This window comes from Hypomesus nipponensis, chromosome 21 (genome assembly GCF_054491055.1).
Source record: "Hypomesus nipponensis isolate SF chromosome 21, ASM5449105v1, whole genome shotgun sequence".
In the NCBI taxonomy this organism is placed as follows: domain Eukaryota; kingdom Metazoa; phylum Chordata; class Actinopteri; order Osmeriformes; family Osmeridae; genus Hypomesus; species Hypomesus nipponensis.
The window spans coordinates 11,628,804-11,772,982 of NC_140381.1; the positions used below are offsets into that span (position 1 = coordinate 11,628,804).

Here is a 144,179-nt window from a genome sequence, read left to right on the forward strand (position 1 = left end):
TCGCATTCTGAGGAAATATACCCCAATATGATCATGATTATTGCTACACAAAATGTATTTTGTGTTGCAGGTTCAAAGTATTTCACATGGCATAGCTCTTCATACTGATGTATAGGTTCAAAGGCATGCGATTTTAATGCAGTTAGCCTGTGCGTAGGCTGGGTTACTCAGACAGGTCGAAAACAACAGCCTTCTGATGCAGAATCAGCTGTCCTGAAAAGGGACCAAAGGTTCACATGCCTAGCCTACAAAAGACAAGTACTAAAAACAATGTATCAACCATGTATCAACATCAAAAGAACCATCGAATCCTTTTTTAAGATAGGAAATATTATTCTTATTGTTTAAGTCAATGAAATAAATGAAAAAATAAAACATAATAATCCCTCATCTTCCATGGACTATTCTGTTTTCAGACCTGTCCACCCTATACATACACATGTATTGGTATTCAATTTATGCTATTAAATGTACATAATGCTGGCGTAGAAGGATAGAAACGTATGTGGGGGGAGAGCATTTCATGGCAGGTTTTCCATGGGATGTAAGTGCAATGCACCCCCTGTTAACCCTGACTAGGACAGTGTGACATGCTTGAAACTTACTGTGCTTACTCATACTAGTGCCCTCAGTGTACAGTAAGAATCATTTGATGCTGGGATATACAGAACAGACAATAGAGGGGGGGTGCATCTCACGACAGGCTTGTTTCATTCCTTCTTGTCACAAAATGCACCCCCCGCTAACCCTGACTAGGAAAGTGTCACATGCCTGAAACTTACTGTGCTTACTCATACTAGTGCCCTCAGTGTACAGTAAGAGTCATTTGATGCTGTTAAACACCTGTTAACATCAATCCTCGGCTTTGCCATATCAACCTCGCTATCGCTCAGTCGATACGTTCCAGCCTCAGTTTGATATTTCCCGGCATGACCTCACTCTCGGTTAGTAAGTAGTTAGTATTACACGGCTGTTCGTAATACTGCAGAATGTTCCATTCACTTAAATGGGGCTTCCCAACGTTCTGCGGTGAACAATTTTTCAATATTTGAACTTGGCTATGCATATTTGACCGCCGTCAAGGGAAGTGGCCTTTTTGCCTCGGATTTGCATCTTTCGTAGCACTCCGCAAGCAGTCCGGTAACTTTTCAAAGCCAGCGTACTCCATTGCTTGGCAACGTCAGCTGATTTGAAGCCTAAAGAATGTTCAACGTCTATGAAGTTCAACGTCTTTGGCAAACTATTTTTCTGCCGATCAACACAACGAATGGTAACAAATAAATTGTAAAAAGACACACTGTGTTAAGTTATTTTTTTGGCAAGTAGCTGTGTAATAAGCAGCATAATGTATAGAACGCCGGTCATAGTCGGGAAAATAAGCCCCTTCAGCCCTTAAGCCTATGGAGGACCAAACCTGCCATATTAAAAAATGAAAGGATGAATAAATAAATGTCCACATCCATGCATTTAGACATAAATAAATGAATACATGTACTAATGAATGCACAATTGTCAATCAATATTACCTTATAATTTACATGTATTTATGTATTTATTTGTGTATTCATTCATCTATTCATTTATTTATTCATTCATGTATTCATTCTGTTATTAATTCATTCATTTATTCATTCATTTATTCATTCATTCATTCCTGTATTTCTTCTTCTCAATATGTTAATGAGATATGTCAATCAAAATAGGTAGGCGGCATTTGACACACCATTGGCTAATCGTTTTCCACGCTTTGTATTCGATTATGTAGCCTTACATCCATCCTTGCTGTCATGGACAACATAGCCTACATGGACAGGCTGGCCGACCTTGTTGAAAACAAAGATTTAATTCACCATATATGATATTTGGATAAACAAACATGTTATAAAGATTTTAATACGTTAGTTGTGGGCTATCACTTAACACCCAACTTCACTACGCTGACCGGCCAACCATGTGTTTACCCCGATAAAAACGTAAACATTTTAAAATAAAAAATCCTGATTGTTGATTGTCAAACCAACATATTTGTCCTGTGTGTAAGAGCGAGATAGACAATCTGGCATATAGCCCCCATCAAGCAGAAGAGAAATTTGTGAAGATTTGACGACACAAAGTTAATCATCGAAGATGAAAAGTAGCTTAGTCCTAAATGGAGTTGTATGCCCCATAGCACATATTTTACAAAGACTACGGCAACAAAAGCCAAACGTTGCCACGTTATATTGGGAATGGGATGCCGTTGCGACGGTTATTGTTGGAGCAACAAGTTGCCTAAATAGCCTGTAGCCTATGCCATGTTTATGTACATGTCAGCTTTACATGTAGAAAAGAAAATCTCAGAGAAGGTGAAAGGCTTGGTGACCGGCGTGGAGAAATGCGCGTCTAGTGTGAACAGCATCGCGCCGTTCGTAGTATATTGTGGCGCTCCAGAGCGCTTCGCAGCCAGTGTGTCCCAGGCGTTAGCTAGATTGAATCTATGGCTCTGGATTGATTGCAATGTCTGAACATCCGTTTCCACGCCTACTGGCCTCCTCTCATTATCATATTGGGAACAATGAATGAATGAATAAATAAATGAATAAATAAATGAATAAATAAATGAATATATAAATGAATGAATGAATGAATAAATCAATCAATCAATCAATAAATCAATACATAAATGAATACAAAATAAATAAATACATAAATGTAAAATATATGTAACTATTGATTGACAATTGTGCATTAATTAATATATATATTCGTTTATTTCTGTCTAAATGCATGGATGTGGACATTTATTTATTCATTCATTCATTTGTAAATATGGCAGGTTTGGTCCTCCATATAAGCCCCTTACCTCCGCAGTTAGGACTTAATTTTTTGTCACAGCATCGGTTAACGACCCCTACTGCTAGGCGTAGCAGTGGACCTCGCTGTGGTGAGAAAGCCGGTTATGGGTGCTGCTGTAGCTTTGATAGCAGCATCCATCACCGGCTGCTGTAGCTTTGCTAGCAGTAGCGCTCTGATGTTTGCTACCTTAGGAATGGCTAGTTAATGCCGCCTCTCCCATGATTGAAATGTTGAATGATTTTCCACCACACAACCGACATTTTGCTCGTCCCGGGTCTTGTCTGTTGTAATGTATCTTTCCATTTGTAGCCAAGCATCGTTAAATCTACACTTTCCTGGCATTTTGAATTATCCCTTGCGCTTCTCTGAGTTACTGTTGCTATGGCCATTGAACTTTTCAGTTAGTATGAGAGCGTATGCCTGCTTATATTTCTAAAAGCATGTGGATTATTTAAAACTCAGCGTAAATGAACAACATGAAAATATGATAACAACTTTCAATGACTTTTCCAAAACTTTGGGGATTTCATTTTTTTCAATCACTTTTCCAGGCCAGGAAATAACTATTTTAAAATTCCATGACTTTCCCAGGTTTTCCATGACCGTACGAACCCTGTAAATTACGCCCAAGCCTATTACTGAAATGAAAATACTATTTTAATTTTATTAAAATGGTAAAGCTAAGAGTATTAAACAAGCATTTAAATGGAATACAGTAGGCTGCAGATTTCATTTAACTAGCTGACAGATCAAATCCACTTGCTTTTATCATTTTTCATCAAGTTTTGTGAATGTGCTGACTTTATCATATAAGACACCTAGTTACAGTCGTTGGGCTTGCCAAAATCGCATTTTGGTTTCAATATTACAAAACAAATAGTCTAAAAGTTTGTATTGCATAAGTGAACAGATAGCTAATTGCACCAGAATGTTTTTGACGTTTAGCTAACTTAAATATGTTGAACAATACTTAACGCTAATTCACATACTTCGCGCTACTGTTTCATTGAACAAATAAACAAAGAGTAACAATTTACAGTTCATTTTGAGGCAAGCTATTAAAAGCTAACAAATGATTGCGTGTAGCTACAGTAGCTAGCTAGTGCCCAAACTACTGAATGTTAGCTAGTGCTAGCTAGCTCTAATCAAGTAGTTTGTTTGACCTTGAAAACCTCTCAGGTGTTGTGAAATGATTTTGACAGCAAAGTTGAAGCTAGCTAGCTAACGTTAACTTTTATGTCAATTCAAGACACAAGAATTGTTTTATACATAACCATACGCAATTCACATTTGCTACTTACACTCTGATTATCGTCCATCTTGTTTTTTGACAATATTCACCCCTGCAGGAATATATTGATTGTCCATGTTCATCCAATTTGCTACGTGGCGCTGTCAGATAAAACGAGGGTCCTAAACTGCGACCCCGAAAATGCGGTCCTGAAACTGAAGCTCTCCGGCACTCCGGGGTCTCCGGGGTCTCCGGCTCTGCAGGTACACCCTACTCCTTCTGCTGGCAACAAGAGCACAGTGAGTAGCGAAGCTCCCCCTACCGTTTAATAAAAATCGTGCCGGGAGAGGAATTTGCATAGCAGTTAGCTAGGCGGAGCCATATCTCCGTAAGGGAAATTGCTCTCTAAGCCTTGTTTTATCAACTTACAAACGTTTAAATTAAACAAAAACATATTAAAGTATGTTTTGACGTATCATTTCATACATTTTTTTTGTTTTAAAACGACTTGTTACAGTCTTGATTACGCGATGGTTTAATGCTACAGTAGAATCACCGCAGGAAAATTGACTGTCATGATGCGTCTCTTTGAGTTAAACCAATATAAATGTATTTTTTATGTATTGAATTACGTCAAACTGATCGTATTTTATTTAACGCAAAAGTATTCCTTTACAATCATTATCAAAACTACCCAATACAACATTTTTTTTTTTTTTCTCTCTGTACACCACCTCACTTGGACCAATCATCACCTCCCATGGCTTCTCCTACCACTGCTACGCTGACGACACACAGCTGTACCTGTCGTTCCCCCCGACCGATCCGGGGATCTCAGCTACGATTGATGCCTGCCTCACAGACATCTCCGCCTGGATGACCGAACACCACCTCCAGCTGAACCTCGCCAAAACAGAACTTCTCATCATCCCGGCCAAACCCTCCATCTCCCACGACCTCTCAATCACCCTGGGATCTGCGACGGTGACCCCCTCATCCTTTGCCAGGAACCTTGTGGTTACCATGGATGACAAGCTCTCCCTCGCGGCCCACATTGCTGCGGTCTCCCGGTTGTGTAGATTCACCCTCTACAACATCCGGAAGATCAGGAGATACCTGTCTGAGCACTCCACCCAGCTGCTTGTCCAAGCACTTGTCTTCTCCAAGTTGGACTACTGCAACTCGCTGCTCGACGGTCTCCCAGCATGCGCAACCCGCCCTCTTCAGAGGATTCAGAACGCGGCGGCCCGCCTGGTCTACAATCTACCCAGACGCTCCCACGTTACCCCGCTCCTCATCTCCCTCCACTGGCTACCCATAACGGCCCGCATCAGATTCAAGACCATGGTACTGACCTTCCGAGCAGTGAACGGGACTGCACCCGACTATATCAAGTCTCTCCTGCAGCCTTACACCCCCACCCGCCACCTACGGTCTTCTTCAGACAACCGCCTGGTGGTCCCACCGCTCAAGACCGCCCGATCCCAACACAAGCTCTACTCCTGCCTGGCCCCCCAGTGGTGGAATCAACTCCCCACCTCCATCAGAGACACAGACTGTCTATCCACCTTCAAGAGAAGGCTTAAGACGCACTTGTTCCGGGAGTACAACGGTACTTAGGAATGGTTTGCTGAACCCAACGCTGGTTTCCTCAAGGATCACAATGACTCTTGCTTAGACTGTTGCTCTTGTTTGTTAGTGGTAGCTGATTTAAACTGTTTTCTATTTTAGTTAATCCTATTTTTATTGCTTTCCTACAGGTACACTTGCACTTAGAGTTTCATGTTGTTTAATTTTAACTTGTTTAACTACATGCTCTTATGGTTTCCTCCCTTTAGCACTTATTTTTTGGTTGTTCACAATGTGTACTTCTTGTTTTGGCTACCCGCAATGCTTTGGGGTTATCTTGTTGTTATTATCAGTGACCTATGCACTTTGTAAAGCTCTCTCTTGGAAGTCGCTTTGGATAAAAGCGTCTGCTAAATGAATAAATGTAAATGTAAATTACCTCAGGAAACCTTAACTGTCATGTTGTGTCTCATGCAGCCGCAACCTAAAATCATAAGACTGAACAATACTGTTTAGACATGATACTTCTCTTACTTCAAACAAAATTACTGAACAGTTATTACTGATGCTATAGTCAACATTGTTTAATATATTATGAAATACAAAACAGGTACAGTAGGGTGTAATACTGTGGTGCTCCCTTTAACTCCAGTGGTGGCACTCCTGCTTTGTCAGGACGGGGTTCAAATCCCTGTGGTGTCTTTTGCCTTTATTAGTAGACTTAGCATGATCAATATATGATCATCAATATACCGTATTGTAGCCTAACCGTGGCACACTAGCCAAAACAATATCTAGAAGAACTCAAGCTTCATCTATTATGCCACAAATGATAACGCAAATCATCTGCCTATTTCTACAGCCATGACATCAAAACAATCAAAGAGGAGGAGAACCTACACCCCTCAGGAGATGGAGGTAAGGATGGCAGAGGTGAGTGGGGGGGGGGGGGGGTGTGAGGGAAGTGGCCAAGGAATGTGGCATGCCTGCCACAACCCTCCAGGATTGGGTGGCTGGTAAGTACACCCATGGGCCCCACACCAACCTGGCCATCACTCCGGATGAGGAGGAGGAGCTGATCAGGTACTCCTTATGGATGGCAGACCATGGGTGGCCATTGAGCCGGGCCACCATAAAGGTCTACGCGCTGGAGATGGTAAGAGCCTCAGGGAGGGTATCTCTGGTCATTCTGAAGCGGGGCCTGAGTGACAACTGGTGGTCACGGTTCCGGGCTCGCCACTCGGAGCTGTCTACCAGGATCCCCAGTCACATCGACAGGGCCAGGGTGTTTGCGGCTACCGAGGAAGCCATAGATGGGTTTTTTTAGCTGTATGAGCCGATCTTCCACCTGCACGGCTTCCACACGACACCTCATCTGGTTTTTAATGCCGATGAGACGGGGTTTGGGGACAAACCCAAGTCGAGAGAGCGGGTGCTGGCGCCTAAGGGCAAGAAGCACATCTACCGGCAACAGGTGACCAGTGGCCTGTGGCTTGGCCACTTCATAAAACATGCCCCCCCAGAGAGGCCTCTACTCCTTGTGGTCGACCAGGCGGAGCCACATAAGCACAGGGAAGCCATCCGGTTCTGCAGAGAGAACATGGTGGTGGTTGTGTGCCTCCCTGCGCACACCACTCGTGTCATGCAGCCACTGGATGTGGGGGTGTTTGGTCCTTTGAAGAGGATTTTTGACAAGGATGATGCCCGTCTTGGCCTGGTGAGGGGGGGTGTTTTTTTGGGGAAAAAAACTTTCCCCCCCTCCTTAAGGAGGCTTGGCCTAAGGCTGCCAAGCCTGAAAACATCAGGGCAGCCTTCAGGAGGACAGGCCTCTTCTCCTGCAACAGGGGGGGCTACGACAAGACACAGCTGACCAAAGTCAAACCTGCACCCTCCACGGCGACTACCACCGGCCCAGCCCCCACCACGGCAACCTCCACCGGCCCAGCCCCCACCACGGCAACCACCACTGGCCCAGCCCCCGGCCCAGCCCCCACTACGGCAACCACCACGGCGACCACCACCGGCCCAGCCCCCACCTTGGCGACCACTACCGGCGGCCCAACCCCTGGCCCAGCCCCCACTAACGGCCCAACCCCTGGCCCGGCCCCCTCCACGGCGACCATCACCTGCCCAGCCCCCTCCACCAGCCCTGCCCCCCCCTGCAGCAACCCCTTTCTGCCGAACCTGCACCTGCCATGGACCTGCTCTATCCAATCCTTTGGTGTGAGCAGGTCTGGTCTCAGCCAAGTGGGGAGACATTTTAATGCCCCCTGTGATGGCCAACCGTCAAGACCAGCGGCTACCAGTGGTGAGGAGGAGGCCACCACTTGGTGCTCGGGTCGTCACCAGCGACGAGTACAACGAGCTGCTGGTCCGACAGGAGGAAGAGGAGAAGGAGAAGGAGGAAGCTCGGCTTTGGAGACAGGCAGAAGTGCTGAGGAAGAGGGAGATGGCACAGGAAGAGGGAGGAGGCCCAGAGGAAGAGGGAGGAAAAGGAGAGGAAGAGGGCAGAGAAGGAGAGGCAGATGGCAGTAGTGGAGGAGCTTGGCGGACACTGCGCTGTCTGCCGTAGCCTATCCCCTCCCTCAGGTGAGGAGGCAGGTGTGGAGGATGCCATCTACGAGTGGGTACAGTGTGAACTTTGTGAGCTCTGGTTCCACCTCACTTGTTTGGGGATTGTAAGTGTGCCAGCAGGGCTGGTGACTGGTACTGCCCCAAGTGCTTTCTTAGTGAGATGTAGCACTTTGTATATATGTTTGCTATCTTTGTATATATGTTTGCTATCTTTGGCTATTTTAACCAGTTCTGTTTAATGTTTTTGTTAAATACGTTCTTTATTTCCTATCCCCACTGTCATCACCGCCATTCCTGCCGGCGCCTACCACTTCACTGAGGGGGGGCTGGACTACTGGAGACTCGGTCCTCGCACACAACCTGTGATCCCCTGTCATCTCTGAGCTTCCCCAGCACCCTCCTTTGGTGATGTACTTGGAAAGCACATCATCTGGCCCTTACACGGCAACGGTGCAGTCTTTGACCCTTCCGGCCATAGGCCCAGGCTACGGTCCAGCCCACCCTACCACTTTTTTAAAGCAGCCCTGATATGGCTACGGTTGATCTTCATACCGGCCTGAGGCTCGGGCCACGGTTCTGCCGGCTCTACTGCTTTACTAGTCACTCCTCCCGACAGGACTCGGGGGGAGGGGACAGAAGTGACAGAAGGAAACAAGACACCTTTGGCGTCGCGCACTCGGTTTGTCTGCCTATCTTTGGCATTTCAACTGTTTAATCTTTAATCAGTTCAATCTTTTAAAATCAACTTTAATGTTAATAGTTGACAAACGATGGGTTGAAATTCCTGGAGGTTAGTTTATAAAAAAAATTACCCCCCCCCCACAAAAAAAAACAAAAACATACATACATAGATATTGCAACATACTATACTAACAAATTATTCTTGAAGAAAAAGGATACATTAATAACTAAATTCTCATAGTCACTGTCAAATTCATTTCAGATTGACATGCCTTTGATTCGGAAGTGGTGGTGTCTTTTACTAATGGAGCATTTTGAAATGGGTATGACAACCCGAAACATTGTGTTTATTAATTCCAATAACACTTCGAAGGTCACTTTTATATTATCTAAAACCTCAGTCAAATATCAGCAGCATGTAAAAACATTGGATGACAACCTAATGTCAACCATCTACAGATAAACAATCAGTAGACTATCACTAAAAAGTACTCTACATGGCAGATTCACTCATGTCAATTGTGCAACAATGCCTTAGCCTTTTCCATTGCAATAATTTCTATTAATAATATTAATTTTTGAAGGGTATGGCCAGGGTATGGTTTATGGAGCTAGAAAGCTGAAAAAAGTATCTGAATTTGAATATGAAACATCTGAAATATTTGTGTATCGAATTTCATAAAACTTAAAAAGATTATTTGTATGCCAAATTTAATAAAACTGAATTATTGTGATCCAAAAATACAAATTTCTAAAATTCAGATTGCAGTAATTCAAATTCTTGAAATTCAGATTGCTGAAATTCAGATTCTTGAAATTCAGATTGATAAAATTCAAATTGCGGAAATTCAGATTGCGGAAATTCAGATTCAGATTTTGTCTGAACTAGGCCAAAGGTGAAACAGCTTGCTTTCACAGGAAAAAGTAGACGATTTCAGAATGACCGAACTTTACCTCAGAACAAACTGAGTTGCTAGTTGGAGGAATACCCAGATCACACATAAGTATCTGGGATAGCACACATACGTCCCGATGTGTAGAAGATACGTCGGGAAGATCTAGTATGGAGATCGTTGGCATTTGATCGAAACTGACTTCCAGACGACGTGTGGACAATGAATCCAATCACACCCGGCCGCACTACAGATCCTGTTAACCATAGATAACTCCTTATATCTATGCTGTTAAATACTATGTCCGATCTCTCAGACAGCAAATATTTCACTATCCATAACCGATCTGAAATGTCACTTAAGAAATTAACATAGCCCATATGCTGAACATTGACTTTGATAGGAATAAGGAGACAATTAAAAATATGCTTGACCATCCAAAATTGGCTATTAGTAATACACTAGCTAGCTAGCGTGACTTGATTCAACCTGGATTTTCTGTGTGGGTATTATAATTAAGAGACACAATTGAAGTTCATGATTTTATATCAGGCTGGATGTTGATGCCATCAAGCTCTTAAAAGAACTCCAACACAGAAAAGAGAACAACGGAACATAAATATATAGGCTATAGCTTTGTTCCGCGTCTTCCATCGGTCTCCGCCGCCCTCTGACTCTATCTCGACTCACTTGGTAACAGTAAATGCCGATTTTGGCAGAGGAGAAGACACAAGTTTTTACAAGTTTCATAAGCACTTGCTCCATACTCTTCCTCCAACGAGCAACTCTTAGCTTTTGTTCTGGGGTAAAATTCGGTCAGAGAATGTCTATATTCGGTCGTTCTGAAATCGTCCACTTTTCCCTGTGAAGGCAAGCTGTTTCACCTTTGGCCTAGTTCAGACCAGAGCCATAGAAAAAGAGAGTTGCGACACGCTTTGATCTCGCCGACACGTGATCACGTGGTTCATGGCAGAAACAAACAATACCAACAGCTTGGCGAAGGGCCGGAGGCGTCCTAATCCCTAAGGAGAAGGACGCTGCTGACATCAACCAGTTTCGACACATCAGCCTCCTAAACGTTGAAGGCAAGATCTTCTTCAGCATTGTAGCTCACAGGCTAGCTGTGTACCTAGACAGAAACAAATACATTGACACAACAGTGCAGAAAGCAGGGATACCAGGCTTTTCTGGTTGCTTGGAGCATACGAACATGATATGGCATCAAATCCAAGCTGCCAAAAAGGAGGGAAAAGATCTCCATGTCGTGTTCTTGGACCTCGCCAACGCCTTTGGTTCAGTTCCTCATAATCTCTTGTGGACTGCATTTGACCTGTTCAGCATCCCACAGGCTATCACCACTCTGGTCAAATCCTATTTCCAGGACGTCCAGCTATGCCTCACAACTGAGGAGTACACCACAGCATGGCAGCGTTTGGATATAGGGATCATGGCAGGATGCACCATATCCCCTCTGGCCTTCACCATGGCAATGGAGGTCATCATCCGAGCCTCCCGATGGGTGGTAGGAGGTCAGCAGCTCAAAGCTGGTCTTCGTCTCCCTCCCATCAGAGCGTACATGGATGATATGACCACACTCACAACAACCATGCCATGCACTAGACGACTGCTGAAAAAGCTCCAGGAGAACATCGAGTGGGCCCGGATGAAGATAAAGCCAAGCAAATCCAGGAGCATATCAGTTGTCAAGGGTAAGCTGTCAGAGCAGCGCTTTTACATCGGCGAGGAACCCATACCAACAGTGTCAGAGAACCCAGTGAAGAGCTTAGGGCGCTGGTACGATGCCAACCTCAAGGACAAAGTTCAAGTGGACCAGCTTAGGCACGACACAATCTGCGGCCTTGAGAGAATCGACAAGTCCTTGCTTCCTGGCAGGTTAAAGCTCTGGTGCCTCCAATTCGGTCTTCTACCCCGGCTGATGTGGCCTCTTACCATCTATGAGGTCCCTATCTCAAAGGTTGAAAAACTGGAGAGGTTGATCAGCTCGTTTGCCAAAAAGTGGCTGGGTCTTCCCAGGTGCTTCAGCAACATAGGGTTGTATGGAAGAGGTATTCTGAAGCTGCCTGTGTCCAGTCTTACAGAGGAATTCAAGTGCTCCAAAGTAAGGCTGGAAATGACACTAACGGAATCCCGTGACCCGTGTGTAGCCCAAACAGCTCCTACTCTGGCGACCGGAAGGAAATGGACTCCAAGCGCAGCTACACAGCAGGCAAAGGCAGACCTAAGGCATCGTGACATCATTGGCCTTGTACAACAGGGGAGAGGAGGCTTTGGCCTCGGAGAGAGCGGACCATCTTGGCACAAGGCAGCTCCATCTCAGCGCAGAGGTCTGGTCGTTGAGGAGGTGCGCCGGCAAGAGCAGGCAACAAGGTGCGCAAAGGCTGTCTCCCAATCGAAACAGGGACAGTGGATGAGGTGGGAGGGAGTTGAGAGAAGGAAGTTCTCTTGGAAGGAACTGTGGAATATGGAAGCATGTCACACCAGCTTCATCTTATGAGCAACGTATGATGTCTTGCCATCTCCCAGTAACCTTCAACAATGGTACGGAGAAGACCCAACGTGCCCACTCTGCTCGTCTTCAGCAAACCTTAAACACATCCTGGTTGGCTGCAAGACAGGCCTGACTCAAGGCCGTTACACCTGGCGGCACAACCAAGTGCTGAAGTGCCTTGCAGCTATGCTGGAGACCAGAAGAACGACCATCAATGCCCTACCCCCATCATCCCATCCTACATCTGCAAGAGGTTTTGTCTGTGAAGGTGCAAAGCCAACTAAGACCAAGGCCAGTACAACATCAGACCTCGGTCAGCTGGGAGTAGCGCGAGACTGGAGGCTCGTGGTGGATCTGAGTCAAAGGCTCTACTTTCCACCAGAGATCGCCACTACGAACCTCAGACCAGACCTTGTGCTCTGGTCCTCCTCAACTAAGAAGGTGTACATCATAGAGCTGACTGTGCCCTGGGAGGACGCTGTAGAGGAGGCCTACGAACGAAAGAGCCTTAAGTATGCTGAGTTGGCAGCTGATGCTGAGCAACGTGGCTGGAAAGCCAAAGTTTGCCCAGTGGAAGTCGGCTGCAGAGGCTTTGTGGCTAAGACAACTACCAGGCTGCTTAGGGATTTGGGAATTCGAGGCCAAGCCCAACGCCAAGCCATCAAAGCCCTCTCAAGCGCTGCTGAATGGGCAAGCCGGTGGCTGTGGGTGAAGAGGAAAGATGCCACCTGGACCCCAAAATAGCATCTGTGGAGCAGAAGGGTTAAAGCAGAGGGGGGCACATCTGGGACGCCAGGTGTTGCCGATGAGCCCTCTGGAGGTGTTGTGGGCCTATCATCGAAACACCGGGGAAGGAGGGTGCCCACCTGATGACTCCAATGAGGCTTTTCAACCCTTTTGTCCCACAGACAGCACCATGACTCTTAACCAGAAACACCTCGAATGTCTGCTTCAACCCACTTCACATCTCAGGAGTGCAAATCAACCAGGGATTGTAAGACCTAGTCCTAAAACAGAACTGTTGTATCATGTATGTCTGCTACTTTATTAACATGTATGTATAACATTAATTTATAATACATAACGCAATATTGTGAAGCAGAGCTAGAAATGGCTATGCTAGCTACCATTCTTTACAAACTGTACATACCAAACAGTAGCCTAATGAGGACTAAATTGTTCCACTTAACGTTTAACATTGACTGTTGAAGTAACTGGTATTTTTTAAATTCATCATTCCACTTATATCTGTAGTACTTGATGCAAGTTGAATCAAACCATGATCACCAGCAACTGTTCAATAGATAAAAATAGAACAGAATATACAAGGCAACCAACTGCAATTCAATAAAACATTTTATTGTTTACTGTACAAAATGTCCAGTGTTCTTCCACTCCGTTTGTTTGTAGTGATCCAGTGATCTAAATGTCTGCTGTTCACAAACCTCAGCCTAGGCACACACACAATTATTATAGTGGTTGAAATGCAGTATAAAATGTCCAATGATTGAGCTCCTGCACTTCATTTGATCCTAGAAAAAGTGTTGCTTAGCTCTACATTAGATACTAGCCCTAGTCTAGCTCTAACTGCAATTAGAATCTAACAAGTCATAATCTTACGATAAATTGTATCCAAAGCTGGCTATATGAAATACTACTAAAAACAATTGATATGTGTTGGTTGAAATATATAAAAAATGCAGGATTTTCATCAATTTACCAGCTAACTTGCTTCGGATCCTTTAATCTGCCATTCATTGTTGCTAGCTCTACTAACTAGGCTAATATGAGAAGACTAACTTTGTATGCCAATGAACACCAATAACTAGAACTAATTTCACAGACTATAACCAAACCAACGGACTTCTGGTTATGATACACGTGCTCTCTAGCTATAGCTTCAGTAAAAGTGTTGCTTAGCTCTACCAGAGCCTGTTTAAGGAGAGCCTTGCCACTCCCTATTAAGCCCCATTGTACCGAATGTGGCTGCAGTTCCACCAGAGTTCCACTGGGAGTGATCGCGAGCGAGTGCATGTTGAATGGGAGTCTATGGAGCTAAACGGCTAAAATTGTCTCTTTCGCCTGATTGTCGTTGAGAAATCTCCGATTTGATTGTAGTTTTTGCATGTTCAACATGGATTATAGGTCGAAAGTTGAATGAACGAGAACTTATGTCCTTTTGATTTCTTACAGGGTGAGTCGTTGTTGCCCATAACACGCTAGCATTCTGCTAATGAATGCTGATTGGTTAGTGAAGGACTGATACGACCAGAGCTCTTGCTTGATGGCATCAGAAGCTGAATCAGAATGGCAGAGCATTAGCAACATTAGCAACAACATTAGCAAGCCAAAACTCTTTCTAGCATGTGTATTGACAGGGAGAGCCTAACCTGTCAGCTGTGTTGTCGATGCCCTGAGAGAGAAAAGTAAGTGACCAGAGCTTGCCGTCAAGCAGTAGCACTGGTTGTATGATGTGTATGACGTCAATGACATTTTCAAAACCTTTTTAGAACAGAAAGGCAACTTTAAAACAATCCAACAGCCAGCAGTGTGTATTTTTTTGCCTCCCCTTTCGAATTCAGAATTCAAATTACTAGACAAAAAATTATATCCTGGAATTTTGGATTTTGAGGGGTACTGCTCCATAGACCTCCATTCATTCTGCACTCGCTCGTTAGCGCCCTCACATGGAACTTCAACCAGTTCAGAACCCGGAAGTTTCCCGAGAGTGGCAGTTCTCTCTATATTAGACATTCTCTGGCTCTACGTTAGATAGCTAGCTAGCTACTAGAATTACAGTTTAGCTCTAACTGCATTTAGAATCTAACACGCTATAATCTTACGATAAATTTGATCTAAAGCTGGTTATATGAAATACTACTAATAACAATGGATATGTGGTGGTTGAAATATAAAAAAATTCAGGATTTTTATCAATTTACCAGCAAACTTGCTTCGGAGACACTGAAAATGAATGGGGTTCAACGGTGGAAAATACAATGTTTGGAACTATAGGTCGCGTGAGACACGCTTTACTTCCGCATTCCTCAATAACAATGGGAGTCTATGGAAGTGTCGCAACTCTCTTTTTCTATGGCTCTGGTTCAGACAAAATCTGAATCTGAATTTCCGCAATCTGAATTTCCGCAATCTGAATTTCAGCAATCTGAATATCAAGAATCTGAATTTCAAGAATCTGAATTTCAAGAATCTGAATTACTGTAATCTGAATTTCAACAATCTGAATTCCTGCAATCTGAATTTTAGACATTTGTATTTTTGTATCACAATAATTCAGTTTTATTAAATTTGGCATACAAATAATTCAGATATTATATATTAAACAGCAAAATATTTCAGTTTTATGAAATTTGACACGCACATATTTCAGATGTTTCATATTCAAATTCAGATACTTTTGTCAGCTTTCTAGCTCCAAAGAGGTTTGCCTTCTGGACTGATGAGGCCAGACGTTTGCTCCAGGGACAACTTGACCCAGTGTACAGGGCGGCGAGACCGAGTGGCATCACTGAGGATCGTCCACTATACATGCAAGCTGTCACTGACCGCACTGCAGAGGAAAAGAGACTAATGCACTTCCATCATACAGTCCAAGGGAGCTAAGCAGCATTTGGTGGTACTTTTACGGTGGTATTTGAATATTGAAGGGTCAGGACAAGTCAAATATCCATTCTTTTTTTATATTTGTTGGAGGGGGGATTGTAAAATAAACAATGTATATCTTGAATCTGCCCTGATAGTCGTCCTTGTGTCTTGCCTCTAACATTAAACATTTGTGGTTGAGATTGAGTGACTGCATAAGCCATAGCAAATAAAATAGACTATAACGTAACTTTTCCAGGACTTTGTGGTGTCAGACACACACAAAATGTAGTAGGCACACAGGCATGTGCAGTGTTTACAAGTATATGAAAGATGACATGGTCAGTGGATCAGATGTCAATGTTGGTCAATGTTTTGGTCTGGGTGGTGAAAAACTTCTGATATCTCTTCTTTGGGTGACATTTTCCTATCTATAAAGCACACAAGGGTCAAAAATATCAATGCTGAGACCAAACAAAATACTAATATGAGGCTTTATTATTTCCTGGCGTAGGCCTACTGCCAGCTCTCTTTCTGCAAGTCACAATTCACTGTGTTTCTGACTCTGCCTGCCACTTCAGCCAATTAAATGACATCATCTTGTCTGCAGGCTCGAGGGCGCATTGTTTAACTTGGATTTTTTTTCTTCACTTTTCTGGGTGACGAATATAGTAAAGATAATAATACGAATGAGTTTTGCAAATATATTGTGCAAAATATTTATTTCGAAAATTAAAAAAATATTTGTGGGAACGATTGTATCTTTCCCTAACTTGGTTGTGACTAGTCCCTATGGACCCTATGCAAACCTACGTCTTTGGCCTGTAAAGGTAACGTTTCAGATTTTCGTTGCCAGTCAAAGCTTGAGCAGAGTGCCAGGGTCGTTGTTTTGTTAAAAACTTGTAGTGTAGTCTAGAGTGACATTGAAATGTATGAAGTGGGCTTTGCCGCATTTCGCCGATCAACTGAACATTTATTGGTTTTATACAATTTTATAAAAAGTTGTAGTTTTATAAAAAAAAAATACAGATTATATTTTGTGCGCGGCCTGGAAAATCTAGTGCGTGGGTCCTTCAAATGGTCTGCGCGGTCGCGCAGGCATGCAGCTGCGAGGGAACATCGTCTGGACTGTCTCTTGTAGCTGCAAAAGTATCAGACATTCAAAACTCTTCATTACCACTGATGTAAGAGCTACAGGTCGGGAGTCATTGGGAAGTCTGGGTCTGCTCTTCTTTGGAACAAGGCAGATGGTAGAGGTCTTCCACAGAGCTGGAACTGTTTGTTCCTCCAAGGACCAGTTGACGATTCACAAAAGACAGGGCCAGTTGTTTGTAGCAGGTCTCCAGGAGCTTGTTATTACTGATGTTATCAAGACATAATGCTTTGTTATGTCATGTATGTTATGATTTTGGCACTTTGGTGAAGTTAAGCCCATCAAAGCAACTCTAGAACAAGTATCTGCAAATGTGCCTCAATCCTTAAAGCTCATGTTGCAGGGTGTACATTGGTTCTCCGTAGTCCCAGAAAACGTTTTAAAGCCACTCCAGCCATCACACCTGTCCACATTGATATATTTTCCACCTTTTCTTTAGGCTATTTCATCTTCCTTAATTAGCTTTCTCCATTTTATCAAATTATTCTGGATCTTGACACCTATGAAATATGTACATTTGTTTCTAATTTCATGTGATTTTAATTTTTTTAAATTATCCAATGTTTATTATTTGAACATATTTTAAAATATTATAGCTTTCTATATAATTGTCATATCAAACATCATCACATATGCCAGAGATTTCCTTTTTTCTTGCCTCTCGCAAACCATTGTCTTGTTGTGATCTAGTGACACTGCCTTTCGTCACCCAATTAGCTAGGTGGCGCTGTCAGATAAAATGAGGGTCCTAGAACTGCGGTCCTGAAACTGCAGCTCCCCACGTCTCCGGCTCTGCAGGTTCATATTACCCACCCGTATTATAATATGAGATAACAGTAGTGTGCCTTACTGAGAGCAAGCACACCAATAATACCCCTATTTATGCCATTCAGTCTTGGAATGGCCGCATCCAAGACTAAATTAAAAACTGATTTGCAGTGCATGAAAATGTTATAGGGAAAGTAACAATCGAAAGGGCAACAAAGATTCTTTATTTACAAAACTGACAGTACAGTAAGTATATCCCTAAAAAACAAGTCATAACAATGAGACTTCAAAGTTCCAAAATTACTATTAAAAAAAAAAACGCAGGAGACAGGAATTCAAACAGTAAATAAATGGGGTCCAAGCGAAATCAAAGCTGTTGATGGGTTTGTTGTCGCCTTAGATCAAATCAGCCACTGAAAGACAAGTACAAATTTTTCCATTAGGATTGTGTTTTGTATACAATGAGAATTTCCCCAAAATCCATGTATGGATAATTTTACATTACTTTATCAGACAGAGTTATTGTTTAAAGAAAAACAGAAGAAAACTGCTGATTTACCATTCATTGGCATTTCATCAATCTGTGTTGAGTAGTACTGCTCAATATCACGGAGGATACGGATGTCATCATTCTTCACAAAGTTGATGGCCACACCTTTACGGCCGTAGCGACCTGATCGGCCAATCCTGTAACGGGAAAACATTTTTTATAAATTAAACAATAACCAAGCAATTTATTAAATAATGAAGAAAAAAAATTGCTCTGACTGTCAGTCTTGGAGACTCACTCAATGACTGTTCCAAGAATGTTGAGTGAGGGAGTGCCGAACCTACCTGTGGATGTACAACTCTCTGTTGTTCGGCAGGTCGTAGTTGATGATCAGAGACACCTGGGGCACGTCCAGACCTCGGGCCCACACGTCTGTGGAGATCAGCACTCGGCTACACACAAGGAGAGCAACACGTTAAACTTCTAACGCCTTGACCTGGGTTGTCTTCTTGGCTGTAGACAAACCTGTGTATAAGACATTTTTTATCCTCGCAAAGAGTTTGGTTCAGAGGGGGTCTCTAGCAGTAAAAGCAGTGTATTTTCAATGCTGTGCATTACCTTGCCCCAGATCTGAACTCCTTCATGATGGACTCTCTCTCCTTCTGGGGCATGTCTCCATGCATGGAGGACACGGTGAAGTTGGCCTCCCTCATCTTCTCTGTGAGCCAATCAACCTACCGTATGATGAGTGGACAACAAATTCATTCAGATCAAGCTCATCCAATTTGACAACACCAGAAAATGTACGTTATTGTATATACCGGCGTTATACACCGGAAAACCAACTACTGTGCTCACAGAAGATTGGTCTTACATGAGTGATAGTCATTAGTGATCTATGACATATAAGTTTTGCAGACCTTCCTCTTGGTGTTGCAGAAGATGACAGCCTGAGTGATGGTGAGGGTGTCGTAGAGGTCACACAGGGTGTCAAACTTCCACTCCTCTCTCTCCACGGCCACAAAGAACTGCTTGATGCCCTCCAGAGTCAACTCATCACTGTGGGTCACACACCAGGAAAGGGTTCAGTCCCAAGTAATTTACACCGCTTTTATAAACCACCCATAACAGGGCTCAAACTAACAACCATTTTGGTTGCATATTCTCCAGAAATGTATCTGTTTAACCTTCTAAGATATCTGGAGCATTTGTGCAAGTGCAAATACCGTAATTTTCAGACTATAAGCCGCGCCTTTTGTCCCATTTTTCTACCCTGCGGCTTATATAACGGTGCGGCTAATCTATGGATTTTACAGCTAACGGCTAATAAATGGGAGCTTCCTCAAGCAGCCATCTCTTTCCCGACAATCCCCTCTGTGCACAAACCCTTACATATGGTAATGAAACATCAAAACACCTGCGGCTTATAGTCCAGTGCAGCTTATATATGTACACACCATTCAATTTATCTGCTGTGGATTATATAACGGTGCCCCTTGGTCCGAAAATTAAGGTAATTGTTATGGTGCGACCTGTTAATTTTTTTAACCAACTATCGCTAATTAGCCTACTGCACAGTATGTGCCTGTTGTGAACTGATACAGTGACCAGTCTACCGTTTTATCCAACTTTACATAACCAATTAAACTTGATCTTTATGTTCTTAACTTCAATGCAGATTTTAGATTTTTCAGTGGGTGCCATTTTTTTTTGAAGATGCTCCTAACTTGTGGGGAGTGGGGAGCACCAGTGCTACCAAGTAAAAAAGTTAATTTCGATCCCTACACAAGCAAGACAAATTATTTGGTGTGGGTGTACCTCTAAACAAAACAAAATGCTTGTTAATTAAGAATTCCATGTATTGAAAGTCCTGTAGTGTCTTGGTGGAATTGGTTGTTCAAAGCTAATGCCCTGACAGGAAGGAGAGCTGGTGGCTGAACGACAGCGGTCGGCATTACCCACCGTTTGACCAGGATGCGGATAGGGTCGGTCATGAACTTGTTGGTCATCTCCAGAATCTCATGGGGAAGTGTGGCACTGATGAGGCACACCTGGGTGGCGGGGGGCAGGTAACGATACACGTCGTAGATCTGTTCTTTGAAACCTGGGGCAGGTTGTTGAAAGGTCAAATGTCTCGCAATGCTAGTTTTGAAATGCTGATACATTGTCATTCAAGTTTCCGGATATGAGGATTGTCAATGATGTTGCCTGGAGAGAATGGAAAGCTTCTGCCTTGTACCTTTGTTGAGCATTTCGTCGGCCTCATCCAGAACCAGCATCTTTATGGCACGCGTCCTCAGGCTTCTCCTGCGGATCATGTCTGAAGGGCACAAGAAACACTGAGTCTCACTGACACTGACTGGTTTGCTGGCGACTTACATCTTTGTATTATCTTCCCTAAAGAAAATGCATATAATTTCTTCTGAATAAACAGTGATGATAAATAAACGCAAGCATTGGTCTTGTCTCCGATGATACTACAAAATACAATGAATATACTTGTCTGGAGTAACCGTTCATCTTTCAGCTTTTCCATGTTGATATAGAGAGGTAGCATAAGACCTGGGCTCTCATTTATAAAACTGTGCATAAGATTCATACTAAAAGTGTACATACGCCCAAAAGCCTAAAATGGCCTAAAAAGCCTAAATAAAAAGCCTAAAAAATCTGATTTAAAAAACCGTGCGTACTCACACCTTTAAGCAATGTTCCCTTTAGAAATCTACCCACAAGTGTGCGTACGTGAATCAGCATTTTACTCAGCCCTGAACACGCCCGTTTTTTTAACCATAAATGGTCAATGCAAAGCACCTCATGAATGCTAATCCAGTATATTAATGGCCCTGGCATGCAATTGTTCTTACAACACGTTAACGCTACTCTACTCTCCTTCAATTTTCAATAAAGTTTTAAACAAAACTCAAATAAATTGCTCATCTCTGAAAATAAAAATTGTGTGCCCATTTGTGCACATTCTGAAGATTTAAGGTCTTCTTAAGGTTTTCTCCTTATCTTGGTCTTATAGGCTACTTAAGGATTCCCTTAAAGTTTGTTAAAGCATTGCACAGAAGCCCTTATAGGCCGTAAGGTGAACCCTGTTATCGTTTCATCCCGCTCCACAGTCTGGCATCTACACAATCTTTAGCTCATAAAAAAGAAAGAGTCGTGCAAAGCTACCAAAAAAAAGTTTGTCGATGCATCTATGTTTTAGGCAGAACTAGTTTCTTCAGAGTGTTATAGGATTTTGGAGGCACGGTTCGACACGTGATCGTTCTATACCAATAAGGTAGCTGATTGAGTGCCACGATGGATGGATATGGTTGGCACGTTAACTGGATGATCAGAAATCCGGCCCGACAGTGTTTTGCATGTGATACACTGCAGCTGCAAAAGTGCCTGTGAGACAAGCAGATGTTTTTTTTTTTTTTTTTTGCACAGACTTATGATGTTGTTGTAATTGTGCCAACACAAAAGAAACTGAGTAACTGGAAGATAACTGTCCTGACACTGACAGTGAGGACTGAGTGTCCTTAATCTGTTATTCCTTATTCTGTTTCGTACAGTTTTATACATCATATTTCATGAAGATTTTTTTATGGTTGATCAGTGTTGTTTTCATTTGTGGAACAATTAATGAATGAACGAATGAACAAATGGTAATTGGTATAAGTACAATTATTAACAACATAAGTCTGTGCAACACAGTCCTACAAAAATAAAACATCTGCCTGTCTCACAGGCACTTTTGCAGCCGCAGTGTATCACATGCAAAACACTGTCAGCGGACGGATTTCTGATCATCCAGGTAACGTGCCAACCATATCCATCCATCGTGCCACTCTGTTGACAAATCAGCTACCTTATTGGTATAGAACGAACCTGTGTCGAACCGTGCCACCAAAATACTTTACGCTCTGAAGAAACTAGTTCTGCATAAAACATAGACGCATCGACAACCAACCGGAATTTCAGCGACAAACTTTTTTTTGGTAGCTTAGCATGACTTGTTCTGTTTTATGAGCTAAAGATTGTGTAGATGGCAGACTGTGGAGCAGGAATCATTTTCTAAAATACTTTTTGTGGTTCACCTTGCAGCCTATTAGCAAACAAAGTAAAGAATAAAACTTGGGTACTTCTGACCCTCTTTACCGCAACATGTCCGAGTTTATGAAGATAAATTAACCCATCCCACACCTATAGCACTCTGTTAGGCTATTGTGCTGCAGTCTAAACATGAAGGCTATTTATGTGTCGGCTACACAGTTAGAAGTATCTGTCACTTAAACGTTACTGTGTAGCAGCAAGACCTACAAGTAAAGTTGATATCACCAGTTTTATTTGACTCCCTCCTGTAATTGGTTATCTTTTTTGGACATAAGTCAAATTATCGTATTTTTATTTTATGTCTTGAATTGACCGCTTCACCAAACTTCTTGAGTTTATTTTTGTTGCAATTTCGTTCGATATTCGTTGTTTTTTGTTTCCAGTTATTTGTGGATCATTTTGACTTTTTAGTATGTGTTGTATTCCTGTAGAAGCACAATATTTTCCTCTGACCAATTTGGTTTTCTTGCCTCCTTTTCTTCAAATTGTTTTCATAGGTCTAGCTAGAGCTAAACTAGAGCTAGCTCTAGCTTTTGTAAGGTGATGCACTAGCGATACAACTGAACAAGCGCCGTCTCTGTGGAAACTGTCGAATTTTACTGCTGTGAAATTACGTTCAATCAATTAAAGTGGAACTGAACCGATTTATGCAGTACGACTCATATAATTATTAAAATAACATCGCAAAACTTTCTGACAACCAAAACAGCTGAATGTTCCATTTGTTAATAAAAACTTTACTACTTAACTACCGGGTGCGGCCATCTTTGAATCGTCATGTCTGTGACGTCACAAGAATGGTTAGGTACTGTGACTGCCGGCTAGCTAGCGTAGCTGTGTCAAAAACGCCAGTGTGTGTATGCAACATTAGTGTATTTAACAGGTTTATAAATATAGTCCACTTCTGTAAAGTGATCCCTGCAAACTCGGAATCCGGGGGCAACTGGCTGACTTTGGCGCTGTATAGCTACAAGCCATTTTCGTATAACCAGTTGCCGCTTGGGTAGGACATGATAATTAATGCCTTCTGTCTTGTAAAATGTGTTTGTACAACCAGCCAATATGTGTTTGTACAACCATCATATTTTGCACCTTGTTTTAGCTGGTTCGTTTAAATACATTTCTACCTCTGTTCTCCCTGACAATCTATCAATGTCAATCTTGATGACTGTTAGCAGCTAGCTCTAGCTCCTAATTTCACATCTGATTGTAGCCAAAGCTAGCTCCGTTACGTAACGTTTCGTACACTGTAGTTTGTTTAACCTAGCAGCGAACAAGTTATCAACTCAACCAGTGAGCAAGTTTCACACAACTTGAAGGGGCTACTTAGCCTGGCTGCCAGCCCAACTTCTCCCCGCCCACAAAAACATTTGGTCGGGAAGTTGGAGTCTGGAGGGTCTCGTATTGGGAAACAACTACAGAAAACCAGAATCTGGGCGTCCCAATGAAATTGCCAGGACGGGCTTTATACGATGATGGACAGATGATCAACAGTAACGTAATCACCCACGTCACAAAAGAGCGTTTAAGTTGAATTCGTTTTGAACAAACAACATATTACGTTGCTCTGATTGGTTGTAGGTCTATCCAATTGAGCGAAGAGGCATTTGTTTTCCAGGCTCGTTTGAAACACGCCCCGTAGTCAAAGCCCAACAGAGAGTTCTCAGACTCATATTCTGACTAGAATTATGAGTATGACAACGTCAGGCTAGGGGCTACTAGTAACTGAAACTTACCAGCTATGTATAGGGCACTCCAAACTTTCAAGTTAAAGTCTTTTATTGTCAGATGCACCGAACAACACAGGGTCAGACCGAGCACTGATATTCTTAGGACGGACAAGACAACACAAGGCAACCTGGCATAGCATGACATAAGTAGCCTACTCAGATCATACAATGATTCATAGGTTACACCTAGGATAAGCAACGGTGAAATATAAAAGGTTTTTCTCCTCACACAGCAAGGTAAAGAGCCTGTGCTCAATGATGAACGATCATTTTGGTGGACCACCAACACCGAGGTCATGCAGGTCTGCCTCTTTGATCAGATCGATTCTGTCTGTTGGCATTGTCGTGCAGTTACGACAAGTAGCTAGCTACATACACCACTCGGTGTTGTTCAACCTGTCAGTGTTAACTATATTTATATCTTCTTACAAAACCACATATTCTGCATCATATGGAACAACTGCGGTCCTGCGGGTACATAATTACGTATCGGATGAAAGCATACGCCATAGGATGAACAGAGATAGGTATGTGGGTCAATTTTCTTCCATTTTTAATGCAGTTTGGCGGGTTGAAATGGAGCTCAACCATTCTCGTGACGTCATATGTACACGTCATTTAAACATGGTGGCGCCCAAGTACATCATAATTTACACACGAGAGATTTCGATTATTTATAGAATATGGCATACAGTTGTATGTTTTATATTTTTTTATGTAATTAAATGTTTATACTATTATAATATCACTGTGTCTAATCGCAGTTCAGTTCCACTTTAAATCCCTTAACGTTTCACCTTATGAATTTACCCTGTAGTGTCATATAAGGCTGCACGTTTATGGCCAAAATGATAATCACGATTATTTTGATCAATATTGAGATCACGATTAATTATCACGATTATCTGTTGATTTTAACCTAATTAAATTTGATTGTCACAATGTATTGTACCTGCAGAATGGATGTAAATAAAACTCAAAATATGCAATCAAGAATTTTTTTTTTTTTAAACGATCTCCGTCCACACTAGCGTTTTCATATAATTTCTAAATGTTTGCCGTCCACACTAACACGGTACATGACAATCGTTGTCATGGTTACGCCACTCCTGACCTTCCCTCCCTCCCGCCACAGTGCCCTGTTTACATACTCCTCTGGCAATACTATTTGGTGTTTTAAAATTGTCCCACCAGCTAGCTGTTCAGCCAGGTCTCACCCAGAATCGCCGCTCTATGTTTGGTTTAAACCGTCTCCTCTGCCTTGTCCCCCTATCGTTCAGGCACACCGAGCAGGCTACAAAAATCACCTTCTGCGTAGGAGTAACGCATAGGCTATCTATTAAATGATAGTCTAATAGGCCTACTTGTACCTGAAGTAGCCTACACTAACTAAACTGGTAAATAAATTATAGAGATGGAGCAGCATATTTCTTTCACCTTCCATGTTCATCTTGACATTAGCTAAAGCTACCCCCAATGCCATAGCAACTGAACGTCATAGTATCTGAAAAGCTCCGTGGACCCCGTCCACACTAGCCTACTACGCAAACCCGGCGTTTTCAAATGTCTCCGGCTAGGAGGGCGTATTCGAAAAGCTCAGTTTTCAGTGTCCGATTACGCCGTATTAGTGCGAACGGGAGGTACAAACTCGACTCCATGCAGCGCCGTAGCCGGCTGCAGCCTACAGATTGGAGAAAGAGTTTATCATAGCCCAATACATAAAATGACAAATGTTCAGACTTTACAGAGCCGTTTATAACTCCTCCGCGACTGCAAGCGGCAACTCTCGCTGGTCGTTGCATGCAGCCGATGTAAACGTACCTATTGGTTTACGGAGCGCTAGATTGGCTTTGCAAAAAATAACTTTGATACGGAGCGTTCTATTAACAGAATGACGCATTTAAAATATCGCTCGATCACGTGAATTTGATTGTGGGAAGCCGTGATCGTGATTAAAATTCGATTAATCGTGCAGCCCTAGTGTCATAATTAAGGAAACAACTTAGTGTTGTGTGCAACCCGCTCCTGGTTACTGGTTCTGTATAGTTACTGAAACCGCCAGTCTGGACTCACCAAACACTCTCCCGGGCGTCCCAGATACAACGTGCTGGCCATAGTCCAGCTTGCGGATGTCTTCACCCACGTTAGTTCCTCCGATGCAGGCATGACACTGAACGTTCATGTAGTCACCCAGCGCAAGGAGGACCTGGTGAAGGAGTCATTAAGTTGCAGAGTTGAAATGAAGACTTATTGAAGATGTAATCCATTGCACAGGATGACATTAGCAGGACATCCACATACCTTTTGTATCTGTCCAGCCAATTCTCTGGTAGGAGCCAGGATCAGAGCTTGAGTTTCACGCACCTGTAGAACATTATAAATATATATTTTAGCATATAGGAATTGGTTTTGTATTTATGAGGAAAGGTGGGCGTTTTATATTTATTACAATAATTACAACAAATATACCTGAATATCGAGACACTGCAGCACGGAAACACAAAAGGTAGCCGTCTTTCCAGTACCGGACTGAGACCTAAGTAAGACCGGGTGTGAAACAAATGTAGATCAGTATGGTTTCCAGTCAAAGTACTGTATAAATGATAGTGGCTGTGTTGTGTAGTTGGGCCAGTCCTTACTGTGCAATGACATCTCTGCCTTTGATGATCTGTTTGATTGCTCTCTGTTGAATGGCTGATGGTTTCTCAAAACCTAAAAAATCAAATAATAATAATGGAATAGTTATTCACTCATTTCATGGAAGCGTGTTTTCTAAAATAAGTGCTGCCTTGTTCATTTCAGCAGGATATAGATACGTCGTCACTAGTTAGCGTTAAATGTTTCCCTCCTCCACAGCCTAGGTGTCTAATAAGCTAACTGGCTAGTTGTACTTTCAATTAACAAATAAACAAAAATACCTCGGAGTTATTTAAGTAAATTATTTAAAGTGAAAAGCTAGCGTGCTAGTTAGTTTCCTGTATGGTCAATAGCTAGCCTATAGCCAAGGATATAAGTAACGTTAGCTATCAGCGACGAGCTGTCAGTTACTTAGCTTAGTGCTATACTTAGCTTGAAAACGATGTAGCGAGAGAACTTGTTAGCTACATTGGTAGGCTAGCTGAATTTAGCTGTAAACGCAGAACGAGGTCATTAGCTACCGTTCATAATGCACATTTTTCGATACGATCACTGTGATTTGAAAGTTTAACTAAATAGTCAGGGTTCTCAACAAGCTCCGGGCCTGCTCTAGTCAAGACAAATCCCCGAACTAACCGTAAGCGTATATTCCCCGGAGAAGGTCCTCTCGTAGGCCCATTGTGTCGAATGTAGGAGTAACATCGACCTCCTCGCTGGTCTCAAACTCGATCTTGGTCATGTCTTCCTCCTTTAGAAGTCGTTTTCTACCGGGTACTTGAGCTACAGCCATGACTTTAGTGACTTTAGTGACTTTATTTCCAAAATACCACCACAAACCACAACTTAACCAGTTCACGGTCTGAGATGCGATGTCGAAAAAAGACCGCCGCATGTGTCGCTCTCGTGACGTCGAAAGCAAGGGACCAACGTATGACGTGTTGAAAAGGGGTGGTGGAAGCTCCCTCGGCTCCACCTCAAACAGCCTGTTCATGGATATATTAGACATGATCTGCCTCAACACTACTATTTCCTGCATTTTATTACAAATTTCGATACAAATTATATTCTCTAAACACATCAAAAGTTATAACTCCCAATATTCATTAAAAACGCAACGAAAAATTGTTTCTCTAAAAGTACATTTATTACACATTTAAATTATGCACAGTTATCAGTGATAAGATATATAAAATATGATTTCCAAACTCTTAAAACAACCCATGACTCAAATGCTGCTCCTGTAATATCATTTTCCTACAAACTGTAAATATGTACTAATTCGAGGCATAAAAACATGAGTTTACTTATATTCGAAATTAAAACATACAAGGATGACACATGCAGCATAGGCAAACCGTCAACTCAACTCAGAAAGGTATTAAAAGTGGTTGAAAACATGGAGATGTGCATGTGTGTGTGTATAAATATACCTGTGTTCCAAGCAATCCAGCAAAGTAAGATATGGATATTGATGGTGTCTGTCATTAAAACTTCCCCAACACACTTTTCTGTAAATGATCCTTAACTGAATGTTGTCAGTATTCCATTTCTTCTACATAGAATCCTTGTGAATTCCACTAAAATAACATTGTATAAATTATGCTAATGAATCTCCTGATACATCCCCTCTTGAAATATTTTTTTTGAACTGTGGTAAGAGAATACACATATCAATATATTTTTTTACTTAAATGCAGAATCCAAAGTAATACTTCATCAGGGGGAAAAAACATCAAAAGGCTATTGCTTGAAAGTGATGTATTGTACAGTAATACATATTACTGTACAAGTGCATTTTAGTGAAGTATTTCTATCCTACTAGAAGGCAGTACCCAAGTAAGACTGGGTACCCTGTCGTGCATGTCATGGGCGCATAACATCGCAAATAAGCCTTACTATACGTTACCATCCTAACCCCTCCCTAGTTTTGATGGTTGGGACAGTGTTAGTTCACTCTTGTGAAGCCAGCTCCAATCAATTTCACAGATACAAATACATACAGTAGACAGTAGGTCTTGGTCATCTATATTATAGATATATTTATGAACTTTCATTAATCAGGCTTTCAAAACATGTTACAGTATGCATTTATTTGTCTATCTATCAAGTAGATCAGTTAATCAGATATATAGATGACTGGATCTGTGGTGGTTGTGAGTCCAGGACAGAACACGCAGATACAGGTGATGGGTTTCCCTAAACAGAAGTCTCAAAGCCATTTGGCACCAAAGCATCAAAATCAAATAAAAAGTAAAACGGGAAATATTTACCCATAGGATTCAGTAATTGGCATAATTATATTACCATTCATTTACAGTAATGCCAAAAAAACAAACAGACAATGGCCGGGTTTCCCAGATTCGTTAAGAAGCTCTGAGCGTTAAGAGCTTCTTAACTAATCTGGGAAACCCGGCCAATTGGCTTAAAAAAAGAAATACATTCATGTGCAAACCAGAATGAATTAAGCAATCAGTTTACCTATACAAAAAAGCTATTGTGCAGTCACACACACACACACACACACACATCCTTGAATGAAATGTGACAGCAGCACCAGCAGTGTATGCATGTCTCACATAATTAATCAACTGCAAAGAAAAGATCACCACAAAACATATGTTACATCTATACAAAGGAAAATGACTGTACCTTAATGTCAATCCTAATTCAACATCATGGTAAATGTGAGCGTGTGTGCATCTTTGTGTTTGTTATAAAACCAATATAGTGGTTGTGAAAAGGCAGTAATAAATAGGGGGTAGCAGTTGGCAAAGCGTCAGTGATCCCCTGGTGTGTGTGTGTGTTTGTGTGTGTGTGTGTGTGAAAAGCAGTCTATTGATATGTGGACAGGTCAATCGTCCTTTGTGTGGGCGTCCAGATTGACCACTTGAAGCTCTGTTAGGTTGCTAGTGCTGCTGCTCGACTGCTGGCCAATCACCATCTAACATGGAAAAAAAGACGCGGGGTTAGTCCTGCTCACCACCTATCACAAACAACCCTCCAACCAATCTGACACACACTTTAAAAAAAGTAAGCAAGTTCACAAACGTAGGAACTGAGGGATTTAGAAGATAGGAATAAAACAAATGGACTTATCTGGTGTGTCATGTAAGGTAACATTCCTGCTTTAAACAATAATTCCAAGTAAAAAGTCCAAGTGATTCATGTTAATTCAAGGGTTACGTGTTGTTGTGGTAGAGGCCAAGCTGAGCAGGCAGTCTCACCGGGTGTAGCTGCACTGCTCCTGGTGGCATTGTGAGGAACACCTGTGGAACAGCACCTGCAAATCAACAAAAGGTGTAATTTTTATTGAAAAACAGTTAACATCCCAAACCTCAATCCCCTGACACAGGAAGTCAATGTCTTCAGTCTAATGCAATGTGTTTTTGTTGGAAAAATTGAAGATGTAACTGTTATCCTGTATAAGAATGATTCTGTGTTCAGTATTCATCGGGTGTAAAGAGAGGCCTACCCCCAAATCTGAACTCTGGGTAAACATACAAGACCCTTATCTTGGGGTTAAGGACTAAGAAGAGGGGAGTTTGTTTCAAAGAGATACTGTTTGACAAGGGCTAGATGGGGACACGAGGTCTGGGGACCATTTGCTTGACACTTATGTGAAGTAGCTTTTATGACCCCAGGACCGGAGATTCTGTTGTTGTGTTGCAATCAGGGTTGATGTTGTAAACACGCACACACTCAAACAAGCACGCACACATGCGCGCCAGGTCTATGCAAGGGAACCAATGAAAGAAGAGCCATGGGACATTTGCATGCCTTTGTTTTAACCAATAACAGTCAAGAGCAGTTCTGTTTAAATAGCTTGCTAGCACAACATGCTAGCAGACAAACTTTGTAGCACAATGGCGTGTGATGTCTTGTCTCCTTGTGGGCTGGCCGTAAGCAATAAAGCTTTCTTAAACTTGTTCACCGACTGTGCAATGCTTGATAGATTAATATTTCTCACATTTCTGTCAAACTTCATGAAGATAACTTCCCTCAGCAAACAAACTTTTCTATTAATTATCCTTAACTGAATGTTGTCAGTATTCCATTTCTTCTTTAGAATCCTTGTGCATTTCACCAAAGTACATTTTCTAATTTATTGCTAATTGTAACCTCTCCTGAAAGTACTATAAAAATAATCCTTCATTGGGACCCATAAATCCAGGATTTTATCAAATACAGGAAAAATCCCGCAATGTTTGGGGCTATCTATAGTTGTTATGATCAGTGATCTATGCACTTTCGTAAAGCTCTCTCTCGGAAGTCGCTTTGGATAAAAGCGTCTGCTAGATGAATAAATATAAATGAATTAATATATAAGACAACAAACAATTACAAGTATGAGATTGAATAAAATTCACAGAATACAACCCAAATGGCCTAAACCACCCGTTGTACACCCTTCATCGATCAGCTGTTGCTGTAGCTCTGTGGCTGGCTCACCGGCGTCATGGGATTGTGCGTGGGAGGCCTGAGAGAAGGTGTTGAGCACGGTCAGGCCTCCATCGGAGAGGGAGGGGGTGGGCGTGGCGTACATGACCGTGTGGGCACCGGGGTACATCATGTGACCCGCCACGGAGGAGGGCACAGATGATGTGACGATGGTGGTGGGCAGGCTCACTGGAGGAGGGAAATATGTTTGAAACGTGGACAACCAAGACAGCAATTCAACTTTTTAATTTGACAGAGACCACAGCTTTAAAGCAGATCTCTCATCGCTGTTTTATATTTGTCCTACAGATGGTGCTGCTGCTCTGATGACAGTTGCCCTATGACCGTTGACACTAAAGCCTGTTGACAAAATTTTAAAAAGTCGCAAACCACAGTGGGGGCAGAGTAGGATCGTCAGGGAGTGAGGAAACAAACATAGCACAGCATGCCAATAAATAGGAATGTTTTTTGGGAAGCAGAGATTGCAACTTGGAGAATGTTACATTAGTTCCATAGTGCTGGCTAAAAGAAATTTAAACTATTGCCAAAAAGTAGTTTTGACTCGCTCTCACTACCAAAGAACATGCACATTAAAATCTGTGTGGCTAGTAGATTCTGTAGACGAGAGCAGTTCAGAGAGATATAAACAGTCAGGTCTGTACACAAGGTGTCTGTACCAGTAGCTGGTGCAGGGCCTGTTAAGTAGATTGACAGCCAGGCAATCTAGAGCCATAGGCAGTGCTATCCTCATCCTACAGGGGGTTACCTGTGGAGCTGCCAGTGGTGTGACAGAGCTCAGAGCTGCTGTGGCTGAGGGGGCTCTGCTGGTTGCTGGGGTGTACCTGGATGGCCTGGAGCTGCTGGGGCATCCCTCCTCCTGATGCACACACACAAGCATGTGAGCACACACACACAGCTAACTCCAGCAGCTAGGTCAGCATTACAAACAAACACAGACAGATCACATGTTTAAGTTAAGCCTTTGATTGTTGCATCTTTCAAAATATATTTTAACTTATTTTAGTCTGAGAGTAGGTTTAAAAGATGTTTCTGAGAAACGTCTTTTAAATTATAAACTCTACTGGTGACATGCATACATTGTATACAAATAATATACAAGGCATTTACTGAGAAGGTCAATCTTGCTTATTAACATTTAACACAATTAATGCTGCCCATGGGCATGAACACGACCACCTGTTAAGACTACCATTGGGTCTGAATGAAAAATATACAATTGATAAATTAGTACTATGTAACATGCAATGCTGTTAATCTATATTCCCTACAAAGCACAGGAAAATGAGTTCATGAAGGTGGGCAATGACAAATATAGCGAAACCGAGAGATTCTTTTTACATATGTTCTAAATTAACTTGGGGTGCTGGACTGCATGTGAACAAGGTGCTCCTTTCCTCTGTGATAGCAGCTGCTAGCTGGGGTAATACCAGATACGAGCAACATACATACACACAGACATGCTATACACACTCCCCCAACCCTCTTTCCTGAAATAGTCCTAGTGCACAAGGCCTCCCATGTCAATTTCACTCCTCTCTCATGGGTTTCTTCATTCCTTTCTTCCTTGAAAACAAAGGCTCAGTGGTTTCATGGCATTGTCTTTGTCACCCTTAAAACCCTGATTAATAAAATATTGACCAGTGAACAACTAATACCCCCCCCCCCAAAAAAAATTGGGCTATAGCCTCCTGTGATGAACCAGCCTCTTGTTTGGGACTAGACTCCTGTTTGGGACTATCCTGTTTTTTTCTTTTGTTTTTCCTTTGCGCCTGCTAAATATGACCCAGTCTAATAAATAACTACCAGGCGGATGTTTGAGGTGCAGGGGAAGGGAGGGACAGGGGCGTGGGAACGTGCATGCAACAGGGACCAGGATGCAGACAGAGGCAGGTATCAAACCCCCCCCCCCCCCCGACAGTAGAACCCCTGACCTGTGAGCGAGACGGTTGCGGGAAGGCGGAGGAGTGTGGCCTGCTGGCCCTGCTGAGCGTGCGTGGTAGCGATGCCGGCTGGCCCCAGGGGCCCCTGGAGGGCCTGCAGCTGACTGAGGGGGATGGTGTGCGTGCCGGGGGGAAGCTGAGCGCCTGGAGGGGGGTGGGGGTGGGGAAAGGGGGGCGCGCAGTGAAGTTAGCCACACACAGCTTTACACACAGGTGTTTAGGAAAGAAAGGAAAAGAGAAAAAAGTACTATCCAGCATAAGGCAGAGACAGAGATAAAAGGGAGAAGAATTCTGAGATGAAAGGCAAGCGTGGCTTGGAATCAAAAGTCAACGGCAAACACTGAAGCCTGCAGTCAGAGTAAAGGCCAATTTATAGTCAAGACAGTTTTACGGACACGCACACAGGGAACGCCCTCTCCGTCAAGGAACTCCCTCTCCTGCCCTATCCGAGCCCCTCGGAGAGCTCTACGTGCACCTCCTGATTTTCCTGACTGTCCGTCTGTCATTTTACGGATACCCCTTGGCTGTTATTAGTCCGTATTAAGAACCGCTTGAGTCAGGGACGGGGTGTCTGTGACCAACAAGACAAACAGAATCCTTTGACCGCCATTGCTGTAAGTTTACGATTCATATTTCAGCTAAACAGTACATGTAAATCAGCATCTGAATTCAAATGTGACGAGAAATGGGCAGTGTAGTTGCTGAAAATTTGCTTATTTTATTGATGAAACGGCTATTTGTAAATTTGATCCGACTTTTTGATAATGTCGCTAGCATCGCAGTGCAGCGCCACCTACTCTTCTGACAGTGAATTGTTTTCAGCACGCAGAGCCGTAGGACTAGTATAAATTCAATCAATCCGTCTGACTCCGTGCGTGCGTCTGTCCGTAACGGAGTCGGAGAAGTATAAATCGGCATTTAAGGCGAAATAACTGGAAACCGAGCAGAAAACGAAAGGCCAAAAGAACATATGGCCACAGACACCACCAACAAACGAAGAAACACAGTAGAATGTGCAACAGCATGGACACAACTAGGCACAAACACACTATTAAACAGCCACAACAACAAGCACAGCCACACATACAACACAACAGACACAGCAACAGCCACACAAGACACAACAAGACAGCCACCACAGCAGCAACACAAACACAGCCACATAGACAAAACATCTGATCATCACTGACACAAAAAGCTGCAAAACACAGTCTGGGCCAAGAAAACAACATCTAGTTAACACAGAAATCAATCCACTTCTCACTGCAGCAAAGGAAATCTCACCCAAACCAACTTGAGAAATCCTTTTGACAAATCGACGAACAAAACAACGCAAGTTAGTTTTACAAACCCCCTGGTGAACGTATAAGAGGCACAGCAAGGCTCTTGACTCTTTTCCACTAGTAGCACTGATGCTACCAACTTTCTTGGTTCCTTGCATTTGGTTGCACCAGTACATACAGCATGGTTTTAAACAGGGATGGAAATTGCATTTTTTGTCCACCGGCCACTGTGGCTGGTGGATTTCAAAATCTACCTGCCACTCAATGTTTTTACCAGCCACTTTCTTGTTTTTAACCAACAATGTGTAACTGCATGTGAAAATTAATACTATTAATACTACTAAGATCTACAATACTTAAGCAGTTTATTTAATCTCAAGTCTCAATGAAACACTGACACTTTCTCTTTCTCTCTTACATACATACACAAACCACAAACTGATATGCATTTAATTAAATGAGTAGGGCAGATTGAACAACAAACTAACATTCCTCCACCCATCCTCCGCCCTCCCAGTACAATTTACTCCTGCTCATCAAAATTAGATTCTGAAGTTTCAGAGGTGCTTTCTTGAGCATTCTTCTTCCAAGACAGGGCAAACAGCACCTGACGGATATACTTTATCCCGAATCCCAAATTATTTTCGAATATCCGGATAATCTATTTTTGTTAATGTGGTTCCGTTAATTAGCCTGCCGTGACGCAAAGCATACAGTAAACACATGAACCACCACACATTCTGGCAATAATTGGGACTGTTCAGCTGTTAGATTAAATAAGGGTTGAATAAAGAAAACAAATGAAAGATCAATTTATTAACATGACGAAAAGACAATATACTTGAAAAAACTGCGTCTTCAGACGTAGGCTCTTAATTTGGCGGAAAAGCGATTAGCCTATTAATATGTGAAATAAAAAGTAGGCTACATTGGACTAAATTAAACACATTGGGAAGGCTATCCTCGATAAAAACGAAAGACACACATGGAGAAATATTGCATATTAACTTGGATATTAACTTGGAACCGAAATCCTATGGGATACGGTGCGCCACCACAAAATGCAAACATAAACAGTGGATTACGCTAGCTCTACATGGCTACTGGTAAGAAAATAAATAAGCCACAATTGCATTAGCCATACGCATTTTTATTCAGGAAAATGAGCATGTAAACATGCTCAGGGGAGAGGCCAGTACAGAGTCGATTTACGAGCAGGCCGGCATAGAAAAAACTGCATGAACTGAGGTTGCTGCGAGGTAGCCTACTGCTTAGCCAGGACACAATGCTTCTTGTAGCGCCAAATGAAATGAAAGGAGACTCGCAGCAGAACGCAGGCGTAGCCTACCTTTTTTGATGGTTTTCATCATTTCTAACGTCACAACTATTAGAATTCACAATACGACGCGACGGTTTTTCATTAAAACATTTTTTTAAATTAAACTACGCTCATAAGTATTCGAAAAAAGTATTCAAATACTAACTTACTTTAGGATATCCGGATTTTCGATTAACCATGCCCATCCCTACAATGTATATGTTACCATTCGTAGTGTTGATCAGCAGAAAAATAGTTTGCCAAAGACGTTGAACTTCATAGACGTTGACATTTTTTTAGGCTTCAAATCAGCTGACATCGCTAAGCAACGGAGTACGCTGGGGTTGAGAAGTTACCGGACTACTCGCGGAGTGCTACGAAAGACGTGAATCCGAGGCAAAACGACCACTTCTCTTGACAGCAGTCAGATATACATAGCAACGCTCTGTTATCGAAAATTATTGACCGCAGAACATTGGGAAGCCCCATGCAAGTGAATGGGGCATTGTACAGCATTAAGAACAGCCGTGTAATAATTGTATTCACCCGCCACGGTGGCCAGTAGGTGAAGCGAGTTTACCTGCCACAACACAAAAGCACCTGCATTTGGCTGGTGGCGGGTGCTAATTTCCATCCCTGGTATTAAATCAATGACCTCACACCCACAGCTGCATAACATACCCTAGTTTTACATGGTTGTTTAGACAGACCATGGCATATTGGATGCATATTACGCCATTTCGGACACAGTCTGGAGCCCTGCGCAGGAACGAGATATGAGACCCCCCCCCAGAGAGAAATGGTTCACTCACCGGACATGAGGGTAAAACCTCCGGGCAACATGACGCCTGCGGGCGCAGGCGAGCCTTTGAGCACCGTGCCGTTGGTGCTGGTGCTGTGGGTGTTGATGCCGGCTGAGACCTGCCAGCAGGTGGCGGGATTGCTGTTCTGCAGGTGCATGGCCACAGCACTGGAGGAGGAGGAGGGGGCGGAGGAGGAGACGGGCAGGGGCTGCGCGTTGATGCCACTAGGCAGGTTGGCCACAGTGAAGGTTGGCTTCATGTCCTGGGAGTGGGAGAATGGGGGAGGAGGACGACAATTTGACAGGATTTGGCCATTAGTCATGATGCATTTCCATTATGAAAGTTGTGAAAAGATTTGTTGCTTAAACCGGCGCAGGAATTTGTATTCTTTTTTTTCCTTCGATGATTATTCATAACGCTGGACCATAATTCCTTTGGAAGAGACCAACTAAAATGATATAGATCACCTCTTTTTAGTTGGCATAAAACAATCACATGGCTTGATGAGTTTGCCAAAAACAAAATCACTGTGCTGGCATGCTTGAATTCAACACAAGCACGGCTTACCTGAGGCAAACAAATTCTCTCAAACTTAGCAAAGGATACTGACTAAACCCTAACACGACCAAGACTCATCTCCAAGTACAATTGATTATCACAATGCTAAATGACAGCAACGACCAAAATATCTAAGTTGCTAGTCCCAGAGGAGAGTTGGGAAAGACTGGGTGGGAGGGTGCAAAAAAAACGGCACCACAAAGCTCCTGGAATCTCAGCTGTTCTTGCAGTAAAACAGGTGCTCCACAAGGTTAAAGGTCATGCTTATTTCCAGCGCTACAATGCCTGTGGAGGAATCTACAATGGTTGGGTTTGTGTGGTATCACTGTTCATGAATGTGTGTGTGAGAGCACATTGTCATCTAACTGTGTAGACTCAATATCTTGTAGTCCAACATGACCAAGAAATCCTAACCTCAATGGCTTGTATTCTTTCATGTAAGGGGTAGGGGTTTGGTATCGACAACTGGTTCAAGTTTAGAACCAGTTCCAAATTTCCAAGAACCTTAGATTCAATAAGACTCACGCATTTTAATTAGGGGTGCTCCGATCATGAATTCTGGGCCCGATCACCGATCGCTAGAAGCAGTATCGGCCGATGTCGATCCCCAATTAAGGGGTCTATTTGAAGCCTTATATTTATCATGTAGCATTATCTATATAACTATTCTGAACAACAATGTATAATAGGTATAATGAAGAGATGATAAAATATCATGAATTAACAACAACTGTCTATTTAGAGATGGTGCAAGATCTAGCTAGGCCAGGGGTCGGCAACCCAAAATGTTGAAAGAGCCATATTGGACCAAAAAAAACAAAAAACAAATCTGTCTGGAGCCGCAAAAAAATTTAAGCCTTATATAAGCCTTATAATGAAGGCAACACGTGCTGTAAGTGTCTATATTAGCTATATTAGCCTACTATCAAAATGATAAGTAGGCTAGGGCTGCCAACTTATGCAAAAACCTTGGAGTGAGCTTTTTTTGGCCTTTTTTTTGGCCTTTATTTGACATAGACGTTTATCAAAAAAACTTGTCTAGTGAAGCCATCACTCCGGCCTTGCTCCCATCCATCCTCGCTGACGCGTATCGTTAGGGTAGGGCCCCCCGGCCCAACTATCCGTAGCCTATCGTGTGTAGCCTACTTTAAGAGAAGACAATACTAACGCGACAAATGTCAACAACAAAAAATCCTTGACGGCCCAGAAGTGAAGCGGCCCACCGGGGACTCTCCCGATTACCCACCCTGATTACAACGTTAACAAGGCTACTTGGTTGGCGTTGCCTTTTCAGCGTGAGATATACAAGGTGTGGCGTGAGGGCGTGTGAAATGGTTGAAATGAGTGTCTCACGGCCAATGCGTGAGAGTTGGCAGCCCTGTAAGTAGAATACGTAAGGGATAATGTATAGAACGCGAAGCGGAGGGGTGTAGCTTGTTTACAGTTGTTTTTAAATAAGTGATGATAGGACTTGGTAACTTTTACACCTAGGTATGTAAATGAGTTAGCTGAGAGCTTAAAGGGTAATTTGGGATATATTTCAGCAGTTTTATTAATAGGAAAATATTCACTTTTGTTATAATTAAGCTTGTACCCTGATATTTTTCCAAAATGTTCAAGAACATCAAGGACTTCCGGTACACTGGTAACTGGATTGGTGACATATAATAATAAATCATCAGCATATAGTGAGACAGTATGTGTTAAGCCCCCACGCACAATACCCTCTATTTTATCATTATTTCTTAATGCAATTGAAAGTGGCTCTATAGCTAGAACAAAAAGTAGTGGACTTAAGGGGTCACCTTGTTTGGTCCCTCTGTGTAGACCAAAGTAATCAGAGGAGATAGAATTGGTAAAAACTGAAGCAGTAGGGTCAGTGTATATTAATTTGATTAGCTTAATGAAATTTTGGTCAAACCCAAATCTATGTAGTGTATAAAAGAGATAGTCCCACTCGACCCTATCAAATGCCTTTTCTGCGTCAAGAGATACGACTGCTTCAGGGACTATTTTATCAGACTTGGTATAAATGATGTTAAACAGGCGTCTCAAATTAAAATAAGACTGCCTGTCTTGAACAAATCCAGTCTGATCATATGAGACCAAATCCGGTAGGACTGACTCAAGACGGAGGGTGATTACTTTGGAAAACACTTTACCATCACAGTTTGTCAAACTGATGGGTCTATAAGATGAACAGTCAAGTGGATTTTTGTTTTCCTTAAGTAGTAGCGTAATGGATGCTTGTCAGAGTGTGGGTGGGAGGACTTTGGTTTCTAATGCTTCCTCATACACTGAAAGAAAGAGAGGTGATAGTTGATCCTGGAATTTTTTATGGAACTCCGTACAAAACCCATCTGGGCCAGAAACCTTCCCACTTTGTAAAGACATTATTGCAGTGATGATTTCTTTCTTTGTGAGGGGCTGATCTAAGTGTGCCTTATAGTCGGGATCAACTGTGGGTATGTTTAAATTGGAGAAAAAGGCATCAAATTGGTGTTGATCTGGTTTTAAATCTGATGAATATAGTTTTGAGTAAAACTCTTTAAATTGGTTGTTTATAGCTTGGTGGTCTTCGCTTAGTAAACCATCAGACAGTCTAATTTGTGGTATGATATGAGATGCTGCTTTCTGACGAAGCTGGCTGGCCAGTAGTTTAGAAGGTTTATCCCCCTCTTCATAAAATCGAATACGGGACTTGAATATCAGCCTTTCTGCCTCATTGGTAGATAGAAGATCCGCTTCAGTTTAAGCTGATTCTTGTTTTGACCAAGTCAGGGGTGGGGGACGATGATATCTGGTTATCCAAAGTCTTAATTCTTGAGGATACATCTATAATAGTATTATGGTGTTTTTTTCTAGTGCGTGCATTGTGAGAAATGATCTGTCCTCTACAGGGTAGGAAATTTACATATTTTTTAGAGGGCAATTTTTGCCCCCACTGACTGAAATCCAGGGGCATTTTTTTATTTAATTGGGGGCACTTTTTGAAACAACATTTAGTCATTTAGCAGACGCTTTTATCCAGAGGGAGTCAGGTGGCTGAGCGGTTTAGGGAATTGGGTTGGTAATCAGAATGTTGCCAATTCAATTCCCAGCCGTGAAAAATGATGTGTCCTTGGGCAAGGCGTTTCACCCTACTTGCCTCAGGGGAATGTCCCTGTACTTACTGTAAGTCGCTCTGGATAAGAGCGTCTACTAAATGTAATAATAAGACATTTAACCTTTGTTCAAGATTATAAATGTGCTTATTTAGGCTTACAGTATGAGCAATTTTCATCAAATGGCAATAATATTACTATTACTGTAAGCAGTAGTCTACAGATTCAAATTGTTTTCTTCGATTTCTTTTTAACAGAAAACATAAATCAGACCATCATATTCAATTTTATCTTATTTCTCTGTGGTTATTAATTGTTATTATTACATTCATTTTTAAACTTTTTTTCAACTGCACACTCAACTTTCCCCAAATAGAGGATTGGTTGTCAACTACAAGATGACAGTTACTTATGAGGATGGGGAGAAAATCATTGACTGACTGCACTCTGTCTAACGTTAGCCAAGTTAGCTAGGCTAACTTGCAAGCAAGCCTTTGTGACTAAAGGTGCCAGTATGGTACTCCGACTCCGTTACGGATGGGCGGGCCGCCGGATAGGACGGATTAATTAGCATTTCTGTTGCCTTTATGGTTCTCCGAAGGCTGGGGGTGCTGAAAACAATTCACCGCCAGAACAGTAGGTGGAGAAGCGTTTTTTTGTCGAAAACACGTTGCTTTGTTGCGTCTTTGTAAGTTAGAAATCGTCGTTGTTTATCTCCCACCTCTCATCACACGTGTGACACTCTTACCAGCTGTCACTAGTCAGACGTTGAGTGCAGCAGGTGTTGTCACATAATATTATATTAAAGACAAACTCAAGGCCCGCCGCGTCATTTTATGTGGCCCGCGGAAGATTAATGGGCTATTGAAATAAGTCTACGGTGCTTTACAGCGTGCATTGACCATAAACGACATCTCCATGCATTTCAATTGTGTTACGGCAAAGTGACGACATCCCGCCTCTAGAAAGCAGTGTATGCACATCAGTGTTAAACGCAAAGTTTAACTGGGTGAAGGCGAGCATGGTTTGAATGACAGCACTCCAATGCAGCCGGTTCTGCGAACGTACCCCATGTGCATTTTCAGCCAAGGTCCTCGGGCATTCAACCCAAGTTGGTATCGCTCTCGAACTTGGTTAGAGTACTCAGCCAAGCTAGCATGTTTCTGCTTCCCTTATCGACAATTTGGAGCCAGCAATGATGAAGACATCACCTTCATTAGACAAGGTTTTACCTAGGCTATTGGAAAACGGCAATGTTTATTTTACATAAAGCTCAAAAAGCTATTCTGCGTTCAGATGAAGGGCAAAACAAGTTTTGCTCTTGCGCTATGCGCGCTTGCATTTTGTCACCAAACACTGAGAACAATTTGCAAATGTATCCTCCAAGAAAAACAGCAGATTGTCCAAGAATTAAAAGGCAGACTTAAATTGCAGCATAATATGCCCTATGTTCACAAGCTACAACAAAAACACCATGTTTTTACATCGTTACTGACGTTACATCGTAGTTACAACTGGCCCTTTGACGGCAACCATGCTGATGTGGCCCTCGGTGAAAATGGGGTTGACACCCCTGCGATATAGACAAGACTCTGGTTTTGTGAATTCATTTCTCCACCAAGTGTATAATCCAATGTGAAAAATGATAAACAAAAAGACTGATATAATTGGAAACAAAAAGATCCATACAAACTGTATATAGGCTACAGTCAAAACTACAATGTACTACTCTAGGTCACTAAACTGTGGCAGTCAGTGCACAGACAACAAACTCACGTTTCTGAATTCGCTAGAGTAGAGCATAAACTAGCTCACAATAAAATTTCTCTCCAAGAAGTTCTCATCACAGACGTCTTTCAAAAAGACGACCTTAGAGAAAACGCCTTTCTGTCAAAGTCGGAAATGATATCGTTTGGAAATGATGTCGTAGCAGACCAATCACGGCCAAGGGGTATCCGTCGCGTACAGCACGGCACGACGGATCGACAGGAATTTAAACGGTGCACGGGAAAGGTCTCCGTCGGCCCCGCAGACGACGGAGACGGCGTTTCAGGGCGTTCCAACTATGCGTAGGCCCTTCCCATGTGTCCGTAATCGTATAGTACGGAGTAGCATATAAAGGCCTTAACGCACTATCAGCGCTGGCTAACGTTAGCTTACTAACGTTAAATTAGCTAAAGCGAACTAAATAATTAACAAATAATGACTACTAATTATCACCGTAGCCGATGGCGTGTTGCTTGGTTGCTGGTGACGAAAGGCCACTTAATGTTTTAGCTCAACTAGATTCAGCAGAAAAACTCGTCTGTGCCGGATTGACAACAACTTTGGCAACTCGTTGTCCACAAGTTCGACATGCTTCGCAATAAATCGGGTCCACTCCAAGACAATCTAGCTTCCATTTTTCGATGGTCGCTGCGAGTGAATTTCATCTTTGGAACCTGAGATGGTGATGGAGACTGTGTTTACTGCTTCATCAGTTCTCCTCACACTCGCAGTCACTCACAGGTCTGATTAAGAAGCGCTCCGTTTTTTTGAACGTTGGGTTCTTTACGCACACGCACATTAGTCATGGTGAAACTCAAAAGCATTATATAGCAACTGGACCAGGTCACAATGTTTTTGACAAGTTAATTAAAGTATCATTATTATTAGAGGAAATTTTGGGGGCATTTTTTGCCCCTCTCCTAGTGATATCAGGGGCAAAATTATATTTATTGGGGGCAGTTTTGCCCTCGTGTATTTCCGACGCTGGTCCTCTAAGATATGCCTTAAGTGCTTCCCACAGAGTTGAGGCTGATATGTCATCTGTTCTGTTGGTTTCCAGGTAGAAATCTATTTGTTCTGAGACAAACTCAACAAAGTCAGAGTCAGCCAGCAAGAGTGGATCAAGTCGCCATGACCGCCTGGACCTCTGAGATAGAAGTTTTATTGTCATACCTACAGGGGCATGATCAGAGATCATAATTGAGTGATATTTGCATTTGGTGATAACATTTAGAAGAAAAGGATCAACTAGAAAAAAGTATATTCTTGAAAATGATTTGTGTACATTGGAAAAGAAAGAATATTCCCGCTTCGAGGGATTTTTAAATCTCCATGGGCCGATTAGTTTATGTGAATCTATGAATGCTTGCACTGTTTGAGATGATTTAGTTGGTTTTGACATAGAGTGAGACGAACGATCCCATGTTGGATCCATTACTAGATTGTAATCACCAGACAAAATAAGATGATGACTGTCAAGATTAGGGATAGAGCTAAACATCCTCTCAAAAAAACAATGGCCATCAAAATTAGGAGCATATATACAAACTAATTTGACAGGGATATGAAATAGCTTCCCCACAACCATTACATATCTACCATTTGGATCAGAGATGGTGCTTGTTGCATCAAATTAAATATTCTTATGAATAAGTATGGCTGCTCCTCTACTTCTGCCATCAAATTTTGAATGAAACATTTGTCCCACCCAGTCTCTATGAATCCTAATATGATCCCTGTTGCGTAGATGAGTTTCCTGTAGCATTGCTATGCCTACCTCCAGATGTTGCAAGTGTGAGAGAATCTTCTTCCTTTTAACATTGTGATTAAGACCCTTTACATTCCAACTTATAATGTTTACATCCCTGTTGCCTAGAATTGCATTGGAGGTATTATGTGTCATTGCAAGTAAACTTATCAAATATACCTGTGTCTATCCTACTCGAATGGTATAAGATAATGGATGCACAAAAAAGACATATAAACACACACACACAATTACGCTTAACACATAGTAAACAGAGCCCTAAAGCCTGACAATGGCATCACCCCCTGAAACACATTAACTTTTCGCAAACTCTCATTTGCAACTCTCCTGCTATTAAACAAGCAGTCTAAACTTTGTGAACCTCTGTTTGTAAAAAATTAGGTCAAGCCCTCAGACATACTATGAACATGAAACTATACGGTGTAGAGGGAAAAGGACTGTCCATCATATATTGTATAGCTACATTAATGGCAGATAGGTCATTGAACGTATAGTTAGAAAAAACAAGGATTCTAGTGGTTCTTTCCCCCTTATGCAATTGGTCAGATATAGTTCATAATCATTCTGGATTTGACTCGTCACCTTGATTATCCTCGTCCGGAGTGGAGCGTGAAGGAGATTGGCCAGCGATGTGATCGTTGATGTATGCAAGTGCCTCTACGGGGTCGGTGAACTTCATACGCTTCTTGTCGTGGATGAACTTCTGTGTGGCTGGAGAGTACATACCAAATTTGATGTGTGCTGCATGGAGCATCTGCTTGCAATCGGAGAAGGCCACACAACGTTTGTTGATGTCCAGGCTGAAGTTGGGGAAAATATGAATTCTTGATCCATTGTAGGTAAGCGCACCTTTCTCTCGCGCAAGGCGCAGGATCCACTCTTTGGTCTAGAAGTGATGTAGCTTTACAATGAATGGTCGGGGTTTGTCGTCATCTCGCGGTTTAGGAGCTAGGCTTCGATGAGCTGTCACAGGTAGTGACATTTGAAAGTTATCCTCTCCAAACAACTCCACAAGTAGATTGGCGATGAACTCCGTTGGCTTTGTTCCCTCTATGTTTTCCTTTACCCCGGCGATTCTAATGTTCTGCCTTCTTGTGTAATTCTCCAGGTATGATACTTTCTCCCTTAGCTCCCTTACCAATTCTCCTTCGCTAAGGAAGTTTGTGATAGCTCCACTCCGTCCAATCTTTTATCCAGTTCATTAAGTCCTTCCTCCACACTCGTAATTCTCTGGCCAAGTGCATTAAGCGTTGTGTGTAAAGAAGCAATAGACGCACGGTTTTCTTCTCGGAATGAGTTGATGGAAGCTTGGATTACACCAACAGCTTTTGCTAGCGCATCCATAGTTTTGGAATTAGTCCGAGTTCGTCGTGTTTCTTGAGGTTGACCGACTTTCTCTGGAGTCTTTAGGAGTCTTGTACGACATTATATAGATATCAAACATTTGTTGTACGAAATATTTGAGTCTAAGTATTTGTTAGGTTCACAAAATATTAAAATTACATTTAGGATTTTGCAGGAGCTGCGGAAGACACGTCTACTCTCTAGGCATGCTCAACAGCGCCCCCCAACAGTGTGTCTTTTTACAATTTATTTGTTACCATTCGTAGTGTTGATCAGCAGAGAAATAGTTCGCCAAAGAGGTTGAACTTCATAGACGTTGAACATTCTTTAGGCTTCAAATCACCTGACGTCGCTAAGCAACGGAGTGTGATGGGATTGAAAACTCACCGGACTCCTTGTGGAGTGCTACGAAAGATGTGAATCAGAAGCAAAAAGGCTACTTTCCTTGACAGCGGTCTGTTATTCATAGAAACGGTCTGTTATCAGAAAATAACAGATCAGAAAATGTTATCAGAAAATAACACCGCAGAACGTTGGGAAGCCTCATTCAAGTGAATGGAGCTTTCTACAGCGTTAAGAACAGCTGTGTAATAAAAATACATAATGAGCATTCATTAAAAAAGCTAGCTAGCTTCCGTTACCTAGCAACCTAGCATAACACTCGTAGCAATGCTACTTCCTGCTAGTGTTACTTGTTAGCCTCCTCATTGTAAAATTCGAAGCCATAAAGTTTCCATTGTCAACAAGATAGATAGGTACTTTATTAACCCCCGAAGGGAAATTATTTTGTCCAGACAGATAGCTAGAAAGCTCACACAGTCCAGAAAATCTTTAATCAATAAGTTGGATATTGTAGTGACAGCAGTACAGTACTGTAGCTAGCGATCTCAGACACAGAGTTTAATACATGTTACAATATTACCGTTATTCGCTAACAATATCAATAGCAACGACATCTGGAACGTCCCGTTTTTCAGTTCACAAGCATAATCATGAAACGTGTTATAATTAGGGCTGTGATATTATTAAAAATGTAAATCAAATTAATCACAGGTTTCTGTGAATTAATCATGATTAATTACATATTAACGATTTTCCGAATTTTTGTCATTAAGTGTGCGTCTTTGATTCTGCTGTACCTTGATGCTCAAGTCACCCGTTGCCACTCGCAAAACTTTGGTGAACCCCTTTTGCAATACATTTGGCAACTGTGCTAGTCACCTTGTCACAGGCAGACTTAGTGAGGGCCCTACGCTGTTCAGTGAGGGTGGTTTGGCGCGTTCTACTTGAACTCCCCTCGCCGACCAACGCATGCTTCGCGTTGAGGTGGTATAGGTTACTTTAGGCTGGTATTGACGCTACTCCTTAAGAGGTTAAAACAAAAAAATATGTTAACACCATCTTTTTCAATTTTCATATTTTTTAAAAAGCTCCAGGGAGCCACTAGGGCGGCGCTAAAAAGCCGCAGGTTGCCGACCTCTGAGCTAGGCTAACAAACGTGAAGTTCACAATGCTGTTTGTCCATTGCATAGCAACAGCCACGCGTACGGGACTATTTTCTCTCGGCTACTGAAATGCGATACACAACGTTTGTTGGCTATGACTACTTTGTGCTGAAAGGCAGCTTACTATTTATCTACTATTTATAATTTTGCTGGTAACGGTATTATAAAAGCAATAAGGTAATCGAGGCAGTACTTTATTGTGGATAATGTACGGGTTCCAGGGTTTGCCGGCCATCCGCTGTGCATCGGGCCTAACAACACCCTGGATCCTGTACATTATTGACGATAAAGTACTGCCTCTCGTACCTTATTGCTTAAATGTTAGGAAGCAAGCTGCAGAGCTGTATCAGCAAAGTTCACATAAATTTGGTAGTTGATAGCTGCACAGTCGGACATTTTTCCCAGAAATTAGGAGTATAGGTTACTATACCCCACGTATTTATTTCCATCTCATAATTTGATATCAACTTTGGATGCTTTTTGTATTTGTATAGTAGTAACCTAAAGGATAAGACAACAGGCCTACAAATGTTGAATAAATACAGAAAGGGTGACATTTAGTTTTTCCCAGAAATATCAATGGATATTCTCCTGTGTTTATTTGAACATCAGAATCAAAGCTAGCTAACATTATATTCTTATTTATTTTTCTCTCTCCAAAAACATTTTGGGAATCTGAACCAAGATTCAATAAGAACCAGATTTGCAAACCAGAATCGGAATCAGAATCGATACAATGTAAATGAAACCCAACCCTAGTCAGAGGCAGTGGGCTATGAGTTGCCAGTGCATTTGAAACCAACTCTTACAAATGTTGTGTTGGTGCAAGAACAGGACCCAGACAGTTGTGCCCAGACTCTCCCACAGAGATGGGAACAAGACCAACATCCACCAGCAAAGTTTGGTTCAGCACAAACAGCACAGTAGGACAAGGCACACGTTTGACGTTATATTGACTGTCATTGTCAATTATAGCCAATTACTGCACTGTACATGTCTGTAAATGACCACTATGGTCTGTATTTGTGGCCACACACAAGCTAAATTGTAATGGGGCAGATGTATGCAACATGCCCTTGATATATTATTAGGCCATGCAAATGCCTGTAAGGTTTAAAACTCACAGTTTTATCATTTAAAAACTCACTTGCTCTTCAAAGATGACACACCTAGGATTTGCTTGAGTCAGCGACAAGGGAAAGTGGTCAATGCTTGAAGCAATGCATAGTAGTAATTCTGTGAAAATCTGATGTTTCCTTTTGTTTTACGCTTCAATCATGCCACGTTATCACTATAAAAATACTGACTAACTGTAAGCGTTCGAAGTGGAGTTTAAGCTGAGCTATTCAATGAGTGGAGAGTGATGAGAAAAGCTATGTGGTCCAGGTGGCGCAGAATGAGTCTTACTGAGACAGCTGAAGGAAAGGGAGAGGAGGGAGAGGAGCTTTAACCCCTCACGTGCCAAATACAGTCTGCATTTTTACACAGTGTCTATGAGTAGGTGGCAATAAGACACTAGCTAATGTAATATTGCACATATTTTTGTCCTATTTCCCCTAAAGAAATAAGGTTAGGCTACTTAATAAAACCCCTTCCACTCATAAGATATGTTCTAAATGGCATAAATGCAGCCAATTAATAACTGACGTAACAACTTATTGTAAATGGTCAGTAGCCTAACCTATCGATTAAGGTAGGCCACTCTAAAGCATGTGTACACTGGCTGCTGAATTTGATCTTGACATATAGGCTATGCATTCTGTAGCAAATAATAACAATAAACCCACTATTAATTACATTATGTTAATGTAGTGTTACTACTTCAGCATTATAATGTACCTAAATACAAACGTGAGCATGGGCGTTCGCTATCGAATCAACAGCCACGTGCAATTAAGCTAGCATTTGAAGAATACAAACAAGGAAAATCACCAGTTAACTTAATTTAAATTTGCAAGAACTATAGACTAATACAATAAAAGGCTTAAATGAACTGACAACATAAGTTATACAACTTACAGTTCTCAAGGACGTTCAGTGGCGCACAGTGGCACAGTTCACCCGCTCGCAGTGTGAACCGCATGGCCGTCACAGCAAAATCAACATAGAGGAAACACTGCCTTTAGTTGAATTTGTGGTTGCACAAGGTGACTTGGACCTAATTGGGTTTATGCCAAATGATTGAATGAATTTGGCCTGGTACAACGTATGAATATGACTGTTGAACAACTTATTCTTTAAACTACAGTTGGTGAGAATGGCTAAAAGTCAAAAAAAAACTTTCCAATGCCTGAAAAACATTTGCTGTGGATGAGTTGCGTTCAGAGGCAGGGGAGGAGCAGAAACACATAAACACATGCCTAAGAGCCCTACAGCTCACATCCTGTCAGGGAATCCCATAATGGACCCACCAAACTAAACGCTTATCTCAAAGAGCAAACAATGGGAAACAGGGTTACGAGGATTGTGTTCTGGTACTGTGGGTCCTACGTCCCAACACTGTTTAATGTCTGACTTTCTAAATGAGGGGTAGTGTACCTCTTCCAGACTTCTCTTGTTTTGACAGTGACTGGGGAGGGGGGATGGTTGTCTGGCTGCAATGCTCTGATTTACAATGTCTCGGCCTGCCCTTGTTCTTGGGTGACCATCAGCGGTGTTTCTGCCCGCAACCAAAGACGTGACTTGACGAGAACCATCCTGCTTTTCGCAGTGGGGGCCCAAGCCATAGCTCCTCATTGGAAATATCTCCCTAGCACAACAATAGGGAAGAGATAAGAAATGGAGTTGCAGACATCTCATCATTCCTTTGCACCATCAAGACGAATCTCCCAGAAACAGAAAGATTTAGGCTGACATCACTGTACACCCTGCTCATAAATGTGAGGCATGTTTCAGTGAAAATAAGGGTCTCTAGAACACAGCTGCCGCTTATATGGAATGCAACCAGTCCTCTGCCAAGAGAGCCACTGGAGGAAACCATACCATATATGGGCAGAGACTCAAATCTTATTTTTATCAATGTACGTCAAACCTTTCTCGATGCGTTTGTGTAAAAATGTGCATGTGTCTGAGGCCATACTATGGACCTTACCATACACAAAAACAACAAAGCAAATTAAGAAACTTTGGTGGTCTGTGGTAGAGTCTTGGACCGGTATTTGGCAGTAGTGTTGCCTTTTGAGACATCACACACTGCTGTAATTGCTAAAGCCTTTTCCCAATACAACACGAGGGGACAGAGCTACTGAGCACACAGTATCCACAATGCATTGCTACATGAAACTTTGACCAACAAGACACACAAATTCTTTGGTCGGTATTAACTAAGCATCGCTTGGAAAATGGGCCTACTAGGCCCTCTCAAGCTTCCTCCGATACCAGCCAACTCACCTTGGCGACTTCTGTGCAGCCGTCGGCCTCCGACACCTGGTAGGTGAGGTCGGTCTCCTCGAACCCCGTGGCGCTCATGCGCTGGTCGGTGGATGGGTCAGAGCGCGGTGGCGAGTCAGGCGAGTTGAGGCAGGTCTGAATAAGGGCCTTGCCCGTCTCGCTGGTGATCATAGGCTGCAGCTTGCGAGTGGCAAAGGTGTACACGTGGCCCGTCTCACTGGCCACCAGGAGGAGCACCTGGGTGCCTGTCAATGTGGAGAGCTCATACGCCTACAACAGGGGAGGAGACATGGTGGGGTTTTGCTTCTTTCTTTTTTTTATACACAAGGTGTTTTCACTCTGGGGCTTTGGGTTGAGTGCAATTTGTAAACCGTGTTAACACGCTTCGAAATCATTTACGCATGCTTCCTCAAGCTACCCATGTTTTCTGTCGATGTAAGTAAATTGAGTGTGGGGAGGCGGAGAAGAGAGGGAGCTGGATCCTGATTCGAACTTCTCTTCTACAAAGGCTTATGGGTTGATTACAGCGAAAGTGGGCAGAGCTCCCATCCATAGGCAGCAATTCTTTGAAAGCTTTTAACAGGATCTTGACGAGCACAAGCTGTTGTTTCCCAGAGTAACTCACCACCAAGCATAGCACTGTGTTCGCCAACATTGCTGGAATGAGCATTATGGTTAAAGTCAGAGGGAGGGGACCGGTCTAGCTAGAAGCCATTGGCCAATTATTTTCTCAATGTAATCATTTCATTCAACAACAGTGATTGTAAATCTGGACTGTCCTAAATAAATGAAAGTAATGATATGAACAAGAAGATTAAAGAGAGAAAATAATATTCCCTCTTTGAGGTGGATGTGTGGTCACTCAAACACATACACCTATTTTGTGTTGCAGGAGGAGCACAGAATATTACCTATCTATACAGCCCTATGGATGCATTTTCGTTTATAGTTGTTGCTGTAGCTCTCAAGCCCTAAAGAGCAACTACTGTGTTACTATGGTAACAGACAGTTACCAAAGTAAAGTATCCTGGAGACACAATGTTTGTACTCACATTCTGTATATATGTGGTATTCTGTATATCTGTGGTATTGTTTTATCTAGAATTATTATAGTAATATGCATGTTAAGGACCTGTCCTCTCATTCATTTCAATGAGACTGGTTTGGAAAGTCTTGAATTAGGCTGAGTAAGTGTCAGAACGGCAGACATTTGATCCAAATATTTACTATGACAGTAGCCAACCTAAGGTTTATTACAGCGGCATACTTAAAAAAAACAAGGAAGGAAACTTGTGGTTGCCTAGGCACCCAACACACCATGTCTGTTCTGCTGGAAGGAGTGTACGTTGGCGGTGTAGAAGGTACAGTAATACCATCACGTCAAGCTAGCACAAGGCTTCTTGGGGGCCCACTCCCTCTTTTTATGGGGGTTTCCTACCCAAAAATGAGTCCTTCTCTCCCTTACTGATATTGATACAGACCCAGTATGAACTATTCTGGAAATGTATCTACTTCTGTAAGTCACACAATAAAAGCAATCCTTGACTCGAACAGAAGGTACGTGGTGTTCCATGAGACCAGTGGTATTGCTTTAGTAATGTCTTATAAGATGTCAGTTTCGACTCAAGGTTATAAAGCATCCATCCACACTTTTGAACCTGGATAGTTTCTTTATCTCAGACTGAACTCCCTCTAAACCGCAGGCCTGTATCCAATTTTCTGACAGGGTTATCATGAAGGAGGTTATATACATAATGACTCAACCAAATGCAAATAGCATTTTACCAGACTTTGTAGGGCTGCCTTTTTTGACAAGTGGTTTTGGCTGCAAACATTTGCATTATCAAACATTTCACTGTTCTTTTTTGGGGCCCTGCATTATAGCCACAAGTGCAGCTTAGAAATGTACTTCAGTTTTACATTTAAGTGGTTTGGCTGAGAAACCAGCAAACCTGAGTTGTTTTGTTTCTTATCAGTATTTTAATTGCACGTATTGTAGATGGTGTGTCAGGAAGCTAATTCTTAGAGTGATGTAGGCAGTTTGACTACTTAATACTCCTATGTTAATAAAACGGGTAGCCTTTAATCTGGGGACAGTGCATGAGGTATTGGTAAGGTGTAACCGAATGGGGTTGTGCCTACGGTTGTCAAGCAATGGCAGGTGTGTTGGTATCCTTAATTGAATGGTGTCATTGAATGTTGAATAGTTGGACGTGGCGCATAGATAAACCAAGAGATGTGTGATGTAAACCACTCTTTAACTCACCTTCTTCATAATACCAGTCTTCCTTTTGCTAAAAGTTGTGTATCTCCGAAGTTTGTTGTCGATGAATTCCATCTTTATCTTGACACGACCGCGGGTCTTCTTGCCTGGCTTAGCCCCTGTTGCACCTCCAGCGACTCCACTATAACCTCCAGGCAAGCCCATCGACGTTGCTGGTGATGAACCGACCTCCATCTCAGCCCTCTCCCGCTTCACCCCTCTTCTGTCCCCAGCTGAACCCATAGTGTCCTCGTCATCCCCCGAATCGGACTCTTGGTCAGAACCACTGAAAACCACTTCGCTTGGGTATTCTCTGTCTTCGAATCTACCACCTTCGGGTAAATTGATTCCCGTATTTGTTCCGGAGGAATTCAATCCTGTTCCATTGCCTGGTCGCGCGCCTCCTGCTCTTGTGCCCATTCCTGTCCCGTTTCCCCCCAACATTCCAAACCTGTCTCCAGGCCTTCAAACCTCCGCGCACGCAGTAATCAATCGTCCCAATGGTCAATACGTAAATAAACGGCGACAATTACATGCGCAGGAACCTTGCAATCTGAAGAAAGGTAGCTAGCTGGCTAACGTTACCAAGCTAGCTAAATAGCTGAGAAACAGAGTGACATACAGCGATTACTTTAGCAACAAGTAAAGCCTATCTTGCTCTGTCGCGGGCTATCAGTGTGACATCAGAATGGAAACACGAAGCTATACGGAGAGATCAAATGAAAGTCCATGGGCAATCAGTATGACCGAACGGCTGTTTATAAAATATCAATTACGGTTACTGTACAAAGTTGTAAGGTTGTGTTTTTGCCTGCTAATCAATCAAGTCCAACCCCCTATTTTACAAACTACACTTCTTTCCACATAAGGAAATGACGAATGATACCTTTCGGTGTCACTCCGCTACAACATATAGCTCCCCACAACATTTTTTGTTGTTCCAACATACCATAGAATAGGGCTTCTTCTATGCATGCGTTATGGTTTAAAGTGGATTGTTTATTGTATGGTACAATGACTGATTATCATAAATATAAACGCGCCCTAATTCCAAAAAGGTCTATGTTCGTTAGCGCATGCATTGGAACTACTTTCCTCCATATAAAGACACACATTTCCTTTTATGGAAATGGCGCTCCTTATTTGGTGAGTCATTGCTTCAAGCCCTACGCCGCGCCGTCAAACTTGCCCTCCAAACTCGGCTGAAAACTTCTTAAAACATTTGACTATATTATAGAATATTCCTACACACTCCGTTAAATCCCTATTGAAAATGAAGAATAATAGGCCTAGGCCTACATGTTTCTCAAATTAATATTTTGTTGATCACTGAGACCGACACTCCACAAAGCAGTCTAAGTACAAGCAACGTGCCAGTGAAGACGCTATTTTCAATCAAATGGTTACTTTCATGCACTAAGAATTAAACCGCAAAATAAAATAAAAATGCCTTGCCGTATTTGTAAACATTGAGTTTGGACCCTATCGATTTTAATTCCATATTTGGGACTTATGCTTTTTAAAGGTCAATTAAATGGAGGGCAAACATGCAAGTAGAGTATCAGTAGAGTATACATTAGAATACAAATCTGCATTGTGGAGTTTGAAGATCATTTGTTTTAATTTGTATATAAATTATTTTTGAATTTATACGCTTGTGTTCAGTCACGGGCAGTAAAACAAATTGCCACAAGATGTCACCATAAGTCAACATAATTTCCACAGTAGTTTCCTCCTTGTATTTGCCAACGACTGTGCTATTCTCTGTTCCTCCTCTAAAAGTTAACTTTAAACGCATAGTCCTAGGCCTACAGTTTCCAATGTTTGGCTATGTGTGTTAATTCCAGCACATCTAAGACAAAAACTACTTTCTCTTACAGTTCCTGAAAAAATCCCAATTCAATCTGTGTTATTTGCACTAAAGCTTATTCCAGGTGTGTCGAACAGGAAGTTATTGTACGCTAAGTGGCGCCTCAATGAACGGGATTACCTGGGTTTAAAATCCATATGGCAGGTTAACCACCACTGTTGATTAATGGGTACATAAAGCACTCAAGATATGTATATTATTCAAGAAATCTCAAAATGGTGTCTCAAAATGGTGTTTAATGTTGGGGAGTCGTGGAGGAGAGTAGCCTCAGTCTAGTACTAGAACTATGGCGATCTACTGGGATGCAAAAGAGGTGGCAAGAACGACTCATGTATATGATGGCCCGCAGCCGTATAATTTTGAACCAAGTCGACCTTATGGCCGTCAAAGCCAATTAAATGGATTGTTCATTGTACCGAGGAGAATGAGTGGAGAGTTGATAAAGTGTCGTGGTGAGTTGCTATCATTTAGCAACGCAGCAACGACACCTGGAGCTCGTCTATGAACAGCAGTGCACATATACTATTTATTTTGACTGTCAGTGAATAGCACCGAGTGGAAGTCAACGTTTTCTTTATATCTAGTGATCATTCAGGGCCTGACATTAACTTTTTGAGGCACTACACTAAGTAGCATACATAAGTTCCACTTTTTCATGCACAGGTCACGTTCGGGTAAAGATTGTGCCTTTCACCAACGAAGATGAGCTGTAATAATATACAAATGATAACAATTGAGGTGTTCGAAAATCGTATTTGTTACATTAAACATTTACACAATTTCTGCAGAATAAAACACTTTCTGTTACGTAGGCTACTGTATTGCATCTTCGTCCCAATATCTCTAGCTACAGACCGTGCAGCTAATTTGATGCCTAACACTTGAACGGGGGCTTATTACTTGAAAGAGGAATTATTTACTGCGTCTTCTCAGTTACATTATATGTGCTTTGAAATACTGTGACTTGCTAAAGTAGGCAAATGGCTAGAACATAACATTGTATAATAATTTCAGTCAATCAATCAGCTGCAAAACCCAGTGAAATGTTAGCATCAATGTCTATAGCATCGGTAAAGAGGAGAGAGGGTATAATTTCTGGGGAAATTGTAGTGTGTGCTTGCTTGCGTCGGTTGCAAATGCGTCAGTTTATTATGAAACAAGCCGCTCCCCCTTTGATACATACAAGCTATTCTAACAATGTTGTCACCGGCAGTATTTTTCAGATGGAATCGCGATTCATACAGTGTACCAACTACTAACTGAAAATATGCCCGCAAACACGTAAATAAGCTGGACATTTATTTAGGGGGAAATGGCAAATTCAAAAGAAGTTTGCTGGAAGCGATCATTATCAGTAAATAAAGCCAAAGCGACCATTTCTGTCGGTCTCAGTCGAGCAAGCTAGCCTAGCTGCTGTTGCTAGCCAAACTTCACTGAATGTGCTGGAAATGAAAACGTTTCTTTTGACAGAAAAGCCTGTGGCATTGAAGACAGTGACACACCACACGAGCTTGAGTTTAAATACATTATTTAATGTGACATTACTTACTGTACATGCAAGTCTTGAATTTCTTAAATGTATGATGCTGCCACTACAAGGCAAGATATATACTACCATTGTAGAACTACTTACTGTGCAACAGTCTATCCAGCCTAGCACATCCAAGAAAGTCGTATCTACTGCGTCGTCTCAGTTACACTATCAGGGCTTGTAAACACTGTGACTTGCTAAACAAACAGCTGCAAGAACCAGTGAAATGTACTGCCACTGCTAGCAAACTAACGTTAGGTAGCATCGCTAACGACATTGGCTAACTCAACTTCGGTTGCCTATCATCGGTCTTTGAAAGTTGGCCAGTGCAAGTAACCTAGCTTTTTTTTTTTTTTTTACTTGTCCAGTGGGGCAAGTACATTTCTCTTCCACTTGCCCTACAAAAAAATCCACTTAGTTACCTCTAGTAGTACTAGTACAGCAGAAGTCATCATGCTACCTATGGGCTAGCTATTTTTTTTACTTGCCAGTCCCACCTGTAAAATCCCCCCAAGATCATCGCTAATTAAATATTTTCCCCAACGTTGTAAACACATTTCTGAGATGTCCCACGTTTTGATGGTACTAGCAGAGCCCATATTAGACATTCTCTGCTACTAGCCTAGTAGTGTTTAATTCCAATGGATTTCAATGGTCTCAAAGCAGACATTTGTCTGTTGTCTCCCCAACGTGACGTCATGCAATGCATTGTGGGGGAAAGAAGAATCATTGCAAAAAGTTACAACTTTTTTGTATTATATTACGTTTTGTGACACCCAACAACATGAAATACAATGGATAACAGTTTAAATGTTTATTACCAACAACCAAGTAGCGCAAATTCGTTGGAAAAATCAACCTGCCATATGGCCTTTAAGCCCGGGGCCTCAACGACTCAGGAGCCACTTAATAATAATACAAAATTATAATGATGATAAATGTCAGTATTTGCAGTGTCATTACTCCGCTCTACGGCGGCATCCGGTGTGTGGATGTGGAGGGAGGCCCCCCTCCCCTCCCCCTTATCTAAACAAAATGTATATGTAAATGTATATCAAAACAAATCTCTGCGCGGTTTTCGCTTATCCATCATGTCAGTTTGTGGGGAATTGGCATATTGGCGCCCCCCTCAGGCAGCTGCAGGCACCTCTGCTTGCTGAGACGGTGCCGTGCAGCATTTTCCTTCGTTGGCCGCCGCGAACGTAGTAGCGGTATATGTTTATTGTATGCACCTTCCTGCCAAAGTAAATTCCTTGTCTGTGCAAACTTTCATGGCGAATAAATCCCTTTCTGATTCTGATATTTAATTACTCAAAAAAGGTTAGATGGTGCCCCCCTATGGAGCTAAATCAGGGCCAAATGTTTTGTTAATTTGAAAAAAAAATCTTTGGTCGAAAAACTAAAGCTTGACATTGAAAATGTAAGTTTTGGTCAAAAACTTGAAAAATAAAACCATGTATTCAAAGAAAAAATGAGTGTACCAATTTTTTTTCAGGTTGAATACAATTTACATAAAATTCTGGAATTATTTTGAATAAGTTATTAATTTTTATTTTTTACTTTCATATTTTCACAGTTTCACATTTTATGTTTTCAGATTCAAAGGGTTTTCAGTTTCAGGTTTATTTTTTCAATTTCCGTTTTTATTTTTTCCAGTTTCAGACTTTTGGCTCCGATTTTGCGTAGGGTGCGTGGCTTCAACTCAGAAGCGGGAATTATGAGTGACAGCCTAACAAAGAGGCAGAAGACTTCGCAGTCGGCATGGCGTCCGCTCCCCAACCCAGTCTCACACTTCTGCGTATCTATGACACAGGTTTACACATCTATTTTGCGTGCCATATAAACGCTCGTATTAAGTCGGGAACTCCGTAACTAGCATCACATCAAACACAGAATGTGGATGCATTGGCAGGGCAGCTGTGGTGGCGTATACGGGGGCCGGTTCTGGTGGGCCGGTCTGTCAAGCACGTCCACGTCTGTATATATGTTAATAGACAAAGAGTTGCTGTCTTTGTATATAGGTGGTGGGCCGAAGCCCCGTATCTATTCAACTTTATAATTTAAATTGGGACTCGCTGGAATTTTCAAGTTGAGTTAAATATATTGATTCTAATGAGAAACCAGTTGTTGCCAGCAAAATTAGTTGCACATTTTGTCAAAACCATCGTATAAAGTTTGTTAAACTCACCGGCAAACACAGTTGCCTACTAAATCAGTCCAACCAGTAACACGATGTAATACTGGCGTAAGAACATTATTAACCAATCAGATGCACACATCACATTGACACCCGTTTCACCCATTTCTCAGCTCATAGATAGTGGCTCCAGAGAATGTCTAATATAGAGAGAACTGCCACTCTCTGGAAACTTCCGGGTTCTGAACTGGTTGAACTCCATGTGAGGGCGCTAACGAGCGAGTGCAGAATGAATGGAGGTCTATGGAGCGGTACCCCTCAAAATCCACTTTTCTCAGGATATAATTTTTTGTCCAGTAATTTGAATTCTGAATTTGAAAGGGGAGGCCAAAAAAATACACACTGCCGGGTTTTAGATTTTTTGAAAGTTGCCTTTCTGTTCTAAAAAGCTTTTGAAAATGTCATTGACGTCATACACATCGTACGACCAGAGCTACTGCTTGACGGCAAGCTCTGGTCACTTACTTTTTTCTTTCAGGGCATCGACAACGCAGCTGACAGGTTAGGCTCTCCCTGTCAATACACATGCTAGAAAGAGTTTTGGCTTGCTAATGTTGTTGCTAATGTTGCTTATGCTCTGACATTCTGATTCCGCTTCGGATGCCATCAAGCGGGAGCTCTGGTCGTATCAGTCCTTCACTAACCAATCAGCATTTATTAGCAGAATGCTAGCGTGTTATGTGCAACAACGACTCACCATGTAAGAAATCAAAAGGACATGAGTACTCGTTCATTCAACTTTCGACCTATAATCCATGTTGAACATGCACAAACTACAATCAAATCGGAGATTTTTCAACGACAATCAGGCGAAAGAGACAAATGTAGCCGTTTAGCTCCATAGACTCCCATTCAACATGCACTTGCTCGCGATCACCCCCAGTGGAACTCTGGTGGAACTGCAGCCAAATTCGGTACAATGGGGCTTAATAGGGAGTGGCAAGGCTCTCCTTAAACAGGCTCTGGTGGCTCTGTTCAAAAACTTAGACAGCTGTCTTAATCCTTGATGTCTTACTGGACAGGTGTCTAACGAGACAGCTCTCTTCGGGGTAAGGTATCTTAAAAACCGTTGTTTTCGAACAGCCTATGAAGACAGGATGTACGTCATCGCGCTGCGTGTAGTTATGTGCTTGCACCAGCGCGCTTTGTCAGACGGCAGTCAATTGCATTGAGTTTATTGTCACACTAAGTGTGACATTAAGCTGTGTTTAAAATTGTGTTAGATATAGGCCAAATAGCTCATAACATTTGTGTTTGTATTTCACTCATTTGATAGGATTATGATAAAACGCAGCAACTAGCTGGTGTCTGCACTGCACTGCGATGCTAGCTACTGTATGTTATCGAAAAGTCGGAGCAAATTTACAAATTAGGAGTGTCATCAATAAAAAAAAGTACATTTTCAGCAACTACACTGCCCACTTCTCGATACATTTTTATTCAGATGCTGATTTACAAGTACCGTTTAGCTGAAATAGGAATTGCAAAAACTTAAATGGCGGTCAAAGGATTCTGTTTAACTTGTTGCTCACGGTAACCCCGGGCACAGAGTTATGGGTAATACGTGCCTCCATTAAGACAGCAAGGCAGCTCATATGCTCTCTTAAAAAATGACCGTTATGTGACATATTTCAAGGTATCTTATTAGACAGGAAGAGAAGATTTAAGACATTTCGAACAGGGGCCAGTTGCATAAACTTAGTTTAAGACTAGTCTTAGCCTTAGACTGTCTTCAATTGTCAAGTAAGACTAGTCTAATGAAGCCTGTATGTTTCATAAATAGTAAGACTGACTTAATTTGAGGTAGAAAAGTTAGCCACCTCTCCCCCTGGCTAAACCAAGCCCCCACCCCTCGCCTTGAAGCAACGGCCCCGGTGGATGTAGGTGGTATTGCATTTACGGTTAGGTTCTCGTGTCTTCCGGTCGTTTTTATTGTATTATCTCCATTCAACATTTACAAAACTATCTCCCCCAATAATTTTAGTTGGATTCTCAAACCTGGCTCATACTACTAGCTTTTTCATAGAATAATTTTTCCTGATTTTTGCTAAGATTAAAACCAATCCGAAATGGGTAAACTAGCTGCCCATTTATTTGCTTACACTGTAAAAAAAAATCTGTCGATTTTACGGTAAAATACTGGCAGCTGTGGTTGCCAGAATTTTACCGTAAAAAATATGGTGACCATGTATAAGGCATTACGGTATGATTTTTGAGAACTGTAAAATGTAATGTTTAAAATGGTGTTAATTACAGTAAATTACTATTGTAAAAAGTATATATCATAAACCTGTTAACAGTAATTTGCTGTCAATATAACAGGTAGAATGTAAACTATCTTACAGTAAACTACCGTAATAAATATAGTGACCATGTATAAGACATTACGGTATGATTTTTTTGGAACTATAAATTTCATGGTTGAAAACTGTTTTTCCAACGGTAAATTACTATGTCAAAACCAGATCTATTGTAAACCAGTTTACAGTAATTTTCTGTTAAAATAACAGCAATACTATCAACCTTTTTACGGTAAATAAAAAATATGGTATAATTTACAGTTAATTACTGGCAGCTGTGGTTGCCAGAATTTTACCGTAAAAATACAGTGATAACATATAGACTATAACGGTATATCAGTAAATTTCACAGTTGAAAATGTTTTTTTTGTTTGTGGTAAATCTCTATGGAAAAACATATATTGTTAACCTAATATAATGTAAACTTTCAAATCAATTCAAATTCATCAATAACCAAGTAAACTTACTGCTAGTACCATACATACTTAAACTTACTGAATATTCCGAAAGGTTGCTTCTGGGAACAAAAACCAAGTCAAAACTAGAAAGCACAACTCAAACTTTAATCAAGTCGCTGATGTTCAGAGCAGCTTCCAACAAAAATGGCAACAAAATAGCTGTTGCCTTGATCTTACTGAAAGTACAGCCTTTAACAAAAAATACACAAAATTGCTGCTTATTGCTTGTGTAATCTAAAGGTATTGTTAATTCAACAGAAAATGCACAATGAGCCAGTTTACATACATTTAACAAAAACGCTTATTTTAACTCTGAAGTTGACCGAAAAGAAAGAATACAGAAAATTATTATTATTGTGTATACCATTTCATACCAGTTTATACAGCTGGCGCTGTGCGGTCAGACAACAGTTTAGTTGGATATGTCCATCTTTAACATGTCCCTCTCCAATCCTGGTCAGCGAGATCTGCGATGAGGGTGAGGACTCTTGGGTTCACCGACAGCTGTTTCTTGTTCTTCTTTGTTTCAACTTTTGTGCCCCTCTCCGGATTGATCATGAAGAAACACCTTTGAACATAATTTCATAATCAAGGAATCTTTTTATTTTATTATCTAATAAAAATGTAAATAAAAACACTTATTTACCTCTGAATGAACTCAAGTGTGGAGCCCAGATCCACGGGATAATGGATATTGAGGCAGTAGTAGGTTCCAAACATCAAACAGATGGCAGAGATGAAGTTGGGGATGTGGTCATTCACGACCTTGCCATCTACACTTAGCATAAACTGTCTTGAGGCATAGCAAGACGTTCCTGCAAAGAACAGAAAGGTAGAATAACAGACCAGCCATTACCATCCAGATAAGAAGTCTTACCAAAATTGCTAGGCTTTGAAGCAGAACTTTAAAACATGACAGTTTTCATGTAATACTTCCCAACATTAGCTTAATGAAACTGATCATCAACACTTACCACATACAATGATGCATGGTGTCACAGGCAAGCTTTCTGCTTGTACTTCGTTTGCCAGACATGTTTGTTCCACATAGTGGAAGAGGTTCTCCTCTTTTTCATTGAAGTACGAGAGAAGAAGGAGTATCATATCCTTGACATCTTCTGAGCAGCCCTGTAACGGTCCTCTCAGAATTTCCAGCTTTGTGACAGCCTGAAGAACTCTTTTACTCTTGTCTGCACAAAAGGTTCTCATTAAGTCCAGAAGACGTTTTCCCTTTTTTTCGACGTTGGTGAGGAAAGTCTCTTTCAGTGATATGCCAGTGAGCTCTTGGAAGTGGACTGTCATACCAATCTCCTGGAACAAAAAAGGCCACTCCTCCATGAGGGATTGCAGATCTGTTCCCTGGTTGATCTCTTTACGTTGGGAGTAGTAGGTACACTTCATTAGAGTTTCTACCTCGCCTGGGGTGAAGTCGGTCTGTTCACTGAGCGCTTTCATTTGGTCTTTCTTCTGTTGTTGGGTTCCTGGTGTCTCACTCACTGGCATATATTTCATGTCCCACTTTACGCAACCATAGGTGTCCTGCTTAGCTGCCCTTTGTTCAGCTGGTATTTCATCTGTTTCGTACTCTTCTGACCCCTCTTTGCGCTTCTTAATCCTTGGAGCTGAAGACCGCTTCACATTTTCAATCCGGGCTTGTAATTGCTTGACTAGTGAGTGATATCCTTTGCCAATCACATCACCTGCTATGACATCTTGCAGTGACTGTGGATACTTTGCAACAATTTTTTTGGCAACTTCTGTGGAGGCTTTTGTATTGGGAGAGGCACAGGCTTCCATCATTAAAGTAACAACAATCCGGACCATTTCTCTACGTAGCCGTGGACTTGGCCTTTTCCCCTCTCTAAACACTGCATCAAGCCTTCAGGAAACTTTGTCCATGGGATCTGGAAGTCGTCAACCCAGTCTGCAGAAGTAATCGACGGGGAGAGACTGACTGAAGAGCATGTTGAGGAAGATGGAGGAGACAATGCTGACTGGCTTTGGCCTTCATTGGTTTGTGCTGGAAAGAATGGAATCAACAAAATGTATTTAAAGTATGTTTTTTCCTTAGTTCAGACTTACTTCAAAAAAGGTTGTCAAAATTACTTACTGGTTTGTTTCCAGGCAGCTACCAATCGTCTTGCTTGAATTGGTCTCAGCGTTGAAAGCAGATCAGCTTCCTGGATGAAGTGAAAATCCTCGCTGGTCTCTACCCCCAATGATTGGAGTGTCTCCACTAAATTGTCCAATATTGAAGCTGGGAGGTCTGGTAACACATTTGTGATGGCACTGCGAATGTTGATTAGCTCTGGATTATCCATTTCTGAGTATGTAAGTGAATAAAGCACAATTAACCACAGAAAGACAGTCCAAGACAGTTAACAATGTGATAACACACTGTGTTTCAAAGGAACTATTTGGTATCCATCTTTCATATAAGATGGCAATGGATAGAAATCAATCAAGTCACTGATGTTCAGACACTGCATCTTTTCATTGTCTTTCCTAACTGAGTAAAGGTGGTAGTCAGAAAGGAATTCTGCAGTGTACACACACATCAGAAAATGAACAGTGTCATTTTTTATAAAAATGAGCACTAGTTCACCAAACTGCACTGAGTCAATGTTCCCTGTGATAAGGAATTGCCCTTTTTTATATGACGTTCCCTTATACAGAATTTCTACGGTGACCTTTGTGTTGGTCTCAGTGAAGCCAAATTGTCTGACTGCATCTTGAATGGCTTTACTGTATAGTCCTGAGTAAAATGGACAACCATCTTTAACTTGGAAGACAGCCTTGCCTGATCCTGCTGAAAGATATGCATGTAACAGCTGATGTCTTTCAGACAGAGTAAGACAGAGGTTTTTGAAATTTTTCAAATTCCTTGCACATCTCTTGAAATAACTGTGCTTACTTTCAAAGCGCATTGTCCATAATCTGATCAGGGGCCCACATTTCAGAATCATTTCTGGGTAGTGACGTAAATAATGATGCTTTGGTTTCAGACAACATTCTGTGAATAGAGCTTTTCTTGACTCTAAATATTCTTGAATAAGAACATCAAGGTATGCAACCTGAGGCACAGATATTTTCTGAGCACATATCATGTCCACAATGTCTTTCAGCTGCAGAGTCAACTGCCACACATGATCTGCTTTATCTTCCACTCTGTCACCAATTATGAGAGGCAACAGCCTCAGAAAATTCCAATTCTGTACAGCTTGACCTGAGAGTTTAGTTCCATGGGGGCTGACCTCACATGGTTTTGTAGAAGCATCAGAAGCGCAGTATTTGAACTGTTTAATCCGTCGATTTAGGATGGAATAAGTGAACCAAGCCTTTTTCTTTATGAAATACTTAAGATACAGTGCAACATCGTAAGACAAAACACCCTCAAAGATGTCGTGTCCCAGACAAGGTGGCAAACCTGGCAGACAGACATTAAAGTATTTCAAAGAATTAAAGACCGACTTAAACTTTACTCCTTCCACATCTGTGGATGTACCTTCGGTCTGGAGGCGATCAACAGCAGAATTGTAGTTCTCAATAGTCCTCTCTGGTCCACACAGATTTGGATCACCATGAAAGTCAGATCTGTTTATTAAGCAGTACCTACAGAAATATTTTGAGGTGCTGAAATTTTCAGTGAATCCACCGATGCAATGGGAGCCCAAATTATCTCCAGCAATGCAATACAAGGTTCCCTTGACTGTTTCATTTGATACAACAATCCCATTATCCTCCAATTCCTTCAAGTCTGTTATTAGTTCAGAGAACACCTTAGCATGCCCAAACGCTTTGAAATCTTTCTCTCTACACAATAACACAAGTGACATGTGGTCTGTATCAGACCGTACATGAAGTGGTAAGTTGGCAACAGATGCATAGACAGCTAAAACTTTATGTCTTGTCTTGGCAGAGCCTAAAGGATTAACTACTTCGAAGGCATCCTGGTATAGAACTAACTTGACACATGATGGATTTTGAGAAAACAAATTATTGTTTTTGAATATCTGACCATCCCTAATGTCACTTAGAACATCTGAAGGAGATTCCGGTGAGTGCTCTCCTGACACACAGTTCTGCCACTGATCAGATTCTAACAGACATTTCAAAGTCTCTCTCACAGGCACATAATAGGCAAACCTATCTATCCTGTTCTCATCTCTTCCTAAAAATATTTTCTTGGGCTCCACATATTTGAATTTTTCTTTGAAAGACTTGGCTCTTGAGTAATCTGTTCGCATTGGCCCTGTATGACATGCAGTGAACAGATCAAATCCCTTGACAGCCTCACAAACCTTGGTTATGTCCTCATCTGATAATAAGGTGTCATTTTTTAGCAGTGAACTAAGTTTACTCAAAGTATATGTTTGACCCAACTCATTTATGTTTTGCATTTCCTCAACAATGTTCTGTATAGTTGAAGCAGGCAGAAGGAACTGCCCCTGCAATCTCAAGTAGAACAAACTCACGTTTCTATGATAAAGATCACTGAAATTTTCAGATATGTCCAAATCGACTTCATCTGTGCCTGTCGCTGGACCTGCATCACAGTGAAGGACAATGTCACCTGACTCAGGTGGAGTAGATGTTGACGGATGAGAAGCAGATTCTTTATACACATCACTTACACAGCTGTCTGTAAAACCTCTGTGCTTCCGTGACATATGCGCAGTAAATGAAGACTTTACTCGGAAATCTGTATTACATCCTCTAACTGGACAACTTACAGCACGTCCTTCTACAATATGCTCCTTCAAGTGAGCAATCAGTTCATGGGTAGCTTGACACTGGCGTTCACACAAGGCCACTACACATTTAAAAGTGGTAACAGCCGTCAAGACTGTTTCATTAGCAGATACAACATTATGCCTCCGGTAAAAATGGGCCTTAAAAGCTCCATACCTGCAAAATGTCTGCTTGCATCCATCTCCAAAGCACTTAAATAAACAGCGAGGTTCGTTTCTGTGGAGTTTGCAGTGAAGCACATAACCTCTCAAAGTCTTAAGAGACTTACCACAGAAATCACAATTTACCATTGTGTATGTTTGACACAACATACACAATGTGGCAAAAGACAATTTAACCCAACTAACATTTAACAAAATTAACACATTTTGTTAAGTTAAGGAAAACTAACATTCATCTTTCAAGCAAGGGCAACACAAAATGGCAGAAAAGCCCGCGTTGTAGAGCTAGCATATGTTAACTAGCCTAACATTATTACAAAGCTTTGTTTGCTATCACACTGGAACAAATTCTTTAAACATGCAGACATATCTAATGAAGATAATTTTACCACCGTGCTCTTAAATCGAGTTATGCCATCACAAAATAGAGCTAGCTAGCTAGCTAGTTAGTTAGCTAATCCTCAAGGAAGAACAAAAACGGAATCCACATGCAGAAAAGTTAAGGGTTTGAATTGTGTGACCTTAACGTGACAAAAGATAATTTAACTCAACTAACATTTAGCTAAATTAACACATTTTATAAAGTGAAGGAAAACTAACATCCACCTTTTAAGCAAGGGCAACTCAAAACTGCTGAAAAGACCGCGTTAAATTTAACCTGACGCATGTAGCTAGAGCTAGCTGACCGTGCCTATGTAACGTTCAACTAAACTAACATTAGCTACAAAGCTTTGTTTGCTATCACAGTGGAACCAACTCTTTAGACATGGAGACATATCTAAAAGATAATTTTACCACAGTGCTCTTTAGTCTCGTCGTGCCATCACAAATTAATCCTCACAGAAGAAAACACCAAAATGCCTCACCTTAGCTCAGTTTGAATTGAGTGACCGTTATGTTGAGCGTGTCTCTTTCTCCTGTGTGTGTTTGCGCGCGCGTCTCTGCCTCCGTCACTGGTTGGCGGGCCTCAGCAGAGTTTACACAATATTCTTCAAATACTCTGCAGACACAGCAGGCCCGTTTTGAGGATTATAATTCTGAATTTAAAAAGTACTCAAAAGTTCACATCTGCAAAATCTGACATTCTGGTGTTTTACTGTCCATACTGACCATATTTTTTTATTCAATTATTTTTTAACCATATTTCTTACATCTTATTTCCGTATAAACTAAGGTGTGTTTTTGCTGAATTGTAAACAGTTTTATACCATCAATTACAAGTATACATGAGCAAAACCTGTAATTTAAACAGCATCATACCGTTAATTTTAGTGTGAATATTTTTATGACATTTCCCCGTTAATTTTATAAAGTATTATATTTTCCACAGTAAAATGATGTGGTTTGTACACGTTGTTACAGTAAAAATCAAAGTCCAGCACTGTTTGTTACTTTAGGGTAATTCCATGTATATACTACAATGACATACTGTTTACAATTTTACAGTCATTTACCGTTGGTATTTAACAGTTTTTTACTGTAAATTTTATGAACATTTCTTACAGTGTACATTAAGAAAAGTTGCCTGCAAATGTGCCTGCGGATACTAACAGGGCACGAGCACAAAAGCTCACATCGGCCGATAGCCGATTTACATTGAGCTGAATGAGCCATAGACTTATATTGAATGAGCACAGGGAGAAATTGCTTGAGTTGCCTGCCTTGTCGCAAGTTTAGCAAATCGTTGTCTCACATAGGCCTACATGAAATGTTGTTAATATAGTTTATTCCCGTTATTTTCAAACAGATTTGATTTTTCGTAAAAACGTTCCTGACATGATGGCAAATATATTATGTTAAGTGCGAGCATAGATTGTTGACATGTCTATCTGGATCAAAGTCGAAGATTAATACTTTAACTGTTAACCACAATAGGAAATGATATATATTTAAATAATATTAGTCTTGCGTTCAGAAGCTTTTGTTAAACAGACCCATTATTCTTTATTTGATCGTGTCATCAAGCCAGACTGCTTTTGTGGGACAATGTTTCACCCCCACTTACATCTGATGGAAACGTCTTGTAGCCTATGGTTCAATGAACATGCCCCTTTCAAAGGCAAACGTTCAATAAAGTATATTTAAGACACACTTCTCGAGCTTTTATTTATTACATTATTAACACGTCTTGTTAGATCACGTTATATCCATTAATAGACGTTTGGTTTTCTAGGTTGAGCATGTAAAACACAGGTCGCATTTCGACACTGATGTGAAATTGAAGGCAGTGTGAATTTTGTGAGTTGACAGTAAGCTATGGTAAGTCTGCATTGTGGAAGATTTCGGTTACCAAAATAACTATTAAGCTTTCTTTGCCTGGCGAGAACAACGACGGAGCTGTTCATGTTAACAGTTTATTTCATCCGATACAATGCATTGTAAATCATACTCATATCACGAAGAAAAAAAGCAACATGTGTGATGAGTTGCATCTAGAATAGCCCTATATTTAGCCATTAAGCCTAAAAAACAAGTGAAAGGAATACTGTACAGTGACAGAATACATTTCCGTTTAGTTTGCATCATGTGTCTGATTCTTATCGGACTTATACCCCATTCTGCCCATAGATTCTGCAACTGCAATGCCCACACGCTCATAACTATATAAATCTATGCTTGCGACTGGTTGTCGCAAAAGTATGACGTGTACAGCTAGTTGCAAGCGTGCACGAGGTCTCAGAGCTAGGGAAAAAAAGAGCCACTGTTTAAAGCTAGACCGGAAGACACAGAAGTGGAAAGATGGCTGCGTCCAGTCTCGCACTCTCGCTTGTCTCACTGCGCCACTGAGCACTTTTCATAGAAATGAATGGGGACGCCATCTTGGAAGACAAAAGTAGCTTACTCTAGTTATATTAACTCTATGGGCTAAACCTTGCGGTAAGGTCTGAGTTGCTATGCCAACGATCTGTTAGTTGGCTACGCCATTATTTTAGCATAATTCATTACGAAATTAAATTCGCAATTGTATCACGGACATGGTATTATCTATAATTCCGGTTATTAATATTTGTGGCAACTTAATCACCAAATGCATCGGGGGCACTGTGCACTTGTTGATATAGCAATGGGAACAATGCTCGTACGACTTTATAAAGGATGTATGTATTAAAGTTATTTATTATGCTTATTAAATTTATGTCTCATGAACTTAGAAGTGTGCTCAGGTTTAAACATTGTGTCTCACACAGGGTGTGGGAGACAGGCTGTATTTTGTGTTGTTATCTCTCCATTTCAGAAGCAACCTTGAAACCGGGCTGAGACAGCACCCGAGCAGGTGGGATGCGTGGGGAAGAACAAACTCCCTGATACACGAGAGAACAAGCTCAACCCTTTTTTGTTTTAAAACATGTTCGTTTTCTAAACCGTCTTTTTCATACGTGAGTAATGATGTAAATAGTTTTAGTTCGCTAACGAGCCGTAGTTTGTACTATATAGTCTTGCCTACTGTTAGCTATGCTATTTGTTAATACCTAACTTCTGTCAAGTTTAATCAACATTATTCACCTTGTATGGAGTCGATGGTAGACTCATAAACCACACAGCACAAAACGTTATAGTCTAAGAGATATTTAATCATCAAGGGGGAAAAGGAAAGGAGAAGGGAAAATGTGGATAGGGATATATCTCCTGAACACTTGGACCAGAGCTACAAGGCAAAGGTGGTTAGTACACAAAGAGAATAAATGAGTCCTCTTCTATGGTCCTATTGTCACAGTTTGTGCACTTGCAAAGGTCATGGCAGCTCATACACTTGGCATGTACATTTTCCCCTGACACAATTCGTTTTCTTGCAGGAGCAGTGAACAAGCTCGAGGATTACCTCTGGAGCTGGTGGAAGTGACATCCAGTCCACCTCATAGAGCTCCCCAGCCATCTTCCAGCCATGGTTGATTGGAGGAGGAATGTCTGGGTAACAATCCAGGCTCCTACTGTGCACTGCAGCCTGGTAACTTGCCCGCTGTATATCTTTCTGCAGAGAGTCCTGGTTTGGAGGCAAGTCCTGCTCAGAACATCTGCCCGACTTCAAAATTGTAGCCCATACAGAGCACTGACTGTATCACACCCGGAGAACTACAGGGCATCACACTTCTCCTGTGGCTGTGTAGTTTTGTGAGACCTGTTATTTGGGACTCTAACCAGGAAGAGGCAGACACCAGGATGCTGTTTCATGCCGCTCATGCCTCAAAAACCTGGTCCAACATTGTTATAAACAGCCCAGACACGTGTTTTTGTTCTGGCACTGTCTTTGATAGTAGTGATAGATAGGAAAGATGTTAACAAACAATGAAGTGTAATGTACAGTGCCTTGCAAAAGTATTGGCCCCCCTTGAACTTTTTGACCTTTTGCCACATTTTAGGCTACAAACAAAGATATAAAACAGTTTTTTTTTGTTGAAAAAATCAACAACAAGTGACACAATCATGAAGTGGAACAAAATTTATTGGATATTTCAAACTTTTTTAACAAATCAAAAACTGAAAAATTGGGCGTGCAAAAGTATTTGGCCCCTTTACTTTCAGTGCAGCAAACACTCTCCAGAAGTTCAGTGAGGATCTCTGAATTATCCAATGTTGACCTAAATGACTAATGATGATAAATAGAATCCATCTCTTTGTAATCAAGTCTCCGTATAAATGCACCTGCTGTGTGATAGTCTCAGAGGTCCGTTTAAAGCGCAGAGAGCATCATGAAGAACAAGGAACACACCAGGTAGGTCCGAGATACTGTTGTGAGTTTAAAGCCAGCTTTGGATACAAAAAGATTTCCCAAGCTTCAAACATCCCAAGGAGCACTGTGCAAGTGATAATATTGAAATGGAAGTTGTATCAGACCACTGCAAATCTACGAAGACCTGGCCGTCCCTCTAAACCTTTAGCTCATACAAGGAGAAGACTGATCAGAGATGCAGCCAAGAGGCCCATGATCACTCTGGATGAACTGCAGAGATCTACAGCTGAGGTGGGAGACTCTATCCATAGGACAACAATCAGGCGTATACTGCACAAATCTGGCCTTTATGGAAGAGTGGCAAGAAGAAAGACATTTCTTAAAGATATCCATAAAGTGTCATTTTAAGTTTGCCAAAAGCCACCTGGGAGAAACACCAAACATGTGGAAGAAGGTGCTCTGGTCAGATGAATCAAAAATCGAACTTTTTGGCAACAATGCAAAACGTTATGTTTGGCATAAAAGCAACACAGCTCATCACCCTGAACACACCATCCCCATTGTCAAACATGGTGGTGGCAGCATCATGGTTTGGGCCTGCTTTTCTTCAGCAGGGACAGAGAAGATGGTTAAAATTGATGGGAAGATGGATGGAGCCAAATACAGGACCATACAGGAGATTTGTCTTCCAACAAGACAATGATCCAAAACATAAAGCTAAATCTACCATGGAATGGTTCACAAATAAACATATCCAGGTGTTAGAATGGCCAAGTCAAAGTCCAGACCTGAATCCAATCAAGAATCTGTGGAAAGAACTGTAAACTGCTGTTCACAAACGCTCTCCATCCAACCTCACTGAGCTTGAGCTGTTTTGCAAGGAGGAATGGGCAAAAATGTCAGTCTCTCGAATGTGCACAACAGATAGAGACACCCCAAGCGACTTACAGCTGTAATCGCAGCAAAAGGTGGCGCTACAAAGTATTAAGTTAAGGGGGCCAAATACTTTTGCACGCCCAATTTTTCAGTTTTTGATTTGTTAAAGTTTGAAATATCCAATAAATTTCGTTCCACTTCATGATTTTTTTTAAATATCTTTGTTTGAAGCCTGAAATGTGGCAAAAGGTCAAAAAGTTCAAGGGGGGCCAATACTTTCGCAAGGCACTGTATCTTTTATCTGTAAATGTCAACTTTATGTACACATATATTCTTACATACTGTGTGTTGCATTTACTATACAGGGCCTACATATTTTTTTTATATGCATGTACTTTATTTGGTTAGGCTGAAAGAAACATCAGGCACATAAATGAATTGGCTGTTTTTGCACAGATAGACATAACATTTGTTTGATTCGTTTTTTCAGGACAGAAGAAAGACATTCAACTTAACATTAATGCCTGGCCAGATACATGTTATTATATTGTCATTTTAATGTGTGTACCTTGAATACCTTCAGTGTATGTAACATGCTTGCAGTTACTTCTAGACTTGCTTACTCCTGGACATCCTGATAAAATAGCAGATAATTATTACTTTATTGTGACATTGACCATTTCAATTTGGTATTGCAAGTCCTTCAGTAACGTACTTCAGTTGCACTGTATAGTCTGATGATGCATCAATTGTTCCCTAATTTGGTGTAATTTACTTTCAATTAACAAGCATAATGTACATCAGATTGATAGCCACAGAAAGTTAGTTGCACTGACTGGAAAGTCAGGGAAGTAATTTACTGGCACACACAAATATGTTAAGCAACAGCTCCCCTGCATACATAGCACACAGCACTGCCAAGGATTTTCTGAAAATAAAACAATTTTGACTCGAGGCATGATTGCTTTATTCCCATTGGACAGAAGTTGCTGAGCAACACTCAAATGGATTCAAAAACATTCAATTTTGTTATTACTTTGAAACTTCACATCTCAAGCATTTCACAATTCTCAAACGGAATCAAAAACAAGAAAACAAATCCAAATGGACTATTTAAAGAAAATTGAGTGTTGTCTTATTCTGTAATTATGTATGTGTGTAGCAACAAAGAAAGCATAGTGTATTTTAGTAATGTTATCGTTAGTCAGTGATGTGCTAAATCAAATCCCTAGTATTTTCTGTACACGTGTGTTGGTTTTCACTTCAAGCAATCTAATCGTTCATTCTCAAAAACACACATTTTCAAGTACAAATATCACCCGATTTCAACTCAGATAATCCATCAAAGCAAATTTACACATAGGACAGTTGAAATGAAAACATGCTCACATAGGTTACCTCAAGGGTCAAGAAGTTAAGAAGTATGAACAGACATGTATGATATCTCTATTAGATACAAGCCAGAGCTTTGGGCCTGCAGAGACTCAACTATGGCTCCAGCACTTACACATCTAACACGTCTCAGCCCAGCATTTACCAATCCAAAATCTAATTACAGACCTTGGTCCAAAAGGAGATTAGAATTGGATTGGCTAAACCTCTAGTTTACACATATCATCACTCTTGGCTTAGAGGTAACCATTTATGTGTGTGGGTGTGTGTTTGTGGGGGGGGGGAGGGGTTGTGGAACCAAGCACAATATTGCCAACACTTGAGACACTTCATTATTTTTAGAGATGCCTAAATCTACAATGCTGAACGCACATGTACAATTACCCTTTCTAATAAATGTTGAAAAATTCATATTTTGGGGTGGGATGCATATAATAATTGGTAAATCTACAAAAAGCATTTAGCAGACTAACTATTATTCTCAAACTCCCACATTATTGCTGCACAATCACCTGTATTTTGCATTAGCTTAGAAGTGTTACCTGCTTGAACATCTTATGGTAGCCATACGCCTCCCTGTGATACGTACCTCCAAAAAGTAGTCATACATCACACAATTCTTCAAACGTTTTTAAACACAAGGGGCAAAAGAGCCAGAATCTTCCCAAAAAATAACACTTTAACAAAGGTAAATCAGAATCAAGGCCAGTAATGATGAGTGTATCCGTGTGTGAGTATTAACCATAGGGGTTGCTATAAAAAATATGTTTCTGTGTTTGGTTACACTGTAAGTGTTCTGTTAGAAAATACAAACACCAATTAATAGTAAATCAAAAGGTTTATCAACATTGATATCTTTAGAAAGCTAAGAAAAAGCAATACAAAACATTGTTTTACAATTATTTAGCTGTGCTCTAATAATTTAGTAATGATAAGGTGATTTTATTGAGATTCAGCCCTTTCTATTTTGATCTTGATCAGTAGAGTAAGCTGATATGATATCAGTAGGCTACTTAATGAATACTAAAAATGTCTTAGAAAGCATAGGGTCCCACGATGATGGTAAGCCGCAGTAGAGAACTGGAGCGGTAGTTAAGGACGTTGTTCTGGGTGACCATCTCCAGATCTACAACGTGCTCCCTTGGAGCAGTCAGAGGCTTTGTCATCACTAGCATGGCACTGACGTTGTTGGAGCGCTGGAGTGTTGAGGGTAAGAGAAGTAGTATGTTAGTTTAAAGCAACTGTACAGACAAATACAGGGACATACTAGTAGTCTCGGGATGCATCTTTCCTAGTGTACAATGACTAAATGCTCCACTAAATACATCTTTTCAATGAACGTTTAAAAAATGTAATAGTTCCTTCATCTATTTTCCATTTTGAAATGTTTGTCTGAAACTTACCCAGTAGGTAACACTTTATTTAAGACAGACAGACAAACACAGAGATTCCTAGCATTATTATATTTTGGGTGTGCTTGCCTTCAGCAAGAGTACAACCTTTGTTCTCTCTCATATATATTTATTTTTTATTCTTATTTATTTTCCCACCCCTAAGGATCCCTCAATATTTGGTCTACATAGACAACATCGGTGTCAAAAGGTTTGTCTTGTTAGCGATTGTGTTGGTTGTATTTGTATTTATGTTCCGTTGCACGGCCTTGTATGCACCAATGGACCTCAGTGCTAGCCTAACGTCACAACGTCAGCACACGTTAGCAACTAAGCAGTTCTAGTCTGTCTAACTGAGTTTCCAACGGTTATCTCAAGAACCGGGCACTCTGCAAAGTTCAAAACTTCCCAACAGAGTGCTGTACCGCGATAGTCAACAGCATTTTGACCTTTTTGAAAACAGTCCCATCTTTCATGTGCCTCCAAGGGCATCATGGAAACTCATCCCAGCCCCTTCACTGTAATTGGTTTTCTGGTCATCCCTCGCACCATACGCTTCACTAGCGTGTGCATGAGGAGGGTGTATCGGAGGCTGTATGACAAATTATGTGAATTTTGTTTTGTTAATTAACTAATGTGATTAACAAACGTATTCGCAATTAAATGAAACTAAGCGCTTAACGCACCAGAGATCACTGTAAGGAAAATAGGAAAACTGGTTCTTTATTTAGAAGCAAATTCACTTTTACAACCGATAATCAGCTGCTTTCAAAGGGGTTGGCTGTCTAGCTAACAGAACGACATTATAAAGTGGATATACTTTCAGAATAGATCAGTGAATTTTGTTACATAAATTAAAACCTCTTAGCGATCCTGTCAAATAAAATAAAAAAACGCCTAAAAGAGGCATATCCAAAGTCAATTGAAAGCTGTTCTTGAATCATTTGTAGTACATGCATGATTGTGGTGACACTCTGAAGTTATTTCCCCTGTCGTCAGGAGTCCTTTAAGTCCTACCTTTTGCGTAATAGAAGCTTGAACACAATTAAATTGATAGTTTTTTTCCGCCTAGATTTTGTTTTAATAACAGAAGCCTGAAGAGGCCTAGAGGTGGTAGGTATTAGCTGGAAGACAGAATTGTACCACAGCATGAAGCCTTAGTTAATTCAAGTCAAAAGTTAAATATAATATAATACTGCAATATTATAATGCATATTTACACTATGCATTACACTTTGCAGTTCCACTCAATTTGAAGTAATAGCACTTCTTTTAATTATGGTATATTGTGTGTAGATTGATTGAAAAAAATATTCAATATTCATTTGTATAAATATGTGGCAAAGTATTTATGCTATTCAATTTGTGGAATAAAGCATTTATGAAAGAATGTGTGATATAACATTTGCAGAACGTTTCACTTTAATGAATGCGGACAGTGCTACATGACCACTTGAATAATTTGACTTAAGTGGTATTATTGTCTCACCCTGAGGAAGAATTCTCCTCCCTCGTTGCCAGACTTGATCCTGAAGGTATTGTGCATGTTGGGGTAGACGCTGGTGGCCTGAATCTGGAAGATGTCTGCTGGCACGGAGCGCTCTGAGGTGATGCTCATGTATTTGTACACAATGGATGGTGGAAGTCCTCGGCAGATTGAGGGTGACTGGCAGCTGCAACGACTGCATACATAGAGCCATTATAGTTTTTCACCACATAGTGGATGTGGTAGTGGTAGGTTGGATTGTCTTTTTGCAGGTGAAGATGGGAAACATACCAGAGCAAGCTAATGGTAATAATCTATGATGGTGGGTACATTTGTTTAGCCTTGCTCTGCCCTTCTACGTACTTCCGCTCACTTTGTATCTGTACTAGGTCTGGGAGTTTGATTTTGAAGTCGATTTTCAGAAACACATTTTTTGTAGGTCCAATCAGCGAACAGAGGGAGTGGCTGAGAACGATGACGTTAATGTCGTGCACTAGTTTGAGTAGTTCAGTAATGGCGGCGGAGAAAGATGCGAGCGAAGCTATTCTGCGGTTGTGGCAACACTGCCGAATATCCATAAGTTAAAGCCGGAGCAAGAACATTCCTTGCTGAGTTTTTTTGGTGGCCATGATGTTGTGGCCCTCCTCCCCACGGGGTTCGGGAAAAGTTTGATTTTCCAGCTACGGCAGCTAGCTCCATTATAGTAGTGGTGACAGATCAGAGTGGCTCTGAGCAGATCCAATAGTTTTAAACTTCAACAGAGGACCCACCTTCAAGGAAGTTAACGCTTATCAATGGAGCGATCCCAGACCCTCTGTACAAATAAAATGTACGAGGGTCTGGTTTGGACCAGGCTAACATTTGTTTCCCTGGATGCACAAAAAGGTGATAGAGCCAATTGATCAATGGGCCTTAAAGTTGTACTACTAACCTTAACCATACTTGTTACCCTAACCATACAATGTCCATAAACATTTCCATTAGTTCTATAGAATTACACAGAATTTGTACTTTGAAATTGTTCATCTACAACTCACACTTCAACTGGAGGATCTTGCATAAAAATCTGTTGTTCTTTGTAAACAAATGGGAGTGGCTGCAAAGGGTAATTGGGGTAGGTGCAACTCTTCACTACTCACGTAATCCTAATATGTTGAAAGACCATAATTGACAATTACATCCAACTTGAAAACAATCTCAAAAAAGTGTTTCAGCACAGCACAGTCTTCCAAAACGTTTTTCTTTTATTCTTACCCTTCTCCTGTCTGCACGTAAGGTTCATGGCAGGGGTTTCTAGGATAGCACCGGAAGCCTCCAAAGTAGTTCCAGCACATCTCATCTTCTCTGCAGTTATGTCCTGTATCACACTCGTTTATGTCTGCCCATGAAGAGAACATGTTAACAATTTCACATCCTTAATCCCAAAACGTTGGTGTTAATATATATTAAAATCATTGCATCACTGAGATTCACTGCTGGTGTTGAAAGATTGGTTGGTTGGGCTTGGTTGAGATTTAGGTAGTGTGCTTGTTGCAACAGGCCCAGTACCTTGGCATACTCGGGTGCCTTGGAGCTGGTATCCATCAGGACAGGCACAGATATACCCTCCAGGCTGGTTTACACATTGCCACTGGCACATGTAGCTGGAGAAAGCACACTCATCGATATCTATTCACAGACAAACATTTAGGGAATCAACTTAAAGGCCTGTATGACATACACATCATACATATTTAAGTCCAATTTGTTTAACAAAGTACCAAGTGACAAATTTCTACTGCATCTATACTTTAAGATACACCCCATGCTCTAACCAGATAATACAAACTGTACATGTAAATTTACACCACAGTCATTACCTTGGCATGATACTTGGTCTGACACTAACTCATAGCCTTGTTCACACTGGCAGATAAAGGAGCCCATGATATTGTAGCACTGGTGCTGGCATGGATTGCTATCCTCACACTCGTTGACATCTGCAAAGCATTGGAAGCAACCAAATTAGCTGGATGCAAAGACTCGCAAAGTCTTTGGGATTACAATGCTTTGAAACTGAATAGTATTTTGCACTATAGTTTGATTACAATCTTGAAACGTAAAGACAAATATTCTACATTAACATCTAGAATATATAAACAGTTTTATGTTTACCATTTTTGTGATAGGTTGCACCAAAATAGACACTCCAGACCACCAACATCAGGGAGTCAGGTGGCTGAGAGGCAGTGGTGGCTGCTGGTCTTTTAAATGGGGGAAGCTCATTTTCGGCCTACATCATATACATTTTCCATTTATTTTGCTAGTTCACTGACCCCTTTAACACTAGACTAGCCTAGGCTACTGTATGAATTAATGAACGAACGATCTAATGAAACAATATTAACCATATTAAACTTGAAGGGAATGTGGGAATTAAGTTAAACTGAAACAAGTAATGTGGTGTATAATTGTATGAAATGTATGATAATGTTGCCAAGCAAATACAAAGAAATAGGTGGTCGCAGTTTGTCTTTCAACGAGTTGCAAAATCCGCGATGGGACTAAGCTTGAATAGCTTTGGTGATATTTATAGTACAAAATCGCTAGTCCAAGCACTGGTCCTCTCCAAGTTGGACTACTGCAACTCGCTGCTCGCTGGTCTCCCAGCATGTGCAATCAATGCCCGTATCAGATTCAAGACCCTGGTACTGACCTTCCGAGCAGTGAACAGGACTGCACCCGATATCGGACTGGCCACCCCAGGTGCCACCCCAAAATGTAATGCGCTATCCCTGGCAATTGAATGCTGATTGCCATTTAATTTATCTTCTTTTGACATCTGGCAGTGCTTTTTTCAATCAAGGATATTTCCACAGTTCACCAGTCAGTCACAAATCACTACGCCAGCGTCTGATACAGCGCCAGCGACGGAAAACAAGGGCATCATTTTACATCGTTTTTAAGGTTTAGCAGTGGTGTTGAGGCTTCCTGAACGAAATGTTATGAAAGCTGAGTTGCTGGGCCGCAGATTCTGCTAAGATTCCTTGATGAGATGCCTTATCAAGCTATTAACGTTACAAAAGATTAACACTGCAGTCAGATGGACCCTGTTTGCTATCGTATAATGCCTGTTTGAAATAACGTATTTCAGAGTAGGGCTAGCCATGATCTAGTAGTTGATTGAAGATAATAATGGGAATATGTTTAAGATTGGACTCAATTGTGGGTAATTGGATGTGTAGGCCTACATGTTATTTTTGCTTAGGGTTCACTTCAAAGTTTAAAAGAAAGGGAGAGATAGCAGACTTCTTCAAAAAGCTGAGCAAACAGGATCAGGTGAAAATAGACCCCAGTCCTTGCACCACCCCAAGACCTCAGAGCAGCTCCCTCCCCAAAGCTACAGGCACCAGGTCAGAGCATACTAGGCAGTCTCATGCAAAGTTTAGCTTGTGTTTGTAGGCCACACATGTAAGCCTACACAAGTTTGTTTTTTTCAGATTAAGCCTCACTTTAAAATGTTGGTTGTTGATTCATGAATGTTCTTGTTTTGATGGCTGTGGCATTTTTTGTGTGAGTGTACACTAATAGTTATGTTTTCATGTAAAAGAAGGATCTAACCTCTAACCTGGTTAGACCCAGATTATACAGTATATTCATGAAAACAGAGTGACCAAAGTCTCTCCAGTTTGTGAGTAGCCTACAGCACAGTGTGTGTAAGAAAGACATTTGTTGCAATTCAGATGTAGAGAAACGTGTCTATTCATAGTAAATGTAGAATTTGATTAAAGTAACCATGGTGGATCATACTAGGCCACACTTAAAGGGGCAATTGACTAAAAAACCGATTTTACCTTGTTATAGTTGAAAAACGACAGTTCGGTGGGTAAAATGAACATACCGTGAATATCAAAGTCCATTGACACCTCTTTCCTATTCAAATCTCAAAAAGAAAGAAATTGGCTGTAAAACGCTAGCTTTTCAACAAAGCTACCGGTCCTACGTAGGACCGGGGACCGCCTTTTTGGCTCTGGTCTGTATCTTTGTCACGCCCCCGAATTTACATCCAGACCAGCCCGAGGTAGCGTCTATCTCCGATACTAGTTTAGCTGCGCGCTGCTCTGTGTAGGCTAGTTAGAAGGAATTACAAAGAAGAACGTTTTTAATTATAACATGGATATTGAAAATGGACCACGGTTGTAAATGCTGTGTTCCAGGCTGTACAGGGAAGGCTAACACTCAGTCTTCCCAAGGAGCCAAACATTCAACAGGCATGGCTGCTGTTGTCTATGAGAAGATCCCGGCGAAGTTCGACACTCAATCATTCATTTGCTCTGAACATTTCACCCAAGACAGTTTTGACAACCTTGGACAATTTCAAGCAGGATTTGCTGGGAAGCTGAGCCTGGAAAGAGGTGCTGTTCCGACAGTATGCTCATTGCAACTGCAAGCTATAAGGACAGTATGATGTTGTGCTAACAGTTCTTAGCAATGCTAACGTTTCCTGTATATAGCATACCAGGTAGAATGCTAAATAAGTTTCTACACACATCAAATGACTCTAGCTAGACTAGCTGTAGTCAGCATTAGAAGGGAAGCTTCTGAAAAATAGCCAGAAAACAAACAGCAGTCTGGCTTATTGCTAACGCCTGTCTAGATAATCTATTTGAAAGAACTGGAGAAAGGCAGGTGCTTGGTACAGGACAGGGTTTCCCCTATGTTGAGTTTGTCGTGGCGGCCCGCCACGGCTAAATTTCTGCCGCCATGGTATCAGAAATAGGGCTGTACAAGATTTTAGGCCGTCTATCAGCAGTGATTGTTAGAGTGCATGTCGGAGAATATTAAGGACACGCGCTTCACAGCGCAGTTGAGATTGCGTGTGTGCGTCCTTGAGAACTGTAAGTTGTATAACTTATGTTTTCAGTTCATTAAAGCCTGTTATTGTATTAGTCTACAGTTATTGCAAATTTAAGTTAACTGGTGATTTTCGTTGTTTGTATTCTTCCCCTGCTAGCATAATTGCATGCCTGTTGATTCGATAGCGATTGCTGCCCTTCCTCACTTTTGTATTTGAGGTGCATTACTATGCTGAAGTAGTTTTAATTAATAGTGGGTATATTGTTATTATTTGCTACAGAATGCTTAGCCTATCAAGATCAAATGAAGCCGACAGTGTACATGCTTTCGAGTACCTCGATAGGCTAGGCTACTGTTACGTCAATTATTAGTTGGCAGCATGTTTCTGCCATTTAGAACATACTTTAAGTAGCCTAACTGTATTGCTTTACGGAAAATAGGACAAAAATATATGCAATATTACATTTGTTATTAGACTATTACATTAACCTACTCCAAAATATAGGGTTAGAACTTTATTTTGGCCGAGGGGGAGGGGGGGTCGGACAGACCTGCCCCCACTGCTACAAAAAATCCTAGGGGAAACGCTGCAGGATACGTTAGCATTGCTAGTAACTGTTACTAGTAACACCTAGACTGTAGGCATTTTAAAAAGTTTGCTAACGCAAGAGCATAGGTAGAATGTGTGATAATTTAGCCTAGTTTATTGGCAATGGGGCTAACGTTGATTCATGTTCCTGACTGTGTTTCATTCAAATAAATAACCGGTGTAATGTAAATGTATAATTCACGATGCATGTTTGTCCAGATCTTTGTCATGTTATTTTTCAGCAAGTTATTTAGAGCTAGCTAGCTAACTGAAGCCGAGTAGAATCATGATATGGTTTGGTTGCTAAGCTGTAGCCTAACGTTCTACCCACCCAAGTCAATCCAGTTTGCTTCAACAACAGAAGTGGAAACAAGTAATGTTATCATTTCAAATGATATATAGTCAATCTGTTGAAATCAGTGTTGTGTAGACACAATATTTATTTGCGCGTTTTTATTTCAAGTCTCCAACTTTGGTGTTTCAGCGAGTGCTGCTGTTGGCCGTGTTGCATTTTTGCTCCCCAGCTTCACTTGTTGAAAACCAACCAATCAGCTCGCAGCTTATCTAAATATTATTGAGCATACCATAAAAGGAGAAAAGCTAGTTTTTTTCCCTGGAACATTTCAGAGGATCTGTCAGTGGGCATAGAATAGCACCTGGGCCATTTTCAACCCAACCAATGTTACATACCCTATTCGGAGACCTTAAGGAATAGTGTGAAATACCCAAAAAACCCAGTCAATTGCCCCTTTAAGAACTCAGGCTTAAGTGAATTTTATTTCTATTTCTCATAAGCATTAGTATATGAATAATTTACACTGCTCGGATGCCAGGTTAAGGTTACACACACATTTTCAGTCTTGGTCTGTGGACCCCCTGAAGTAGCCCTGGCCACCCCTTGGCCACCCCATTTATAAAAGTCTGGTTCCGCCACTGATTTTAGGACATCCTCAGTCAGATTTCAGACTCAAGTGTCAGACTCAAACGAAAAGGCTTCAAGTCTCAGACCAAAAGTTGTCAGACTCAGGCGAAACGGCTTCAGTCTGTCATTCTCAGACATAACGCTCTCAAACTAAACGGCGTCATTCTCAGACACGCTCACATACCAAACCATATATCTATGTACCAAACGCCATCATTCTCAGACAAAACGCTCTCGAACCAAACGCCGTCATTCTCAGACTAAACGCTCTCAAACCAAACGCTACAGTGGCCGACATGTGCAAACGCGCTGCAAACTAAGAAAACACATGCATTTGGACAAAACATAAGCAAATTAAGAAAACATCTTAATTTATTTGACAACACATGCGTAGCATTCAGCAAATGCGCTGCAAATACACACAACACAACCAAATACATAAACACGCTGCAAATACGCGTTGCAAAAACGAAAGCACGCAAACCAAAAATGCTGCAGTACATAAACGCGTTGCTAAAACGAAAGCACGCAAACCAAAAATGCTGCATCCAGTTTTTTCAACGGAAGTTTTCCAGGCCTCTAGGGCATGATCCAAGTGGAACATCTTGATTTTCTGCCCCATGGGGCGAGAGAGAAAGAGAGAGCATATAGAAGTTTGGACCAACATCAAAGTAAGCCTTTTGAAAAACTGTAAAAGAGGAGGGCACATCTTTACTTCAATTTAGGTCCCCTTATTCAAAACAAACTTCTCATCTGCCCTCTCTGGTTCGAAAATCACACTCTTCCACTTAGCGCTCCCACTACATGCCTGGAGCACTTCCGTTGTGTTATCTGGATGCTTTCCCATGTTTTCTGTTTGCATTTGTTTTCGGGGTTTGCGTGCTTTCCTTTTTGCAGCGCGTTTCTATATTTGCAGCGTGTTTATGTATTTGGTTGTGTTGTGTGTATTTGCAGCGCGTTTGCTGAATGCTGCGCATGTGTTGTCAAATACATCAAGATGTTTTCTTAATTTGCTTGTGTTTTGTCAATTTGCTTGTGCTTTGTCTATTTGCAGTGCGTTTGCACATGTCGGCCACAGTAAAACGCCATCATTCTCAGACAAAACACTCTCAAACCAAACGCCACCATTATCAGACAAAACGCCCTCAAACTAAACTTTGTCAGAATTTTTTTTGTCAAAGCTAGCAAGATGAGGGAGCTGTTGACTAGCTTTCTGAATTAGCTTAATTGGCATCAGGACATAAAAGTCCCATGAATTAAATAAATGTTGTCTTTACAAAAATGTCATTTTGAAATAAATACATTTATTTATTTATTGATGTCGGTAAATTGATTCAGCTATATAACTATATAATGCTATATTTATATATAGCATTTTTAAATTTCATGAAATTTCATTTCATTTTTTTTTTGACAAACTCAGTGTTCCATAAATTGTAGAATTTATCCAATGATCGTATCGTTTTTAAGCACTGAAAAAAACTGTTCAAAGCAGCCCCATTGAAGTCCATGGAAGCTGAGCTTCAACAGGGAAATGCACTGTGGCGCTACGGGAATGTATGAGTAGGAAATCAGTCAGTCGACCTGCTAATATATGTAGCTTATTCTGAACAAACTCGTCTTCGATATGAACGTGTTCTAACGTATTTAAAATGTTTACATTTACATTTATTCATTTAGCAGACACTTTTATCCAAAGCAGAGAGCTTTACAAAGTGCATAGGTCACTGATGATAACAACAAGATAGCCCAAAAACATTGTGGGAAGCCAAAACATGAAGCACATATTGTGAACAACCAAATGTAAGTGCCAAAGGCAAGAACCATAGGAGCATGTAGTTAAGCAAGTTACAATTAAACAACATGAATCGCTATAAGTACAAGTGTATCTGTAGAAAATAAAGCATCAGTAAGAAATGAGATCAAATAAAATATTTCACAGCGAGTACAACAGTTTAAATCAATTACCACTAACCAACAAGAGCAACCAGTCTCTAAGCAAGAGTCATTGTGATCCTTGAGGAAACTAGCATTGGGTCCAGCAAACCATTCCTAAGTACCGTTGTACTCCCGGAACAAGTGTGTCTTGAGCCTTTTCTTGAAGGTGGAGAGACAGTCAGTGTCTCTGATGGAGGTGGGGAGTTGATTCCATCACTGGGGGGCCAGGCAATGTTAACACAATAGTAAATAGTTGACCATTAATTTTTTTAAATGTTAGGGAAAGCTGAGCTTCCCTTGCAGTCTTAAAGAAATCGCCACTGCTGGGCGGTTAGGGAATTGGGCTAGTAATCAGAAGGTTGCCGATTCGGTTTCCGGCCATGCCAGACTGACATTGTGTCCTTGGGCAAGGCACTTCACACTACTTGCCTCGGGGATAATGTCCCTGTACTTACTGTAAGTCGCTCTGGATAAGAGCGTCTGCTAAATGTAAATGGCAGTGAGTTTTATGATTATGTTTTTCTCTGAAAGTGCTTGATTACTTAAATCATGTTCATCCTTGACTGCTGCACTCCCTTTTTGCACTATTATGTCACATTGGAAAAAATAGACTAGGTATTGGGTACCTTCAAATTCACTGTTTCATAAAAATCTGGCCAACAGGCTGGGTCTCGGAGTGTATCGGGCCTCGTGAAGTAATCCATTGCTTAGTGCAGCCCAACATGGCAACCAATGTTTGTATGTGTATTTCTCTGGAACGACTCATCCAAACAACTTCACACTCAACTCTGCACGTCCTTGGGTTCTGAGCAATACACCTGCCGAATTTCACTCACGTCTGCTAAATGAATAAATGTAATGTAAATATAATATTCTTATCTACACTTTTTAATATTTCTGGTCCAACAGAGACAAATCTACTGAACAGAACACTGACAGTGTTCCTTAGCATCCCCTTCTCCTGGGTGGTCTGCAGTCATAGCCAGGTTGGTTAACATACTATATACAAAGTGCTAAAAATAGGGGCACTCGCTCAGTTTTGTATACAGTGCCTCGGATGTGTTACACGTGTGAGAGAGAGAACAATCAATCCATCCAAAGCTTGGCTCAGAAAAAAGCAGCAAGAAGTTGAGCTCAGCAGCGGTCTGCCTGATGTAACCCATTTGTGACACAGGGGCTATAACCACGATGTGAAAATGATGTCATACTAGAGGCTTGACGTCTGTGTAAACATATTTAACCCCCCCCCCCCCACACACACACACACACTCACACACTTACATACACAGAGACACACAATACACACACACACACAGTGATACACATCATTTCCAGTTAACAAAGCCCGGGTGACCCTGCTTTTGGCTGGTGGCAGCGAGGAATAGTACAGCACTAGCTAATGGTCAAAGCTGGCATCCACTTATCCATACAAGAGGGAAAATATGACGATGGCTTCCCATTCCACTTTTTCCAGGAGATCACTTTAGATTGCTGTTATACATGTCGACAGAGGTGAACCAATAGGCACAAAATGCACACTTCTATGATCCCAGCTACAAAGCAGACACAACACCTTCATATATATTGTACTGTGTACTATTTTCCTCATATACAATTCATATGTTTAAGACTGATGTAGTACATCTCTGTTAACTCCTGGGAAATAAAATCACACAAGAGGTATTTTTTTTTAAGTGAATTACTGTGGGTGCATTGGATTTGAGTGATGTCATGGAAACCATTGAAAATCCAAAAAGAGTACTTGCATAATGTGTGTCAGGCAAGCAGTCAGGCAAGCAGTCAGGCAAGCAACATCACGTTTCCTTTAAATCATTTTAAGAAAATTGTTGCTATTATAAACTGTCAGAATCTGTCAGTGAAACCTATACTATTCTGTACAAGGCAGAATGAGTGAAAATCATAACTGTGCTCTGTACTGTCTAACACTATGAACATACTCCCAAAAGCCCCCAAATGTTTCCAACAAAAGATGAAAAACTCCCCTATGAAGTGGTGCCTTCATGAGACAGTGGTCTGACCAAGAACATTTTATGCCACCTTGGTGTCAGAATGATTAACCACATGACAACAACTGTGAGAGCCCCATTCAAATTTGTAAACATAGAGATGTGAGTAATGACCGGTGTCACAAGTTTTGTGAAAAACCAGCTTGCCTTTGTCCTGAGTAAGCACCAAGAAGAATAAAGACAGTAAATATAGATCTTAGCCTTTGAAGTCTGAGATCAAATCAGAGACCTAACTACTAAAGACTATGGCCCAGTATCCTAGACATGGCTTAAGCCTAGACTTTTCTCTTATTTGTTTCCCTTACTTTAGGACTAGGCTTAATCCATGTCTTGGAAACTGAACCTATACATTTAGAGTGTATTCTGAATCTTAACTATATTGGTTACACATTCTTATACATTTTCTTGTTCTATAAACTTAACTGACTCGACAACCTAGCAAGTCATATAACACCTTTTTTTTGTCACTTTCAACTTAAAAGTACCATTTATTAACAATTGAGATATTGTTAACTTTGTTAAGTCTAATTTTATCAGTAATGCTCAACATAAGTTTTCTTTGGCATTACTATGCTGTTGAAGGCAAACGCACAATCACAAATCAAATAAAGCACGTTTATTGAAGGTATCTTGCTGGAAGGAGTACATTGTCAGATGACTCATTTCCAATAATTTCAAGATGTGCTTGCCAACTGATGTGACATAAGATAAAATAATGACTGTTTTGAATTAAGTATTTTTTGCAAGACTTCAAGAAAGTGCCTACTATGCGAAACGTCTGTTACCTCTCAATAACATGCACTGAACACCAATAAAATTAATAATTGTTGTTTATGTCTTGAGACATCCCTGTTTACTTTGTTCTGCTTATTATGTCACCAGAAATTATTGTAGCAGACTATTACATGCACACTGTACATCGGTAGCACTTTACTGGGTGTACTCACACTAACTTTGCATACAATCCAGTTTGAGCAGTTCATACATATAAAAGACACATTTAAAGGAATTAAGTGTTGTATCGCAAGTCTAGGCCTATCTGTTGTTGCCAAATACACCACCCAAGTATAGGATAGCCCTTCTTATAAGTGATACAATAATGAAGGGAAGGGAAAAAGCATGGTTTTGGAATGTGTTGTTGGCTACTATGTTTTTCTGTCCCTCAGCTCAGCTTGGCTGTCACCCCATGTCAACTGAATGGTTTATGTAACTGCAATTGTTTGCCTCCCTTGCCAAGATTCGGCGTGTTGCAACTTGACCAAGAGAGAAGAGCAGACGCACACTTTTACAAACACGCTCACACGCAAGAAACACAATCCCACTCACCGACACTCACACATTCAATGTATAGGCCTACATTGTATAGTTCACAGCACAGTCTTACCTCTGCAGTAATTGGTCTCATCAGCTGTGAAGCCCATAGCACATTGCACTGGTGGAGAGAGAGCAGCGCCGGCTCCAACACTGTATCCAGTGCCCCCTCGGCTTCCGCTACCAATCGGTATGACCCTCTGAATTGTTAGGGCTGGAGCCTCCACAGGAGGCGAAGGCAGGTTGCGCACGTCATCCATCGCAGCCGCAGGTTCATCCTCTCCATTGCTGACGATGATCTGGGCATTCTGGGGCAGGCAGAAGTACCCACCAAAGTGGTTGATGCATCTCATGCCACCTTTGCAGGCATCAGGCACTGTCACACACTCGTTGATGTCTGAAAGTTAAGAGTCTGTCATCAGCGTCTTCCGCAAAGGCAATGGTAAAATGCTACTATGTGAGCCGAAAGCCGCACGTTCACTGGAGGTATAAAAAACGGATGGCCTTACCTTTGCATTCTTGTCGTTCAACATCAAACTCATAGCCATCGGTGCACTAATGCCAGAAAAAGATTGTTAGGTATCTGGCATTTATTATACTTATTTGTTTTGGTGACAGAATGGCAGAACACTAGATTGATTCACTGATTGACAAATTAAACAGCTATGACCCTTATTTACAAAACTGATTAAGCATAGCAGTCACTATAGGACCATAAAGACAACAAACTTCAACTTCAGGTCATTATAATCATGAAGTAAAACAAAAGGAAAAACAGTCCCCAAACATAACTTAGGCCTACTGAATTGTAAAAATGTTAAGTTACTGAGTGGGTGCATGACACCATATTTGTTATTCTGCTCTGTGGCTCTGTTTCCCGACTGGTGGATAACAGGAAATCAGACAGACAAGCCATTAACAACTTGGAGAACACCTGTGTTTTCACTTATCCCCCCAAAACAATGTGTTTAGTCTGTCGCCATCCAGGGAGGAATGTCTGCGCGCCTGTTCGCCGACCATCTGACTCATGAGGCTAGACCAGCGAGGCAAGCTCCGGCCCGGCCTCAGCATGGGCTCGAGGCTCCAGTCTCATATGATTAACCTCCATAACTCATCAGCTCCGACAACAACATCAAGTCACAACTGCCGACTACTGATAAGTGCCTCCTGGATTGGTGGAAACTCTTCGTATAAGTATTGCCACTCGCTTGTCACCATTCAAATACTTTATACTGTAATTAGTGTAAATTGTTATCATTTGGAACTTAGAATAGCAGTTGTAAAGTATGTTAGCTTTTTTTATTGTTTGTCATGTCACAGAAAGAATGGTGTATTTTATTGGAATGTTTTTGTCTAATTCTGATGGCAAAACTACAGAGCCCCAGACATGACATCCGAAAAAAAAAGAAATAGTTCCCACGAAACACTAAATCGTTCCCACAAAATACTAATTCGTTCCCACAAAATGCTTATTAGTTCCCACTAAATACTAATTTTGTGGCCACAAAATGCTATTTTGGAAACAAATTATATTTAAACATTAAATACAATTTTGCTTTAGATTAAAATCATACAAATTGCTCTCCCTCTTCCAGATCCTCAGCTCTCTCAATACCTTGATATGTTTCTCTAACTTTTTGATTTACTGGGGCAAAAAAGGCTGCAATGTCCCTTCCTCTGTTCATGATGACTACTATAAGAAAAAAATGTGTAAAAAAAACAAAACAAAAAAACACTTTTGCCAGAGTGGGGGCAAGGGACATTTTTACAGGGGCACTGGCCCCTGTAGGCCCCCGTGTAGAAATGCCCCTGGACAGAGCTGATTTGATTGTATTGTATTTTAGACTGGTGAATGACCGTGGTAAAGTTGGTTTGAAGTTCGATATTCAAGATATTCTGACGCCCAGTATTGTGTTATTTTAACCAGTGTTAGCACCGCTATGACCGGCCGCTTAGCCAATGCTTTTGCCTGCCTAAACAACGCGTATGTTTAGGGACCATCAACAAATAACACGTTTCAAAAGTCAATAGCTTCTCAACCACATGAACTTGGAGTGTCAAAATAATGTTAAACTGTTAAAGATGTATGCATTCATGCTGCACAGTCTTCATTTTGTTCATTTTCATCTCAAGTTATTAAACATGTATTCTTTATTCAAAATAAACCTTCAAACGTCAATAGCTTTTTGGTCATGTGACCTATAATCCTCAAATTCATTTCAGTATTCACTGACTATGCATACATGTTGCACAGCCTTTAGGTTTTTCATTTCTATCTTACATTATTTGAAGCCCTTTTTTGAAAATGTAAAACCACCACCTCAGAGGCTTTTTCCCCACAGGGCTTTTGCCTGCATATAATACAATAAAAACAAGGATTGTTCATTTTACCATGGAACTGATCTTCGGGGTCTTCTTTCACACGCTCTATACTTTTATGTGTTTAGCATGCGATATGCTCAGAATGTTTTTTCATGTTCGGGACCACCATCCTCCATTGAAGTGAAAATTATACATATGTTGGAACACAGGAAGAGCTTCATCCATGCTTGTACTGTTCAACAAAATTGCAAAGCAATATGTGACATACTCCTTCAGTCATTTGTCTTGCATCCTTTTCCCAAATCCCTGTGAGACAGCTTTTACAATGTGGGCAGAGCAAAGGTGTAAAACTGTGAACTTATGAAGGTCACTGTTGATTTTCAGAATTTCTATGACAATATGGGCTCTTTCAAGATAGGCATATATAATCTCCTGTTAAAGGACAGCAGCACTCTATCCGTTAGAGCCCAACTGTAGTGTACCTCTACCTGTCGTACTCTGCACGATGTGCACTTGGAGACTTTTCTAACTGTGTCCATCAACCAATATGCTAATGTTGGTATAGGATGTTCATCTGTGATAAGCTCAGAGATGAGGACAGGTGGCTTATCTTTGCCCATACCTAGCAGTACAAGGGCATAGTACAAAACCCTTTTGTTTTGATTTGGGATTTTTGACACAACACCACCAGTAGCGTCAAGATGGAGAGTAACTGGTGTGGGTTGTTTAAGATGCTCTACCATTATATTTATTCCTACATCCATGTACATATGACATGTATAAATGTACTTTCTTAGCAGTTAAACAGGGCTTTGAAATGTACAGGTAACATGACCAAAAAGCTATTGAAGTTTGAAATATTAAAAAATTCATCTAAAATAGTGTGAGGTGAAAATGAACGAAATAAAGGTTGTGCAACATGTATGCATAGTCAGTGAATACTGAAATGAATTTGAGGATTATAGGTCACATGACCAAAAAGCTATTGACGTTTGAAGGTTTATTTTGAATAAAGAATACATGTTTAATAACTTGAGATGAAAATGAACTAAATGAAGACTGTGCAGCATGAATGCATACATCTTCAACAGTTTAACATTATTTGACACTCCTAGTTCATGTGGTTGAGAAGCTATTGACTTTTGAAACGTGTAATTTGTTGATGGTCCATAAACATACGCGTTGTTTAGGCAGCCAAATCATTGGCTAAGCGGCCGGTCATAGCGGTGCTAACACCGGTTAAAATAACACAATACTGGGCGTCAGAATGTCTTGAATATCGAACTTCAAACCAACTTTACCACGGTCATTCACCAGCCTAAAATACAATACAATCAAATCAGCTCTGTCCATGACTGCACCTTTAGAGTGCTCTGGGTATATGTGCCCCACACTACCCGCAATAGTTAGGCTACATCGTTATCCCCCATTTCGTGGGAACGAATTAGCATTTCGTGTGAACGAATTAGTGTTTCGTGGGAACAATTTTTTTTTTTCGGATGTCATGTCTGGGGCTCCGTACAAAACAGTTATCCTTCATAGAAAAAATAATACACCCTTTTTGTTCATCTAGTCTCTCCATTGATCTGTCCATTTATCCATACATCCACCCATCAATCACACTTAGTTCTCCATTTACTTATTCATCAATCAATTTCTTCAGTAATTATTTACTGAATAACTCACTCCATCCTCAATCATTCATTTTAGAGGCATTGTAAGCCAGTGCATGGTAGATGTTGTGACAGCCACTTGCCGTGTATGTGACAGGTTCTTCAACCTCCTGGGACACAGCAATGTCGATGACAACACTCAAACACAAATACATCCACAGCATTTTGTTATCCCTTCAGATAAAGACAAACGGACAAATATGAGGTGAATAGAATGGAGTCCAAGGAAGGATGAACATACCTTAACCAGTTGTTGGACCATGGAAGTCCATTGAGGTTTACAACACTTAATACATAATTTACTTAACACAAAAGTGGCATAACATTTAGGTACATTTTGGACTGACTCGTGAACAATAAAACAACTTCAATTACTCCATCCAGTGTGCAACTCATATTTAGACGGATATAATTAGGTTATCAGGAGAGAAAAGGTTTGCATGTACAAACGTCTATGACATAAGGCCATATTTTCATTGGCACAATTTGACCCCCCTTAGCAACACAGAATTATCCCAGAGAAATACATTTTCTCTGACAGCGCATCCCTATTCCATGTTGGTTGCTCGTTAAAGTATTACTTTACAAACGGTAAAGTGATAACACATCCTTATCACTTGTAGGTTGTCACTGTCTGCAAATGATGCCGCACAATATCAAGTAGCCTAATAGCTGAGAGGTTACCAATGTATTGACCAATTTATGCTGCGCTATAAATCTAGGAAATAGCATATCCATCAAATCAATATTGCTTTTCACAATAGTTTGAAGCCCACTGTGCGCAATGAATATCGTAATTAAGTCTTACCTCGGAAATGCTGCCAGTCTCTTGCAAACTGTTTATCCTCAGGAGTAACCTGACAACATCTACTGTAACGTAAAGCTATCAACTATCTTTGATAAGTGTGACTTCTGCATAAATGTCTATCGTTGAAAAAAATGGATAGAGGTGGTGCTCTAAGCACGTCAACATCCGAGGGAATTTTGCAATGTCAAGTACAAATGAAACGTGTTTGACCCCCTCTACTGGTTATCCGACATGTGGCACCACAACATAAAGCGTGCCAGACAGACAAGGCCGGTCAGGGTATATTGTATGGAGCTAAATCTATGGAGGTTTATTAGACTCTTTATTCAAATGGAAATGCATTTGTCAAATGGCAATTCAATGCGCAAATGACAAAGCCATGCGAAATTCAGTTTGTATTATTCTGAATACAAATTTGAATGAACGCTTATTGCATTGCATTTCATATTGACAAGGTTTTTTCGACTTTTTATTGAAATGGAAATGCATTTGTCAAATGGCAATTCAATGCGCAAAGTGACAATGCAATCCGCAATTCAAATAGAAAAGCAGTTGTCAAATGGCAGTTCAATGTGCAAATGACAATGCAATCCGCAATTCAGTTTGTATTATTCTGAATACAAATTTGAATGAATGCTTATTGCATTGCATTTCATATTGACACAGTTTTTTCGACTCTTTATTCAAATGGAAATTCAATGTGCAAAGTGGCAATGCAATCCGTAACATATCAATATCCACGTGGTGTCAGTCACGTGATATGTTAGTAAGTGCGTTTGACTTCATGCAGCGCTAGCGGCGCCGACAGTCGGCTGCAGTCGGCTGCCTTGAAGCTGAGAATGCCATTGGCTGCTTCAAGTCAGCCGGGCTGCAGGAGGCTGCAGGCGACGCAGGCGCTGCATGAAGTCAAACTCACCAAGTGTGAACCTTAACTCACCCCCCCCCAAAATAGAGTACTCCGCCTCTGATTGGCTGGTATTCGTTACCTTTGTTGGCTAGGTTAGGTTTCGGTTTACTGGGTTTTCAGCATGGGCGTAGATTTAGGGGGGGACGCTAGGTACTTGTCCCCACCAAGCCCCCACCCCTCGCCCCTCGGCTTGAAGCAACGCCCCGGGCACAACGCCCCGGTGGATGTAGGATGTATTGCATTTACGGTTAAGTTCACGTGTCTTCCGGTCGTTTTTATTCTATTAACTCCAGTTAACATTTACAAAACTATCTCCCCCAATAATTTTTGTTCGATTCTCGAACCTGGCTCATACTACTAGCTTTTTCATAGAATAATCTTTCCTGATTTTCGCTAAGTTTGAAACCAATCCGAAATGGGTAAACTAGCACCCCATTTATTTGCCTACGTCAATAAAAGTTGCCTGCAAATGCGCTCGCGGATATTAGCAGGGCACAAGCACAAAAGTTCACATTGGCCGATAGCCGATTTACATTGAGCTGAATGAGCCATAGACTTATATTGAATGAGCACAGGGAGAAATGGCTTGAGTTGCCTGCTTTGTTGTAGCAAGTTTAGCAAATCGTTGTCACACATACATGAAATGTTGTTAATATAGTTTATTCCCGTTAATTTAAAACAGATTTGATTTTTCGTAAAAACGTTCATGACATGATGGCAAATATATTATGTTAAGCGCGAGCATACATTGTTGACATGTCTATCTGGAGCAAAGACGAAGATTAATACTTTAACTGTTAACCACAATAGGAAATGATATATATTTAAATACTATGAGTCTTGCCTTCAGAAGCTTTTCTTAAACACACCCATTATTCTTTTTTTGATCGTGTCATTAAGCCAGACTGCTTTTGTGGGACAATGAAGGTCCTAAGTGACTATGTTTCACCCCCACTTACATCTGATGGAAACGTCTTGTAGCCTATATGGTTCTATGAATATGCCCCTTTCAAAGGCAAATTTTCAATAAAGTATATTTTAAACACACTTCTCAAGCTTTTATTCATTACATTATTAACACGTCTTGTTAGATCACGTTATTATCCATTAATAGACGTTTGGTTTTCTAGGTTGAACATATAAAACACAGGTCACATTTTGACACTGATGTGAAATTGAAGGCAGTGTGAAATTCGAGGCATTTCGTTTGATTATAAAGTTGACAGTAAGCTATGGTAAGTCTGCAGTATGGAAGATTTCGGTTACCAAAATAACTATTAAGCTTTCTTTGCCTGGTGAGAACAACGACAGAGCTGTTCATGTTAGTTTATTTCACCCGATACAATGCGTTGGAAATCATACTCATATCACGAAGAAAAACAGCATTATATGTGATGAGTTCCATCTAGAATAGCCCTATATTTAGCCCTATAGCCTATTTCTAAAAAACAAGTGAACGGAATACTATACAGTGACAGAATAAATTTCCGATAAGTTTGCATCATAGGTTACCTCAGATTCAAGGTTAAGAAAAAGATAAGAAGTTGATCAAGTCTCTCAACTCCCTTAGATAAATATGATGCCTGTTACATCACACAATTCTTGGTTCTAAATACCCATCAATAACCACTCATTAAAACTATTCCCCCATTTTCTAATGGTCAGTATGTTTCAGATCCAGACTCAAAACAAAAAAAATAATTGTTAATCCCACCATTGACCTTTCAAAAATGGCCTTTGAACCATAGACTCTACTAGTCTGTTCACTGATTTCACTAATCTACCTGCACGGGTCCTAACATGGCCATTGGTCTCAGTACATGCACCTGGTCGATCAGAAGTATGCGCATTAGTCGGTGTTGAGTGTAATGTATCTGCATTTGAGGCAACTGGTGTGCGTGTGTGTACAGCACTAACTCTAACTGGACTGACTGGGGAACTAGATTCACACACTTCAGAGTCAACTGATTGAGGCACATTCAAATCACCACATGGTGAATCAAGAGACACTTCTATCAGAGCACTTGTGTCTTCCTCTTGAGCTATTACAGATGTGTCTTCGTCTTCGTCATTTTCACAGTCCTCATCAGAGACATCACTGGTCAATGACTGATCATGACCATGGGCATCCTCATCCATACTGATCTCAGGAATAGGTAGGAAATTGACCTCTAGTAGCAGATTCTGATGAGCTGTTGTTGTACGTCCTGTGACATCCTTTATCTTATAGACATGAAGACTAGAATTTACCCCAATGACTGTGTAGACCCCATCCTCCCACTTGTCTGCCAACTTTCTTTTTCCTCGCTCTCCCTTATTTTCCACTAGAACTCGATCTCCCACAAATAAGTAAGTGCCCTTGACACGTTTGTTGTATTGCTGAGCCTGATGTTTTTGCTCAGTAGAAGCATGTTTCTGTGCAATCTCCATAGCACCTTTCAAGCTAGAAAGCAGAGACTTTGCATAAGTGCCATAATCAGCTACTCCAGGGTCATTCAAGACTGGTTTGAACATGATATCCACCGGCAATCTAGGGACACGCCCAGACATCAGAAAGAAAGGAGCGTAACCTGTAGTTTCATGGACAGTAGCATTGTATGCAAACGTAAGTGTCTAAGTTTGCTGGGGCCACTGATGTTTTGCTTTGAGGGGCAAAGTACGCTGCATACTACCCAAGGTGGGTTGAATCGCTCGATGGCACCATTTCCCAACACTTTAGATGAGCTCACCAAATTCATAATTTATGAACCAATTTGTTACCTATTAGTTAACGGTTTGTTCACCATTAGTTATTTATTGTTTATACAAAATGTATCATTATTGAAGCATTTGTTCACACAGTTAGGGTTAGGGTTCGGGTTTAGGGCTAGGGTTTAGGTTTAGGGTTTAAGTTTTGGTTAGGGTTTAGCTTTACTAATGCTTTACTAATGATACATTTTGTATGAACAACAAATAACTAATGGTGAACAAACCGTTAACTTATAAGTAACAAATTGGTTAATAAATTATGAATTTGGTGAGCTCATCTAAAGTGTTACCGTAAGCTGTTGTGCGAGATTTTGCAACACCGGCCATGCTGAGAAGCTCTGCTATCAGATTGCTCTGGAAATGTGTGCCCTGATCAGAATGTATTCTTTCTGGGAAGCCATAAACACAAAATACATTGTCCCACAGTTTCTTGGCAACTTGTTTGGCTGTCTGATTAGCACAGGGGAAAGCGTGAGCTAGTTTCGTAAAATGGTCTGTTATTACTAGAACGTCCACTGAACGCTGCTTACTATCCTCTGCTTACCATAAGTCCATACATATCAGTTCCATCGGAAATGAGCTTATGATACTTTCTAAAGGGGTACGAGCAGCAGGGTCTGGTGACTTTGCGACAACACATCTCTGGCAACATCGAACATATATGTCCTTCTCCATATTAGGCCAATAGAAGCGCTGTCTTGCGAGTCACATAGTTTGATCCTGTCCCTGATGACCTGCAAGATCATGAAGGCCTGCTAACGCTCTGTCCTTTAGACTTTCAGGTAGCACATATTGAAATGTCTTCTGTTTGGACACAGGATCTTTTGATACCCTGTATAAGACATTGTCCCGAACTTCCAGTTTGTTCAACTGCTTGAACAGACTAAGGACTTTCGAATGAGCACCATGTCTTTCTCGTCTACTTGTGCGCCTCCTAGCAGTGACAAAGGGCAGTACCTTAGAAATGTACATGTCTTGCTCCTGGTTTAGTTGGAGCTCCAGCGCAGAGAACATGGATGATGTGTGTTGACTGCTTGTGAGCTGTTGCAGGTGTTGAGTTATGCACATTGCTCGGGTCTCTGCTGCATCAGTCCAGTCACAGTGGGCCTGACAAAGAGCTTTCATTTCAGCTGCGCCACATACGAGTTTAGACGAGTGATGACTGATTGACTTGAGGATCTGAGTCTGAGAACTGATCCTAAAAGCATCCTGTATGGACTCCTCACCCACTTCATCAGCCTCCTGACTGAGAATCACATCTGGCTCCTTTAACAATCTCTGACTAATGGGCGTGGCAATAACATCTCTGCTCAAAGCATCAGCCACCACATTTCTTTTGCCAAGAACATGTTTGAGTTCAAAGGAGTAAGAAGCAAGCATGGACACCCATCGGAGTTCACATGCATCCAGTTTGGGCTTTGTGAGAAGGTAAGTAAGCGGATTATTGTCCGTCCAGATAGTGAAGCTATGGCCCTTTAACCAGTGGCTCAACTTCTCGCACACACTCCATTTCAGGGCCAAGAACTCAAGTCTATAAGCAGGATATTTCCTTTGGGACACACTGAGGGTCTTGCTCGCGAAAGCAATTGGTCTGGCTTTTGTTTCACCCTTAGGCACTTGTGAAAGGACTGCTCCCAGTGCATCCAATGACACGTCAGTTGATAGGATGAATGGCTGTTCAAAATCTGGGTGAGCAAGGACAGCACACTCAAGCAGCATGGCTTTCAGCTTATCCAAAGCATTGTTACATTCCTCTGTCCAATATGCAGGAGTAAGCTTACGAAACACACCCTGAAACTTCTTTTCTTTAGCAAAGTGGCCTTTCCTTTTCTACCCTGCATTGAGTGCAAATAAGGGCTTTGCTATGGCAAAGCAATTAGGGACGAAATGTTGGTTGTAAAATACCATGCAGAGGAAGGACTTTATTTTGCGCACAGAGGGTGTTCGCTCATCTTGCTCCATAAGGTTTTGTATCTTCATGTTGGAAATGACCTCTACCTTTGCTGGGTCCACAGATACACATTCCCCATTAATGATATGCCCTAAGAACTTCACTTCCTTTTGCAACAAGTGGCATTTTTTTGGAGCCAGTTCCAAGTTATTCCTTCTCAGCCTCTCAAACACTGTGCGCAGTCTGGAAAAGGCCTCACTCATATGTGAGTGGATATACTAAAAGATCGTCAAGATAGCACAGCGACTTACTGAAATTCATATCCCCAAAGATCCCCATCATCATCCTCATAAAGGACGCTGGACTATTACACAACCCTTGAGGCATTCGGTTAAATTCATGCAATCCAAGTGGTGTTGTAAATGCTGTGTATTTTTTGTCATCTTCATGCATTGGGATGTTATTTCCCGGCATGACTGAACGGTTGAGGTTAGTAAGTAGTTCATTATATGGCATTTTTAGCTTCTTTTCATTTTGTAAACGAAAATAAATGGTACCTCTAGGCTAATTGTAGCTAGCTCTCAAGTCTTCTCACGGTGTGTTTCATGTGTTGCTTAGTAACTAATTACTTTTGATAGAAAGCAGACAACATGGTTCTGCTAAAATGGCTTTAATTTCAACACAAAATAACAACACAAGTGATTCAAAGAGTCTAGTCTTCATCCTCACTTTCGATGACAAATCTTTTCAGCATCATCTGGATAGTAAAACTCAGCAGCTGACTCGTCGATATCGCTCATTTTGAAGCTGACGTCAGAGGGCAATACGGATCCGTATTGAACGGCGAGGAGGGCAATACGCGGCTGGCATGACTACCCATCAGAAAGCTTGTACCGTCGTTGCCATATAATAACAGTTTTTAATGTCGGGCTACGAAATTATAGAACTAAGGATTGTGACATTCATGGCTTGTTCCAGGTCTTCGCTGGAGCAGGGTTTTTTGCAGATGTGCCATCCTTTGCAGCTGCTGCCTACCTTGAAGGACTGAGCAACATGCACAAGCCTTGCTGTTGCGTGTGTCAGTGCTGGCCAGCTTGAGAACCTCTCAAAGCGCTTGGGGCCTAACTTATTGTTGGAGACATTGGTGGTGTGACACGAAACTTGGGGACGGATCTCGAAGTCAGATCCAAGATCAACCAAGTCGAAAAGGGTGCAAAGTGTTCCTGGCTCTGCTGACCTGAACAAGAAAGCTGGTCCTGTCAACCATGTGCTATGAGTCAGGCTGCCCGCTGGGACCGATCTTGAGCCATGATCAGCAGGGTTCTGGTCAGTAGGGACGTGCTTCCACTGCTCTGGGCTGGTAGATCTCCTGATACGTTGCACCCTGTTATTCACATACACGTAGAATCATCTGGTGTTGTTGTGAATGTAACCCAGGACCACTTTACTATCAGAGTAGAATGTGACATCGTCGAGTTGGATGTCAATCTCTTCGACGATTGCTTCTGCTATTTCCACAGCTAGAACAGCAGCACACAGTTCGAGACTTGGAACGGTGATCTCAGGACGTGGAGCGAGCTTTGCCTTACTGAAAATGAAGCCAACATCCACGTTCCCACTGGCATCAGTTGTCTTCAGGTAAGCTACTGCTGCGATGGCGTTCGTGAATGCACAGAAGACGCACATCTCTTTCTTGTGTGCTTGGCTGAGGGAGGTGGAGGTGTATGGGCGAGATATCTAGACCTGCTCAAGCTCCTTCAGTGAGTCTCTACACATCTTTCATTCCATGAGGTTCTCTTCTGGGAGAGGGGCATCCCAGTCACAAGCTCCCATGGTGAATGCTTACTGGGGCGGCAAATCCAAGCGGGTCGAACAGGCTGTTGATTGTTGACAGGACTCCACGTGTATGGTTTCTCTGCTGAAGACACCTGAAAGTTGAAAACGTCCTTTGCGATGTCCCAGCTCACCCCGAGACTTCTCTGCATGGGAGGGAAGTCGACACTCAGATCCAGGTCCTTCAGTCCCTTAGCTAGGTTGTCTGGAGGAAAGGCTCTCATTACCTCTGCCTTGTTATAAGCAATCTTGTGCAGGGGCAAGTTGGACAGGGCCAACATCTCTTGAGTGTTCTAAAGAAGAGCGATGGCTTTCTTTCTCCGTGGGGAGGGATACGAGACCGTCGTCGACGTAAAAGTTCCTCTCGACGAAGTGTCTTGCCTCTGCTCCATAATCCCTCTAGCCTTCTAAGGCGGCTCTCTTGAGACCATACATGGCCCCTGCTGGAGACGGGCTATTTCCAAAAACGTGGACCCGCATCCTGTACTCCACAACTTCATCTTCCAAGTCGTTGTTGCGGTACAAAAGGAATCGCAGGTAGTTCCGATGGTCTTCACGGAACCCTTTTTCCATTATCTTCAGGAAGGCGAGATCTTCCATTGAGGGAGCTGGTTTGTCATCATCCTTTGTGTAGCAGAAGACAGACTCGCCCATGAGGCTTGCCGCATCGGTTGGCGTGCATCTCTGCTTCAGGGACATGGTGCTGGAACTTTGAGGCCGGTGGGTGTGGCTAAAGTTCTCCTTAACATGGAAGCTGCTGTGACAAGGACTCATGAAGCTGGGGCATCCATTCTCCAGAATGTTTGTCTTGAAGGCATTAACTGGTGAAAGCTTGTGTGCTCCTCCGAGGCAGACATCTCCCACTATGACCCAGCCAAGGGCTAGGCGCTGTGCGAAGGGAAAGTGCAGCCCGTTGCGCTGCTCTAGCACTTGTGCACCTGGATGATGTCTCTCCCTAGAAGTAGCAGGATCTCTGCCTGGGGGTTCAGAGGAGGTATCTTGGTGACTAAGAACTTGAGGTGGGGGTGGTACCTAGCAACATCTGGTGTAGGAATTTTGGTCCTATTGTTTGGGAGCTCGTTGCACTCGATAAGGATGGGAAGAGAAACAGGTCTTTTCATCAGCTGATTCCACAATGAAGCCTCTTGCTCGCCGGCCTATAGTCTCTGAGATACCTGCTTATGTCTTGAGGGTATAGGGTGAGGCGTCGTTGGCTAGGTTGAATCTCTTGAAGAAGGCTGACCTAGCTAAAGACTTGTTGCTTTGGTCATCCAGAATGGCGTATGTACTCATCTTCTTCTCAGGATGACCTTCTGGGTAAATGTTAACAAGACAGATTTTGGAACAAGACTTCCTCTGAGAACTGTCTCCACAGACCTCAGTACAGGTGGACGTAGTAACTGGAGAGGAAGGAGACTCGTCTTCCTCCCCGCTATGCTGTGAATAGGAGCTGACGCCATCTTTGTAAGACCAAGGGGTGGGACCAGCGTGGAGAGCTGCAATATGCTTGTCGCTTTCACACTCATAGCACTGGATGACCATTTTAAAGTTCTTCGCCTGGTGTGTTGTTGAAGAGACACACCTAAAGCATATATAGTTCTCTCTAAGGAAAGTTTTTCTCTCCTCTAGAGGTTTCTCCCTAAAGCCTGTACACTTTCGCAGGGGGTGTGGCTTTTTGTGGATAGGGCATTGTTTGTTTGGGTCTTCCTTCTTCTTGGATCCATCTTTCTGGATGGCATTGTCCACATCCGTCTTGTGCATTGTGATAGGAGCTCTTGACATTCTTGTTGAGAATGTCTCTCCTTTAGGAGGTGCTGAGCTGGAAGTAGAAGTGATGAAGCTTGGGTCGTTTCTCATTTTAGCTTCTGCACGGATTAAACGGGAGAAGAACGAGAATGGTGGGAAGCTGACACCATGCTCCTCTTTGTATCTGTTTCCCTGTGACATCCACTTTTCCTGCAAGCTGAAAGGGAGCTTCTCCAGAATAGGCTTTATTCCCCTTGTAGTGTCCAGGTAAGACAGACCGGGTAAGTAGCCTTCATCTTTGGCTGCTTCTTACTCGAGGAGAAGGTCGCCCAGCGCTCTCTTCAGCGCTGGGGGTCTTTATTGGAGATCTTCGGGAAGCGTTCAAGCTTGTTGAAGAGGGCTGTCTCCATAGCTTCAGCAGTACCATAGCACTCCTCTAGCCGTTGCCAGACCACACTGAGGGCTGCGGCAGGATGATTGAAATGGACGGACCTCATTCTTCTCACATGCTCAGCTGACTCTGGCCCAAGCCACTTGATTAATAGGTCGAGTTCTTCGCTGGGCTTTAGGTCGATGTCTTCAACGGCGTTGGAGAATGTTGACTTCCATGCCCAATAGTTCTCTGGCTTGTCGTTGAACTTGGTGAGTCCAGCTGTGAGGAGGTTGCGGCGTGCTAGGAACTTTGCCAGATCTGCGACATTGGCAAGTATTTAAATTCATGCGGCTACTACCAGTTATGCCGGATAAGGTGAGACTACTAAAGGCCCCAGCAAGCTTCGATATGCCACCCAACAAAGCGACTACCCCCAAGGCCCCGGTGAACTCGGGCAGGTCACACAACACTGCAAACCACCGCAACAAATAAGGTTCCACACAACCATCCCGTAGGGCACCGCACACACTCACGGCACTGCACTGCACTAGGCACACCAGACGCCCGCCGGGCTACACCCGAAGCCACCGTCCCTCGTTCACCCTCCCACCCCGGATCATAAACTGGTACTGCCGTTCGGTTAAAAACACACACACGCACACCGAGGTAAAGGTTAAAAACTTAACTCGCCCGAATGACAAGACCCTCCCCCGGGGTCTGAGCTTGGGCACTGGCCGGTAAGGGGAAAGACAACAGCCACCGATCCAGCGCCTGTAGGTCCCTGCAGATGACGTCAGTGGGAAACCTCTTGCCGAGAAGCAGCCGATGCACTCCTATTTCTCCGCCTTAGTTATCAGTCACCCCACTAGCCTATCTTCACCGCCGGCAGCTCTAAACAGCGTGCGAACGGCACCCACCCTGTCTCCTTGAGTGCAGCTCGACGTGAGCCATCTAGCGCCGCTTCCCAGACCGCTCACCTGTCGCTGTCATCGTCCTTTTATCCATGTTCACTCGCTCATTATCCCATACCAGGTATAGCTCATTAATTAACACTCCCAGCTCTTCTTAGATCCCTCCCCCCCTACAAGAGTCATGTCACAGTATTGCCCACACAACATCATTTCATCACACTCCCCCCGTCCATAAAGCAGACTCAGTCTCTCGAGTCTCAATCAAAACATCTCATAGTCCCGAGACCATCCTGGCGGCCTCCTTGGTCGCCCTTGGCACGTCGCTTCGAGTAGAGGTACGCCTTGGCGTTTCTCCTCCATCGCAGTCTGGTTAGTCATGGTTGTCTGTATGGTCCCCTTGTGTGACGGTCCTTGATCACCCTGGTTCTGTGTAGTTTGAGCGTGCCGGACCTCTTGCCGTTGTAATTCAACAGAGACAGCGCAGCTTTCCGCACCACTGCTTGATCCCTCTTTAGGTCCGGCACGGGGGCACCCCGGCTCTGGCTCCTGGCACTTCCACCTCGCCCTCTCGATCAGTCATGGAGGATGAAGACCGTGGACGGGTCTCATTAGGTGTTATGTCAGCTGTCAGTGGTCTCGCTGCACACTCTTGGTTGGTAGCCTCTGTCACATAAGACATGGTTTGAGTCTGTTGAAGTGCACCACCGTTTCGGCCCCCCCCCTCCACTGGCGTTAGTCTATACAGAATCTTAGATATTCTTTCCATGATCTTATAAGGTCCTTAAACCTTTGTTGTAATTTCGGACAAAGCCCCATTTTCCTAGCTGTACCACGGACCCATACCAATTCCCCTTCGGAATAATACTGGAAATGTGCTCTAAAATCATAATCTTCCTTCTGCTTTCTGGAGGCTCTTAACTGATGGGTTTTTACCGCATATACCACTGTAGATAGTGTCTCCCATAATCTAACCACATATTCTGAAGCCGAAGAGAACTTTTCCCTATTGCCAAGGTCAAGCATAATGTCCACTGGCAGGACTATCTCTTTCCCAAACACGACTTTGTATGGTGTAAACCCTGTACTCGAGTGAACGCTGCTCCTATAAGCCATCATCACATAAGGCAGCAGGATATCCCAGTTAGAGCCGTACCGTGTGAAGCGGTGCACACCACTGTTTTCCCGCAGCTTTTCGTGACCCTCAGTCCATACACTCCCGACACCACTGTTTCTCATCCCCAAACCAACCCGGCCAATAGAAACGGTCCTTTACTTTTGCTTGCAATTTCTGTATTCCCAGGTGACCACAAGTAGCATCGTTATGCAACTGTTTTAAAGGGGCAATTGATTGTTTTTTGGGGGTATTTTACACTGTTCCTTAAGGTCTCCAAATAGGGTAAGTAACATTGGTTGGGTTGAAAATGGCCCGGGTGCTGTTGTATGCCCACTGACAGATCCTCTGAAATGTTCCCGGGAAAAAACACTAGCTTTTCTCCTTTTATGGTATGCTCATTAATATTTAGATGAGCTGCGCGCTGATTGTTTGTTTTTCAACAAGTAAAGCTGGGGAGCAAAAACGCAACACGGCCAACAGCACCACTCGCTGAAACACCGAAGTTGGAGACTTGAAATAAAAACGCGCAAATAAATCTATTGTGTCTACACAACACTGTTTTCAACAGATTGACTATATATCATTTGAAATGATAACATTACTTGTTTCCACTTCTGTTGTTGAAGCAAACTGGATTGACTTGGGTGGGTAGAACGTTAGGCTACAGCTTAGCAACCAAACCATATCCTGATTCTACTCGGCTTCAGTTAGCTAGCTAGCTCTAAATAACTTGCTGAAAAATAACATGACCAAGATCTGGACAAACATGCATCGTGAATTGTAGATTTACATTACACAGGTTATTTATTTGAATGAAACACAGTCAGGAACATGAATCAACGTTAGCCCCATTGCTAATAAACTAGGCTAAATTATCACACATTCTACCTATGCTCTTGCGTTAGCAAGCTAAACTTGTTTACATGCCTACAGTCTAGGTGAAACCTTGGGAGGAGCAATTCAGAGAGGGATCCCCTCCTCCAGAGACGGTTGGTAAGAGAGAGGAGCAGAACACAAGCTAAACATAGTCATACAATGTCAATGGGTTTTGAAACACCAAAATCCATTGTTCGGCTTTACAGACGTTGGATGGGACCTGGAAACTCGCTGTTGGCCGTCATGGAGACTGTTTTCCGGTTGACAACCTGGTCCAGCGTTGGTAGACCGACGACCAGGCAGGTCCTGACAGCTCAAACCCCCCACACCACAAGTAAGTAAGTAAGACTTTATTTATATAGCACATTTCATACAGGAATTGCAGCTCAAGGTGCTTTACATAAAAGCAACAAAAACAATAATACAAGTGATAAAAGTAATAGATCTAAAACATATAACAAACCAGACTAGCCGCACTCTATCTGCGGTCTCTCGAATCCGTCTTGGATCCGAGCTGCCTCGGGCAGTTTCCAAACATATAACTCCCCAGACAAGCCGCACTCTATCTGCGGTCTCTCGAATCCGTCTTAGATCCGAGCTGGACTTGCGGTTTCCAAACATATGACAAAACACATGCACTCTTGCAGTCTTTGTCGTTTCTCAAAAAAAAAAAAAAAAAAAAATAGAGTACAATTATAATAATACTAGAAACTACAGAATAACAAAATACAAAAACTCAACAAAAATTGATAAAATGTAACACATAAGCAATAGTGCAAGTCAAACACAAGCCGCAATCTTTGCGGGAATGCAAAGCAAATCTGTTAAAACAATAATATAACTACTACCAGTTGTAAGGCCCTTCTGAGATAAAAATGTGTTAAATGCTTTGGTAAAAAGGTAGGTTTTAACCTGTCTTTTAAAAATGTCTAGCGTGATTGCTTCTCTGATATTTATGGGTAATTTATTCCATAGTTTTGGGGCGTAATTGGCAAAGGCAGCATCACCAATCTTCTTATGGCTGCTTCCGGCGACCTCTAATAGGCCTGCATTTGATGATCGCAGTGTTCTAGCTGGTGTGTAGTTTATAAGAGAGTTAGCAATGCAGCTTGGTCCTTGTCCGTGTAGAGCTTTGTATGTGAGGAATAGGACCTTAAAGTCAATTCTGAAGGTAACAGGGAGCCAGTGTAAAGTAGCTAGGACAGGACTAATGTGTTCTCTCCTTTTAGTTTTGGTTGGTAATAATCTAGCTGCAGAATTTTGAATGAGCTGTAGTCTTTCAGTGTTTTTTGGGGGAATACCAGCGAAAAGTGCGTTACAGTAGTCCAGCCGGCTGGATATAAAAGCATGAATGAACTTCTCTGCATCATTTTGGTCTATGAATGGTCGTACCTTTGCTATATTCCTCAGGTGAAAGAAAGCAGTTTTGGTCACTTTATTAATGTGGGAGTTGAAATTCAAATCTGAGTCCAGGATTACACCGAGACTTGTCACCTCTGGTTTAAGCCAGGGGGTTAAATTTACTAGATTCTTAGTAAGCATCTCTCTTTTGGTTCTACTTGTGGACTTCTTTTTGGTTTTCAGTGGTGCAGAGTCTAACACAGATAATAGTGCATCATTGAGGTTCTCTAAAATTTGATTCAGAGAGCAATCATGATTAGTTGGTTCATATAGAGCAAATTGTTCAGAAAATTGCCTTATTTGTAGCTGTGGAGCCAGTTCTTATCTTATTTGTGTTAGCAATGATAGGTCCTTGTGCCAGACCAACGTTAGCGACTGTGTCAGTGCTAGCAATAGATTCTATAGTGCTAGCAGCGTTAGCTCCTCTAAGAGCTGATGGGCTGTGGATAGTGTTAGCATACCTTGGATCTTTATAATCCTGTGATATTGTTGTCTGATTAGACTTGATAGGGGGTATACAGCGCCCCGAGAGGGGCTTGGAGTAAAATGGGGGACTCCCGGTCGTAGCAGACAATGATATGTTGGATTTGCATGTGTGTAGTAGCTACCATCATGGTGTGTCTGCAATCCGGGCTCTTCATGTTGGTTAGCTGCGTGGCTAGCACTCCTGTGCCTCTTCGCCTTGGATTCCACACACAAGGGAGAGAAAGTTCCCAGTGGTTCAAATCTGTTTCTGAGTGGAACAAGAGGAGAGGTGATGCGGGAAGAGTTTCTGCCTTGCTTTTTTGGCTTTTTATCCTTGGCGCCAGTCCCATCTCCGATGAAGGTAGAGGCAGCGCTAGGCCTCTTTGGTTTAGCGCCGAGAGCAGGCCATGACTCATCTGGTCCATCGGCCGGTGGAGAGAAAGCTGGTTCCAAGGGTGGCTCATTAGCCGGCAGCTTAGCCTCCGGGCTAGGTAGCATGGAATCTATAAAGTCTTCGTTCTCTCTGATATTTAAGAGGGTTCTGACTCTTAACTCCAGTTCGACTATCCTCTGAGTAAGTTGTTTGCAGTCGTTGCAAGCCATAGTTCTACAGGGAACACGCTTTACCTTGCTTGCCTGTGGTCAGTCTGGGAGAGCAGCCCAAAATACTTCTACTGTCCCCCCACACACAAGGGATGTGTGGGGGGACAGAGAGAGGAGAACAGGGATTAGAGAATGCCAGGAGCAGCTTACAGTTACAGTCGTAATAGAATGAGATCCCCAGCGGTCAAGTGTGGAGTAGTGCAGCAATTTAACAAAGCTAAGAGGGTATTTGATGCAGCCCCACACACAAAGACAGCGACAGCCCCCCTCGATTGGAACATGAAATCTGTTCCGGGGGAAACAACTCTAAAATAGGTTTTATTTATACGAATAAGGATTAAAACAACCAGTCCCCCATTGTCTCCAACTAGTAAACTAAACTAACACCCCAGGTTTACATAGAAAGTACACACATACTTACCTTTAACAATCATAGAATTGACTAAACAAGAACGTTTTTAATCTAGTTTTAAATGTCGAAACAGTATCAGCCTCCTTAATTGAGACAGGTAACTGTTCCAAAGAAGAGGTGCTCTATATGAGAACGCCCTACCTCCAGCAGTTTTTTTCTTAATTTGGGGTATTACCAGATAACCGGCATCTTGAGATCTTAGAGTCCTTGCGGGGCAATAGGGTGCAAGGAGACCGGAGAGGTACAGTGGTGCCAATCCATGTAGAGATTTGTAAGTTAGTAGTAAAACTTTGAAATCAGCTCCGGCTTGGATAGGGAGCCAGTGTAAAGAGATAAGAGTAGAGGTTATATGATCAAACTTTCTTGTTTTTGTCAATAGTCTGGCAGCAGCATTTTGTACCCTCTGTAAATTTTTGGGAGGCCAGAGAACAACACAATGCAGTAGTCCAATCGGGACGTAACAAAAGCATGTATTAGTTTTTCAGCATCATCCTTTGAGAGGAATTTTCGAAAATTTTAGCAATATTACGTAGATGGAAAAATGCAGTTCTGGTGATTTGTTTAATATGGTACTCAAACTAAAGGTCTGGGTCCAATGTGACTCCTAATTTTTTTACCAGCTGGCTTTGAGATACTTTGACGTCATCTAAATTTAAGGTCAGATTAGATAAATTATTTCTGTATTTTTTAGGGCCGAAAATTTGAACCTCGGTTTTATCCGAATTAAGAAGAAGGAAATTTGCTGTCATCCAAGTTCTCAAACCGGAAACACATTTTTCCATAGCATGTGGAAATTCTCCAGGCTTTATGGACATGTATAGCTGAGTATCATCTGCATAACAGTGAACATTTACCCCAGAGCTTCTAATTATGTTTCCTAAAGGCAACATATAGAGTGAAAATAACAGAGGGCCTAGAACCGAACCCTGTGGTACTCCGTATTTTACAGTGGAGCTCCTGGATGAGCAACCATCATAGTGGACATATTGTGATCTATCAGATAGATACAATCTAAACCACTGAAGTGAAGTACCAGAAATCCCAACATAGTTCTCCATACGTTCCAGGAGAATTTCATGATCCACAGTGTCAAATGCTGCACTTAGGTCTAGAAGAAACAGAACAGAGATAGAGCCCGCGTCAAAGGCTAATAATAGATCATTGATTACCTTAGCTAATGCAGTTTCAGTGCTGTGGTGAAGACGAAATCCAGACTCTATTTCAGCTGTCAGGTAAACTACATTAGGTCTTCTGTGATCTCTTTTAGCCACACTCGCCCGATTTTCTCGCTGTGCAAATACTGGTAAGCTAGAGGTTTTTAGGTTCATCATTGACTGACCATCGGAAGACACAGACTCAACAAAGTACGCAAAAATGCGGCTGTATGTTATCCTAGGCCATTTTTTAATTGTTGTCTTCCCATACAGTTACTGCGGAGGGCAAAGGTACATTTATATTGCCGTTTTTTTAACTCTGTGAGGTTGTGTTCCCACATTGTAGAACGAATTAATGAATGGCAGACGGCGATTGTTTACGTCGGTCTCGTAGCAACAGGAAGTTAAGGCCACAATTCGCGCAAAGCATTATGGGGTGCTGGAAACTTGTGGCAGAGCCTGTTTAAAGGGGCAATTGACTGCAAAACCGATTTTACCTTGTCATAGTTGAATAACGACAGTTCGGTCGGTAAACTGAACATACCGTGAATATCAAAGTCCATTGACACCTCTTTCCTATTCAAATCTCAAAAAGATTTGGCTGTAAAACACTAGTTTTTCAACAAAGCTACCGTAGGACCGGTGATCGCCCTCTTATTGGCTCTGGTTTGTATCTTTGTCACGCTCCAGAATTTACATCCAGACCAGCCCGACCCTTACAAAAAAGAAGTATACTTCAAGTTTATTTTGTAAGTATACTTAGTATAAAAAGTATACTATTATCATGTTACTTAAAGTATACTAGCAGTGTACTTATTTATATACTTGCTTTGTACTAAGTAAACTGAATTGGCCCACTTTTTAGGTCATTTAGTACACTTTAAAGTACACTTATAGTGTATTTCAAGGTTTACTTTTGAATACTGCAAAGTAGCCCGTGTGGTGCACTTTCAGTTCATCAAGTATACTTCCTCAAGTACTTCAATGTATACTTTGGAATACTCTAAAGCAGCGGTCCCCAACCTTTTTTGCGCCACGGACCGGTTTAATGTTGCAATATTTTCACGGACCGGCCTTTAAGGCGTGGCGCATAAATACATAAAATAAAATGATACGACCGGCATACAAACGGTGGGATTTTCTAAATACAATAATAAACGTGAATCCACTGTGTACTCTTATGCAACTTTATTAGCAGCGGCCTCGTAACATCGTGCCAACAACATAACATGAATCCTCTCTGCCCTTATTATGTCCATGTCTCTGCGGCTCTGCCCCGCTCTGCCCCAAACACTCTCTGGTCGCTATGGTAATATTTAAACATGCCTTCAAAATAAGACGCAACACAAAAACAAATATTTAAGGTGCATGAAAAATACATTTATTTTTATTTTTTATAAAACTGAAATAATGTAATTATTTATTCTTTCTCTGCGGACCGGTACCAAATGACCCACGGACCGGTACCGGTCCGCAGCCCGGGGGTTGGGGACCGCTGCTCTAAAGTAGCCTGTGTAGTGCACTTTCAGTTCATCAAGTATACTTCCTAAAGTACTTCAAAGTATACTTTGGAATACTCTAAAGTAGCCTGTGTAGTGCACTTTGAGTTCATGAAGTATACTTCCTAGAGAACCTCAAAGTATACTTTGCAATACTTTCAAGTGCACTTTCATTTAATGTAGGTATGTCAACAAGTAAACTTCTAAATGTAATTTTACTATTATTTACTAATGTATTAAAATGTTTATGGGCCCCTCAAACGCCTCAGATCTTGAGTCACTTGGTGAGAACAGGGCCCTCATAATAGTTTACTGCAGATTCGTAGCTCTTCACTGCGTACTCAATAACGTACTTTTAGGAAGTATGCTTAGAAACAGAAAATGGTATACATTTCTGGAGTAGGATGTATGTTTTCTATTATTATACAGCAAAAACAGTCAAAATGATTTTAAAGTACATTACAGGTTACATTTTTTAGATCCATCTCATTCTAATTATTCATGTCTATGAAAATCTAATGCATTGCACATTGAATCTTTTTTTGTTACTGAAGCTGTAACCTAATTACTGCTAAAACATTCTGAAACCCTATACTCTTACACTAATAATTATCAATTGGAGTATTAATGGAAAAAAACGAAAAAGCTACTTGAGAATTTGAAGGTTATACTGTCAAACTGACTGAAGAACGAAATAACGACGTGAAATAATGAAGATAGTGTCTAGTTGGCTAGTCAATTCCCATGATGCAAAGCGGTAAATAGTGTTAAAATTTGCTGATAAGTTTGCCGTTTTTTCGAAATACAAATGTAACTTCATAAATTTCGTTTTTTAAATGTGTCTGCTTAGAATGTAGAGTTTTGTTGCGTGGTAATTGTCATTGTTGTACTGGTTTACCATTGTAACCATGAGTTAAATGACTGTTACATTTTATAAGATCAGCTGGATTCTTGACATGTTAATGTCAACGCAGTGAAAAGCTACGATACGGTCTCGGCCAAGTGTCTGGGCCAGACCTGACGAGGCAAATGAAGTGAGATCTGGGGGCCATCATGGAGATGTTACCAAACTGCTAGTGTTTTCGGATATCCTGGAACGCTGCGTTCCTTGCCGACGGTGGGAAGGGGAGCCTTCAACACCCCTAAATACGACGCGGTTTCATGTGGATGTACAGACCCAACGGTGTCCACCTTGATCACGTTGGATACAATGTGTTCTTGGGAAACATCTATAGACGGTCTCCAACGACTCCTCTGCTAGCCACAGCACACACAACAACTGCTCTTTTAAGAGCCACCCAAAATGTAAAAATAAAAGAACCATTAGACGGTTCAAAGTGCTGTTGTAATTGTACAACCATGGGGTCTTGCAGGGTTAAATGGTGCCATCTTTACAGCTTTAAAAGTGTGTAATAAAAGCGGCGTCATGTAGGCTACATTGCCAGCTCAGCTCCCTGTGTCCTACTCTATATAGCGAGCAACTTTACATTCATACATCTCTGAGCTTGCTTTAAAATAACAGAAAACATTAATATATTTAAGTTGATACATTAAGATGCTTTTATGAATCAATATGTCCTACCACTTGAGAAACACTGTCCAACACATAATTAGACAAATGCAATATTAGACGTCCCATAGCCTACAACCTCATAACCAGGTGCAACAATTGCCTCAACAGGATTAAGGAGTGGAAGAAGCAGATGCTGTGTCTTCCTCTTGTTGGGCAACCAACAAGTTGTTTATATCTGAATACAATTTACTAAGTTACCTACTGAGCGATACCAACTGATTGATACATGTAATTTTTACAAAATTATTATCAAGGGAACACAATGGTCAGAACTGCAGTCATACACTTAAATGCTTTTTAAAATATGTAAACACCAGGAGACTATGGGTAGCTGGGGCAGCCACAAGCACACCCTCACAATTTCCCCAGAAATTGTATGCTCTCTAGTTATAATTATAATGCCGATATTATTTCAGTAGGCCTATATAAATATTACGCACCTTTTGGGCATGTATATCACAAAACAGGCAAAACAAGATATATATTTAATTGCTCAAAAAACTTTACGACGGTGCCCCCCCCCCCCCCACAAAAAAAGAAATACTCAACTTTCCAAGCTCGCTGTGGGTGCCCTTTCCTATCTCAGTGGCCTGACAAACTTTGACAGTAGGCTAGGTAAACTTTTCGAAAGTGGCCTCAAAAAGACAACAGGAGTCAGGGGCAGAAAAATAAATAAACTGCAAGATGATGCCCGTGCATCACTTTCAGGTAAGTCCATGTTTAATTATTGTTAAATACGGGAAATGTGCTGCTAACTTATAGTTAGCCAATGCATACACTTCGAACTAGCTGACGTTATTGCTAATTTTAGCACACTCAAATATGTTAGGTGCAAACTAAATTTAGATTTTACAGTTTAACATTATCTATGCATTTGAAATAACTGACGCCAGCTAGATGTTACTTTTACTGTACATTCTATGATCAAATAGTTTTTAAATAAGTAATAAAGGTGGAGAGCTCCTTGGCTGCATGCTTTCAGTTTTAAATGTTTATAATTAATTTGGAAAACCATGCTAAGAAACGTAAGGGTGGGGCTGAAAAATTAAGAGACAAAATACATCACCTTCACAAGAAAAGGTTTTACCAATTGAAAAACGGCTGTTTATTTTGCATTGCGCGCGAGCATTTACTGCGTAACTAGCATCATATCAAACACAATGTGGATGCATTGACAGGGCAGCTGTGGTGGTGGTGGTGGTGGTGGGGGGGGGGCGCATCATAAAGGAATTATGCGTAGGGCACCAAAATGGCTAGCGGCGGCACTGGTGGTTTTCATTCGAAATGTATTATTTACTGCCAGTGTAACATAGTTATCTGGGTTCAGATTAAATTCCACTAAATTGGCAGAACTACGTCACCTGCTGTTCAAATGTGTACCTGCTCAGTAGCTGTACCGCAGCATTTAATTCCTTAAAGCAACGGAGGATTTTCAGAAAGGTAACATGTAGTGAATGCTTGTGGATTACAATATAATGTAAAACGACGTGAAAAGTATTTAAAGGTTGACCCAGTTGTTAGGTCAAAAATTGTAAATTGTTCATTGGGCACACAATTCTGCCTGCTGAATTTGTGAATAAAACCTTGTACAATAACCAAACGTTCAATGAAATGGTACAGTTGTCTAGACAATATGTAATGCAAATTGAACAAGCCTGGTGTATTCCTGGCCTTAGGGTTAGAGACCAACACCTGTGTCACAGGTTGATATGCAGGACTCCAGTGACAAGCTGAACATGGCATAACTGTCATAGTTTCCAAAAGCATCTTCAGGGACTGACACAACATGGTCTGGTTGTCTAATTAATTATCTGTATACATATTTACATAAAAAAAACTATTCAACTTACTACGACCCTTATCCATTAGTTTATACTATTAAGAGTGTGTTAACTGAATAATCTTTAAATGTTGCATTAAAGATACATGCCCATGGATATTTTGAACTATTAAACATTACCAAATGACTCACCATTGAAATCATCAGCATTCAAGTTTTGTTCTTATTCGCTGACGTTCTTTGTGTGATAGACAGACGAAAATGTCCAATGATACTAAACACAGAAATGGCTATATTTGATTGGCTTAGATGGTTTTGGGAGCAGTGTTCCCGCCTTCTTCTACGGAGACACAAAACCTTTTTTTACTAGTACACAAATCGTTTTCTTCTATGGAGACACAACACTTTTTTACAAGTACACAAATCTTTTTAGCAAGTTACAGATCTTTCCTTCTTCTACTGAGACACAAAACTTTTTTTTTGCAAGTACACAAATGATTTTCTACAGAGACACAAATCTTTTTTGCAAGTTACAAATCGTTTTTACAGAGCTCGCTCTCCTGGCACTAATTTCACGCCATAGTAGTCACTCAGAAGCAGAGTAGAGTTGGGTCTTACCCTCAATAGGGGCGGGGACCCGCCTTGATGGGGGAACTGACAGATTGCATTTTCATTTGAATTTTGCAACAAAAAGAGTGTGATGATGACAAGTAAATGCTAATGCAGTAGACTGGGGACGCTGTTTAGCTACCACATTGAATATCCATTTGAAAAAAGAGTCGAAAAGACCGTGTCAATATGAAATGCAATGCAATAAGCGTTCATTCACATTTGTATTCAAAATAATACAAACTGAATTGAGGATTGAATTGTCATTTGCACATTGAATTGCCATTTGACAACTGCTTTGCCATTTGAATTGCGGATTGCATTGTCACTTTGCACATTGAATTGCCATTTGACAAATGCATTTCCATTTGAATAAAGAGTCTAATAAACGTCCATAGGAAACTGCCAAAAGAGTTGTATTTCTGATCGCACAGACACATAAAGGATATCAATGGTTTCCGAGTCTTGGGTCTCGGAAAATATCATAATTTTTTGGATTGGACGTACAGTTTTGCGTCTAGGTTAACTTGTTTGAGGTGTGGATTCGGCTACATCTCTCATAATCGAGCTAGCGCAATGGCTCTCTCCATAACTAAAAACGGTTAGACTTTTTTTTCCCCCACAATCGACCAAATTGGCCAAACAAGGTATGTACATTTAGCTTAAAGTGTACATAATCTAGCTAGATCGTTTTTATTTTAGCAAGTTTTAGAGAAATATGCTAAAATCGAGGCGCGACTGTCATAGCTGACCGTCACGAACAGCCAAACCAGGGCAATTTATAAACATGACGAAAAGACAATTAACTTGAAAAAACGCTGCGTCTTCAGACGTAAGCTCTTAATTTGGCGGAAAAGCGATTAGCCTATTATTATGTGAAATAAAAAGTAGGCGACATTGGACAAAATTAAACACATTGGGTAGGCTATCCTCGATAAAAACAAAAGACACACACATGGAGAAATATTGCACATTAACTTGGATATTAACTTGCAACCGGAATCCTATAGGATACGGTGCGCCACCACAGAATGCAAACAGAAAACAGCCGATTACGCTAGCTCTACATGGCTACTGGTAAGAAAATAAATAAGCCACAATTGTATTAGCCATACGCATTTTTATTCAGGAAAATTAGCATATAAATATGCGTAGGGGAAAGGCAAGTACGGAGTCGATTTACGAGCAGGCCGGCGTAGAAAAGACTGCAGGAACTGAGGTTGCTGCGAGGTACTGCTTAAGGCCGATTTATACTTCTGCATCTCCATTAACGGACAGACGCACGCACGGAGTCGGACAGAGTCGGACGGACTGGTTGAATTTATACTACTCCGACGGCTCTGCGTGCTGAAAGCAATTCACAGCCAGAACAGTAGATGACGCTGCACTGCGATGCTAGCTAGGTTATCGAAAAGTCGGAGCAAATTTACAAATGAACCATTTCATCAATAAAATAAGCACATTTTCAGCAATTATACTGTCCATTTCTCGTCACATTTTAATTCAGATGCTGATTTACATGTACTGTTTAGCTGAAATAAGAGTTGTAAAAACGTACAACAATGGCGGTCAAAGGATTCTGTTCTCTTGTTGGTTACGGCAACCCCGCCCCCCACCCCTGACGCAATACGGACCAATCATAGCCAAGGGGTATCCGTAAAAAGACGCACGGACAGACGGATAGTCAGGAAAATCAGGAGGCGCACGCAGAGCTCTGCGAGGGCTCTGCGAAGACACGCAGAGGGCGTTTCTTGAAGGAGAGGGTGTTCGCCGTGTGCGTGTGCGTAAAAACGCAGAAGTATAAATCGGCTTTTAGCCAGGACACGTAATATGCTTCTTGTAGCGCCAAATGAAATGAAAGGAGACTTGCAGCAGAACGCATGCGTAGCCTACCTTTTTTTATGGTTTTCATCATTTCTAACGTCATAACTATTAGAATTCACAACACGGCGCAATGGTTTTTCATAACAATTTTTTTATTATTAAACTACGCTCATAAAAATTCGAAAAAAGTATTTGAATACTAACTTACTTTAGGATATCCGGATATTCGATTAACCATGCCCATCCCTACCAGGGATAACAACAACATCACCAACCCTGCACTATGAATTATTATTTTGATGTCATCTTAAATTAAGTTTCTGAACAGGACTGGGGTGTGCAGGCACGCATGATTAGTTTCTCCTCCGTTTTGAGATTCTAGGTTAGAAATGTTGCCAGTCTGTTGTCAATGACCAGCGGTAGCTACGTTTTTCCAGCAAGTTCCAGTCATTCCAGTGTTGTCCTCTTACCTTGAAATTCATTCAACCCAGACTTGAGCAACTGGTTTTCTGCTCAATTTTCACATTTTCCTGCAGCTCATCTTTCTGAAATGTTCCCCTTTTTGTTTATCATTTTTCTTCTTATTTTCTTCCATTTTCTGCCTTCATCTTGTTCCAGGTCCTTTGAAAAATACATTTCACAGCAGTATCTTCCAACTGCCAGTACTTTAGTATACTAGCCTTTTTTCCCTCTTTTCTGTACTTTTCTGCCTTCATCTTGCTGCAGGTCCTTTCTAACATACATTTCAGGCCTTTTGAAACTCCAGCAAATATTTTTTTGCTAAATGTTCAAATTTTTATGCATGGTTTCTTTCAGATTTTTTTCACTTTGTTTAGCATTTTTCTTCTATTTTCTGTAGTTTTATGCCTTCGGCCAGCTCCAGCCCCCTATTTAGAATAACTTTCTGTCGCTCTGAAGCTTCAGCTTATGACTTTCTGAAAATTTTCACAATTTTCAACTTTTTTAGCATGGTCAGCTATCCCCATTCAGGTTTTCAGCATTCTCACTGCTGTTTCGCAGGAACAGCCTTTTCTAGTTTATTATTGTTTATTTTCATGCCCCTAAGGCTCAGTCAATATTTGGACTACATAGAAAAAGTCGATGTCAAAAGGTTCGTCTTGGTCACGATTGCGTTGGTTCTATTGGGAATTATGTTCCGTTGCACGGTTTAGGTTTTAATTACGTTTTTGTGGCAAAAGTGAAGCTAACGGTGGCTAACTTGCTAGCCACAGTCACTGACGCTACTGACGTCACTAACGTCACGAAATATCGCGTGACCACCTCTAGCAGAACATTAGTTCAGCAGCTCGTTAACTTCTGGTAAATAGCTAGGCTAACTGCTTTACTGCAAGGGAGCTGCAGAAACACCAAGCAAAGAGGCCAGGGTGATAGCGTAAGGGGTCCCATTATCGTCCACCTAGCTCTCGACGCTCGTTAGCAATGTTACCAAAATGTCGTTATAATACAAATTAAAAACGTTATGTCACAACATTGTACTTTAATATATAGATACACACCTATATTATAACATTCCGGTTTTGAAATCCAATCATGATATGCCTAGAAATGTTACTTTCCTGATTTTAGCAGTTAGTCAGGGGGTCCCATTATCGTCCACCCAACCACTTTCAATGGAGAAATGTCAGTTTGACGCTGCGGAAGGCAGATGCTACACATACGGTTTGAGAAGGTATTTACATACTCAAATCTCAAAGTAAAAAGCTGTAATTTGGTGTGCAGCAATATAAGATGTATACATATCGAGTTTTCTTTCGTTGCTGCTGCATATCTTCTTTAAAGGTGACATGACATGCTGTTTTTGGATGCTTTTACATAGGCCTTAGTTGTCCCCTAATACTGTATCTGAAGTCTCTTTCCCGAAATTCAGCCATGGTGCAGAATTATAGCCACTACAAGTAGTCCCACAATCAGCTTTCCTCAGAACGCGCTGTTTCTGTGTCTGTAGCTTTAAATGCTAATGAGGAGGACAGGTGGCGGCAACATGCGCTAATGTTTACAGGATGTATTGCAATGGCTCGTTGCCCCCGTTGCTGTAAAATGCCCCGAATTTAGCCATTCTCATCTGATCACCCTGGTTTGCAGAGGTGCACACTCAGTCATTTCAATGTGGAGAAAGGCGGATATCGCGAGCCATAACACCAATAGCAGAACAGTTATCCAAAAATCAAAGAAGTGTACAACACTGGCGTTACAGCGTTTGTATTCACACACACACTTGATGCCATTTATCTTTACGTTAGCAACAGTAACTCAGCTGTTAGCTGCAGAGCTAATGTTACAGCCACATTCTAAGGGTAGCAAGATAGGTAACCATATACAGTAAAGCAACAAAATGATATAGCGTTAGTTAACTTACTTGTCCAAGGTTTGTAGCGTGACCAAGGAGATTTAGTAATGATCCAGAATTTAATTTCAGCAAGGCCAGCTTTGAGTTGGCTCAAGTTGAGGAAATGTTTGGCGCAGACATACAACACTTTGGGAAGTTGTGTCGGCGCATTTCCAGCAAAAATACAATTAAGATACGGGTTGTGCAAAGGCTCGGATGAAGGAACAAAAAAAAAAGATGTGTGCTTGCATTTGTATATCCAAGCACTGAGCAACTGTTATGCTTCGTTTGTTTGCTCGCCATGATATCTCTCCAGGAAAAACCGATATCGCACTCGCCCTTGCACTGTGGTAGCTCAGTTTCTCATGGGCGGGCTAGATGATCTGGTCGGGCAAAGCAGAGAGAGGGGAGGTAACCTTCCCCCTATCTACGTCACTAGGGGGAGATTTTCAAACAGCGCAATTGAGCCTTCATTTTGTCAAAGGCGGAGAAGAACACGCAGGGCTTGGTTTACACTTGTCGAACATTCTAGCCACTGGGGGACCGAAGGCAGGCTAGGGGAACTCATATTAATGTTAAATAACCTCATAAAATGAAGTTTTCATGTCATGTCACCTTTAAGAAATTAACGGAAGAAACGGTTGTGGACGATAATGGGGCCCCGAACGTTGGAGATTTAGAGTGGACGATAATAGGGCCCTTTACACTAACTATTTACTCATTTTACTTTGTGATATGACACACAATTGTGAAGTGTAATTTACAATATAAGCTGATAAAAGGAAGTAGTTACATCTACTTTCGGAAACAGTAGTCTATTATTTCACTGAAGCATTAGCATCATGACATTAGCCTCTGTTGCCCGGGTAACACATACAACAGCGGTCTATGATGCATCTGTTTTCAATCGTTAAAATAAACAATCCTCACAAATACATTTTTGTTGTAGGATTTATTATGACATTAGATTACAAGTAAACGATTTGTTGGTGAAATTATCATTACCTGTGGTTTCAAACCAGTGTAGCTCACTGCAATGCTGTAGCCAAGTCCTGTACAGTACAGTAGCTAACAAAACATCTCCACAGCTGTTTACAGTACTAGTAGGAAGTCAAACGGCGGCACATGGTCGGCACTACCCTTACTTAAATCAAAAGTCTTTCAAAAGGTGACACTATCTGACTAGTGACTACTAACCTGAACTCCATTGCCACAGCCTAAACTTCAATCTGTTAATGAAAATAATTCATTTAAGCCTAGACCGTACAACGGAAGTAACGTTAAATTGAATTCAACCAACACAATCGCTACCAAGACAGTCTAATATAATAATATAATATAATAATATAATAGTTGTAGCCTAAAATTTACCGGGGCAGCTTCTCCACAAAGCAGGGCTATATCGCATTTTGCCTTATTACTGACAATGATCGCTACCACTGACATTTTTATGAATGAGTGATTTTCCACTAAATAAATGTCAAGCTTATTTACGTTTTTGGGGGCATATTTTCAGTTAGCAGATGATACTATTTGAATTGCGATTCCATCTGAGATAGCTAGCTACTGCTGGTAATGTCGTTGTTAAAATACATTTCAAAGGGTGTTCTTTATTAATGAATGAATGCAATATGAGTAGGCTAAATGCCTGAAAATATCATGACAAGGGAAAAACTTACAATGAAGTTGAAGTCATAGAGATTAGGTCAATTTTTACACCGGTCTGCCAAATGTATTTGTTTTGATTCAACTATGAGGTTGCTGATCACCATTCCCTCTTGCAGGGGAAATGAGAAGACAACTATTTCATTCTACTCTTCACTCTTAAGCCCAATTTATACTTAGGTCACAGACACTTTTGAAAAGGTCGCCGACAGAAATGGGGTCACGGTCGACACTTTTAACCGTCGCTTGAAAGTGTCGCCTACCAGGAGAAATTTCTACTGGTGCTGATGTCGTCACATAGTGTCGCGCAAGTGTGATTGGCTAGATAGACGGCACGCGTCGTTGACTGCATTGTTTTGAATTTTCAGTGAACGCTCAACAGCTGTGTAAGATGGAAGGAAAAGAGGAGAGATTGGCAGAGCAAGTTAGAACATATCCACACCTTTATAATGCCTGTCAAAATTAGCTACAGCCATTTTTCTCCGAACGATCACCTATGCTACAAAGCGTAAACAATGTAACCATAGCTATGTGTTTGCCGAAGTATAAATGCAGCAGCTTCAGCGACACTTTTTTTTCTTCGTCTGCGACCATTTCAAAAATGTCGGCGACATAAGTATAAACTAGGCTTTACAGTGCGTGTCCACTGCAGCGACGCGAATCGCTTGCCATCGCTTGCCTTCCCACAGTTCACCACGCTCGGGGGCGTTTCAAACAGATTAATGTAGAATGTAGTCCTCTAAAGTCACTGTTGTAGTTGTCATGGCCAAGTGTGCAGACTTGGGTTTACGTACTTGCAACATCGATCAAAATACAACTTGTTTACAAAATATAAAACTGTTTAATACTGTAGACATACACGTTGACATGTGTAAAAAAAGTTTTACTATATTCCTCAATCTCTGCTAATCTGCCGATACGATGGAGAGTTCCAGCCCGGCTAGCTAACTATTTAGGACAGAACGAAGTTACGTAATGTGACTAAACTGAATTTGAAAGTACAAGCACCCACAACTTTGGCAAACCTTGCGCCATGCATCGTTTTTTTGTATGAACATCTCTGTACGAATACAGGAATGTATCGTACAGGACTGGGTAAGCAGCCACACAAACGATTAGTTTCTCCTCCAGCTTGAAACCTAGAAAGCTAGAAATGTTTACCATGGTTGCTACGTTACGAGGAACAAGAAAACACTCCGATTGGCCATCGCTAGCGAAAATCGCTCCTCATTAGCATAAAGTTGAGAAAATGTCAACTGGAATCGCTTGAATCGCGTCGCGTCGCTACCCACAATGCACCACGCAAGCGATTCGCCTGACTACATAGAAAATGAATGGAAAACATGTTGTCGCTCGCATCGCGTTGCTGCAGTGGACACGCACTGTTAGTATTTTGAGTTGTAAATGAGCAGAAAAAAATATGCTTTTTAATCTATGTAATCTTTTTAAATAATAAGTAGGCTAGGCATTTTAATATAAAATATACAGAAATATCAGTTGTAAAATGTAATTTAAATATGGACCACTACAACCAAGCACACCCTACAATTTCTCCAGAAATTGTACCCTCTCTAGTTGTCATTGTTGTGCTGGTTTACCATTGTAACCATGAGTTAAATGACTGTTACATTTTATATACATTTAAGAACAGCTGGATTTTTGCAACGCTAACGCAGTGAACAGCTTCTTTCAGCTAAGAATCTACAGTGAAATGTTCCAAAGGCCCCGTTTACGCCACGTGATTTAAGATCTGAGGCGTTTGAGGGGCCCTTAATCATTTTAATACATTAGTAAGTAATAGTAAAATTAAGTTTAGAAGTTTACTTCTTGAAGTACTTATATTAAAAGAAAGTGCACTTGAAAGTATTGCAAAGTATACTTTGAAGCTCTTTAGGAAGTATACTTGAACTGAAAGTGCACTACACAGGTTACTTTAGTGTATTCCAAGGTACACTTTTAAGTACTTTCGGAAGTATACTTGATGAACTGAAAGTGCACTACACAGCAGGTTACTTAAGTGCATTCCAAAGTGTACTTTGAAGTACTTGAGGAAGTATACTTGATGAACCGAAAGTGCACTACACAGGCTACTTTGCAGTATTCAAAAGTAAACCTTGAAATACACTACAAGTGTACTTTAAAGTGTACTAAATGACCTAAAAAGTGGGCCAATTCAATTTACTTAGCACAAAAAAAGTATATAAATAAGTACACTGCTAGTATACTTTAAGTAACATGATAATAGTATACTTTTTATACTAAGTATACTTACAAAATAAACTTGAAGTATACTTATTTTTTGTAAGGGCGTGGATCAGGATAGTTGTTTGGCTATCGATGTTTACGTTTAAAACGCAATTTATGCTTTTGCATAAATTATTAGCCTACTATTTGCTACATGCTTCGAATAAATGTCCCGGTGCACGTAACTCTGTCAGGCTATTGCATTTTGTACTTCTGTCGATCAATTTCTTATTTCTTGTTAGTTACTGCATCCATTCAGCGAAGAAGTGTAGGCCTACCAGTTCCAACTATTTCCGTTTCCCATTTGGGGGAGCATGTCTTCGTATTGGGAATTGACTCAAATTTGGGGGGAGTGTTTTCATTTGGGGGTTGTTCTCATATTAGGGGGTGTCATTTGCACTTCAGGGCCAGGTTCCATGGTTATGTCAAATAAAATGAGGGTCCTAGAACTGCGGTGCTGAAACTGCGGTCCTGAAACTGCAGCTCTCCAGCTCTGCAGGTAGCCTACATGCTACTGGATTTTTTTGTTTGGCTCATGTCCCATCCGCTAACATGGAGGGGGCGGGACTTATGACCTGTACTGCAGTCAGCCTTTAGGGGACGATCGAGATTTTTTGGCCTCACTTTTCAGAGCTAACGTCCAGTGTTTTACAGTCTGGCGCAAACATGTAGCGCACTAAGCCAATCTTCAGGCTACTTCTCTTACTTTAAGGCTGGGTTGCACCAACATTAATTAAATTAATCCTGGTTTAGAGTTAATCTAGGGTTAGTAAATCTATGTTTAAACTGGTTTATAATTAATCAGAGATGTGTTGCACATCTTAATTTTAACCATGGATTAGCTAAACTAGTTTAAACAAGGGTTAAAACAGGATTAGTTTATGTTCAATGTCCTCCATGATGGATTCTGACGAAATATAAACAAATACACAACGTATGTTTAACAAATAGCCTACGGAACTAAATAGCCCTAAATGAATGCATGCGCTCTTTTTCCTAAACTAGCTGCTTTTTAAATAAATGCTGTTTCTTATACCGTTAGTTACCGTTTATAGCCTAGGCTACCACTACAGCGGCTATAATATTCTCTGTTACAAATAGCGCTAGCTAGCTAGCTATGGCACTTCAAAGAGGGTCAAACTTTTCAACATTTGAAAAGATGTTGCTGACTGAATTGATGGAGGAGTTTGGGGTAATAATTGAGGACAAGAGGACTGACAGCAGTACTCTAGAAATGAAGGAGCGGAACTGGGTCCGGTTAGCTGAGCGCTTCAATGGCTCTACCGGTATTAAAGAGACGAGGGACAGGGCGCAACTTAAAGCCTGCTGGAAAAAGCTCAAGGCTAAAGCCAAAAAAAGATGCGGCGGAAGAGAGGCGTAGCCAATTTCAAATCGGCGGAGGACCACCAATCAATGCTACGGATCCTCTGTCAAATAAGATAATTGACATGATCCCGCAGCAGATTTCCCCCTCCCCAACCCCTACGACGATGACAGCGCATTAGATGACAGTACAGCTACAGAAGCTGCAAGTAAGTAACTACAAACTTCAACGCCGTTGGTTGCAGCAATAACGTGACAAAAATAGGCTATAATTTTGCCTACAAAGCATTTGTTAGAGCCTATGTATTACTGTACATACCCCTCAGATGTTAATCATTTTCAAATTGAATAGCACATTATACTACAGAAATAACAGTTCCATGTTCTCTTTAGTAGCCTATGGTAATTTATTAAATTAGTTATTTCCTATGTCATTGGACCTCAAGAGACCTCAAGAGTAAAGTGCATTGTGAATATACAGTTGTAGGTAGCTTCCTAATGTTTTATATGTTTTTTTGTTTTGTCTAGCTGACACTATCATCGTACTGGAGCAAGTGGAGCCTCATGGAAACATCAAAGCAGCAGCATCACCTGTGAAGCCCCCTGCTAAGCACCCTAAGCTTAGCTCTCACCAGGAGCTTCTCACATTAGAGAAGGAGATGCATGCTCGACATTGAAAATGCAAAAATTAAAAAAGATGTCCTGTTGCTACAGAAAGAGGTCCTAACTCTTCAGAAGCAGAGACTACTGGATCTAAGCAAGTCACAAGAAATAGAAAGATTTTTGAATGAATTCTTAAACTGAAATAGTGAAATGTATTTATTGGAGTAAAATGTTTCTTTCAATCAAATTGGCAGTGCCCTTGTCTTGCTGTTCTTATTAGTTCCTCCCTGTATGGATGAGAAAGTAAGAAGCATATTAGTTAATAAGTATGGGTTAAGGTAATCTATTGTGTAAGTGCACATATCAATCAAAATATAACAATATACTGCCAATACTGACCTTAATTATGCTGCAAAGTGGTTTTCAATCAGTGTTCTCCTGACAGCATTGCCATTTGCGTTAGCAGCATTCTGCACTTGAGCATCTTCCAGATCATCCTCAAGTGGGTGCTCATCCTCATCGGGTAGCTCATCTCCTACTCTCTTCCCAAAGTTGTACAAAACAGCTACTGCAACAATGATGGTCAGGGTAGTGTCCAGTTTTGTGCGGAGTCCCTCCTGTATACATGGAAATCTCCGCTTCCACACCCCAAACACCCTCTCTATTACCCCTCTTGTTTGAATGTGCGAGTAGTTGTAGTTTTTTTTCTGCCTGGGTCTGAGGGTTCAAAAGTGGAGTCATCAGGTATGGGCGACATGCATAGCCATTGTCCCCCACAAAGTGTCCACGGATCTCCCCTTTCTCCAGCAGTGCACAAATCTGTAGCCTAATGCAAAATTATTTTGTGTTCACTCAACTCAAAAAGTGTGATCCTTGTGGCAAAAATCCTTTGGCCTATGTCTTGGTCTTGCTCAGGTTACTGCTGCCATTTTACCAGGACACATATGCACATCCTGGTTTAAACCTGATTTTAACAGGCGGAGAATTTTCACCGCAAAATAGAGGTGCACTTTCACAGGTGTTTTTTGTACATACCGCGTAATACATAATGGGCGCACTTTACGCATCCCCTCCCATCTCTTTATGGGGAACTCCGACTTTCCAAATGACCCTCCCGTGAATGCATATGCATGACACAGAAAAGCGCAATTTGCCATTTTCAGTTCCCGCGACAGGGAGTCTGTGCTTTTACCTCAGTGCGGCATGTTTGTACATACCTCGCCATGCTTTTGCGCGCACGTTGCGAAACAAATACGCCTGAAGTGGGCGCAAAATACTTAGTACATGAGGCCCTCAGTCTCTCCGCCTTCACACGTCACTGTTTCACACAATGTCCAACAGATGGCGCCAGTCTCACAGATCTTTAAACCCAGAGCCAGCATGGAGAAGATTTTTTGAATCTTTTATTAGCCACAAACAACACAGGCATCACAGACACTGAAAAAGATTAGATCACTAATTGACAGTATAACCAACAGGCAATATACCCCATGTGGGAAGAAAGCATACTGATATTCAATTAAATATCAAGGTACATATTAGTCTTACTCCTGCAGCTTTCTCCTCTTCAAATTCAGAAGTCTAATGTACAAAGTAAATTGCAAGACTACTTACATTTCAAAGATTAAAATATTTCTTTATAGCATTGTCATACATTTTGTGCTGTGTCTTTCAATGCTGAAGGCAATGCATCAAGAACTGATGGCCCCTCGACATCATCCAATCAGTTCCTGATGCAGTATCATCAACATCAGAAAGTGTCTGAATTTAATACTGGAAACTGGCCTCCATATTGGCTTCAAAAATACAAGTGAATACCCTACTGTCAAAATAATGCATATTCTTGCACAGATAGAATTCAAACTAAATGACCGGACTGATAAAAGAACAACATAAAAACAAACAAAACAACACACAATAAACTTTCATTTGAGCAACATTACAGGGGTTTAGTTTCCTGATACACAGCTCAGTATTGTAAAAGTCTGTAAGCACACACACATCATCGCTGACTTTTAAACATACCTGCCATCTCCCCACCATCCTGCCATCAGCTTTATACGGATTGGTGCAGACGATGAATACTGCTGTGTTTAGCATAACCCCAGTTGCCACCGTGAGAGAGAGCAATAAGATGCTCACAGTTGCCAGCTGAGATTAGGCCTAAGCATAGCCATACACTGATGGGCATTGGCCAAGATAAACATTTTTACATTATGATACTGGGCATATTGGGGTGGGTATGGGGGGGGGGGTCTTGAGAAATGCCTGTGGCACATGCACACCTCTTCTGCCAAGTTACAATTTTCAAGGCACCAGCATGCTTCTGAGGATAGTTTTGCCTGGTTGGAGAAATATGTTATGTGTTATTCACACTCCTAGATATTCTAGCCCTCATAACATACAGGCTAAAAAAGCCTCTCTTCTAGACACTGATGTCATTTTGAAACATTCCTGAGGTAGGATGTATGTATTCAAACGGTTGTATTTTGTGTGCGATCAAAAAGGCGTATGAGAAGACAGATTGCAGAATCTCTGCAGGTTATTGTGAGAGAGTCTATGACATCACAGTTGCCTGCAGAGATTACCCAGTCTATCTCTAGAGCCTGAGGAGCCTGGTTGAGGCGCCTAACTAACACAGAACTAAGATGGTTTAATTATTGATCTGAAGTTTGTTGACAACCATCCTCTATAACTTGCTCGAACAATTAGCTCTGTCTGTCTGTCCGTCTGTCTGTTTCTCTGTCTGTTTCTCTGTCTGTCTCTCTGTCTGTCTCTCTGTTTGTCTCTCTGTCTGTCTCTCTGTCTGTCTCTCTGTCTGTCTCTCTGTCTGTCTCTCTTTCTCAAACCCAGTAGGATTGAGAGAGAGAATCCTGACAGCTGGATGAGTTGACAAGTACTACAACAATATGCCATCCACAGACCCTCATGCATAGTGTGTGTGTACATGTATAAACATTACATTGCCCCTCCCTAGCACAAACACACGCAGAGCAATAGAAGTGTTCCATAAACAAAAACTATCTCTAATCCGCTTAACCCCTAAACTACGAATAACAAGGCTATAGAGAAGGTCAGCTAAGTCAGCTAAGTGGTAAAAAAAAAAGCATCTAGCCCTCGGTAGCAGCTGGCGCGTGCCCCGTTGTCTTTTTAGAGAGACACCCTCCCCTATTTCACTCCCTCACCCCTTATCCAGAAGGTCCACTCGTTACCATGGTGATTGGGGGTCCCTGTTCTATTGTCCAAGCGTTAGTGGTCGTTGAATAACGTCACCTTATAGAAGTCACGGCCCTGGCCTTTTGGCACCTCCAGACCCCTGTGACAGAGGGAGACGGTACAAGGAAAAGGGGAAGAGGCAGAGGAAACGAGAGGGAGACACACTTTTAGAGGATGTATTTCGCAGACTTAACAGACCAACACAACAGATTGTAAGCTTTGCGGCAAAGCTCATAAGGAAGTAAAAAACAAACAAAAAACAAGGATTTTCACAAAGTGTGGTTAAAAATAGTTTTTTGATTTGGCATCAGGATGGAATGGGAAGGACTCTTCCAGTTAATGCAAAACAGTTGTCATACAACACATTTACTATTTTCAGAATTATGAACAACAGTATGTGTACAGAAGTATAAATAGAAGTATGAGAAATATGTGTAGAAACATTCAGCTTGAGCGCATAGGAAAGGTGCCACAAACATCCCATCCTATATTGTATGTGTCTCAATTAGAATGAAGCAGATCTAAAACAAAAATACATTTTAACAATGTTAACATTGATATCTAACCTATATAGTTTTTTTGGTCAATTTTGTTTCCAGCTACTATAACACAATTACACCTTTTATACAAAGGTAAAACAACCGACTCAGGCAAACTGACCATAGAAATCTTGACTTCAAGCAACAATCTACAATCTGTGTGACCTGAACTCATATCAAATTCACATACTAACTAAGCCAAAATTTAAGTAACTTTTAAGAATTTGGTCTAGTAATAGAGCATTGCTTATTCACTCAATCGACTGAGTCTTTTTGACAGACCTTGCCTGGTAAGCTATGAGCCCCACAGAGAACAGCAGGACCCACACGCTGAAGACCATCTGTCAAAATGATGGAGGTTGCCTTAACTGCACTTGCCCCCACATGCTTTAGCTGAAACCGTAAACATTACAACATAAAGCATATGCATAGCCTAATTGTCCTGCATGAGTGACGTTGACTTTTCAAAACAATGAATGTGACAAATAAAAAATAAAAAATCATGTTGAAGCTAATGTTTTCAGTAGAAGAATATACCCCTTTGTTCAGTTATGTTCCATTATTTTTAACCTAAATGGTTTATACAAAACAAAAAGAATGAAAGCTTTGAAGTTTTACTGAAGAATGGATAAAAACTAAAGCTCAAAGCTGTGTTCATAAATATTTTGTCATGTATCCCTGTGACAGCTTCCGCAGTGCATTCATAGATTTCTTGCCCCCAAAACCATTAATCATTAACAAATGTTGTCCTGAACATCCAAAAAGTGCACTATAAAATGTAATATACATATCATCATTAAATCAATAAACATTTCAAACCCACAGCATGGTGTGAGAACAACGAACACTGAAAACCTCTCTTGTTCAACATTAATGGCACTTTATATAATTGGAAAGGCCATGTGATTGTTTCTCAAGCAAAGGAATTCTGCCCTTGCAGGGTTTTGTGCTGCTGCAATTGTCCCATTTTTTCTTGCCACCTTGTCTTTTTCCCATAGAAGTAAGATGAACTGTGTCGGTTGGTGGTCACTCTCAAAGGACTACTGTACAATGGCCCTTCCTCGCGAATTATGAAGAGATGGAGGCTGAGACGTCCCTCCTGGAGTGTTGATTGTATTGTTTGGTTGGGGCCATCAGCAGGGTGAGGAACTGAACTGGATCGGAGAGGTGTTTGAAGGGGGGGGGCCTAATACACACCCCTGATGAACACCCCATAACCTCCGAACGAGCTCCAAGGCCAAATCCCAAGACCTCAGGACTCCAAGTCCACAAACAATTACGGTCTACATGAACAAAGATGACATTTTTCATTTGTTCCAGCTCTGAGGTTCCGAGTCTTTTCTGGCTGATAACAAGGGAAGACGTGGAAAGACCATGCTTCAATTAGAGCAAGTAAGACTGGCAATGGATACTGAACTTGGCCCCCCTCTAGTTGTCCATTGTCTTGCCATAGAAGACAGAAGAATATAATGACAATATGATTTGATTCTGGTACTGTGCACTCCAAAAGCCCTAAGATGTGACATGGAGGCCTACTAAGACTAATCGCTCTTTTTCTGTCATCTTTCTTGAGTCATTGTGCTTACCAGTTCAACAGTAAGACACATTGTCTTTTTCACCCCTCCTCATGCCACATGTATTTATTAACTTTTTAAATCAATGGAAATGGATGTGTTCTAAGTTTAGAATCATAACTTAATAATATTGTCAAAAGCACAAATTGAGTTTGTTTGTGAGGCTCATACTCCAAAACACTCAGAAAAGTGTTTCGGAGATCTCATGAACATGATTTCTTTGAATTCTGCAAATTAACCATTACATGTTCTTGTTGCAAAGTAAATATTAAATCCAGTAGTATCCATGTGTCATACAGAAGTGTAGCTTTCCTGTCAATAGCTTCACAAACACAAATAATGACTGTTTGGAAAACGAGAGATAAAGCTGCATTAGGTCTCATTTCATCACACTGAACTCCATGGGAATACAAGAGCAAACGTCAAATAACAAAACAGAGGCGTATTTATACTAAAATAGGCCTTGATTTAGCTCCTAATATAAATTCAGTGCAAAAGTGAAAACCCAATCTAATCCGTATTTGGCCCCAACCAAAATAAATCCTTAAACTACATTTGTGAGTCTGTAGGTTGAAGAAGGTATGTTAGTTCACATTATGCAAGTCCACGTCAAACCAATATAAAATCACTTACAAAATATTCATAAAACCACAGTTTCCTTACCTTTCCTTTGTTTCTTCAAAAAACACGCCCCTAATGCCTCCATACGGCTAACTTCAACAGGCTTGTTCTGGCCCTTAAGCAAAGGTTATATGTTCAGTGTCCAGAAGCTCTGCCCCGAAGTATACGCACAGAGCATGTGTTCGAAATTCCCATCCCAATCACCAACCCCACCCTACACCACTCTGCATCTGACCACTACCAGACCAGGCCTACCTCTTCTAATGGCTTGCTGGGATCCAGTATTGATCTTACAGACATGCGCACAGACAGCAGCACACATGCACAACATCATACACAGACACACATGCGTGCACATGTACACACAGGTAGTGTGCACACAGCAATTCATCAACATACATAAAACATTTTATTATTGGTTTCAGTCTGGTTGAACGGTATAACTGACGAGACATGATGTGTGTGTGCATGTTCATTTGCTCTTTTTCCATGACTGGGTTTGGAGGAATGTGGTGTCTTGGTTCTAAGGGGTAAAGGTCCATATGACCAATTGCCAGTTCAGGCGAATGGAACCGCAGCTCATTCACAACACGTTTACGTTGCACTCTGCCAAACCCCATGTGTATGTTTGTTGCTTGACCAAAGCAGGCAGCATGATACACATATCAATGTTTTTCTGTAGGCCAACATTTTGGATCACACATCCTTTTCTTTGCTAGCAGAACTCTCACCTATCCTACCGAAACTCTTTCAAATTCCTCCCAAATGAACATTACAATACCAGAGAGTGGAGTCAAATAACTAATTTGTGTAAGACTGTGAAAAAATTTTTATACAACATCCCTGATAATGTCAAATAACGTAGGTGCTGTAACTGAAACATACATGGTACAATATTTCCATATACCTAGTAGGCACTAGGTTTGTCACTGATTAACTGCTGTTGTTTTACTTGGTAGGGTGGAATCATCTTATCGTTGACACCACTACAGCCGGTGACCTTCCCACAGCTCACACTTTTGAAGTCTGAATGTTTTTTTGGGGTATATCATGCGCTGAGCTCACATAGACAACCCCACCGACTTGTAGTCCCCACATGGGCACCTGACAATTTCCCAGGGGCCCTATATTACACAACACAACTGCAATACATCATACTTCATCATAGTTTGGCCACTGCATTTTAAAAATTTGGTTTATGAATGACAAATGTTGACAGTCAAATGGCCAAGCGGTTAGGGAATTGGGCTAGGGCTATTAATCAGAAAGTTGCCGGTTTGATTCCCGGTCATGAAAATTGACGTTGTGTCCTTGGGCAAGGCACTTCACCCTACTTGCCTCAGGAGAATGTCCCTGTACTTACTGTAAGTCGCTCTGGATAAGCGTGTCTGGTGAATGTAATGCAGTAAGTTTTATGATCATGTTTTTCTCTAAAAGGGCTTGATTAGATAAATCATGTCCATCATTGTCTGCTGCACTCCCTTTTTGCACTATTATGTCACATTGGAGAACATAGACTCGGAATTGGGTACCTTCAAATTCACTGTCTGTTTCTTAAAAATTATTTTGTGATCTGGCCAACAGGGTGGGTCTCGGAGTGTATCGAGCCGATTGAAGAAATCCATTGCTTAGTGCAGCCCAACATGGCAACCAATGTGTGTATGTGTATTTCTTTGAAACAACTTCACACTCAATTCTGCACATCCTTGGGTTCTGAGCAATACACCTGCCAAATTTCTCTCACTCACACAATTATTTGGTATTTGATCGAGAAATCCTTTCTCCAATACCATTTTGAGTGATCCTGCCCTCTCCTGGTTTAAACTAATTAGCCTCTGTCTTTCTGTGACCCTTTGTGACCTTTGGCATGAAAGGGAGTATAACTAAAATATGACCACAGGCCTGGCCTCAGAAGCCTTCTGTTGACCACACACATACACACAAACCCATAACATTCATGATACTAATGTTAGCAACTGAAAAGAATGGGAGGCTAGAAGATACAATTTGCAAACAGTTTGCGCTCCCCTTTAATTGAGAGGGGAAGTGTGCCACATTGTTTAACAAGTTCAGGGAAAGTGAAACACAAATTCTGTCCTCAACACACACGCATCGACCTACACTTAAACATAGTATTTCTCATGCACACACACAAACACAAATTTTATACTAACACGGGTGGAGAAACAATTGCAATGATTTCCAAACAATGTTTAGCTCCAATACTAATAGATTTAGTATCGGAGTCATAGATTTATGACTGTACCATCATGGTCCATAGCTTGTGCATGACTTTGAAACACAGTGCCAGTCATGTGGGGTACAGCAAGGATGTACACTAAGGCCAATCCCTCTCACTAGCATGGGCAATTATTTGGCTTTATTACTATAACACATGGTGTAAAACAGAAGAATATGTTCACACTTCAGGTTATGGAGCCCCAATCATTCACTACCATGCCCAACTGAGAACATTACAACAATGAAGTAATGTTTGGGCTCTCTGTCTTCATGGCAAGATAAGACTAAATTAAACAAAAATAACTTTGCTAGACTGCCAGTCCAACAAAATTATTTGTAACAAAACCAAACTTCCAAGCCTTTAACTTGGGGAGCTAGAGGCTAGTATGCTTGTGACAATAGTAGGTTGCCATTGTTTCCAACATGAACATTACAGGTATTGGACATAAACCCACTGTTTGCCCTCACCTTGGAATCTGTGTGGAGTTATGGCAATGTTGTGACAAGTATGACATCAAACTCCCAACATTGCACAGTGTAATCCACCATCTTAAAGGCCAGGTGTCAGTTTGCTAGTCTGCTGGTGAGCAACAGTGGGAACCTATGTTACAGAGAGGCCATGGCGGCCAGCGCTACAATGTCTTTTAGCCATCATTACCCGATTCCTTCCTCTTCAGTTTTATAAAGCTCATTGAGGTACTACTTTAATACCTCTACTGCTTTGCACTGCACAATTTCCAACCACAAATCGTTCTAAGTTGTTCCTCAAAAATGTATGGTTAAATTATGTTTCCTACAAAATAGCAAAACCATTTATTTCATATTGAGATGCAAACAAACCAACAGCAATGTAAAGGGTTGTTGGGGTTATTTTGTGAACAGAGAGGGTGTCCATCTTGGCACCTATATTCCGCACAGTTGCCCATGTTTCTCGTCCATGTTTTTATTTAGCATTTTACAATGTATTTAGAATTTAGACTTGAGTTTAGCCCTTCAACCCTTTGTCTTAGCGTTGTCTACTTTAATAAATCCGTTTTTGACAATTATTTGAGGTATTTTGTAAGACCTAGTCAACATTTCAGAATGGTGTCCACATTGGCTCAATTAAAAATGTGCATCAGTATTAACTACTAAACACTACTAATTAAATATTTAGATCAGACTCACACTGACTTACTGCTTGACGTGTAAAATACTAATGATACGTGAGATATTTCAAATACTGCTTCACATTGTATTTATTATCTCACAATAGAACAACAACATTTCCTTTAATCCACTGATATAATTAGTTGGACATATTTGTGCAATTTTTTCATATTGTATATTTACTACACAGTGTTGCTATATAGTGTATATGTCCTTTGATGGACAAGTAAATACCCCATTATTGTCTTTTAAGCTACTTCTTCTACTTCAAAATGTTTATTAATTACCATGATAGCAGAAAAGGTACCTCCAGTGGCTATTCACACCATTTGGACAGCTGATGCATCACTGCAATAGTATAAGACAACCAGATGACTGCGTTTTAAAGTTGATAGTGGACTTAAAAAGGATGTAAACTGTAGCTGTATTCTGTAGGTGAATCAAAAACTTGTATTTCTTTCCTTTATCAATTGACTCCAATTATGTTTTCTTATGTTTGTTTTCAGCTAGTTCGACTAACTGGAAGACTAACTAGGCGAAGGAAAATGCCAGTATGTTGTAGTTAAAATGTGAAAACATTTTAATCAAAAATTTGATTAAATATCCATGAAAATATACACATTTATACGGAACAGGATCTAAACATCACCATTGTATTCATGCCTTCAGTAGCTTTTGGGATCTTGAGTAGGCCTATGTTTTTTGCCACATTATGTATTTGTAATCTCTTCTGTTCTCACCAAGTTTCATTGGAAATTGCATACAAACATCAGGGACAGGAAGGTTAATTCTAACAACACCAGAGAATAACTAGAGACAGGGGAATGGAGGAGGAAAGAAATAGGGGGTACCTCTTCCATGTAGCACAGTGGGATGATGAGACCAAAACCAGAACAGGTGACTTTCTCCAGTGGTCCACAACGACACAAATTCGAAGGATGACAGGGAAAGACAGGGGGATAGTTAAGAGATACATAGAGGGAGGGATTGGAAGGACAAGATAGCGAGACAGAGGAAGGAGAAAAAAGGAGTGCTTCAAGCCCCCGTCCTGTTGATGCTCCTCTCCAACAGCTTGGCAGTGGGCGGGAGAGAGAGGTGGGAGGATCCCTTAGCTCCTCCCCCAGCTGTCTCCTCCAACGGAGTGTGTCCAGTACTGAGGGAGGCTGCCTCCATCTTACCCCTATTCTTTGCAGGTTAAGCTGTCCCCATGCACTGATCCAGGGACAGATATTATGATCTCAGCCATCTAAAGGTTTAGTTTACACATTAACAGTTCTTTGACTTCAACTCTGAGAGGCAATTTGGAGGAAAATGGAGGGACAGTGACCAGTATGGTTATCCACTAGTTCTCCTAGTCTACAAGGTAATCTACAAACATAACAAATATTCCTCAGTAATGTTTGTTTGTATGTGTTTGTGTGTCCTTGTACACCCAACTGTAAACAACTAAGTGGTCTGTGAAAAATGGGGGAGTTGGAGAAGAATGATACAACATAATCACTTGAAGCATACATGATACCTACCTTGTTCCCACCTTCCACCCTTTCCCTATCTCTGTAGCTGTCTTTATTTTCACCCATTGTCTGAGTGTTCATGTTTTCATTCACCTCCCCCCTCCCCGTTACTGGATGCACGTTACAAGACAAGAATGGATTTTTGCCCTTTTTCTTTTTTTTTGCTATAAAAGGAAAGAAACATGTTTACAAAATCGCAAAAATTGATTAAAGATGCTACAAAACTGTCCCACCTTTAGTGTGTCAAGAGCCAATTTACAGATCATGTTAATCAAAAATAAAATAATAACCGCTGACTATTTTATAGGGGGGGAAGAATTGCTGACTATTATACAGTGTGCGTGTGTGTGTGTGTGCGTGGGGGGGGGGGGGGGTGTTCCCCAAAACACATTAATGAACTCATCATTCCAATAGGTATATCATTGCATATCAATAAATATTTCAAAAAAGTAGATGATGTACTAAAACAAAGTATTAACTCTTACATATCATGGGTTGGAGCTACTTAGGGCTACAAAAAGTTAGTCGGTTTATGGTAAGGGTAGAGTTAAGGCAAGGGCAATGGTTAGCATATCAAAAAGAAACACTGTAACAAAAGAACACTAGGCTGGTCATACATTTAGTCATTTAACAGACTCTCTTATCCAGAGCAACTTACAGTAAGTACAGGGACATTCCCCTAAGGCAAGTAGGGTGAAGTGCCTTGCCCAAGGACACAACTTAATTTTGCACGGCCAGGAATCAAACTGGCAACCTTCTGATTACTAGCCCGATTTCCTAACCGCTCAGCCACCTGACTCCCAATTAATCATAGTCATAAGACAATGAATAAATATTTGACTCAAATATTTTGAAATCTTTGCCTTCTCTCTATTCTCAACTGGACGTTGTACAAAACACTTCTAATAAATCTAAAGGCTTTTGTGTACTGAACACCTTTCCATTGCAGAGGCTTTCCCTTTGCAGGCCTTATATGGCTAGTATGAAATGGCTTATAGCAGGTTTTGCTTGCTCATAGTAGGTAAATGGCCAGTTCCTGTATGCTAATAACATGTTAATGTAATACACTTTGCCAACTGACCCCTGCTTCATTTCCCCCATCGCGCCCTCTTCCCCCAACGACGCTCCTCGTTGTCCGATGACCCCCTGTGATTTCTGACCCTGCCCCGCAGGACCCTAGAGGTCATCCAGCAGGAGGGCACGTGTGCCGGCCATCTCGAGGGATCCAGCCCGGGGTCATATAGAAATGACTGCAGGGACACTCCAGCTCCCCTGGCTATTACATAACACTGGTGACTGTGCAAAACTAGATGCAGGATTTGCATCCTCCATTTAGAGCAGTGGTCTTCAACCCTGGTCCACAGAGCCTACTGTCCTGTATGTTTCCCTGCTCCAACGCACCGTATTCAAATGATTGCTCATCATAAGGCTTCTGCAAAGATTGATAACAACTATTCGATTGAATCAGGTGTGTTGGAGCAGGGAAACGTCTAAAACATACAGGACAGTGGGCCCTGAGGACCAGGGTTGAAGATCACTGATTAAGAGCCTTGAGTGTTTGCACAAAAATTTATTGTGAAAAAGGTTCTATTAGGAGAGATGGCGTATGGTAAACATGCAGTATTAGGTTAGTTTGTTCATTATGACAAATATATTTTATGTACTTTTCACATTTATCAAGATGTTTCCAACTGGAAATCTGGGATCTGAGATTTATATACATTTTCACTATCAGTTAGTCTGCTGCCTGCCCCAATGTCTCTCCATATTATTTCACCTGCTTGACAATTAGTGAAAATATATTTGGGCAATACTGATGTACAGTATGGTGTAAAATGACGAAAAGTGCATTCACAAATCAGTATGCATACATCTATTTTAACTAACCAAGGTTACTGTTGGAGAAAGTTGAATGTGTGTCAGTAGAATAGAAAGTGGGAGGGTGCATGGTGGCAACAACACACCGTAGGGATGATTAAACGGATTTTGGCAGGGTCTCCGTGACAAGCACATTAGAACACCTGACTGCACACCCCTCTTACGAGTCCCTGTGCGTCTCCCTCTTTTCACAATGGATGTCAAGAGAGAGCAAGGGAGAGGAGAACCAAAAGAGGGAGGGGTAAAGGGAGGGATGATTTGTTGTCGGACCCCTGAGCGTGGCATGGTGAGGAGCACAAAGGAGAGGAGGGCGTTGGGTGGGGCGCATGGGCTGCACCATCTGCTTTCAAACCGGTTGAAATGCAGGGTTGTTGTTTAGGGGTGGAATAGGTGTGTGCGCATCTACGTGTGTGTGCATACATGTGTGTGTGTATCTATGTGTGTGGATGCATACATGCATGTGTGCTTATGTGTGGGTGGGTTGGTACATGGGTGTATTATCAGGGCCAGTGATGGATCCCGCCAACTTAGACACTCACCTCATCCCCATCCTCCCCAAATTACACACAACCCCCCGCTGGGTAATCGGCGGGTGACGGCCAATTCCTTCTTATTTCCTCGTGTTTTCGTAGTACCGCAGTAATTAGAGAAATTACTTTGTCTGGCCCAGATTAGGTGGTGAATGTAGCACAGTCTTTCTCTCTCTCTCTTAAACCTTCTGCTGTCTTTTTAACCTTCTCTCTCTTTCCATCTACCCTAGTATTATCCACAATGCTTAATGTTGATATTGATCATTTTAATTGACCATGTTCTTTTTTCTCTCAAGACCATTATTTTTTATTTTTGTTCAATCAACTTACATCTGTCCATGAGAAAACATGTTCAAGACAAGTCAATTCCAGTTGTCTGTCTTTCCATATGTTCCTGATCATTTGCCATGCAAGTTTTTATGTGAAAGAAGATGAATGAGGTCATATTGGACCAAACAAGGGCCTGTACTGTGTAAGACATTGTTTAACATATTGTCATCTCATAATTAGTGACCTCATAATTGTCACACACACACACACACACTGGGTCAGGGGCTCCAAGACCCAGCATGATACCTCAGGCGTGGCGATGACAGAGGCCTCTTAGGATGTATGTTCTCAACCCCCCCAGCGCTCAGTCACGCAAGGGTGAGATTCAGTTGCTTTGATTGACAGTAACAATGAGTTTCAGCCTAATTGGAAAACAATCAAAACAAACTACCTGCCTGAACAAATCATCAGTCAAATGAAAATGATCTTTTCAAGTCTTTATTCAATAACATCCCTATTGATTTTGCACATTTGGCATAAACCTTGTTTCTTGAGAAGACAACAGTTTCCAGGAAGGAATAGTTGATTATATTTGTCTTTACCCGGTCCTTGTTACGTTTAAATTACATGAGTAGTTTGATGGGTTAGTAATACTTTACTGTACAGTGTGCATTATACAGTTTAATATGCAATTTACATGATTTAACATGTAATAAATATAAAACTGGGTTGTGGAACAGCCTGTAACAGTCTACTTCTGAACACTTTTGAAGTAAGTCTCTCCTTTTGGTGTGTAAATACAGATGGGTGACAGATGAAAGGAAAACCCTGAAGAAATGAAAAACATAACAATACAGCTTCCTGGTACAGTTCAATTCAATATAATGTTCTATTGCATGTAACAAAATGTTGAGCATGCCCAGTTGACCTCAATTTTAGATCAAGATGGTAACCGTAAAAATATCTGAGGAAGTGACTAAAAAATCGTGGTCAATTGTGGTTAAAGGTGCACATTAGATGACCCTGATGTTTGTAGATCTGTGTGAGCATAAACAGAAAATTAACTCTTAACCCGGGGCCTGTACTACGAATCAAGATCTACATGCTCTGGATTACTTTCAGTTACCCGGCTACGCGAAGCCTAACAATCGCAGTCACGATAAGCGGTACTACGACGGCAGTTATCAACTCTCTAACTCAACCCAGATCTTTCCAATCTAGAGACGTGCGCGTTCGCATGAAGGGGCGGTGTTTGCATCGTATGTCCAATCACAAACATGGACAAAACACAAGCCGTATATTTCACGCAGACAATAATGTTACAAACTTTGTCTACTCCTCCTGCGTAAAATATTGTAATACAGCCGTATCAGGAATACAGACATATAAAATACAGGCAAAATTCAACGTCGTTGCTGCCAAGCTGGCAGAAAATAGTATACGCTGTAAATGCGTAAGCTACAAGACTTATTGAAGATGTGACCATAATTACACGTGTGCATTCCACAACTTTAAACTTTTGTTGCTGTATTATTTTAGTTACAACCCTGCAGTGGCAAACAATCGTGGGAGCAAATGCAAAATAAATATAAAACCATAATTCAAAACGATAAGTAGGCAATACTTGCACATATTTTAAGGCCAACGAGTACAAGGCTGAATTGCCTGAATTAGTCCCTTTTGTAGGATATTGTATAGCTATGTAACAGAGTCAAAAATGCGCTTTCTAAATTTTTCATTCCAATTTGAATTTGTGAATTATATTTCATGGAATTATTGTATTTACTATTATTTTTCATCACTTCTTTAACGCGCAAGTGTTCTGAACTATACTCAATTTCTTTTGTGCCTTTTAAGCTTCCGTAGGACTCCGTAACCCTCACACTAATTTTGTAATACTGAGGGAAGCTGTGGTGCGGGAATGAAAGAGAAAGGCCATTTGTTCCATTGTCTTTTGCAGGAGCGAATAAATGAAGAAAAATAAAGAACCCACTGAGTTGTTCCTGTGCATGCCCTGAACACACATCCGTTACACTGGTGCCGAGACCCTTTGGATCTCCAGATCATCGACCGTGGATGCTACTCTGCAACATTGAATGGTGTTCAGGTTTATTGTTTTAAGGACTGTGGATTAGGGCATAGTACTTTGAATAGTTTATCCTGTGTGGGTTTGTGACTTTTTCTACAGTTGTATATTTGCTTTCACTCACATTATCTTGTTTTATCTGTACAAATATACACAACCCAAGTACATTTGATGGTTGACAACTGCTTTTTGAATAGCTATGGATTCGTTTGCTAGTCCCATATTGCCGAAGGGTAGGGGTGCTTGGTTCCGAGATTTTTCTGTTAGTAGGGGTGTGGGTCTTTCTAAGTTCGCAAATGATGGTTATGCAGATTCAGGGCTAGGTCAGGGCCCGAGTTGTACTCCTGTTGGTAGATTTGTGAGGGATGGTCCCCAGACCTCCACACCTGGTGGTGATGCTAATGTCATACACCATCTCACAGACATGGTAGGACAGTTAGGAGCTCAGATTGGTGAGTCCATTGTTTCAAAGCTGATGTCAGCTGGTGTAGTAAACATGAATAGTGACCCCCAGGCTGCTTCTACCACCCAGAGCTCATACTGTGACGTTAACAAACATGACCCTCCACATGTGACAGTTAATGTTAAATCTGATAGGGGACTACAAATATTTAGAGGACCTGGAGCTGTCCTATGCCTTCAAATGTAAGCCTATTCATGAGTGGACCTCACGTGATGTTCAGCTGAGGATTGACGGTTATCAGAGGGAACTGAAGGCTAGTAGTAGAACCGCTAGTACTGCACAACTAAAGAGTCTCATTCCTACCGTCACATCTGATCGGCCCAGTCAGCCATCTTCAAGTCTGACCGTGTCTGAGAACTGCCACACTCGGAGCTCCTCGCCATCCTCTCTCCAGCATCGTGGGTGTCCCTCTCCTCCATCTGTTCCAGTTCAAGGTGAATACCTACCTTCTCTGAGCCATGACTCTGTGCCGGCCGTGGCACAAAACCTCCAGCAGTCAGAGGAAAGACTCCTCACCCGCATGGTTGACATGTTTCAAGAGATGATGGAGAAGATGCAGCAACGCAATACTCCCCATCCCGTTCCAAATGGGAGGTTTCAGCGTGCGGCTCGTGACAGACGTTCCAGAGAAAAAGCCTGTGGAGTCTGTAATAACTTTGGCAACACCACTCAATCCCACTGCATGTCAGAGAGACTGTTTTTCCTGCTTCAACCCTGGTCACACCAGATTGAATTGCCCTGCCACAAGCCCCTCCCATCCTCAGTCTGAGGGAAACTAGCTGACCTGTATCAAGGGGGAGTCAATACAGATCAAACTACAAACTCCCAAACCGATGACATGTCTGATGCTGAGGAGGTATACACATCTGTGAGAGGTTCTTGTAATAAATCTGAGGTTGTTGTTTATCAAAATATTCACAAAGTTGGCAGCAGTGACAGTCTTTTCTAAACACCCGTAGTGATGGGTGGTACAGTAAAATAGGGTGGAATGTTAGACAGTGGTACAATGGCCTGTTGTATCAGTGAAACGGCTGAGATGAGACTGAAAGAGGCTGGGGTGTTAACGGACCGACTGCTAATGGATGTTAATGTGTCCTTGTTGGATGTGGTGGTCTTCGTGTTAAGCCGAAGTGTGCTTTTGAGGTGGGGATGGAGGTGTATGGCTGTAAGATGTTGGTCCCTACCCTTGTCGTTCCAGGACAGCATGATGAGTTAATACTAGGCACCAATGTTATAAAACACGTCTTACATCAGTCTAAGCTATGTGAGTCCTATTGGAAGGCAGTGTCCGGCCCCTGCCCAACCAGAGACCCAGAAACTGAACATTTCCTGTCTATGCTGTCTGGTCTGATCCCCTAGAAGGGTGAAGATGTTCCTGACATGGTTGGAACAGTCAGGTGTAACTCTGCTACCTACCTTGAGCCTGGATGTGAATACCTTGCCTGGGGAAAACTGCCCAGGAACACTGCTGTTTCCCCAGGTAGCACTATCATGGGAGGACCTACGTCATCCCGCTCAGCTCCCAGGGGTGTTTCGGTTGCAAAGATTGTGACGTCACTGTGGGGTGACAGGTGGGTCCCACTAAAGCTTATCAATGCCACTGATAGGCCTGTGCTGTTGAGGTGCAATGCTAAGCTGGCTGATGTCTACTCCTGTGTGGCGCTTGAGGACATGGAGTGTTCAGAGGTTCTGCTAGTTAGCTGCTCTCAGTCGGTTGTGCCACCTACTGCTCATGGAAATACTGCCGGTGGAAAGCTCGGTTCTGTTGGGCTCAGTAGTGTTGACATTGAGTCATGTGAGGTGTCAGAGGACTGTAAGAGTAGGTTGGCTGACCTTGTTTTGCGGTATGAAGTTGTCTTTTCACATCATCAACTGGACTGTGGGGAGGCGAAGGGCTTTGTTCATCGAATACACCTCTCGGACAGCAGACCATTCAGGCTCCCATACAGAAGAGTACCCCCTGGCCAGTACCAGAAGCTGTGCCAAGTGTTGAGTGATATGGAGGAGAGAGAGATAATCAGGAAATCAACCAGTGAATACGCATCGCCGTTGGTGCTTCTGTGGAAGAAGAACGGGGATCTTCGTATCTGTACGAACTTTCGCTGGTTAAACAAGAGGACCCTGAAGGATGCTCACCCCCTTCCACACCAAGCCGATTGTTTGGCAGCCCTGGGAGGAAACTGCCTCTTTAGCACGATGGATCTGACTTCCGGCTTTTACAACATGCCCCTTCACGAGGATGACAGGAAGTACTCCGCCTTTACCACTCCCATGGGCCTGTATGAATATCATCGTCTGCCACAGGGTCTCTGCAACAGCCCCACGAGCTTCATGCGGATGATGACCAGCATCTTCGGGGACCAAAACTACTTGTCTCTCTTGTGCTACTTGGATGATCTGCTGGTCTTCGCGCCTGATGAAGAGTCTGCCTTGCTACAGCTGAAGATGGTGTTTGACAGGCTGCGTAGCAACAACTTGAAGTTGGCCCCCAAAAAGTGCTTCCTTCTCAGGAGGTCTGTTAAGTTTCTTGGTCCTATCGTCGATGAGACTGGTGTGTTGACAGACCCCAGTAAGGTCGAGAACATCACAAACATGACCAGTGCTGACTTGATGGAGCCTGATGGTGTGACCCCATCCCAGAAGCGGATAAGATCCTTTTTGGGGATGATAAATTACTATCAGCACTTCGTGCCTAAGTTGTCTGCCAAAGCCCAGCCGCTGTATCAACTCTTGACGGGTGGGAGGAGAAGAGGCAGGCAAAATGTACACAAACTGTCCTGCAGGAAGTTGTGTGCGTCTGACTGGGCATTGGAGCAAGAACAGGCTTTTACTAACCTGAAGTCTTCACTGGTTCGCAGTGTTGTTCTGGCTCACCCTGACTCCACCCGTCCCTTCATGCTGTCGACTGATGCATCCCTGGATGGCATAGGTGCTGTTCTGTCCCAAGTGCAAGAAGGTGACGTAGGAGCCAGACCCATTGCTTTCACCAGCAAATCGTTATCTCGGTCTCAGAAGAACTATCCAGCCCACTAGTTGGAGTTCCTGGCATTGAAATGGTCAGTCTGTGACAAGTTCAGTCATTGGCTGAAGGGCCACAAATTCACAGTCTGGACGGATAATAATAAGTTGACTCACATCCTGACAAATCCGAAGCTGGACTGTTGTGAGCAACGCTGGATAGCCAAGTTGGCGAGTTATGACTTTGATATTAAGTATGTCACAGGCCACAGAACGTTGTGGCTGATGCCTTGAGTCGTGTGCCATTTGTCAAGGAGAGTGTTGGCCACAGGTTGCTTGTGGAACCTTATGCTGGCCTCCTTACTGAGGTCAAGAATATGTTGAGTTCCTCTGTTCACATTGCCTTCCGGTCATCCAGTGGTCACAAGGGGTCCTCTCCGGCCGGTGATGATACCCAATCTGCATGCTGCCCACTTTGCATGCATGCTCAGTCTGTTGAGATGGAGGATGTGTCTGCTGTGTTACACTCGTGTGTTGAGTGGGATGCTGGCTCGAGAGCTCGTGCTGTTGAAGCATTGCAGTACTTACCCCAGTTGGTTCCCCCTGGAATGGACGCCTACCCTCCTACACCGAGAAGGAGCTCCGTGATAAGCAGTTGGAGGATGGGTCCCGTGTGCTGTCCTTTGTTGACGTCGAAGGCCTTCCAGGAGAGAAAGATCTAAGGAGTCTGTCTCTGTAATAAGGTACTTGAAGCACTGGGACAGGCTCATCGTGAGCAATGGCGTGCTGTACAAGGTTTCGAGGGACCAGAAGTCCAGGGGTAAACGTTTTCAATATGCTGTTCCCGACTCACTTAAGGTTGAAGTCCTTCAAGGAGTCCATGACATGGCTGGACATGTCAGGACTTCATTCCTGCTGAGGAGCTGGCCCTCAGCAGCTATCAGGGTCACCCCATGATGGAAGGAGTGGAACGGGGCATTTCTTCAGACCCTGGTGGCAGCAGGTTGGAAGCCCGGGCATATGTATGTTTCAAGTAATCTATGTAAAATGTATTACTGTTCTCTGCAGTGACAGGAAATACAGTGGTGTTGCTGCCACCACCCACTGTCGTCCCACTGTGCCATACAGAGATAACAGTGAAACTAATAGTCAAACGCCAGTATGTATGCCATATGTGGTTGCTGAATATTGATCAAATATACCATTTACTTTCTCAAGTGGAGGTCCTAGATGATCAGGAAACTGTGTCTGACTGCTCATTTTGGGGGTACACTTTTGAGTTTTATTTACCACTTGCAACACAGAGGGGAGAGTGTGTGAATGTGTGGCTGTGATTGAAGTGTCTGTAATAACTTACTAATGGCGGTGGTCTCAACATAAGACACAAGTCCTTAAAGTGCTCATTTCAAATATGACTCAATTGATTAAATTGCTATGGTGTTAAACTCAGCA

The 144,179-nt window shown here is 41.6% G+C and overlaps 4 protein-coding genes across 6 annotated transcripts; all 4 read right to left on the reverse strand.

Annotated features, from left to right (window-relative positions):
• Positions 1–18,019: 18,019 nt before the first annotated feature.
• On the reverse strand, positions 18,020–27,688 carry eif4a3 (eukaryotic translation initiation factor 4A3). The gene is made up of 12 exons (XM_084685107.1): positions 27,414–27,688; positions 26,780–26,852; positions 26,610–26,676; positions 26,442–26,504; positions 26,214–26,346; positions 20,546–20,626; positions 20,269–20,410; positions 19,227–19,365; positions 18,925–19,040; positions 18,651–18,758; positions 18,376–18,503; positions 18,020–18,229 (listed from the first exon to the last, which is right to left on the reverse strand). Exons 1-12 carry the CDS (start codon positions 27,667–27,669, stop codon positions 18,213–18,215), a joined length of 1,323 nt encoding a protein of 440 aa, XP_084541233.1. The 5' UTR covers positions 27,670–27,688; the 3' UTR covers positions 18,020–18,212.
• Positions 27,689–28,848: 1,160 nt separating this feature from the next.
• On the reverse strand, positions 28,849–53,145 carry srfa (serum response factor a). 2 transcript variants are annotated; one of them, XM_084685276.1, is made up of 8 exons: positions 52,282–53,145; positions 50,016–50,285; positions 36,589–36,841; positions 33,167–33,319; positions 31,981–32,091; positions 31,227–31,403; positions 30,002–30,057; positions 28,849–29,718 (listed from the first exon to the last, which is right to left on the reverse strand). In XM_084685276.1, exons 1-8 carry the CDS (start codon positions 52,720–52,722, stop codon positions 29,629–29,631), a joined length of 1,551 nt encoding a protein of 516 aa, XP_084541402.1. In that variant the 5' UTR covers positions 52,723–53,145; the 3' UTR covers positions 28,849–29,628. The 2 variants fall into 2 exon arrangements, with proteins under 2 accessions (XP_084541402.1, XP_084541403.1); XM_084685277.1 differs by lacking the exon at positions 33,167–33,319.
• Positions 53,146–60,084: 6,939 nt separating this feature from the next.
• LOC146238016 (uncharacterized) lies at positions 60,085–66,483 on the reverse strand. Of its 2 annotated transcripts, none has more exons than XM_084686135.1 (5): positions 66,414–66,483; positions 62,745–62,957; positions 61,609–62,654; positions 61,281–61,449; positions 60,085–61,202 (listed from the first exon to the last, which is right to left on the reverse strand). In XM_084686135.1, the coding sequence occupies exons 3-5, from the start codon at positions 62,456–62,458 to the stop codon at positions 61,067–61,069; spliced, it is 1,155 nt and encodes a 384-aa protein (XP_084542261.1). In that variant the 5' UTR covers positions 62,459–62,654; positions 62,745–62,957; positions 66,414–66,483; the 3' UTR covers positions 60,085–61,066. The 2 variants fall into 2 exon arrangements, with proteins under 2 accessions (XP_084542261.1, XP_084542260.1); XM_084686134.1 differs by lacking the exon at positions 66,414–66,483 and adding an exon at positions 64,140–66,403.
• Positions 66,484–72,759: 6,276 nt separating this feature from the next.
• LOC146238017 (EGF-containing fibulin-like extracellular matrix protein 1) lies at positions 72,760–91,939 on the reverse strand. Its single transcript, XM_084685732.1, has 9 exons — positions 91,788–91,939; positions 91,063–91,153; positions 87,494–87,539; positions 87,058–87,381; positions 77,221–77,340; positions 76,910–77,029; positions 76,616–76,739; positions 75,365–75,557; positions 72,760–73,680 (listed from the first exon to the last, which is right to left on the reverse strand). The coding sequence occupies exons 2-9, from the start codon at positions 91,141–91,143 to the stop codon at positions 73,519–73,521; spliced, it is 1,170 nt and encodes a 389-aa protein (XP_084541858.1). The 5' UTR covers positions 91,144–91,153; positions 91,788–91,939; the 3' UTR covers positions 72,760–73,518.
• Between the last annotated feature and the right edge of the window lie 52,240 nt (positions 91,940–144,179).

What these genes read in the sequence shown, in the direction of transcription:
- eif4a3 (XM_084685107.1), bottom strand. Translation starts at nt 27,669, where the DNA reads ATGCGGCGGTCTTTTTTCGACATCGCATCTCAGACCGTGAACTGGTTA. An exon ending in GGCAGAGATGTCATTGCACA is followed by an intron (nt 26,677 to 26,779) that starts GTAAGGACTGGC and finishes GGTCTTACTTAG; the next exon opens with GTCTCAGTCCGGTACTGGAA. An exon ending in TGCAGTGTCTCGATATTCAG is followed by an intron (nt 26,505 to 26,609) that starts GTATATTTGTTG and finishes AATGTTCTACAG; the next exon opens with GTGCGTGAAACTCAAGCTCT.
- srfa (XM_084685276.1), bottom strand. Translation starts at nt 52,722, where the DNA reads ATGTTGGGGGGAAACGGGACAGGAATGGGCACAAGAGCAGGAGGCGCG. An exon ending in CGCAACCGTCTCGCTCACAG is followed by an intron (nt 32,092 to 33,166) that starts GTCAGGGGTTCT and finishes TGTGTGCATCAG; the next exon opens with GAGGAGGGATGCCCCAGCAG. An exon ending in CACCACTGGCAGCTCCACAG is followed by an intron (nt 31,404 to 31,980) that starts GTAACCCCCTGT and finishes TCCCTCCTCCAG; the next exon opens with TGAGCCTGCCCACCACCATC.
- LOC146238016 (XM_084686135.1), bottom strand. Translation starts at nt 62,458, where the DNA reads ATGGTCCGGATTGTTGTTACTTTAATGATGGAAGCCTGTGCCTCTCCC. An exon ending in ACCATGCATCATTGTATGTG is followed by an intron (nt 61,450 to 61,608) that starts GTAAGTGTTGAT and finishes TGTTCTTTGCAG; the next exon opens with GAACGTCTTGCTATGCCTCA. An exon ending in ACACTTGAGTTCATTCAGAG is followed by an intron (nt 61,203 to 61,280) that starts GTAAATAAGTGT and finishes TTATGTTCAAAG; the next exon opens with GTGTTTCTTCATGATCAATC.
- LOC146238017 (XM_084685732.1), bottom strand. Translation starts at nt 91,143, where the DNA reads ATGCTGTGGATGTATTTGTGTTTGAGTGTTGTCATCGACATTGCTGTG. An exon ending in AAGAACCTGTCACATACACG is followed by an intron (nt 87,540 to 91,062) that starts GCAAGTGGCTGT and finishes TTCTGGCATTAG; the next exon opens with TGCACCGATGGCTATGAGTT. An exon ending in TACGTGCAGACAGGAGAAGG is followed by an intron (nt 75,558 to 76,615) that starts GTAAGAATAAAA and finishes CTATGTATGCAG; the next exon opens with TCGTTGCAGCTGCCAGTCAC.